The 139304-nt window shown below is 48.2% G+C and overlaps 11 protein-coding genes across 17 annotated transcripts; all 11 read right to left on the bottom strand.

Moving 5' to 3' along the window:
• Positions 1–23553: 23553 nt before the first annotated feature.
• HOXA1 (homeobox A1) lies at positions 23554–25032 on the bottom strand (the record flags this gene model as incomplete). Of its 2 annotated transcripts, none has more annotated exons than XM_080932590.1 (2): positions 23554–23909; positions 24381–25032. In XM_080932590.1, 2 exons carry the CDS (start codon positions 25030–25032, stop codon positions 23554–23556), a joined length of 1008 nt encoding a protein of 335 aa, XP_080788716.1. The 2 variants fall into 2 exon arrangements, with proteins under 2 accessions (XP_080788716.1, XP_080788717.1); XM_080932591.1 differs by lacking the exon at positions 23554–23909 and having other exon boundaries at positions 24416–24475; positions 24679–25032.
• A 4684-nt stretch (positions 25033–29716) lies between these two features.
• HOXA2 (homeobox A2) lies at positions 29717–31576 on the bottom strand (the record flags this gene model as incomplete). The annotated part of the gene is made up of 2 exons (XM_080932229.1): positions 31089–31576; positions 29717–30456 (listed from the first exon to the last, which is right to left on the bottom strand). Exons 1-2 carry the CDS (start codon positions 31465–31467, stop codon positions 29717–29719), a joined length of 1119 nt encoding a protein of 372 aa, XP_080788355.1. The 5' UTR covers positions 31468–31576.
• A 4405-nt stretch (positions 31577–35981) lies between these two features.
• HOXA3 (homeobox A3) lies at positions 35982–67667 on the bottom strand. 2 transcript variants are annotated; one of them, XM_080932027.1, is made up of 4 exons: positions 67587–67667; positions 50420–50502; positions 39011–39659; positions 35982–37663 (listed from the first exon to the last, which is right to left on the bottom strand). In XM_080932027.1, exons 3-4 carry the CDS (start codon positions 39537–39539, stop codon positions 36858–36860), a joined length of 1335 nt encoding a protein of 444 aa, XP_080788153.1. In that variant the 5' UTR covers positions 39540–39659; positions 50420–50502; positions 67587–67667; the 3' UTR covers positions 35982–36857. The 2 variants fall into 2 exon arrangements, with proteins under 2 accessions (XP_080788153.1, XP_080788154.1); XM_080932028.1 differs by lacking the exons at positions 50420–50502; positions 67587–67667 and adding an exon at positions 42451–42528.
• On the bottom strand, positions 56325–58234 carry HOXA4 (homeobox A4; the record flags this gene model as incomplete). The annotated part of the gene is made up of 2 exons (XM_080932029.1): positions 56325–57232; positions 57724–58234. 2 exons carry the CDS (start codon positions 58232–58234, stop codon positions 56886–56888), a joined length of 858 nt encoding a protein of 285 aa, XP_080788155.1. The 3' UTR covers positions 56325–56885.
• Positions 67668–68384: 717 nt separating the features above from the next.
• On the bottom strand, positions 68385–73137 carry HOXA5 (homeobox A5). 2 transcript variants are annotated; one of them, XR_013975416.1, is made up of 3 exons: positions 70567–73137; positions 69269–69592; positions 68385–68458 (listed from the first exon to the last, which is right to left on the bottom strand). XR_013975416.1 is itself a non-coding variant. In XM_080932269.1 (2 exons), the coding sequence occupies exons 1-2, from the start codon at positions 71459–71461 to the stop codon at positions 69342–69344; spliced, it is 1146 nt and encodes a 381-aa protein (XP_080788395.1). In that variant the 5' UTR covers positions 71462–73136; the 3' UTR covers positions 68622–69341. The 2 variants fall into 2 exon arrangements, 1 of the variants encoding a protein (XP_080788395.1); XM_080932269.1 differs by lacking the exon at positions 68385–68458 and having other exon boundaries at positions 68622–69592; positions 70567–73136.
• A 5-nt stretch (positions 73138–73142) lies between these two features.
• HOXA6 (homeobox A6) lies at positions 73143–75517 on the bottom strand (the record flags this gene model as incomplete). The annotated part of the gene is made up of 2 exons (XM_080932270.1): positions 74929–75517; positions 73143–73402 (listed from the first exon to the last, which is right to left on the bottom strand). Exons 1-2 carry the CDS (start codon positions 75368–75370, stop codon positions 73143–73145), a joined length of 702 nt encoding a protein of 233 aa, XP_080788396.1. The 5' UTR covers positions 75371–75517.
• Positions 75518–81262: 5745 nt separating this feature from the next.
• Positions 81263–84191, bottom strand: HOXA7 (homeobox A7). Its single transcript, XM_080931944.1, has 2 exons — positions 83714–84191; positions 81263–82712 (listed from the first exon to the last, which is right to left on the bottom strand). Exons 1-2 carry the CDS (start codon positions 84087–84089, stop codon positions 82399–82401), a joined length of 690 nt encoding a protein of 229 aa, XP_080788070.1. The 5' UTR covers positions 84090–84191; the 3' UTR covers positions 81263–82398.
• Positions 84192–89800: 5609 nt separating this feature from the next.
• HOXA9 (homeobox A9) lies at positions 89801–92977 on the bottom strand. 3 transcript variants are annotated; one of them, XM_080932574.1, is made up of 3 exons: positions 92486–92977; positions 92223–92312; positions 89801–91202 (listed from the first exon to the last, which is right to left on the bottom strand). In XM_080932574.1, exons 1-3 carry the CDS (start codon positions 92763–92765, stop codon positions 90964–90966), a joined length of 609 nt encoding a protein of 202 aa, XP_080788700.1. In that variant the 5' UTR covers positions 92766–92977; the 3' UTR covers positions 89801–90963. The 3 variants fall into 3 exon arrangements, with proteins under 3 accessions (XP_080788700.1, XP_080788698.1, XP_080788699.1); XM_080932572.1 differs by having other exon boundaries at positions 92223–92977; XM_080932573.1 differs by lacking the exon at positions 89801–91202 and having other exon boundaries at positions 91684–92312.
• Positions 92978–99168: 6191 nt separating this feature from the next.
• On the bottom strand, positions 99169–106979 carry HOXA10 (homeobox A10; the record flags this gene model as incomplete). 2 transcript variants are annotated; one of them, XM_080931973.1, is made up of 2 exons in its annotated part: positions 99169–99448; positions 106898–106979. In XM_080931973.1, the coding sequence occupies 2 exons, from the start codon at positions 106905–106907 to the stop codon at positions 99174–99176; spliced, it is 285 nt and encodes a 94-aa protein (XP_080788099.1). In that variant the 3' UTR covers positions 99169–99173. The 2 variants fall into 2 exon arrangements, with proteins under 2 accessions (XP_080788099.1, XP_080788098.1); XM_080931972.1 differs by lacking the exon at positions 106898–106979 and adding an exon at positions 100601–101567.
• A 2164-nt stretch (positions 106980–109143) lies between these two features.
• Positions 109144–112343, bottom strand: HOXA11 (homeobox A11). The gene is made up of 2 exons (XM_080932466.1): positions 111603–112343; positions 109144–110223 (listed from the first exon to the last, which is right to left on the bottom strand). The coding sequence occupies exons 1-2, from the start codon at positions 112306–112308 to the stop codon at positions 109991–109993; spliced, it is 939 nt and encodes a 312-aa protein (XP_080788592.1). The 5' UTR covers positions 112309–112343; the 3' UTR covers positions 109144–109990.
• A 12915-nt stretch (positions 112344–125258) lies between these two features.
• Positions 125259–127125, bottom strand: HOXA13 (homeobox A13; the record flags this gene model as incomplete). Its single annotated transcript, XM_080932320.1, has 2 exons — positions 125259–125503; positions 126210–127125. 2 exons carry the CDS (start codon positions 127123–127125, stop codon positions 125259–125261), a joined length of 1161 nt encoding a protein of 386 aa, XP_080788446.1.
• Between the last annotated feature and the right edge of the window lie 12179 nt (positions 127126–139304).

Raw genomic sequence — 139304 nt, 5'->3', positions numbered from 1 at the left:
AATGAATGATTTAATGAATAATTTATTATCCCAGCATCCTTTATTCTAATGTTTCTTATTGGCAGCTGTAACCCGTCAGGTGATCCTGTCCAGACCTCTCTGTCCCTGAGTTGTTAGCTTACCACTCCCATCTTGGTCCTTTTCCACCATTTTCAACCTGCCCAATGCTTGGAGGACCCCGTGGGCCACATGGGCCACAGTCTTGGAGCCTTTGCTAAAGTAGCTAGGCCTGACACTGTTTCTCTGCCACCCTCTGTAGATCTTGGTTATGGGGACAACGCTGGCACCACCACAAAGGTACAGTTGCCGAGCTGTGGAAGCAGGGGAATTTGAGTTTTAAAATGGTATGAATCAAGATAGAAAGTAGCAGATGACTATATTTGAAAAGAATGAAGTAGTAACTTAAAAAAAAAAAAAAAAAGGCCGAGTGACTCACTGTTCTCTTCACTTCTCACTGCTGGCAGTGGTGTGACCAACAACTTACATTTATTTCTTGTTAGGGAAGCCAACTGGTACTTCCTGAAAAGGAATTGGATTTCACAAATCAAGATTCTTGTGAATAATCTCACACTTGGCCTATATTTCTTCCTCTGGGCTATCATTAGGAAATAATGTAAAATGTTTCATATTTACCCTCCAAGGTTTGCTGGATAATGTTCATCACATCAAAATGCTAGAAATGATCTAAAAGCTGAACAAAAGATATGCTTAAATAAGTAACCATAATTTAAAAGATGAAATATTTTACTGCTCTTAAAAATTATGCACGTCGACATTTTTAAAGATAAACCAAAATGCTCATAATATAATGTTGAGTAAAATGTCAAAATATTTTTGGGGTGGCAGGGGGTGGCACACTCTGTTCCTTGAGAGGCAGCAGCAGATTGTAAATTCAAAACCTGTCTGGACAGAATAAGTAAACTTTGTCTGAAAACAAAAGAAAATGAGAAGGAGAGAAAAGAGAGAGGCAGGATATAGAATTACAAGTTGGAGCTCTACATCATCAACAGGTATCAGGCTGAAAAGTTGATTTAAAAAAAATGGTCCAAAGAAAATCTGTCAGAATAACAGTGGTAGCATCTAGTTTGAGAAGACTGTGGGTGAGGTGGTTTTGGTTTCTCTCTCTCTCTTTCTCTCTCTCTCTCTCTCTCTCTCTCTCTCTCTCTCTCTCTGTGTGTGTGTGTGTGTGTGTGTGTGTGTGTGTGTGTGTGAGTGTATGTGCCTGAATGTGTGCCTGTCTGTCTGTCTATCTTTCTGTGTGAGCTTGCGTATCTGTATGCATCTATCTGTGTATAGTTGTATGTATCTGTCTGTGTCTATGTCTGTGGAAGTGTGTGTATCTGTGTGCATATGCATGTGTGTCTGAGTGTGTATGTGTGTGTTGTTTTGTCTTTTTTTTCTGCTCAATGATTTTCATTATTGTTTTCTTTTTTCTTTTTTCTTCTTTGCACAGAAGTCATTTTCTGACCTTTGGAAGGAACAGGATTGAACCTTGTACATGCTAGGCGTGAATGTGGTGACTGGATGACATCCCGGGTAATTAATTCTTGCTTGCTCTTGCTGGCATAGGAACTGCGGCCCTCCCTCCAGTGTGCTGGGATAGCTCCAGTCTTTTTATATTTCGAGACAGGGTCTTGCTGAATTACGCAAACTGGTCCTGAACTCACTCTGTAGCCTAGGCAGGCCTTAAATTATTCATTCTCCAGCTTCTTGTGACCAAGTGGCTAGAATTACAAACCTGCATTACAAAGTTAGGAGAATTATTTTTCTTTCTACTTATTCATAATGGGTTTTGTTTGTTTGAGTTTGGGTTTTTTTTTTTTTTTTTTTTTTTTTTTTGGCTTTAGTCTGTTTTTAGTTTTGTTTTGCTTCGTTATGTGTTTTGAGTGCTCGAGATTGAATCTGGGTTGTTTTATATGCTAGACAAGCATGCTGCCACTGGGTTAAACCCACAGCCTTTCCAGCCTCTTAATTTTTTTTTTGCTGTGGCTGGTGGTCCTGAGTCTATAAGAAAGCAGGCTGAGCAGCTGAACAGCAATGCCAATGATGCCATGGGTTCAGAAGACCTTGCCCTGCCCTCGCCTAGCATGGTTCTCCTCAGCTAATGGCTTCTGGCATGGGTGCAGGCAGAGAAAGACTCATCTTCCCCTAGGAGACTGGCCACTAAAAGTGTGATCAAGCTCCAGTGATCATATGGACAATAAATACTTTTTCCTTTCTTCTTTTTTAGGAGGGAGGGGGAGGTGTGGGGAAGAAGGTCAGACGTAGGAAGACTGGAAGTTTCATGTGATTAAGGTGCATGATGTGAGATTCCCAAGTAATCAACAAGAAAGAGAGAGAGAGAGAGAGAGAGAGAGAGAGAGAGATAAGGCTGAGAAAACCAATAAGCACACACACACACACACACACACACACACACACACACCTGGCCTCTGCATCAGCTCCTGCCTCTAGGTTCCTGTCCTGTCTGAGTTCCTGGCCTGACTTCCTTCAGTGATGGACTATGATGTGAAAGTGTAAGCCAAAGGAACCCTTTCCTTTCCAATTGCTTTCAGCATGGTGTTTCATCACAGCAATAGTAATCCTGACTAGAACAGGCTAAGAACAAGGAAGATACAATGTAGTGTCCAGAAAGGAAAGCTGGAAGAGATGGCTGGAGAGATGGCTCAGTGGTTAAGAGCACTGGCTGTTCTTCCAGAGGTCCTGAGTTCAATTCCCAGCAACCACATGGTGGCTCACAGCCATCTGTAATGGGATCTGATGTCCTCTTCTGGTGTGTCTGAAGACAGCAACAGTGTGCTTATATGTAATAAATAAATCTTTAAAAAATAATTGTATAAAAAAGAAAAGCTGGAGACAACACCATTTTGCTAAAGCAATAGCATGAGGGGCGTGGCAGAGCATGAGGGGCGTGGCAGAGCATGAGGGGCGTGGCGGAGCATGAGGGGCGTGGCGGAGCATGAGGGGCGTGGCGGAGCATGTAAAAATCTGTGACGGCAAACAGTAAGACTGTGCTCCTGTCCTGGGGTAGACAGGCATCCATGGAGCACACTTACGTACATCAAATCACACATTTAACAGCATTGGTCCAGTTAATGAGGTTACTAATGCTCGCTAATTATCATTTCTTCATCGTATGCGCTTAGGCCAGTGCTCAACATTACTGAACGGATCACCAAGTCCAGTGGCCTGGTTAGATGGAGCTGTTTCTAAAAGGTTATGAGTTGGATTAAAATCTTGACTTGTCACTAGGCTGGAGGTGATATTCTTTAGCCACACATTTCTCCACACCACAGAGAACGGAGACAGAAACTCCGATTTGAATTTTCTTAGAAACCATCAAAATACACGGATCCTGCCTGCTTCCCTCATTAAAAGCACAACAAGGAATACAGATCATGAAACTCTGACGTGGGAAAGCATGGGCTTGAACATGCACAGGGCACGTTGAGGTCAGAATCTTCTAATAGCTCCAGAGCGGGGGAGAGTCAGCCGAAACCCATATAAGGATTTTGTTCAAAACATTTACCATTTCCCAGTGCTGCAAATATGAGCCCTGCCAGTTGGATGGGATCGCCACATCTGTCCTGTTTGGGTATCATACAGCCCCTAAACCTGGGACTCTAGTTCCCCTTGGCACTGCCTGGGGCACTCCTGAAGTCACCAGTCAGTTAGTTCCGTAGGATCTCCACACAAGCGTCAGGTGCCTTTGAAAAACTAAAACAAAAGAAATCTGAGAATCAAAGTGTTGTGGGGGTATTGATGATTAATTTTCATTGAATTTACACTTGGAGATGTTATGGTTTGAGTATAAAATGTCTCCCACTGGTAACTGGGTTGGGGAGTGGGGTGTTTCTGTAAACCTAGGTAGGACTAAGCTGGGTGCTGGGGGGCTTTTGTCCCAGCCCTTTCCCTGTGTGCTTCTTTCCCTGGGAGGTAAAGAATCTTCTTCACTCCTTTTCACCATGTTCTGCCCAAATACATAGTGCTGAGCAGCCATGGACTGAGCTCTCTAAAACTGTGAGTTGACACAAATGCCTCTTCTTCCAGTTCTTTCTGTCATGTATTAGATCACAGCAAGAAGGGTGACGACTCAGAATGGTGTTCAGAAACCACCAGTTGCAGTTTCAGCGACGGATATGTAAACATGTCTGTTATTATGTGCACCCTAATATTACAAATACTTTCATCTCTACCTTCTTTTCCCTCAGGTGAGTATACTTACTTCTTATTCATGAATATCCTAGGAAAACAGTTCTCACAAAGAAGCAGGGAACTCTCTACTTTATCGCCCCCCCACAAAGCTAATGAGATACCAAGCATCTCAGTTGCCTAGCAACCCCTTCCTAATAACTGCTGTATTCAAACAACCCTTGGGGAGAGGAGGTACAGCTTAGAGGCATGAACCAGGGCCTGAGTTCAGAACTCAGCTCACACAGAAAGAAAGAAAGAAAGAAAGAAAGAAAGAAAGAAAGAAAGAAAGAAAGAAAGAAAGAAAGAAAGAAAGAAAGAAAGAAAGAAAGAAAGAAGAAAAATTAAACAAAACAAAAATAAATAGCAAGTAGCTTTCACACCACCTTTCCCTGACAGGGCAGCCTGTCAGGAGCTTGCATAGCCTCCCTCTGAAGTCCCATGTGTGCATTTCCCTCAACTGCCATCGCCGACCCAGATACACACACTGGAGGAAGCCATCATACAGGCAGGCCTTAGGGGTAAAGAGCTAGGAAGAACAAAATAAAGGACACATGTTATCGTAAAATGGCACGTGACATCTTAGGCACTTCAGAATTAAAATGATTGACTTGTGTATGTATAAGCTATATGTGCACAGCGTCAGGGATTTGGAGGCAAGGTCAAATTACAACATGTTAAATAATATTAAAAAACAAAAGGGATTGTTCTGAGTGCCAAGCAGAGGAAATAAATAGAACCCCAACTCCTCTTATTTCACAATGTGTCATAAAGGCTATGCCACTTGCCTTCTGTTGGCCACCTTCATGAGCAGCAGGCCTTGGAACCACTCTGCAAGTTGCTGCGGGGTGCGAGCCTCCAGGCCTGTTCGACAGCTAACTCCAGGGCTCTGCAATAGATCTCTTGGCTGCACCCAGCAGAGCTCAGGGTCATTCCTAGGTCATGGTGGTTAAAGATGGCTGTCAACTGACTGTTGGGCTGGGCTTCAAGTCTCCTTTCTCTGGATTATATGAATGATTTCTAGTGATAATTCGGGAACTTAACTGTGCCATCCTTGTGCGTCTTTGGTGGCGCGTCTTGTGGCATGTTAAAAGCTCAGTGTGCTATACCTGAAACTGTTGCCCCTTAAAAGCTAAGAACTGGAACAAATACACTTTTATCTGAAACAAAACAAACAAAAACAATTTGTGATTTTAAGCTGCTTCAAATATTTTAAGAAGCAAAGAAGAAGAAAAAAAGAAAGCAAAGAGATGAAAAAAATTCAGGCTGAAGCTAGCTGATCCTGCTTTTCTCTTGGTGAAATGATAATTATTTGGTCAAAAATACGTGCTGAAAAAGCATGTACTGAAAGGAGTGATTACAGAAGGCATCACTGTTATCCAAGAGTGGCCCACCTGGCGTTTTTATTTTAACAAATGCCCTTTTGGGTCCCCGTGCCTGCACAGTTCTGTGCCACAGTTCTCTGTAGCTGAGGAGAAGACCAAGACTTAACTGTAAAGTTGTGTGCCTTCTTACCACCGATGTGATGGCTAGAATACATTTATCAGGGCTAGTACTCTATCTTATTCCTCTTATTTGCACGTAGACCTCCACAGATGGCATTGATGGCAGGAACTGCAGAGTCATAAGACTGTTTCCTCTTCCTAGGGAAGAGACAGGTCCCTTCCGTATTCTGCTTCCCTTCCCCCCCCCCCCCCTCTTAAGAGACAGGGTCTCTCGATGTAGTCCTGGCTGTCCTGAAACTCACAAAGATCTCCTCACCTCTGCCTCCCTATGGCTGGGATTAAAGGTGTGTGCCACCACACCTGGCCTCTTTCTTTCATATTTTTTATGGCTACGTTCTTAGATAGGAAAATCCAATAGGATTTCTCAGATTGCTGCCTTCCAAGGTGAGCTATGCTAGTGATATGCAAATTATATGTGAGTTTTTTTTTTTAATGTTTTCCTTCACTGAGAACTGTGACATACAAAGAAAGAAGTGCACAAATTAGAGAGGAGGGAAGTGGGGGAGCCTTCTGTTTTCATCCTCGGAGAGAATTTTAAGATTTAGTCTAGTTTCCCTGGAACTGGTGAGCCAGGAGTATGAGCCGAAAGCTGGACAGTAGGTTCAAGGCGTGGGAAGATGGCCAGGAGGTACAGCGGGGCTGTATTATTGCCACAAATTTGCAACTGGCAGCAAGAGGAAGTCTGTGGTCTGAAACCTGCCAGAGTGGTTGTGTGGTGCTGGGCACCCTGACATGTGTTTCTAAGTGGAAAGGTGACACATTTTGCTTGAGGGAAAGAAAAGAGTCACTATTGTTACATGGTTTGCAATGTTGCTGCACAAAACTGCCTGCTCCTGAGCTCATCTTCCTCTTCTACTTTATGACTCACTAGTAAATAAACAAGCAGCTAGTGTCTTAAAATAATCCTTAATCCTCCCTCTTCTGCACGTGAAAAAAAAAAATAAAACCTCAGATTTCTCAAAGCATCTGAATATAAACTTTTCAAATCGATGATGGGTCAAAGCATCTCAATTTTTTTGGTATTGCAAGCTTAAAGATAACGTCATATCTCTTGGTCTATTAATCAAGTAGATTTTTTTTTAATTTAAAACAGTTTTCAGGCTGGGCAGAGTTGGCACAAGCCTTTAATGCTGGCACTGGAGAGACAGGGGCAGGCAGATCTCTGTGATCCAGAACAGCCAGGACCACACAGAGAGTTCAAGGCCAGCCTGGTCTACAGAGCTAAAGCTAGGACAGCAGAGCCACACAGAGTAACACTTGTCTTGCAAAAAGATAGATAGATGGATGATAAACAGAACCAGGCCTGGTGGTGCACACCTATAATTCCAACACTTGCAAGGCTGGAGCAAAAATTCAAAGCCAGCCTGGGCTTCACTGTGAGACCTTATCTCAAAACAACAAAAGCGGGGCCTGACAACCCAGGCCTGTAATTCCTGCTACCCAGGAGGCTGAGAATGGGCAATCACACCTTCAAAGCCAGCCTGGGAAATTTAGTGACAGTTTATTCAAAACCTTTTTTTTTTTTAAGTTAAAGAGGCTTGTCTTTATGGCCCAGTGATAAAGTTCCTTCCTATCATGTGTGAGGTACAATCTTCAGTACCGTGAGAAGGAAGAAGCAGCTACTGGGTGGTTCTGGTCCAGGCTTCTTTTGTCTCTCAACTAAGAAATGGTTATATGTGGTATCAATAAGGTGAAGTAGTCCAAGAAGTAAATCGATATTCTATAAATTAATGTAAAAGAAAACATCAGGTCAATGTCTTGACACATCAGATTTATTATCGAAGGAGGTAACGCCATAGCAATTCAGTGCATTAGTTTTTATAAAGTGAAAGTCATGAGAGATCGGTGATAATGTTGTCTTGCTGTTGCTCTTAATGGTCCATTTATAATAGCTACTTATCTCCTGTTATTTCAGCTTGCTTTAATAATGTCAGGCCAAGAAAAAAGATAATAACCATTATGGGAATATGCATTTAATTCAAGTCTCTCTCGCTATTTTTTAATCTGATTCATGTATTTGTGGAGTGGGCAGAAATAATTGGAAATGCACAGTGATTCTCAGGTACATAAAGCCCTCACTATACAATATATATTAGATCTGAGTCCAAAAACCTTGAGGTTCTGTCTATGTTCTTTCCTAGATCTATTATTAAATAAGAAAATGGGTTTGGGGCCTACCTGCCCACTAGTTCAGACCCTACCTGCCTTTCTCAACATCAAAGGTAACAGCTGAACCCAGAACAAGCACCCTAGTGTCACTGTGTTCCCAATGAAATGCAATCATTACAAATAAATGACATATTTTCCATCCATAGACAGAACTTTAACCATACTCCGTTCAGGGATTATGGCATCATTGTGTGTGAGCCAACATTTTCCACTTCAATCTTGCCGCTTTTGACTGTCTGTTCCCTAGATCTAAGGGTTGTTGGAAGGCAGGTTACAATGCTTGTCTCAGTGATGATCAATTAATTCTGCATCTCAACAAGGCAGTACCAACAGATACGGTCTTTCACTACACTACACCACTACACTACACCACTACACTATACCACTACACTATACCACTACACTACACCACTATACCACACCACTACACTACACCACTACACTACATCACTACACTACACCACTACACTATACCACTATACTACACCACTATACCACACCACTACACTACACTACTACACTATATCACTACACTACACCACTACACTACACCACTACACTACACCACTACACCACTATATTACCACACCACTACACTACACCACTATACCACTACAATGCACCACTATACCACACCACTACACTACACCACTATACCACTACACTATACCACTACACTACACCACTACACTACACCACTACACTACACCACTACACCACTTTACTATACCACACCACTACACTACACCACTATACCATTACACTACACCACTTCACCACTACACTACACCACTACACTATACCACTACACTACACCACTACACTATACCACTATACTACTATACTACACCACTTCACCACTGCACTACACCACTACACTATACCACTACACTATATACCACTACACCACTATACCACACCACTACACTACACCACTACACTACACCATTATACCACTACACTACACCACTACACTACACCATTATACCACTACACTATACCACTACACTACACCACTACACCACTATATTACCACACCACTACACTACACCACTATACCACTACACTATACCACTACACTACGCCACTACACTACACCACTACACTACACCACTACACCACTTTACTATACCACACCACTACACTACACCACTATACCATTACACTACACCACTATACCACTACAATACACCACTACACTACACCACTACACCACTACACTACACCACTACACCACTACACTACACCACTTCACCACTGCACTACACCACTACACTATACCACTACACTACACCACTACACTACACCACTACACTAAGCCACTATACTATACCACTACACCACTATACTATACCACACCACTACACTACACCACTACACTATACCATACCACTACACCACTACACTACACCACTACACACTACAGCAGAGAGTAACTAAGAGGAACCTGGGTCCTGTTGGCAGTTCCATCACCATCTGCTGGTTGTCCACCACCAGTGACTGGTTGTCACTGGTTCTCCACACTTCCGAATCGCACTATTGGTCCTGTACATATGATTTCAGCCTAAGGGAAGCAGTCATAATACAAACTCTAGAAAGACTAAACTTAAGGCTGGTTATTTTGGTACTGGAAAGATGGCTCAGTGTTAATAGAACTAGCTACTCTTCAAGAGAACCAGGGTTCAGTTCCCAGCAACCATATGGCAATTCACACCCATCTGTAACTCTAGTTCCAGGGCTTCTAACACCATCACACAGATATATATATATATATATGTGTATATATATATATATATATATATGTGTGTGTGTGTGTGTGTGTGTGTATATGTATATGTATATATATATATATATATATACATGCAAACAAAACACTAACGAACATAAAATAAAATAAAAATAAATTATATGTAGAAGAAGCCGCCGCAGCAGCAGTCCCTAATCTTTGGTCCTAATTAGCACCTAGCTTCCTTTGTCAAAAGGACTAAGCCATACAAAGTCAAGTGGTGTAAAACTTCCCAACACCCGAAAAACATATCCAAGCCCTGTCTGTGCTTTATTTAAAAACCAAAACAAAATGAAACAAAAAAGCTTAACTTGTGCCACAACAATTTCACTCTTAGTAACAGATCCAGAAGCAGAAAAGAGTCTTACAAAAAACAAAATGTTTACTGAAGTAACTAAAGAGACGGCTTAGTGGCTATGAGAGCACACTGCTCTTGCAAAGGACCCAAGTTTGATCCCTAGAACCCACGAGAGGCAACTAACAACTGCCTAGAACTCTAACTCCAGAGAGAACCAATGCCTCTGGACTCTGTGGGTATCAATACTCATAAGTGTATAACACATACACACATACATGCACAGCACAACACACACTCAAACACCAAAAAGTAAAACCTTTTTAAAACTGATTTACTTAAAAGTTTAACATGCAGCAAGCACTTGCCTGACTTAGGCAGGGCCCTAAGTTTATTCTTCATAATCACAGAATGAGGAAGAAGAGGAAGACAGGGATGGAAGGAGGGAGAGAAAATTACAACAGTTCAAATGCTATCATAATAAATAGATAACCTACATGTGGCATGTTTATTTCTACAATAAACGTCTACTTTGTAAAGGAACAATTATTGCTAGTTATTAATATTAATAATATTAGGGGGCATTAAGAGACATATAATACTGATCTTGGGATGTGTCTAAATTGGTAGTGTGCTTGCCTAGCATATATGAAGTTCTGGGTTTAATATTTAGCACAATATGAGTCACGTGTGGTGGTACATGCCTGTAACACCTGCATTTAGGAGCTACAGGGAGGTCAGGTATTAAGAACATTCTTGGCTACATAGCAAGTTTGAAGCCAGCCTTAGACCCATGAGACTGTTTTAAAAGAAAGATAAAGGAAGGAAGAAAGGAAGGGGGAGGGAGAAAATATATAACACCTATTGCCCAATTTTATTTGTATGAAACACAAAACAGAAATATCAATTCAGTGATCAAAGCTGGGGGCAATGTTAAATGGACAAGGACATTTGGCAGTGCTGAGGAAATGCTGTTCTTTAAGGGCATTCTATCTGGGGATAGCGGTACACACCTTTAATTTTAACACCCAGGAAGCAAAGGCAGATGATCTCTGTGAGGTTTGCAGACAGCCTTGGCAACATAGAAAGTTCCAGGACACCCTGGGATTTGTAGAGAAATCTTGTCTATGGAGGAGGAAGAGGAAGATGAGGAGGGCATTCTAATCCAATTTCTGCTACCGATCTGTAATGGGAACTACTTCAGTTGTTCGATTGAATAAAAATATAGAAAGTTATTTGACTTGGAATAAGCTACAAGACACACTAGCTTCACCAGAATCTGGGGGGGGGGGGGTAATCATTGCACTGCTGGTTAGTTGTGGAGAAAAAAAAAAAACTAGGACCTTTGACTCTTGGGCTTCAAGTCTAATTGAAGTGATAGATAGATAGATAGATAGATAGATAGATAGATAGATAGATAGATAGATAGATAGATAGACAGACAGATGATAGAAGATAGATGGGAGAGAGAGAGAGAGAGAGAGAGAGAGAGAGAGAGAGAGAGAGAGAGAGCAAACATTGTTTGACATAACCCATTGACTTGCTTAGGACCTCTGTACCTATTGGCTTTCAACTTCCAAAAGTATCAAGAAAATAACCTAGAAGCTTGCAAATGCCCCGCCCTATATCAATAGCCCTCTGGGAATAATCTGTTAAACTGGAGGTTCTTTGACATTAGTCATTTATCATAAAATACGTGGACACCCCTCCCTGTTCAGGGAACTCAACACACAATCAAGTTATGTTGTATCCTCAAGCCGTCTCTTGTCTAGAGCACCCAGCATCGTTTAGTTAGTCATGTAAATACTCCAAGTATTATATTGAGATGTATTGGGATTGGATATAGGTTACAAAAGCCTATTTATTTAAAACTATTTTAAAAGAACTATTTTGCTTAGTTCCTCCGAAAATGTAATCCCTCTGTAAGGAAGCCACTTGTTAAAGTACACACACACACACACACACACACACACACCAGATTTTAAATCCTCTGAAAGAGTCCCCAACACTGTTACAGACTGTAAGCATAAACATGTCATATTCCACATCTCTAAATATGAGACATTAAGGAAATACAAAGCCCATGTCCCCAAGTCTCCTTTTCTATGTTTTGTAGCCTCACAGATGACCTTTTGAACTCCTGTCCCTGGGAGAGCCCAAACACCGACTTCTCTCTGACCTCTACCCCCTGTCAAAACAGAAAGGACCCTAGTATCAGTTATTTACACTTTTTGATTGACTGATGGCTTACACTTTAGTTTCAATAAGCTTTAGTCTCTATGTTAATTCAAGTGACATTCACATTTTAAGCCCTTTAACCCCTCATTACATAATAAAAAGTTAAACAGCTGATTGATCCTGCTTCGAGAATTTAAAATTAATTTACCTAATTTTGAACTTTAATTTCAGTAAACAATGAGAAAATATTTCAGAAACAAACAAAAAAAATCAGACCCCTGTGAGAGAAAGGTGTCACAAACCACAATGAAATGCTATAGAAAGGGCCCAAAGACTATTTACCCTTTCAATCATTTATTCATTCATTCATTCATTCATTCATTCATTCATTCACTAAGTCTGCAAATACTGCCAATATATGTGCTAACCATGTGCCAGGTATAGTGGCAGAGGGAAGCCAGGGTTGACATGATCTTAGAGAGAGAGAGAGAGAGAGAGAGAGAGAGAGAGAGAGAGAGAGAGAGAGAGAGGAGAAAAGGAAGACTCACCAGGAGATAGAAAGATGTCTCATTGGTTAAGAGAACTTAATGCTCCTGCAGAGGACTCAAACACCCACATGGCAGTTCACAACTGCCTGCAACTCCAATTTCAAGGGGTCTGGCCTCCTAGGGTTTCTGCACATAAGCACATGGTACACATAAACTCAAAAACTCTATAATATAAATAAAAATTGAATATCTTAAAAAATAGTCCCCAACAGGTCAGAAGAATGCAAAATCTAACAATGAGGAAAAAAAAATGTTGAAGGAGAGTAAACCAGAGATCCACTCTCCGAGAGAACCTGAGGCTTCCCCAAACCCTGTGAGCTCAGCCTGAAGGAGTCTAAAGGGCTAAAAGGCCAAGAATAGAAAAAATGGGAAACAACCAGAGGAGAGTGACACTCTTTTATGCCTGTGGGTTTTTGCACATGACAAGCTCCCAACACATCCAGTGTCTGCCCCAGCCACAAACAAAAAGGTGGTAGTGAAAAAGGTGGTAGTGGCAGCTGCCCCTCCCCACCTTCTCTTCAATCACACAGAGAGGCCAGTTGTTGACAAGCCTTGACCCAGTGCCCTTGATGATGTACTAGGGAGGCCAGGTAAGGCAAGGCATTTGTGTGAATCTCCAAACACAGCCAACACTTGCTGAGGAGTTACTTTGTATCAGGATACACCAACAGAACATTAATTTTTACACAGCTCTTTAAAAGTAACACTTTGGTTTTGCTTCTTCTTTAAGCCTTTAGAATCTTAGTCTTTGTTGTCAAATTTAACAACCAAGTAACATTCTTGCTTCAAGATAGTCCTCTATATTGTGATATTAGCAGGAGACTTGCTTTTGCAGTTAACAGCATATTTCTGGAGGGCAGAGAAGTTCCCATTCAGTCATCCCCTAAGTCTAACACAGCCAGGTTTGTTCCCACTGGGACACTGCCTTGACCTGCCTCATACTGACTTTGCACAATCTATTAGCCGAACTCTCTCACCAATGAAGCCAGAATCCCCTCAACTTCCATGGTGTGTGAATTAAACAGGAACAGAGGAGCCAGTATGCTATGCAAGTAGCTTGGGCAAGGCAATTGAGCAAGACTCTCATGACATGGTCTCTACCTCACCTAGAAAAATATGTTTTAAAATTTCTGAAACAGAACTGGAAGATAGCTCGGTGGGTAAAGTGAGGATCTGAGATAAAAGCCCCAGTATCACATAATTCAACACCACCCTGTAACAGCATTTCTGGGAAGCAGGGATAGAAAGATAGGGACCCCAGAGCTCATGGGCCATCTAGCCAAAAGCATAAGCTCCAGGTTCAGTGAGAGACCCTGCCTCAAAAGACAGGGTGAAGAGTAATAGAGAAAGAAGACTAAAGGCCACCTCTGCCCTCCACACAAACACACACAGCTGAGTGCACCTGAACATGTATGTGTACATATGCCACACACCCCATATACACGTGCACATAAGTAAATTTTGTAATTCTGGAATAGAAGAAACAAAGTGGCCAGTTTCTTGTGTGATATGACAAAATGTCTGACCAAAATCTGGTTGTTTATATGTGTTTATTCTTAGCAACTTTTAGACCTTTAATATTTAGTTGCTACTGTAATTGCTGTGATTACTATAGTAATTCTTTTTTTTAAGATTTATTTATTTGCACCATGTACGTGGATACACTGTCTCTGTCTTCAGACACACCAAAAGAGGGCATCGGATCCCATTACAGATGGTTGTGAGCCACCATGTGGTTGCTGGGATTGAACTCAGGACCTCTGGAAGAGTAGTCAGTGCTCTTAACCGCAGAGCCATCTCTCCAGCCCTATAGTAATTCTTAATGTTACCATTTCTATCATGTAATTCTTTCTTTAAAGTACGTGTGTGTGTGTGTGTGTGTGTGTGTGTGTGTGAGATGTTTGTGTGTAAAGGTGCACCTGAGTTGTGCAGGTGAGGATGTCATAGGACAACTGCTGTGGTGCACAGCATCTTATTTTGGAAGCAGGGTCTCTACTGCCATTTGCCACTGTTCCATATACTCTAAGTCAGCAGTCAGTCTGTCCAAAACTTCTGGAATACTCTCTTGTCTCTGTCTTCCATCTTGTTTTAGGAATACTGGGATTATAGGCCTATGCCACTAAATCTGACTTTTACATAGGTCCCAGGTCTCTGAACCTCAGGTCATCACGCTAGGACAACTGTCACTTTTACAGAAACATCATGTCCTTAGCCTTCATTACTTTTTGTTTGTTTTTTTACTAAAGGCTTAGAGGTAATTTGGAGATATGAGTAAATATATTCATTACTATTCTAGCTGCTAACATTGTGTAAGCCCCAACTTCTTCACTTTTTAAAGATAGCGGAAGCCAGGTCTGGAAGCACACATCTTTAATCTCAGCACTATAGGCAGAGGCAGGATGATCTCCATGAGTTTGAGGCCATCATGGTTTACATAGCAAGTTCCAGGACAGCCAGGGCTGCATAGAGAGAGAGATTTTGTCAAAAAAAAAAAACAACAACAACAACAAAAAAGATAGTTTAAGAAAACATGGTCTTGGGCTGGAGCGATGGCTCAGTGGCTAAGAGCACTGACTGCTCTTCCAGAGGTCCTGAGTTCAATTCCCAGCAACCACATGGTGGCTCACAACCATCTGTAATGGGATCTGATGCCTCTTCTGGTGTGTCTGAAGACAGCTACAACGTAGTTATATAGAATAAATAAATCTTTAAAAAAGAAAACATGGTCTTAAAAAATAATAACCTAATGTGGTTTTTGTAAAAAGATTTCTATCAGTTCCTTTGGATAATTCTGCAAAGAAGTATACAACCAAGTTAGTGGAGTTGGCATTCTGGATTTAGTAGATTAATTACATAAGATACTGGACCACTCTCTATTCTTATCTGTAAACAATAAAAATACCTTCTTCTTGGGGTTAAATGAGGATTATATGAGGTTATACTTATAAAGTATTTGTAAAGATTGGCCCAGGACAATACTAACTCAGAATTTTAAGAAATTGAAAATCCACGCAAATTGGATAGAACAACTTAAACACTGACAAAAAGAAATAGTCACTTTATAATTTAAGAATCTGGGAGCCAGAAAGATAGTTCAGTGAGAGGACACACGTGTGAGGCCTTGGGTTCAATTCCCACCTTGTCACTCTGTTTATTCTGTAAGTGATAAAAAGAAAAAAAATAGGTTTGAACGAAAAATCACACTCATAAGTAGAAGCTAAATCTTGATCTCATAGCACATAAATGTGGAACAGAGCTTACAGGAGGCTGTGGAGAAAGAACCCTGGAGTAAAGTAGAGAAGTTCTGCAAAAAGGCACTACGTTTCTCTCTGTCAGAGGAACACATTCTGGGGTTCTACGGTAAAACAGCATATAGAATTAACACTTGTGCCTTATAGGTTCCATATTAGGAATTTATTGGCTCAGAACAATATAACAAAGAAATAGTGAAAGTTTTAGGTGTTGGGTTTGCTGTTTACCAAAAGTCGATCACTCCAGAATTGATACTTGAATAAAAAATGTCACATTGTAACTGAGACTTTCTTTTCCTTTGTTTTGTTTTATTTTGTTTTGTTTTGAGACAGGGTTTCTTTGTGTTCTGCTTAGCTGTCTTGCTCTGTAGACCAGGCTGGCCTCAAACTGCCTAAAATGTAAAGCCTGCTGTGATTAAATTGTACACTGCTGCTGCCCAAAGATGTATTTATAATACTTGTTTTATGTTCATCAATATTTTGCCTGCACTGTGCCTTGAGAGAGTGTGAGAGCTAAAGTTACAAATGAACTATGTGGGTGCTGGAAACGGAATCAGGGTTCTCTGGAAGGGCAGCCAGTGCTCCAGCCAGTAAACCAGAGTTTTCTTGATTCCAAAGAACCAGTAAGGTTACCAGAAGTCAAGAGGCTTGAGATCCATGTTGAGAGTCAAGACTAACATTATGAATAGCCTAGTTTGCATTCCAGTAAGGTGTTATTTAAAAAAAAAAAAAAGAGTTCATAGCAGAAAGAATTGAAAGGGAGTGGAGTAAGACTGGAGGAAATTTCTATGCTGGAGTTTGATTCATCCGTGGAAGTGGGAGCAATAAGATTGCTCTCCAGAAGTTTAGGAGTTGAGGTCCTCCCTCACTCAACAAAGCACCCCCTAAGCACACAGGAAGCCCATTGAAGATGGGGTGTGGCAGGGCCCACCTGTAATCTCTGCACTGGAAAGGTGGAGAAAGGGGGATCAGACATTCCAGGCCCTCTGCTGAGTTCCAAGCTAGCCTGACACACTGAAGACTATCCAGAAGAAAAGAGAAGCCTAATGCTTGTAACTCTCTGCCCATCACCCTCATCCCCACCCCCATCCCCATGCCCTAGTTCTGGTTTAACTGAACAAAAAGAGGTGAAGTAACAGAATGAGGCTCATCAGAGCTGCGAGGTAAGCTACCCTCCTCTCCAACCCTAAAAGGGATGGATCAGATGGAAGTAGCTAGCTCATTAGGTCTTTGGCCTGATTTCCTTCTGAGAAGAGGAACCTCTAGGTCCTTCTTCCTTCTGGGTCTTGGTGGGGAACCCCTAAGAGTCCACAGATGCCAAGAAAAAGACACCCATCAACAATACTTGAAAACAAGAGTTGTCCTGTTGAGAAAAGAACTCTGAAACCCTTTTGTTCCTTGAAAGAGAGTTGGGGCTCAAAGGTGTGTTGCTCAACTACCTTTCCATTGACCCCCCCCCCCCAAGGGAGCAAGCAAAGGCAGAGGAGGCCACCATGGGAGACTGGGGCAGATGCTTGCCCTTCTCAGAGAGGGGAGTGAAATGTGAGGCTGAGCCCGAGAGGCTGGTGAGGAAAGCGGGCTTCTTCCCCTCCTTACCCTCTGAGGCCAGCTGGGAGACCTGAGCCTGAGCTGACACAGCTGTCCCCTCCAAGCCCTGAAGGAGCCCATTTGCTTTTCAGAATGGAAAATCCTCTTTCAGACTTGACCAGAGCAGCAGCATCCCAGCTCCCCTGCGAGCGAGCGAAGGGGGGAAGGGGCGAAGTGGCGTCCACTGCCTTTCTCTCTCTCTCTCTCTCTCTCTCTCTCTCTCTCTCTCTCTCTCTCTCTCTCTCTCTCTCTCTCTCTCTCTCTCTCTCTCTCTCTCTCTCTCGTAGTGCTGCGGTGACTCCGAGGATTCCTCCTTTACCACGAAGAAGGCCATAGTTTGTAAAATGTCCAATGCAGCTAAACGTATTGCAGTTTAAAGAGGAAAATCTTCTTTGTTTTTTCTATTTTGTGTCACAAGCAGTTGCATAATTTTCCCCCTTAAGTCATTATACGCCTACAGTGAAAGCCGGAGAGGGTCTGATTCCTATAGATTAGCTTTCCACAGCACGTTTTTAATCGGAATAACTTAAATTTTTGAACGAGGGATACAAGTGTTTGAGTTGTGCCTGGAAACGTTCAAAAAAAAAACATCGGTCTTCTTTTCCAATAAATTTCTAGCACAGTCCTTGAAGGGAATTTTATAAGATCTAATTAGAGCTTTGGATTGTCCAGTACATCCCATCCACTCCCACAGCCCAGGCTCCGCCCCCAGAAGCAAAAGCACTTAGCGGCTAACCCCCTTGGCTTGGTTTTCAATCCAAAGCTGGCTGTACTTAATGATGTTATTAAAAATAGGGCACTAACACTTCAAGGGCTCCCGTTCAGCTCTTAACATTGACAAGCCCCTAATGTCCCTCAGGTTGTGCCTAGATTAGTCAGACCCCATGGGGGTGACAGGAAGGAGAAGGGGCAAGTGTTCTCACAAGGAATCTATGTGTTGGTGTTTCGGTTTGGAGTTTGTCTTAGGAATGTGAGTGAGTCATGGATAAATTAAGAAATATGGGTCAGAACAAGTCAGGAGATAAAGCCAACGAGAAAACAACAAAACCTGAAACCAGCAAAAGATCCAGAACTGGGTCCCTTCCTGAAATGTTGCTTGTATTGTGACGGTCCTTATGTTTTGAAGACCTGGTCAATTTAACGGAGACCAGTTCTGCGTGGAGAAAATTGCTATTCCAAAAATTCTTATCCAATCTGGGTTTTAAAATTGTGTGTGTGTGTGTGTGTGTGTGTGTGTGTGTGTGTGTGTGTTTATATGCTCTCTCTGAGCATTTTAAGGCAGTATGCCTTTAAGAGTAAAAGAACAAAACTGTATTAGCTCAACAAAATAATAGAAAACATTTAATTTAAAAGTTGTTTTCAACAAAAAAAAAAAAAAGTAAGGTTGTTTTCAAAGATTCCGTAGTTCCAATGTGAAATTATCTAGAATGAAACAAACCATAAGATAAACAATGGGTTAAAGACCAAAAGTAGAATTCTAGGACTTAGAAGTAGGCTGAACATGGGTTCTAAGTTATTCTGGTTTTTTGTTTAGGAATTGGGTACTGCTCATTGGCATCTCTTCAAATCAACCCTCCCTGGGCTCTTTTTCCGATCTTTAAAGTGAATGGTTAGATACCTGGGTCTCACTCAGCTCTGGTCACCTAGGCACAGGGAGTTCTGAAGCAGAGCTTCAATGAGGCACCAAGACCACTTATGGTGTATGGAGAGTCACTGGGTTAGCCATCAATGATTAGCTTCTCTGACATGGACGTGCTAGGTCATGTTCTTCTGTGTATTGAAAGAGCCTAAGTGTTCTGGGAATGGGAGGCTTTTTACTGTCCCATCCAATGTGGAGGATACTGCCCGTTCGTTCACTGACTTCAATTTTATTTTAACAACAAAAAGATCTCTTGTCTCTCAAAAATGCTGAATTAGACTCAGACGCCTAGAATTCTTACTTTAAGGATGATTATTCTTGGGGGAAAAAAATGCAAGCAGCAGTGACCATTTTTCACAGGCATGCTCAGCCATCAGGGAAGCTTAATATACCCCTATTTAGTATGCATTTATGCAGTGATTACATGAACTTTGACCTCTGAAGAGCTGTAGCAATTAGGTTCAGTGTCCAGCATCCTCTACACACCATTCCCCACAGGCTTCGCTCCCTTCTCTCTGCAGTTTACGCTCTAGGAGAAGGGCAGATATTGCTAAAGCTTGCTTTGTAGCCCAAGATTTCCTTCAACGCAGGTCAGTTTTGCCCTCCACTCCTGTCTGAACAGCCATCTCAGATATTAGGGCTCTGATTGTCTACATTTCTGGAGCTCAATGGATTTCAATTTGGTCTTGTCCCTCACTTTTTACACTAGTGACCCAACGGGTTTCGTTTTCTGAGATAAAACCGGAACTCTTCAGGTCCCACTAATTTAACATTTTTAAAGGTATTCGGTGCCACCTATTTTACTTGAAACCTGGATAAATTAGCAGGAAAACTGGAGGAGGTGCACTGGGAGGGGGGACAGCTGGAAGATCCCCCCCAAAAGAACCAAGAGGGAAGAGGAAAGTGTTTTAAGTTTCTAGTAAACATTGTTTAGCAAAAGAATAATAGGAAAGTTGCCCCTTTCCCGAAGAGGAATGAAGCTCTAATTGTTGCCTTTAGCTGAGAGCTCAGATAAACTGCTGGGACTCATTCTAAAGTGACCCACCACTGCATTCATCTCTTCTTGAACTTTCGGTGAACCTGAGATTAAACAGGGGTGAGCAGCTAAGCAGTTTGTTGTTAGCAGCCTTTTCAACAACCCTTTCAGACTGAGTAAATATTGATCGGTTTGAATCTGATTGCCCCAGAGGAAAACACTGCTGCATCTGAATAGCCTCCAAAAGTAAACTCTCAAAGGTGAACCCAAAGCAGACTTCACAGTCACAGCAAGACCTAACCCAGGCTAGTTTGAAGACATCCTCAATTTTGCCAGTGCTTTGGATGAAGGTGGAGAAATTTTTAAAAATTATACTGCAATTACCCAGGATTTCTGATTTAAGACCTTTGTTCATTTTTAAATGTATCAACAAAATGTTATTTTCTGTTTCCCCGATTTACTTTGTTTTAGTTACAATTGCTGTCATTTTTCAAGACACTAACTCTGCCCCTCAGAGACCAGAACAGAAAAGGAGAGACCTTAAAAAGGATGTGTTAAGCGCCTTTGATTCAATCGATTGGGACAGCTAAAAAAGATACAAATGTTTTCTTTGTTGAAAGGTGTATTAATGTCTCCTAAATGCATTACTTGTTAGCTGATTTATTCTATAACCTAGGAAAGGCTAGGGATATTTAGGCAAAATTTATTGTTCTCTTCCTTCTCAGCTTCATTAAAACCAGCACCTTGAAGATTGGAATCTCTAGGATTCCAGCAGGTCCGGGCCGGCTTTCAGATATTGAAATCAAGACAGTGGTGTGCAAATGACACTTTAACACATTAAAGTACTTGAAAACCAGCCATCTGTTTTGCTTTGTGGCCTTACACTAATAAACAAAAGATACAGTACAGCCAGGCGGGGGAAATGAAAGAAAGGGGTGGTGTCTTTGAAGTTCTCACCATCCACTAGAATCTTTTCAGGCAATCTCAGAACCCAGCAGCTGAGGGGAGGATGCCCGGTACCCTTGATATGCATGCGGCGGCTGCTCCCATAAACTTCTGGCTTCCTCACTTAACAGGCATGTGTAGGAAATCTCACAAGTCTTCTAAAAGGCCTACAAATTCTAATGCTTTGTAGGTTTTTCTCCCACCCCATCTTTTCCAAACGCCCTCTGAAAGAGTCATATGTCTGTATTTGTGATGCTGTAGATTTTTTTACTCTGCTCTTAGAGACCAATGTTTCTAAATGTGTTGGGATTCTGTATTTCCCTTACAAAATGAGTGTGAAAGCTGAAGATGAGGATTCAGCTCCTTGGTCCCACATTTACCTAGAATATTACAAGGCCCTAAACTTCCATCCCTAGCAGTAACCAGAAAGAAAGGTTCGAAAATGTTGCTTAAACCCGGAAATATGTTTAAAATAATAGGAAACTGTCAAGAGGTCTAGAAGAGCCATGTTGAACTCAGTCATATACGGATTTCATCTCATCTGACACATGCCTTGATCAGAAACAACTTGGATATAACACTTGGTTTGATTTTCACGAGCCCATCTGGAAGAGTCTAAAGAAGAGAGTGTAAATTGCTTTCCAGGTTATGTGGCATGGAATCAGAAATACACACAGACCCTTTACAACCATGGTGGCAGTGAAATGAAAACTGAATCTGAAGAGATAAGAAGTGCAAGGTAGAGATATGAGGAACTGCAGGGAGGGGTGGACGCTGCTGCAAAGAGTAAGGAAAAGAAGGCAAGGCTTTATCGAAGGCAAACCATCAATTTAAAAGGCAGAATATATTGAAACACAGCCTGACAATCCAAAAAAAGGGAAACGGGGACATCTTTACCATAGCTTTATACTGAGGCTGGTTAAATGTGAATCTCTTTGCTCTGGGTTCACAAATGTGAGGAAAGACTGACTGAGGACAGTTCTCAGCTTTTGAAGGGACTGTGTTTATGTGTATGTCAACATTCAGTTGGGGGTGAAAAGGTTAGCACTTGACCCAGGGAGTAACCATGTTTGTTTAAAAAGGAGATCTCCTTCATATATTTCTTTACTATTTTTGTTTCATTTTGAACTCTTATTCTAATAAAAGAGCCGGCTGTTGTTAAAAGATCAGTGCGTTAAACAGACATTGGTTGGATGAAAATGTACTTCTTAGGGAAAGCCACGGGATACATGACAGGGGGGGAACCTACTTCTTTGAAAATAAGCACCACCCTCCCTTTCCCACAGGAAATATAGTAGTAAGTAACCACTGTAGCCCAGCCAAATACGCAAGATGCTTAGGCATACCTGAAACTTGAACATTTTTATTACAGACATCTTAAGTAAGACCCGTAAACTCTGCTCTGGGTCACATCATTCCAGGATCTCAGAGCTGCTTATGATTGTACAGGAAATGGGGACGATCATGGGCTCACATAGGACAACTGATAGAACTCAGTGTGATATTTCAGGGACATCAAAACATTGTGCGACATGCAGAGAACTAATTACAGAATCACACAAAATATACATTCATTGTGCCATCCATCACATTGACAATTAGCTGACAATACAATGTATCCAGCCAAGATACAAGATACTGGGAAAAGAAGAGGTGATTGAAAGAGTACCTTTAGGTTACAAATAATCCAGCATAATTTTTTAATGCAGGGTGGCCAGAGAAGCAGGAAGAATTGGTTAGACATTGGGAAGACTTGGCACAAGAAAGGTTCTTAACCTTGTGCTTGGCAGGCCTTAACTCTGAAAGGACCAATGGAGCCCACCTTCTGAGGCATCTGACTTTGAATGAGAGAAGTTTTCTGCTTTCGCCCATAATCACACATGAACTGTACCAGTTTTGAGATTTTGTCCACCCTGCTTGATTTAGTGACCTACATATTTCTACAAAATGTGTATAGAGATGAATCTCTGAAGAGAAAGCAATTACAACCAGCAATCTCACACATGAAACCAGCTAAGTCAAGGGGTGAATTAATTGTGTAAACACAGTGTATCTCTTCTTCATGAGCCTTTGGACACTCTCTCTCCTCTCTGTTCTACTTAAGGGCCAGGTGGAGAAGAACACTACATAGATAAAATGGTGAGATGCCTCCCTCTTGCAAATGTCTATTGGCAAAGGGAACTGTTCTCCAACAGACATCTGAAAGGAACCATAGGCTGTGTGAAAATTTTCAAAATAGTAAAGAAAGGACATTGGGGACCATCAAAAATTGATGTGGGCACCCAGTGTGGATTAAGGAGTTAACTCCCAACCAAGTCTCCAGAATTCTTTGGAAATACCTTATCTTGGCCAGGAGCTCCCCAGATGGGACCAGAAAGGAAGAAAGAGTCTGTAAAGAAAGGAAGATAAGCTAAGAATGTGCTTTGGTTAAGAAATCCCAGCCCAGGGAGAAGCCTGGGCTGCAGAGTTGGGCTGGAGCAGCCTCAGTGGGAGGTAGTCAGAGTGTCTGAGGTAGATGATGCCGGAGAAGGGGCGCTGGGTGAGGAGCTGGATTTCTCAGATGATTCTTCAGTTTTCTCATCGCTTCCAGGAGGAGTAGCAGGGGAGATGGGCAAGAGCCCCTCTTTCTCGCGCTTCTTCTGCTTCATGCGGCGATTCTGGAACCAGATCTTCACCTGGGTCTCATTGAGCTGCAGGGACGCGGCTATCTCCACCCTGCGAGCCCGAGTGAGGTACTTGTTGAAGTGGAACTCCTTCTCCAGCTCTGTGAGCTGCTTGGTGGTGAAGTTGGTGCGCACTGCGTTGGGTTGACCCACGAAGCCATACTCTCCAACTTTCCCTAGGGTAGGGGAGGAAGAAAGAAATGGTAAATTTTCCTAAACCTTAATCCGATTGTCCCAAGCTTGAGGCAACGTTAGGTTAACTGCCCAGCGCAACGGGAAGCGCCAGCGAGGAACCACGTGTAAAGTCAAGTGTTAACCTGAAGTCAACCATTAGCGTGATCAGGCTCATGATTAATGGAGCCTGTAGATATTAACAGGACACCACCACCACCTCACACCCCCAACACACACACACACACACACACACACACACACACACACAATCTACCTTTAGACCACTTAAACCTCGGTCCCTTTGAAACTCCTTTGCCTCAGCACACCTGGGCAGCCTACACCACTCACTACAACTCTAGATGACATTAGACATAAGCAAGAACCCATTTTTTAAAATCACCAATTTTCCTTGGAAACTAGGTGCACCGGCCCCTTTCAAAAACCGAACAGCATTTGTTTGCCAGTCGTTTTACCTGTTTTGGGAGGGTTTCTCTTAACTTTCATCCAGTCAAAGGTCTGCGCTGGAGAAGACGTCTCTGAAGCAGGGGAACGACAGGCTTCTTGGTGGCTGGCGTGGAGAGGGGATAAGGAGTTATTATACGTGGCCAGGGCCAGACTCTGGTGCTCTTGTCCATATGAGTGGTGAATGTACTGGGGCGAGCCCACTGTGCCCCCGGCATAACCCTGGTGGTGGTGGTGATGCTGGACCATGGGAGACGAGAGGTTTCCAGAGTAAACAGCGGGAGCGCACGGGGGGTACCCACCACTTACGTCTGCTTCCTGATTTAATCCATAGGGGCCATAAGGCGCACTGAAGTTCTGCGCGCCATAGCTTGGACCACAACTTGAGTGGGAATAAGAAACCCCAAGGTTCCCAGAAGTCTGGTAAGTAGCCGGCTGGGGGTGGTGATGGTGGTGGTGGTGGTGGTGATGGGGCGAGCTGATCTGCACCCCCCTGCCCACTAGGAAGCGGTCGTCGCCGCCGCAGCTGTTGGCACTGACCGCGCAGGATTGGAAAGTTGTAATCCCATGGTCAGAGGAGTAAGCTCGCGCCGAACAGGTTCCAGAGTCGCCACTGCCAAGGATGGGGTATTCCAGAAAGGAGTTCATTCTTGCACTGTCCATCTGTCACTGAGTGACTGAGTCCTGCGAAGCCCTGGGTGACCGTGCCAACTTTCTCACTTCCTCCATAGGACCAGAGAAGAAAAATGATATGAATGTACAGTGAGCAAGAGGCGGGGCGGGCGGGCGGAGGGCTGGAGGGGGAGGACACGTGACTCTGTCAGCCAATGGCTGAGCCGCCTGAGAAAGTTTACCGGCTGCAGCCGTGATGGATCACCGTTTCAGTGGCATTTAAATCCCCGGCGCTCCTCAGTGTGGGTGACGCGCGCTCGCCCCCCCAGGCAGCCCGGGCCGCGGCTGTAGCTGCGGCCGCTCCCGGAGCTGACTTGGAGCACTGGGACCAAAGGGAGTCGAGACTGTCTGCTGCGCGCGCCCGGCTCTGCGCGCCTCCGCCTCCTGATGTTGGGGGATGGGAGGCACCCTCCGCTGCCCCTTCCCCACCCAGCCCAGAAAGCTGAACTGGCAAGAGGTGAGAGGGGACGAGGCCTCCCGGCTCTCTTGGGGCGGGCATCTTGTGGGCCGGAAATCTCTTCGTGGTCGCAAGGACCTTGGCTGAGCTGGAAGCACTCGGGGTGGGAAGGGTGGGGATTCAGCAGACACCACGCCTTCATCTTGGGGACTGCCGCCCAGTACTCAGCCCCAGCGGAGACCTGAGCCCGGAATCGCGGCGCCTAGGGCGAGGTTGCGTCACTGGTTCGCCAGCCTCGGAATGTAGAGGGACGTGCGCAGAGGGTTGACTGGGAGGAACCACGGTGAATGGGCTGGGGACGAGAGCAAGGAAAGAAACTTCTGTCCTCGTCCAAAGGGTCTCTGAGCCATCTTCCATAATTCCTGCCGGCCAATGGCGTGGCAATGGGAGCTTCTGTAATTTGACCCCAGGAGCGCGGGGGGGGGGGGGGGAGCCCTAGGAACGTAGCTCTCTGGGAAAGACCGGTTGTCCTCTCTCTCTCTCTCTCTCTCTCTCTCTCTCTCTCTCTCTCTCTCTCTCTCTCTCTCTCTCTCTCTCTCTCTCTCTCTCTCTTCCCCTCCCCCCCCCCTCCTCTTCCCCTTTCTCCTTCTCAGTCAGCTTTGCTCTTAGTAGCTTACAGGATCCGAAGCAACTCTGCTGCTAGAGTTTGAGGGCTAGAAGGCAGAGGAGAGAGCTGAGGTGGCTGGAGATGTGGCCAGAATGGCTGGCTTGAGCTATACAGGCCATATGCCGACTCCTAGAGACCCAGGAGCTTGCTCACTCTAGGATAGGCCTCAGAGGACCAGATCACAGTCAGTCTCTACAAAGTATGCTGACCCCCACTCCTCCCCCCCCCACCCGTCCGGTTTCTCTCTTCCAGGAGGGGCAAGTTAGGAATGGGAGGGGATCCCTCTTCCCACCATCCCCTAGTGCCTGTGTGGATTGGAGGGTTGAGAACTGGCAGGTGGGAGGGGCAGTGGGCAGATGGTTGAGTGGATGGGACCGTGTAGTTGCTTGTGTGAACCTGCAGGTCACTCCCCCAGAGAGACACGTGCAATTGTGAGATGAGCATCATCCCAGGACAGGGGCCCTGTTTCCCATCAACACCCTCCTACAATGATGCTGATAGTGCCCTTAATTGCTGCTTACTATTAGATGCCATGTCAGCTCTAGGCTTGGAGAAAGAAAAGGCCAGAGATGAGAATGAACATAGTCCTAAGTAGGAGAAATCCGGCAGTCACCTACGAAACCTTGCAGACAGTTCTGTGCGGATTTTGCTCTAAACCATGCTTGTAACCTTGTATCAGACATGAAATTAACAGTGTAATTTATGTGTGAGTTTGGGGGTTTCCTTCTCTATAGGAAAGAAAAAGTGTAGAGTCCCTCTTCAGACTTCTGTGTTGTGTTCTTCACACATAGAAGTTGTCCCCTCCCCCACATTTCTCAACCCCACCCCCTGCAAGCCTGACCATCCTTCTGGAAACCTAAGCAGGCCTAAGTCCCTGATCTTAGTGGCAACTGAACGTTTTTGCCTCAGCCACTTATTTGGGGAACGCTTTTTCTCTGTGACCCTTGACTCACCCTCAAAGCATGCTTTAGGGAAGAGCAAGCAAAACCTGGGAAGTTTCCTGCCTTAGCTTTCTGAGGAACTATCCAAGTGGAGAAAAACAAGGTAAAGGAGGCTCTTTGGAAGAGAGCAGGTCTTCAGCTCTAAGGAAAGAAGGGGACTTCTGTGACTCGGAAACAGGAAGTGAGAGAGGCTTGATGCTTTGAGTGAGGGTGAGGGCCTCTCTCAGCAAAAGGCAGTCCATTCCTCCTCTTCCTAGCCTCTGGCCAGGCCCTCTGTGGGTCTCTGTGCATTAACCCATTGGCTCCAGAAGGCCTGCCGGAAAGCTGCCCCCAGGCCTCCGCTGCCTTCCAGCTATTTCTCACTCCCTGAAGCCCTCTTTCTCCACCTCTGTCTTTCTGGGCAGCCTACATAGCGTGTTTTCATCGGGACCACAAACACACTGGACCCACAAACACCGCACACAGCGCTCTCTCAGGGCCTCCGCAGACCTTGCCTCTGGTGCTCGGCCTCTGCCTACTGAAGGCTCATGCTCTCTGGAGGAGGCTCTTCCCTTGCTTGGAGCCCATAGGCTTTTGCAGCTCAGATTCTTTCCCAGCCCCCACCCTGGAGGAATCAGGAAGGCCATTGAGCAGGGTAAGAGACCTTTGGTCTTTTGAGCAGCAAGGAGGCCAGCGACCCACGCAGGAATCGAGCTAAAGTGTCTTTAAATAGCCCCAGGAGAGTGGGTGAAAGGCGAGCTTGGGCCATGAGTGAAATAATCCTCTGCAAGCGGCACGCTTGGCTCCAAGTGCCTCTTTCAGGGCTCTTCCACTGGAAAGAGAATGAGGGAGGAGGAGGCAAACCCAGGCCCGGAGCTGTTCTTGGCATCCGCGGCTCGGCCAAGCTGTTGTTTTAAAAGAGCAATAAAAATGAATTATGACTAAACGCCTTCTAACTTAATGCTTTCGGACGGGGATCCCCGGCAAATACGTAAGAGGAGTTTTATTTGTGCATGTGTTCCTGCAATTGATCTCTTTGATGACATTCTCATTCATAGAAAGCGTTTGATTTATGAGCTTAGGACGAATCGCATCCAGGAGCTGCGCAGCCCTGGCCACAGCCGGGGCACCCTGCTCAGCCCTCGGAGCCTGAGGCCTGAAATCCGCCACAGATCCCACACACCAGTGCTGCTGAAGGATTGGGGGGCTGAAGGGTGAAGGGAATAAAGTCCGAGGTTTCATTGTAAGTCCCAAGCTTTTGCTGTTAAGAGCTGGGTTCTTACATCAATCAGCCCGCCCGCCCCCCATGCACATGTTGCTGCAGTTTCTCACGGTAAGTCACCAGAACAGAACCCAGAAAGGAAAATAAATAAATAAATAAACGTGGGAGGAGACAAAAGAAGGGGGAAAAAAACAGAACAGCCCAATAACACACCCTAGATCACATTTTATTGATATTTCATTTAAAGTGCTCCTTCTCTGTCTAATAAACTAGGTTAATTAATAATCTAGGTGCAAAAACACTTTAAAAATCTCAACTTGCTAACCTGACTTCAAACCTTTAATGATTTGTTATTAGCAACGTAAACAGATGTAAGGATTAAATATCGATTTGTGTGTGTGTGTGTGTGTGTGTGTGTGTGTGTGTGTGTGTGTTGTGAGGGGTGAGAATCCTGGGATGGCTGGGAAGAACCCTTTCTGGCATGCCTTCCCCAGCTAGTAACCGTGGTTTTGTTTGATTTTGTTTTCCTCTGTCTTTTTAGGTCTGTTTTTCCTGAACCCATCCACAGCTGGGAGATTAATCAACCACACTGAAAATGGGGGGAGGGGAAGAAAGAGTTGGACCATAGGTGTATGAGACAAATGTGTATAAACAAACGAATTTCTGGTAACTTGGTTACTGACCTAGAGACTAGTAGCTCGGTAAGGGAATTCCACTTTCCTCATCCTAGAGCTTTGGTAGGCACTTTGCTTCTCCACTTTCAAAAGCTTGGGCTAGGGCCAATTCAGGCTGCCCAGGCCTGTTTCTTTTACTAATTTAACTCTATGGCTTGAATCTCAACACTGAAAACCAAATCCATTCCCTTAGGGGAAAAAAAAGAGAAAAAAAAAAAAAAACTTGCCAGAAGCCCTAGCCACTTTCTGGCTTTTCTTCTTTGTTGCTGTCTATTGCAGACTTTGAACACGCCACCCTAATAAAATATATTAAAATTGAAAAAGTAAATTGTGACCAGACTTTTATTTCCTATGTTAAACTAAGTATAAGAAATCAGTATGAGCCTTGAGAAAGAAGGGAAGAAAAAAATAAGAAAACTACTTATAGCAAAGGAGAATTTATTCTACCAAAAATACGCATGACAATGCATCCTAATGTGGTACAAAAATAAAAAGAAAGTGTAAAAACATTTTATGGTCACTTTCTTGCAGGCCTCCTGTTTTGTTTTCAGGAAAATCACATAGAAGCTTGTTGGGTTCGGTGTAAAAGGCTCAGAACGCCAACCTAATTTGTAAGAAATGGCTTTAAAACTGGGTCAGGGGAGAGACCATTAAACAGAATGTCCTCAACATTTAAGAGAATGGGGGCAGATCAAGAAGAAAATAAAACGAAAATCAACTCCCAGAATAAAAGAAGGCAAAACCACCTGGTCAAAGGCGTTTCGTTTTGAGAAGCTTTGCTTTGCTTTAATGTTCTTAGTAATTCAGATGCTGTAGGTCGATTGTGGTGAGTGTGTCTGTAAAAAAGTCAAAGCTGTCAGCTGAAATATCTACAGGACTGTCCAGGGAGCCTGGTAAGCTGGGCGACAGTGCATCTGAAAGCTGCAGGCAGGAATCTGTGGAGAAAACATTAAAGTCCTGCAAAGAGGGGACCTCGAGGGCCTCGGGACTGTCATTGTTTAGGCCAGCTCCACAGTTCTGGCCCATTGTTAACAAGCAGTTAGGAACAGTGGGTGACTGGTGCTGAAAATGTTTCAAATTTTTCTCATTGCTGGTTAAAGGCGAAACTGGGAAAGTTTGGGAGTCGCCATTGTGTCCATTGGGAGCCTGCTGTTGAGAGAGCGCATTTTGCTGAAAAGTGTAACCTTCCCTCTCCAGAAGGGCCCCGGAGACACTGAGGGCTTGCTCAAACAGTGACTTCTCCTCCTCGTCTTCCTCCACTTTGTCCGAGTCCTCCAGGTTCTTAAATTTCCCTTCGCTGTTCTGGTTCTCCTTGCACTGGGTTTGCCTCTTATGCTTCATCCTCCGGTTCTGAAACCACACTTTCACTTGTCTCTCGGTCAAATCCAGCAGCGCGGCGATTTCCACCCTCCGGGGTCTGCAAAGGTACTTGTTGAAATGAAATTCCTTTTCCAGCTCCAAAAGCTGAGTGTTGGTGTAAGCGGTTCTCAGACGCCTGGATCCCCCGCCGCTGCCATCAGCCACTTCCAGGGATTCTGCAGAAAGGGGAAGCCAACAAGAGACACACAGACAGTTGAAGGTGGAGGGGTCCGAGCAGGGTTATTCCACTGGAGAATAAATACAGCAGAAAAGATCAACTGCAACAAAATGGCCGCCCCTGGATGCAATGCAGCTATTGTGCTTTCTTTCCTGGGAGCCCAGCCCGGGGAAGCTCTTCCACCTCCATCAAATTCCTGCCTGTGGCTTCCCCCAACCTCTTCATCCGGGAGCAAACTTTATATTAGCTACAACACAATTTATAATTAATGCATCAGCTGCTTAGCTGAGCAAGAGCGGTCTATCACTCTTCATTACTGTCAAAAAGCCAAACTCTAGGACAACTAGACAAGAGGAGGTCAGTTCCAACTCAAATAAATCATCCTACATTACACAAGTTAGGGAAAGTGCCCCCCCTCCTCAAAATATATATGTCTCATTGTGGGACTCGGATCTATTTTCCCCTCCACCAAACCCACTCCTGAGACCACAGGGGCATGAGACCGGCCACCAGGCATCTTTCTCTCCCCCTTCCCTCGAAGCTCATGGTCCCCTCCCCCACAACCGCTAGTAGGGAAACCTGGAGGGGGACGAGGGTCCCCGGGACCTGGGGCCAAGTCTCCGGACTGACCTTTGTGGCCGAGGCAGGCAGGGCCCGTGGAGGCGGTGGCGGGCGGCAGCGCGGTTTTCTTGGCCGCCTTCTTCTCCTTCATCCAGGGGTACTCAGGCGGCTGCAGGGCGCCAGCGGGCACCGGGCTGCCGCGACTGCCCGCGGGGCTCGACTTGGGGCGGCCGCCAGCGCCAGCGCCGTGGCGAGGGTGACTGCCCGGGTTCAGGCTGGGAATGGTCTGCTCAAAAGGAGGAGGAATCAGTGTCGAGTGTGAAAGCGTCGAGGTCTTGATTGATGAACTTTGAAATGTATCAGCGACAGGGGGAAAAGATGTCAGGCACTCAGCGAGCGACGGCTGGCTATTGATAAAACCAATCTCTCGCTCAAATTCGTAATTCATGGCCTTCTCCTTGGAGCCCCCTCGGAGGAAAAGTTCCCTCTTTTGGAGGGGCTTTGGGGGGGCAAGGCCCAGGAAAAAGGCGAGCGCGAAGGAAAAAAAAATCTATCATAGAAGATCGCTGCTGGGGTGTTTTTTTTCTAATTCACTGATTACAGCCGTATGGGGACCGCGCTACTATTAAACTATTGAATTCATGGAGACAAGGTTGAAATTGGACCGAATTGGCTGTCACATGATTGCTTCTGCCCAATGACAATTTGGGCTTTAATCAAAAGAAGCCACTGTCTGTTTGATTGATCCAAAAAAGTCAGAAAGGAACGCCTCATTGGGGGCCATCGAGGCTTTATTTACACTTTTTTTCAGGGCAAAAATACATATATGTGGGTGTGGATGGGAATGCCCCGGAGTGCGTGGGGGGCGAGAGTGCCTGTTTGCCTCCTGATCTGCAAGGATCTAGTGTGCTCCCTGGAGTGTGTGTGAGTGTGTGCGTGTGAGCCCTGCTGCCGGTCCCGCCAGTGGCTGCCCTCTGCCTCCCCCGCACACTCCGAGCATTGTTTGGGACTGTCGGGAAGACGCCTCGCACCTCACAAATCATTTAAGCACCTCAGCCTGACGCCTGCGGTCATTAACAAAGTAATCCATTAATCTTCAAAGTTTTGACACCCCAGGGCCCTGCATCCCAGCCACATAAGTTCTGCTAAGGCAAGAGAAAGGAACAGAGGGGAAGACAGAGAGAGGGAGAAAGGGAGGGGAGAGAGAGAGAGAGAGAGAGAGAGAGAGAGAGAGAGAGAGAGAGAGAGAGAGAAGGAGAGAGAGAGGAGATGATGGGGTTCACCTTTTCTTTTCTCTACTTTTTCCAAAATCAGTTCCTGGGTCTCAGAATCGATTCATATCTCTCTCTCTCTCTCTCTCTCTCTCTCTCTCTCTCTCTCTCTCTCTCTCTCTCTCTCCTTCCTCCCTCCCTCTCTCCTTTCCTCCTTTTTCTCTCTCTCCTTCCCTCACCCCACTCTATCCTGTTTCTTCTCCTCCTCGCAGCCCCTTGCCTCCTCTTAATGTCCAGCCTGGAACCTGCGCCCCTGGCCCATTGTTAGCCGGCTTTTCCACGGCAGCTTTGCATCTGGCTCTGCGGGCAGCGGAAAATGAGAGGCGGCTCACGAAGCCTGCTGATCTTCCTTCGCCATCAACTTCTCAGAGTGGCTGGAGAAAGATAAGATGCATGTGCCAAGAGAGACAGCAGCCCCCAGGTTCTTGTGTCCAAATCCCCATAGTCTGGGCGGCGGCCAGCCAAAGCAATGCCGTCCTGAGCAGGCTCCTGAGGCTCCTGACACTCTGGGTTTCATACCCATAGGGCTCGGGTGCGGTGAGTATTTCCGATTTCCAGGAAGAGTGCTGGAACTTGTCAGCATGGAGGGAAAGGACTCTTATTCTTCGGTCCCTCTTCCCTCCTGCTCTTCTTCCAGTCCTTGTAGCTTTGGTTGGGGGCTGGTTGGTTCAGATGCAACGAGGGTTTCTTCGCAGCTTGAATTGCCTCCCACACCTTCCTGCTCTTGGGCACCAGGGAGAATTGCACCCTGGTTCTGTTGTGGGAAACAGCACTGCAGGGGAGAGGGCGACTCAAGGAGGAGTTACATCGCTTCATCTTCTTCATTCTTTTTCCACCAGTTCTGAGATAGGACTTCAGACTGAGAGCTTCAGGACAGTGCTGAAGGACTCAAAAGACAACATCTTTAGATACCAAGCAAGAACTTAAAATGAAAAATCACCAAACCAGAAAGGAGAGAGAGAGAGAGAGAGAGAGAGAGAGAGAGAGAGAGAGAGAGAGAGAGAGAGAGAGAGAGAGAGAGAGAGAAACTGATGAAGGTACCTTCTCTCCCCCAAACCCTAAGGATGGAGATTTGCTTTTGCCTCCTTTGAAATGGACCAAGTGATCAGAATGCCCCAGGCCGGCAGGCATTTGTGGCAGGAAAATAAATCATTCTGATGGCCAAGAAGAGAAAGGTTGGTGGGGGAGAAAATTCTATGCAGAAAATAAGAAAGGCCGACCAAGGAGCAAGGGCAGAACTCCATCTCTGAGGTTTGCATTTAAGGGGTTTGGGTTGGACCTATAAAACGGTCTCCAACCTTGACCAGCCCAGATCATTGCCTTGCAGATAGAGATACTAATTTGGAAAATGTAAGGTTTTTTCCCCAGTTTTCTTGCTTTTATTCCAAACAAAGCTCTGAAGGAAGCCTGGGTGCGATCAATCTTGCTCACCAAAAGCCTTGACAGCTTCTGGCCCTTAAGAACACATTTCAGCTTCAAGCTTTTTCCCCGGAGCTTAAATGTAGCCGAGCAAAGAGGAGAGCAGGAAACGCAAGTAAACAAGGAAATTTTGTCTTTTTAAAAATTGGGTTTTGGCAGTAGAGAGGGTTCCTAAGGCTGCTTTCAGAAAAGGTGTTTTGCAGATTTAAGGGTGGTGGCTTTGGGCATTTGTTTTTACCAGAAAGTATTAAGAGACAGGAAAGTTAGAAAGCAGGGCTGCCCACAGCACTGGTCTTTGTCAGGCTGCGTGGGTGAAGCTTTCTGCCTTTCTCAACTGCCTTAATTCAAAAGCCATGTGGAAGAAAACCCTTTTCTGAGACTGCCCAGCATTCAGATCTCCCCCCCAACCTATTACTTTAACTCTGGAGATATTTTAATGTGTGTCTTTTTAATATCCAGGAAGCTGAAAGTGAAGAGAGTGAAGTGGATTTTTTTTTCTTTGAAAGCCAAAATGAATGCCTTGACTGGCAAGATATGGGAAAGAGTATTAGAGTCTCATTGTACAGTCTCTGCTTTGAGGAAAGGAGGAAGCTAAAGGGAAAATTTGCAGGCATGGGTTCAAATGCTGATATCTCTGGAAGCTTTACAGGAGGAGACCCCACACACACCTCTTCCCCTTGATCCTGTCCCTTATTTTCCCAGGTAATTTTGTGCATGTTTTTAAAATGCCTACATAAAATGACTACTATTATCTGCACGGTTTCAATAACCCAAAAGGTTCCAGTTCTCACAAAGACTGGTTTTCCAGCCTCTCTGCATTTCTGATGTGTGCACCCTAAGGAGATGAGGGTGTGGAGAGCAAATCCAACATCCCTTCAGGCCAAACGCTTCCAGAAGAGCAGGAATCAAGAGCAGGAGGGTAGACGTGGGGAAAGCTCCTTTGGCGTGAGACTCCCAGCTTTCTGCAGCAGCCTGGAGATTTTTCATTTTCCTAAATCATGGAAAGGCTTCCTAAACGCTGTTCTCTGGGACTCATCCGGTACCCAGAAATGACTCCAGCTCTTGCTTTTAAAGATTTCCTTAGGACGCCAGGGTGTGGGTAGGTAGAGGTCACGATGATGGATATTCAAGATTGCAAACAAAATGGCGACATTTTCCTCTTCTGCCTTTGAAAGATACAGTCCAGAGAGAATGGGGGTTCAGATGCCCCCCAATCTCCAGATGCAGGTCGTTCATTTCCAGCTCTGAGGGGTTGGTGATGGGATGCAGCTGTAAAGTTTGTTTTGTTTTGTTTTTTCTTTCTGAATTTGGCACCTTGGGTCTGTAATTCTTTACCTTGAAGATGGAAATATTTCCTTTGCTGTATCTGCCTTTGACTCTGCCAGCCAATCGGCGGGCATACTTTCTTAAATCCAAATGTGGAAATGTAATATTAAGCTTTGTAGCAGCAAATGAAAGAAGTACTTGTACACTTGCACTTTTATTAGAAAGATACCAATCTCCTTTCTTTCTCCTCCTCCCCCCTGGGACTGTAAAAAGAGGGGAAGTAAATCCACAGAATGGCAAATGCTGAGTTCCAGGAGGAGTTTGATGCTGAGATTCATGGAAGGGATTCCTCCCAGTCCAAAGAAGGCCCGGAGGACTCTATGAAGCTCGATTTTTTTTTTTTTTTTTTCTGGAGACCTGAGGGACAGTAGGTCCCTTTTGAGGTGAATTTAGAAGAGCCCTCCCTCCATTCTTCAGAAGTGATAATGAACCGTTAAGCATCCTCCGGTGGAGACCTGGAATTTGATAGCTTGTGGGAAGAGCTTAAGACCTTGTGCGGTTCTCAAGGTTGAGGCCTTGGCCGATGGATGGGCTTTCCGTGCTCCGTGCGGGGAAATGGAGAGGAGCCCCGGTTCTCCCTGAGCGGCGCCCCGCACCTGTGCGCCCCCCGCTGCGCCCCAGACCTGCCGCCTTTGTTTCTGCCCCGCCGCCCCGCACTTAGCCGCCTGGCGCCCTGCTTGGGCGGCAGCTGGGAACCAGCCAGCTCAGCGGGCTGGGAGCGCGGCATTTCCCGAGCTGCGGCGGCAGCCGCTTGAAAGGGCGGCTTCTGTCCCCAGAGCTCGCTGAGCTTCCAAGGCTGACGCCGGACCAGGCCGCACGCGGAGTCGCAGAACTGTTGCAGCCGCTGCCAGAACTCCACGCAGAGGCCCGTCTCCAGCCAAAGAACCCCTTTTGACACGGATCTTAATCAGAATAAAAACTTTATTTTTTTTTGTTTTGTTTCTCAGAATGTGAGCAGCAAGGAATGTAAAACTCTCAAAACAAATCTAGCATTTTTAGCGTTCAGTTTTGCCGGATGTTACAAACCTAAACCACTATTTTCAAACTCTGGGTCCTCTCTGTTCTTATTGCATTGCTACGGTTTTTATAAAGAAATTTTATTTCCCTTTCAAATAAATTTTATATGTATGCCAATACACCATTGAACAAAAGGCTCAAGAAACCTTCTGAACAATCAGGGTACAGAATTTCTTTAATATAAATACGAACGGATGGGGATAAATAATATTTAAAACTTAGACTATTCAATGCTTGCAAAAAATATAAATAAATCTGACTGTTCACCAGCACACACACACGGAAAGACAGTACACTGAGTCATCTTTGCACAGGGAGTCCCTGTTCCAAAGCGCCTTTCATTTCTTTTTCTCGACCATTACAAGAAGTGCAATTTTCAAAACTAAAACTTAAAAAAATAAAAAATAAAAACAAAAACGCAGTTGCTTCCTCTCGGGAGTCATAAAGTATGAACAAATTCACATTGAAAACGCGACTAGAAAGTTTGTTCATATACCCTGTTTCTTATCAAAGAGAAGAGAGGGGAAAGGGTGCAAGGCCCGAGGCCAGGGCGAGGAGGGGTGGTGGTAAACGTTGCTACTGATACTAACAACCTTTCCAGCAACCAAGATTGCTACGTCACATAAACTATAATAATGCATTACCAAATTGGGGGGGGGGGGTGAGGGAGAGGTGCAGAGGAAAAAAGGGAGGGGCAAGAAAAACATAAAACATAACAAAAAAAAAAAAAAGAAAGAAAGAAAGGAAGAAAGAAAGAAAAAAGAAACCAAAGAAGGTCGGGTGGTCAACTTCCCCGAGCCCATCATCACAGGTGGGTGAGCTTGGGCGCTTCCTGAATTCTTCCCTGAGAAGGATGGTGAGCAGTTAGGTCCGTGTAAGTGGGGTGTGGCTCCCCAGGCCCCGGCCCATGGTGGTGACCGCTGCCCAGCGGCCCAGTGCCCCCGTAGTCCATGGCAGCCGAGGTGGTGTGGGGGAGGTGAGTTAGGCCAAAGAGTGCCGGCCCAGAGTTGCTCATGGGCTCCACATAACTGCCCCCTACGAAGACGGGGCTTCCCTGTAAGTGTGGGGTCCCATAGCTGCCGTTGCCCTGCAGGCCGTGCGCATGCGGGTCGTAGTCAGGAGTGCCCCCTGCGCCTGACCCCGTCGCCGGGTAGCGTTTTTGTGGGGGAGGTGGGGGACCGCAGCTGGGCATGGGAGCAGGGTAGGAGGCCGGAGGCAACCCGTAGGCGCCTTGGGGAGGCTTGGAGAAAGGAGGGGGTGACTGGGGCTCATATGGGACACTGTTGACCAGCGAATGCATAGAGTTCAGATAGCCTCCTGCACCGGGAGGCACAGGGCTACGACTTGGGGACTGGCCCCCAGACGAGGTCAGCATGCCTTTGCCCTTCTGGTCCTTCTTGTACTTCATGCGGCGGTTCTGGAACCAGATCTTGATCTGGCGCTCGGTGAGGTTCAGCAGGTTGGCCATCTCTACTCGACGCGGCCGGCATAGGTAGCGGTTGAAGTGGAACTCCTTCTCCAGCTCCACCAGCTGCGCGCTCGTGTACGCTGTGCGCGCGCGCTTGGACGAAGCCTGCCCAGGCGGGCTCTTGTCACCAGCGCAGCTCTCCCCTGCCAGGACACAGAGAGGAAGAGCGGAGTCAGGGGCTGCTAGCGACCCCGCCCAGCTCCCCAGTCCTAAGCCTGCCCCTCCTTTCTTCACCCCACTGAAGCCTCTGTCCAAGGCCGTAGCGGAGCAGGACTTGCGTGCTGCCGTCCTCTCTCGGTGTGCGGAAACAGCGTGGTTAGCCTGCCCTTCCTTCCTTTAAGGAGCGAATCAGCGGCTTCTTTAAGGAGAGGACAGAGCTGCAGAGCCTCCTGCCTGCCTTGCTGGCCTGCACTTCCTTATTTACTGGCCCATCAGACATCAAGCTTCCTGTGAGCGAGAGGGCGTCACTATCTTAATTCCTTCAGTTGCTGCAAAGGGGGAGACCTGGTGCATATATGAAGACCTTTCATCCTGCCTGTGTGACGGGGTGATCAGCCTTTAGCTTCAACTAACCAGTTTCAATATCTACCAGGAGGAGATGAACAGATTGGTATTGTCAAACTGGAAGCCCTTCTCTGTCCAAAGGAGACCAGACCTCACCAAAGCTATCGAGTTCTGGTGGAGAAGCCCGGGCTCTTAAGGAGTCTTGGTCATGAGGTTCTCAATGTCACCCAATTTGGATCATCACGTTTTTGCCTCCTGTCCTCTGTAGCTCCCCAAATAACAGTTCTAGAGGAGAGCAAAGGATACTAGAGAGGAAGGGGCCAAGATAACCAAGAGGATTGGAAGCAGAAGTCCCTGAGGCAAAGGTCCCCCCACTGGAGTCTAGTTTCCAAAGCCCCATGTGGTTCCCATTAGGATGACAAGCTGAATCCCCTCCCCCAGGGGATGCCCGGCTGCCTCCAGCATTGTACTAAGACTGAGCAAGGCCTTCCCAGAAGTAAGACAGCCAGTCCATCTGCTGCAGAAAACATTGGCTCTGATTATAGACAAAGCATTGATTCTGACTTGGGTGATGACTAGGCCTGCTTTTATTCTGCCACGTTTCAGTATGGGGAGGATGCCACTGTTTGTCCAGAAAAGGGGAGTTGTGTGCTTAGAGAGACAGTGGTCCTAAGGATGGCTCTATCTAGAGGTCAGAACTCCCAACACTGAAACAAGGAGGGGTTCCAACTTCACTAGGCTCGAACCTCTTTAAAAAGGCCCAAAGGGACTTGAGTCAGATTTATGTCTGAGGGATCCTTGCACAGAAACCTCACCACCTCCCTAAGTTGCAAAGATTCTGGAAAGATGCTCTCCCCCGCATGTGTGGGGAAGGGAGGGTAAATTTCTGGAGATGTTCCTCTGCTCCTGGTCTTAGCTGGCTGGTCCTAACTAGAAGTAGGTTCGAACATGGAGCTTGGCTCCACCTCCAAGAGGCGTCCATTTACCTGAGCTGGAGCCGCTGGTTTTCTGCTTAGTGTTCTGCCTTGACTCTTTCATCCAGGGAAAGATTTGTTTGCCCACGGTGGGAGAGTTGAGCAGGGGGCTCTTGGCTGTGCTGGCAGGGGTAGGGTTGCTGTTGGCACTTTGAGGGGGAGAGACAGACGAGGGAGGCGGAGGAGCTGCAGGGGTGGGCGCAGGGGGCTGTGGTGGGGGTTGTGGAGGCTGTGGGGCTGGGGGCGCTGCCTGGGGAGGAGGTGGAGGCAAAGGTGGATCACCCAGGCCTGGGGGCTGGCTAGGAGGACCGCTCAGGGTGCGCAAACAAGCTTCGCTCAGCTCATGAGCTTTGGGGTGGGCCCCAGCGCTGGTGGGAGACTGGAGGGAGCAGGCAGGTCGATGGTACTCAACGCCATCGGTGCCCAGAGCGGCGGACGGCGCGTATGGCTGCTGACTGGCATTGTAAGCGAACCCATTGGCTGCTTGGTAGGGGTAGCCACCGTAGATCGCCGAGCTGTCGTAGTAGGTCGCTTTTTGCATCGCGATGTTTCACGATCGTGATCACACTCTCTGACAAGGGCTTGACACCCGTAAGGGAGCACATTGGCACGCCCCCGCGGTCACGTGACACTCCGCCGCCAATGGCCGCCGCGCGCAGACCTGAGGGGAGGGGGAGAAGTGCAGCGCGGTGAGGGCTCCGCGCAAATCCATCTTACTCTCAATAGCTAAGTGACATGAAAGCCATAAAAGAAAAAGTGGTCAGCAATATTTAGCAGCACGACGTGGCCCCGGGCGCAGGGAGCCGCACTATAAAAAGCTGCTGGAATTTACTGGCAGCTACAAATATTTGCTTAACTTGCGTCTGGAGTTGGGGGATTTTCTGCGGAGCAGAAGAACCAGTAAGGGCTGGAAGCTGGGTCTCTGGAGCCGAGGTCCAAAATGAGACAGGGTCTGGAGGGCTAGGTTGGGGTCTTTCTATTCCAGAAGAAGCCATGCTGTCCCTTTGTAGAAGCTGGGGCTTTCTCGAGATCTTGGGGGAAACTCTCAAGAGGGCAAAAGGTTGTCATTTTTCCTCCAAATCCTCACTTTAGGATTCATATTTGCCCAAAAAGTCCTAAGATGGTCAGACTTCCTTTCTAGACAGCCTTTCGCTGGAGCACTAAAAGGAGGTTTGCATGCACACACACCATCGGATCATGATGGGCTTCGGAAGCCTAGTTTGCTAGGCAGTGTTAGCCTGTTCTACTTCAGGGAAGAGGACCAGCCTCCTCCAAATGAACCCTATAAGGTCAAGAAGAGGGTGGGTGGGAAAGAAAACTTTGGGAGGAATCTCTCTCTCTCTCTCTCTCTCTCTCTCTCTCTCTCTGTGTGTGTGTGTGTGTGTGTGTGTGTGTGTGTGTGTGTGTGTGGTGTTCATTTTACCCAACTCCATCCACGAGTCACACTTAAATCCTGTAACTTTCTATACTTTTTCCGCCCATCCTGTTTTTTCAAGCAATTTGAGACAAGCCACTCCCATCTCTTTTTCAAAGTTACAGGAGGTTCCCCAGCTCTCCTGCCTCGGATTTTCTGAGGTGCTGTTATTCTGGGCAACTATCAAATTCTACCTGTTAAAACATGATGGATTAGGGAAAAAAAACAACCCACCAGGAACCTGAAAAACCAGCGTTCATCTCCATGACCACGGCTTGAACTCTCCTTCCAACTTAACGATAATAGGTTCTGTCTTAGAAACTGCTGTGTAATTTGATGTATGGGGGTCATTTGGCTGCAGAGAAGACATAGAAGCACAAAGCAGAAACTCCCGCCAGACTTCCCTGATCTTTGTATACTCTTGTTGGTCATATTTGTTACTTGGTCTGTTTTCCTGCTTCCGAAATACTAAGACAAACTTGTTTAAAAAAACTAAAAAATCTCTTATTTAGAAAGTACTTTATAGAAATAAAGTCTGCGCTCTCCTGGTTTTCAACGTTTACATGGTAAACTTCTAATTCTCAACAAGGAAAGTTCCTTGGAAGTCTTACATGTTCACACCCAGACACACTTAGAGTGCTAGTCCTTCTGACAATTAGAAAGATATCACAATAAATCCATGTAGATAATGTTTAACATTTCAAGCCCTAACTATGGTTATTCAATCCCAGAGTTGTCCAACTTTTCTCGAAGTACCAGCTGTCAGCCAGGGGAAAAAATATAAAGCAAGCATCCACCAATGGGTGATTATAATTTTGTTCTTAATAATGAACCCCCTTAGATTTCATCATTAACCCAACAATCTGATCAACATCTGGAAAGCAGGCACAATTAACTTTCCAGAACCTCAATAAAAATTACAGCAGCACTTATCCAGAATTATCATGTATGGTCATGAAGCCTGAGTGTTGTTTTCCTTTTGGAAATATCTAGGAAGTTACAGATAACACCATGAAAAGTAAATAAAGGGTAAAATAAAATTCAAGAGTGAATTGCAATTCAATATCTACTTTTCTCATTCTTACACTGAAAACAATTCCCATTACATTTGGTAGCATTAGTGTCTGTCATTATAAATTTTTGAGGTACCAAGCTTAATTAACGTCAGATTAAGAAAATTGCTCCAGACGTTTGAATAGCAAAATATTAGGTAAAACAAAATTAAGTTGATTTTGAACGTGCAGTATTTCTAGTGACTTTCTAAGCCATTAGCACAGGCTATACCAGCCTACAGCTTGCTTAAGCCTTTTCCATTGTACTGGACATTGTCTTGTAAAACTAACAAAAAATCTTTAAAAATCCAAGTGCAAAGGGCAGCATCCACAAACTTAAAACATAAATTCAACTCAGAGATCCCATTGTTTGAGGTCCACAGTCACCTTGGAGTCCACGAAACCCGCCCCCTCCAGCCCCCAAACTTTCAATCTAGTATAGAAGTTGGAGATTTGCCAGCCAGGAAACTTTGCTTTGTCCCCCCCAAGCAAGGGTTGAGGGTGGAGGAAGATTCCTCCCCAAGGCTCTGTTCCTGGACAATAACCTCCAGGTGCAAGAGCTGAAGCCAGTTGAAGAGGTTGAACAAGGATGCAAGAAGCCCTGTTGTCTCTACACAAGGTATGCCCAAATTCGAGATCTCCAGACTCCTTCCCTCTCCTCCCCTTAGCTTCCTTCACCCGAGTCTGAAAGGGGACGTCGAGGCAGAAGCCCCGGTTTCCAGCCCACTCCTCTCTCTCTTTATCTCCTTTTCTCTCTATCTCTCACCAACCCAGAAAAGTTGAGGCTGGGCTAGGGAAGAGGGGAGAGTGGGGGCGGGGATGGGAGCGCGGCCTGAACTGAAGTGTGAGGGTATCAGTCACTGCCGGCGAGGAAGCTCCGGCTTGTGAACTCTTCTTGAACCGAGATTTAAGTCTGCAGCCATAAATCACCGAGACGTACACTCCACCATTCAGCGCTGAGAGCGGCCGGTGGTGGCCCCGCTTACCTTAACTTCTGACGGCCGCCGCGGGCTCGGGCTCAGGCTGCGGCCCCGGGTCCCCTCGGCGCGGGATGGCCACCGACCCTCAGCATCCGCCAAGCCGGCGTGCGGGCGGGCGTGCGGGCGGAAGACCCCAGGGCCGGGACTCGGCAGAGAGCCGGACCGCTAGCTGCTCCGGCGGCTGGCCCCCCGGCGGACTGGGGTGGCTGGACCCCCTCCCCTCCCCTCCCCCCACGCCCGCCCCCGCCCTACCCGCGGCCGAGGCCCCAGATGAGCGCTGGCGCGGCCGGGCTCCGCGGGGCTAGTGGCACCGACTTGGGTATGTTTCTTATGAATACTGCGCCGAGCAGGGGTCGGTCGGGGGGTGCGGTAAGGGGTGCCGGGGCGGGCGGGAGGGGAGAGCAGAGCGGCTAGGGAAGCGCCGGCGTGGGGGATGGGGCTGAGGCGAGGGGAGGAACAGGAGCAGAGCGAGCTCGGCGGCAGCGGGAGGAGGGCGGCCTCCCCCACCCCACGCCCTCCCTCTCCTTCCTAGGCGTCACTAAAGTCCAGGAAAATTATGCTAATGAGGACAAACGGCTCTCACAAAGGGGCTCTCTTGCGGGGTTCTATTTTTTAAGAATCTGTCTGAGAAACCACGCAATTCCCTGCCATGGACATTTTTCTGGGGTGGGGGGGATGGGAAAAGAAGAAGAAATGAGTTGCTCTGACTTTGGGCAGTTTTCTTCACCTGCCGCTCCCAAGACAGACACCCTAAAACCAGTCCCTATGGTGTAGGGCCTATTTCTAGACATCCCCTAAAAGCGACTCAACTGCCTTTGGTTACGTTTCTAGGCCTAACGGTGGGAAGTGTCCCGGAGAGATGGACAACTGTCCCTACAGTGAAATGAACCTCTCTGGGCTCAGACACACACAAAGATATTCAGAAACTTGAACCTCTACTTCTTGCGGACCCATTGCACAGTACGGACACAGGATCAGGTAGCCCATGAGGAAGATAGATAAGTCTCTACACCAACACAAATGGACATCCGGGGTATTTCAACCCCTACTTAGCTGAATGGCCTTCCTTTTGCGGGGCTGAGCAAAAGCCTACATTCGCTTTTATGCCACAACGTTAAAGAGGATGGGGTCATTCCCAATGCCCTGCTCAGCTTCCCAGCCTCAGAAGCAAACTCCTCCAGGGCAAGAGAATGGGGGGGGGGAGAAAAGAAAAAGAAAGGAGAGAAATGGAGATTTCGTGCAATTCTGAGGCGTCAACAAGAGTCCTTCTCAAAGGAAGGTGTTAAAAATATAAGTAGTATGTTTAAACTGTCAGGGAGTCAAAGTGTCACCTTAGAGCAAAAACAAAGCCAGGGGGGAAAGGGAGAAATCAAAAAGCACTCCGGGCCAGGGTGGCCTCATGCATACCAATGGTTTTTGTCATTTATGGCTGGGCAAGATTTATGACTCGGCTCCCCAAAGCTGTAAACAGAGCACAAAACAGCAGACACTTGCTTCTTATGGCATATTGCAGCGGCGCAACTTGAAAGGGAAGAGCCCGGGACGTGTAGGAGGTGAGAGCCGGCCGCAAAAATCCGCTCGGCGGCATTTTCTCTTCAAACCCTCAGGGTCGGATGTGGCATTTGAAGAAAGAAGGCGTGGGTCAATAATCAACCCGCACTTTCTCCTCCAAACTGCTGACGCGACTCTCGCCGCCTTCTCAGCTAAGCCAGCTGCAGGAAAGGCCGTGAGAACCAGACCTAGGACTGGACTGTCTGGTCCAAAGGGGCTGAGAGTCGTGGAGCAAAGAGCTAGGGCGTATGCAACGCATACCTTTCCGGCTGGACCAAACCAAGCCCAGCAGCCCAAGCCCCAGGACCAGGCCGGACCAGAGGAGTTGCAGGAGCCGCGGGTGAGCTCGGGTGAGAGCTCAACTCAAACCAGGGCCTCCAGGAGCCCTGGACTAGCGCCCAGGTGGCTCTGGGCGGTGGGCCCCAGCCCGCAAAATAGAGCTCTGATTTCAATATGCGGGTCTAGCATCCTGGCCCATAGATTTCGGGTACCCTGGCCTTACGCTTCTCATCTGAAATCCAAAAGGCTGGCTTTGGAGCAAGCACAGGCGAGATTATTAAAATTGATAATGTATAATAGCAGGATTATGATGGTGTTGTGACTGAAGATACGCTATTTGATCTCCACCTCTAGAAATTGTTCATTGACTTGATACTCTTTCCAGGCTAATCCTGCAGTTCACACACAACTTTTCCAAAACCACCGAGCTTTTCTTTGCTCTGCGTCCCTGAGCTTCCTTCCCCATCTTCTCTAAGTCCTATGAGTTCCAGAGGGACTAGAAGAAGCATTTTCTCAGGCGCAGAAGAGTATTTGGAGCAACGAAGGTGCCTGACAGAACCTTTCTGCTATTCAAGGGGTGCCCTACCCATCTCTGAGGGGGCTCACCGATCCAAGGCTCTCTGTGCAAGCCGGGAGGAAGGTGAGGAGCAACTTTTAGCAAAAAGTAGCATTAAAATCCAAAGACGGGGAGGGAAGGTCTTGAGGAAATATGCTGGCCGGTGAGGCTGAGGTTGGTACTTTGGGATCAGTCTTTCTTATAGCTAATCAGGTTGGCCATAACCCGAGTGGCTTTAGCTCTTTCCTGGGAGGGGAGAAAAAAACCAACTGTGCTCTGTGAAAGCAGTTATTGGCTTCTTGCTGTGTGTGCTTTTTATACAGAACCAGCTTGGAGAGTCTGTTGCTAGATATTGACTCTCTTGCCGGTACTGAAGCCACAATAAAAAGATGCCTCTCGAAAACCTCTACTCCTTTGCTCCTTCTTTCTAGTGAAACTATATTATTTATGAGTCTTTAACTGGGTCAAAAATGCACCAGAACTGGGTCATAAATCATATGAAATGCTGACAAGTAATTGAACAGCAATTAAAGCTCACATTTTATTTCCAAGGGGTGTTTTAGAGTGCTTGAAACGGCCTCAGTTAAGCACAGTTACCACCGAGGTGGGCGTGAGGGAGGGAGAATCCACCCTTCCTGTGAAAGTAACTTTCATTCAAGTGGAAGAAGCCTGGTCTGAATTTTTTAAAATAAAGCAATATGATTTTTTTTTAATTTAAAGAAGGTAAATTTCATTCCTAACTCCTCACAGAGATCCCTTTATCTGCTTCAAGGAGCAAAGCAAAGACCAATTTCTTCTCCCTTTCCAAAGACTTTTACCCTTCCCAGGAGCAGAAGGTCCCCAAAGCCCAATTAGCCCCAGCCTGGCCAGTATCTTGGAATGGAGCAGTTTAACTAATCTCCCTCCATACTGGCAATAGTTCCCTTCCAGGGAATGTAAAGCCAGAGAACCGTTTGTGTCTGCTTGCTGAGAACTAAAGCTACTGAATTGGAATCACCTCCCATCCTGAGCGCACAGGCTGGCTCTTTAACTCTCCAGGTTGGCTTAGGGGTGTACAGACAGCACCCAACCCCAAAACACTGGTGGAAGCTGAGCCCCAAACTCCTTCTGCAAATCATACCAAGCAAACCCCCAGGCAGCTGGCATGCTCACCAGCACCCCAAGCTTCTCTTAGCTCTGAGTTGTCTTTTTTCCATCCCTCCCAGGCAGATATTGCTCTGGAAACAATGGCGTGCCCTCCAGGTTAGACTCACTGGGTCCGGCATGGGGAACTCTGCCCCTGCAACCCAACAAAGTGGCTGGAAGCATCATCAATAACAGGGCAGTGCATCTGCACATTTTCCTCATTGATTTTCCTCTTCCATTCGCTCAGGCTGCTCAGGCCGGCCCTAACCCTCCATCCTGCTCAGCAAACACTGGCCAAATGGAGAGAGACTCTCCTTCTCGGCTACTGACTCCTACCATTGTCCTGAGGTCTGCCCCTTCTTGCTTCTTGCCGGTCGCTTCTCCTAACCACAGCTCGCAGCCACTTCTGCTGCCTGAGAGAATCCTCCCTCTGTCTGGAGCTTAGCTCCTGGGACTTCAGCCCTGCGGTTTGCAGTGGGACAAAGCAACCCTAATATTAGAGACTTACTGGGCCCATCTTGTAGCCCCTCTCCTTTACACCCCACAATGCTTTCCAGAGAATTAAACTCAGAGTCTGAGGATGAACAGGGAATCTTTCAAATGCTTTCAGTTCTAAACAGAAACAAAGGAAGACAGAGGGTGAGGGTCCTGTGCATGTTCCAGCGTCTCCTCTCCTGACCTCTGTCTTTCACAGCCATAACTCACCCTAGATATGAACAATCAGAGGAAATACCTTAAAATAAATTCCATCCTCCTGGTGTGGCCGGGAATCCCATCGGCAAGAACTCCATGAGAGCTGAAAACTGCAACCCGCGGGAAGAGCGCTTGCTCCCTTGCTCCGGAGAAGGGGGACGGAGATGAGACAGAGGAGGTGGGTGTGTGGGGGTGGGGGGGAAGCTCTCTCTCTAAAGAGAATCTAGAAAAAAACGTAATCGCAGAGGAAGCCTGCCTGAGTCTCCGCTCCAAATACCACAATAATGTGCTGTATTATGTGCTCACGTGGTTGTACGTCAACTTAAATCCTTTTATTTGAAATAGAGAATCACTGAAGAAACCAGGTTTTCCAGTGGATCATTTAGATTTGTGGGAGGAAAAGTAGGGGACCTTAACCAGTCCAGGGTTGGAGTTCTATCTTACCCGTAGGAAGGAGCATGAGGGGATACCCCACACACATGCATACCACACAAAGGCATTGATCTCCACTTACACACACTCCAAACACAGGGAACAGCAATGCCGTCTGTCGCTTTAGTGCCCAGTTAACTTTCCCTATGGCTTCTCCTTTCCAGACAAATTGGATTCAGCATGCCCAATCACTACCCCCTCCAGGCTTCTCTGACCCACAAACTAGCATATCAAAAGGCAAGAGAGGACCCCAGAAATGACTGGCTGGTCACTGGATCAGTCAGTGGGCTTCTTTATGGCCTGCAATTGTATGGAGTTTGCTAACACCCACGCCATACACCACAGCCACCGATGAAACCAAAGGCCTATAATTACCTGACAAAATGTTACCGTCTCTGCTCCAAGTCCAGTTGGTTTTGTTCAGAGGCAGCCCACTAGGAGAGCCGTACTCTACAGAGCCGTGAGTCAGGATTTTGCCAAATCTGGAGAGACCTAATGCCCTAGGCAAACCCATACTTATGCGTTTCCTCAGTGCATAGCTGAGTGATACATGAAATTATATACTTCCAAAGATGAAAAATGTAAGAGGAAATGATCTAATTGCCTCTGAAACAGAGGGAAGTGCTGACTGCCACTGGAGTCTAACTTACCAGTCAGCCTGAGACCCTCCCCTCAGACTGCTCTGTCTACTCACCCCCAAGGAAGACAACCCCACATTTCCAGCTGACGGGAACTAGTTCTGCTCAATAGAACCTGGCTAAAACAAATAAACTGTCCGCCCAGTCTCCACCCCTACTCTTGCCTGTTTGGTGACTTGGACATCTCTACTTTTCCACAGGAATCTAAAAAGTTCCCTGCTTTCATTTCTGAACTTGGAATGTTTTGAGAGTGCTATAGTCCTTTACCTGAAGAGTTAGGCTCTAAGTGCTTAACTGCAGCTGCAGGAAACCCTGTGTGAGCCTCTCCAATCTTCTCTCCAGAAGGGACCCAAAAGGGGGTCTGTGGGGGAATGTAAGGCCGTAAGAGGGCCTGTTTACAAATAACAACACCAATAAAAAGGGAGACCTGACCCCTTGGAAGTGAGTACTGGCCTAAGCTGGTGGCATCATACTTCCAAGGTTCTGACTATGGGACAGCCTAGAGAAGATCTATAGAAAGTCTCTCAGCCATGACCCAAGTCAGAAGCTGTAAAGTAAGAATCCAAGCCTGCCTGGTTCAGGTTTGAGAGACAAGAAACAGACTAAATGATGGCTTCCAAACTGTCCTTGGGGGACATTCTTCTGTCCTCCAAGGATTCGAGGATTCAGTTCACTCATCTTTTGTGTCTTTCTGTTTTGTGTGATACCCATTTCCCAGTTATGCACAACCAATCAGCTTTTCAGATACCACATAAAAGAACCTAGAAATATGGCCAAGTCATTTTTTTTATCTTTTGGCAGAGGTATCAGAGATGAGAAGAGCTCCCCTTCAGAACTCTTTCAACAGTTTCAAGCAAACTGAAACTCTGAAGGCCATAAATCAATAGTAGCAGCCTCTGGTGCTGTTTCAGAGAAGTGGCTTGGCTTCACTGAGGTCCACTGGCAACTCAGTGCCATGCTGGAGCCTCTGTGTCACCAACATACCCACTGATGCCCCAACTACTGCTTAACAATTAAGATTAAGGATTGATGGGGGTGGGGCTGAGAAAGGGAAAGAAATCTGAGGAAGTCAAAGGAAATTTAACATATGGGGGGGGGGAGAACAGCTTAGATTAGGCAGCCCACACAGGGACCCAGCAGCTGAAGCAAAACTGTGGGTGGGGGACAGTGAAAAAGTCACTAGCCCCTTTCCCCTCACCCCATTTCATCAGGGCTGAGAACCCACGCTGTGAGCTGGGCCACCAGAGCCAAATTGAGGGAAAGTTGGCCTGGAAGGAGCAGGTGACCAAGCATGCAGACCATTAGTCAATATTTGCCTGGCTGTTGGCAGATTAGATATGTCTGTGCTCAAACACTGTAATCTGATTTCCCTATCAAAACTATACTTAAGTGATAAATCCTTACTTAACATGACTTATTTCCTGTGGGTACAACTGCATTGCAAATGGGCTCCAAGCACTCTGGCTGTGTGTATCTCCTGAAGCTTTTAATATCAACAACTGTCCTGTTATTTGCAGATATGCAAATTGCAGTCATAAGTTCCTAAAATGTTCCATCGATACTTGATCTATACAGATGCCCACAGATGAGAAAGTAACGCCACTCCTAAGACTGTTTACTTCCTATCTGATAAAATAATTGTATCCCAAACCACATTCCAGACTTAGAGCAGAGCATCACTGAGTAGCATGTTGGAATTAATTAACAATCTAATATCTTTCTGGGGAGCAAATTTTAGGAAGGATTTGGACCTAGGAAACAGAACACAAAAATTTGAAAAGTTTGTTTTTGTTGTGGTTTTAAGAAGCAATCCCTGAGTTAGAGATATCTCATAGCTCAGTGATAGAGTGCTTGCCTGCCTAGCATACTCAGAGGTCCTGGGTTCCATTCCCAGCACAAGAAGAAGAAAATTAACCCCTGAAAGAACAAAGCAAACTCATCCGTTCATACCAAGCTTTCTGAAAGCTATTCCAGCAGCCCCTCCCCCAAACAGGGCCGTAATTTATGGCTCTTTTACAAGGTAATAAACCACAGTAATTACCTCCCTGCATCTCAAACTAAAAGAACAAATTAAGCCAGAACTTGAAAAGAATTTTAAAGAGTTTTTCCCTTGTTCCAAACAGAAAAAGAAAAAACCATTCAGGCATAGAGGATCTGAGCTTTTGCTGTGGGAAGCACTGTGGACCTGCTCTGATAAGAGACTGGAGCAGACTCTGCAAGGCCTACACACTGGAAAGACTGCAGAGAGGCCAGAGAAAAGGCAGGTGGCGGAGATACGTTTTTTCTTCTCAGCCCAGAGCTGGGACTGGCTGGCAGTCTCCAAACTCAGTCTCCAGCACCCGCAGCCACAGCCCACATTGCAGCTGCCTTGCTGCCCTGGCCCCTACTTGTTTCTGCTTTACAGCTTGGTATAGTGGTCTGTTTGGGGCTTGTAGGAAGACACAAGCACAGCCCCTCACACTCTCCCGACCTCATCTTTTCCTTCTGCAATGTCTGCCTTCTGCAGGCTTTGGAGCCTGCTCTTTGTCTGCCTCATGCCCACATGGCCGTCCAGAAGCTCAGCTCCCAACTCTGCAAAGGTTAAATATTGACCGAAACCTCTTTCAACCAGCTCTACTTGCTAGGAGCGGGGGAGGTACACTTCTCTCAGCCTCCTGCTGCCAAGTCCCAAGCCTGGGGAAGAGTTTGGTGTAACACTTACCTCGAAAGATGGTTAAATCTGGACCAGGAATGGTCTCCAATTCCAGGTGCTCAGGGAATCTTTTTCTCCCGTGTTCAGGCACTCTGCAGACAAATAAACACCAGAGGGTGAATAGTGGTTGTGAAGGAAGGGTATGAAGACTGGAGTTAGAAGTGTGTCCTGTGTGGGCGCCAGGGTGGCCCCAGGGTGACGCGGACATGAAGTTGTCGCCAGGGCACTGGTCCATGAGACACACTCATAGCTCGAAGTATTCCAGACTGTAGATGGACTGAAGACGGTGATTTATTTTTGTAAAACAAATACACACTCCATCTCTGCACCCACAATCTTATTTTCCTTTCGTATAGCTTTAGGGGGATGAAGGATGAATTAGAGGGAGGAAATGTAAGATGTCTTTGCTGGTGATGCTGGGTCCAGTGGCAGAGCTCAGCTTGTACCCCAGCTTGGGGAATGTGAACGCAAGCTTTATTTTCTTTTGCAAACAATGGGAAGCCTTGTCTGGAAGCATTCAATCAGATTCTGCTGAAACCTTACTAATAGCGTTCATTTCTGTTGGTGGCAAATCAGACCCCTGCTTGGATCAGAGGCAGTATTGGGAGGTTTTGTCCTCTGGTTTACCCAAGTGCTGGGACAAGCTATTTCTTGTTCCTGGTGGGCTTGCAGGAATAAAGCAGTGCCCAGTCATTAAAAACAGACCAACCACTGCTGCTAGAATCCAAGAAAGACCAAAGTGTGTGACAATACATACTAGCCATACCTGTGCAAGCCCCCCAGCCACCACCAGCATCACGCCTCCTCATTTCAACACCCCTCTGCCTGCTAACCAGGAAATGGCCAAGGTACCTCTACACAGCTTTCTGGCATCAGAAAATGGCAGAGAATAGTACCAGCTCATTAGCCCTCTGCTGAGAATGTACAGGACTTCTGCTTCTCCAGCCCTGATCCTATACTACTCACTACCCGCCTGCCAGCCTGCACCAAACTAGCCCATGGGTTTATCCTACACCTATGCAATCAGGCTGACAGCCACCAGCCGAGAACCACCAAGAGGCTGGGGAATCGCTTGACTCTGGGCTTAAAAGCCTCTGAGAATGCTGAAGGGTAGCAGCAAACTGGCGGCTGCCTTCTGCCACACTTCCACCTGCAGCCTTGCCCTGCCCTAGGATGCGCTTAGGGCTAGCATCCATTCTGGGCCCCTTTGTTTTGTAGAACTTCTAATCTTCCAGGGGAGAGCACCCCTGGCCTTGGACTCCTGGAGTGATCCTGATCAGAGTGGGGCCTACCTGCTGTGTACTTGGCTACTCAACTTCATCCCAGAAAGATCTGCTATGCCCCAGTTCTCACCCCACCCCCTACCCCCACCCTTATTTTCCCTCCTCCTCCTCTTCCTTCTCCTCTTCCTCCTTCCCCTCCTCCACTACCACCATCACAAGCAGAGAGCTTAGGAGCTTTGTAATTATTACGCTTATTATTGTTGCTATCTTTTTATTCTCAAGTCTAATATTCATGGTTCCTGTTCCCCATAAATCCTTCAGACTAATGAGTCACGGGGAGACGCTCGCTCTGCAATGGCTGCAAGCCGTTGTGGCCTCTCTCCGCGTTTTTTTGGCGTCCACTTGCTCCCTCACTCTCCCGGCGCTGGTGATTTATGAACGCCAGGAAAAATTGAACAAAGCCGCATGCTCCTCCTGTGGTATCTCTGAAGCCTTCCCCAGTGTGAATCAGAACGTTACCAACTGTCTGCGCTTCTGTCCCACTTCGTCACCAAAACCAGGATATGACCGCAAAAGAAAAAAAAAAAAAAAAAAGAGTACCAACTTACATTTCCCTGGATACAGAACCTCCCCTGACCTCCAGCAATCTTGCAAGAAAGCCTTTGACCTGGTGATCGCCGAACAGCTCTGTTCTCCACCTCGAAGGGCTCTTGCTTGCCCTCCTGAAGGAGTTAAATGCCTTTGGAGATAAATCTGAAGGTGTGTGCATTTAGAAATCAAATAGAAAGTTGGAGTCACACTACTGAGAGATTCATTCCTAGAAGTGCGGCCCTGACGGCTCAGATCCATTCCTGATGATCTGCATTAATTATTTAATGAGTCACATGACCACAAAAGATCACAATTTCAATAATCTCCCTCTACTCTAACAGGCACCACACCTTTGTCAGATGCAACCAAAGCCCATACTTGGCTTTTTTGTTCCCCAGGCCTCCAGAACACAACCACCCTTGCCCTAAAAGGCAACAGCATGGAAGTGTTATACTGAGCACAGCAGAATTAGTCATTAGTACCAGGCTGGGAAGGTACTAGACATCCCTTACCTGAATCCAGTGATCAAGGAGGGCAGTTTAGTTACATAATCTCCCAGGGCAGTATTAATGATACATTCTTTCAGGCTATACACACACCAGCATAAGCCTAGATACATATATGTCTAGCCCAACAAAAACAGAGTAACTCCTTCAGCAGAAAGATGCCTATGCACCGGTCCATCCAGAGTGATGCCAAATCCTCTACAGCCTACATACTCATTATCAAAAGGAACTTGAAGAGTCATTCAACTGCTTCAGTGTCCTCTCTTGTAAACCGAGGCAATAGAAGCAAATAGCCCCCTTTCACCTTGAACACTTAGTGTCCCCCTTCAGATTAGAAGTTCCAAGGTAGAAGATACAGGTTAGATGGGTTCATGACGCTCCTGGTACTATCCCATGTCTGCCCCTCCCCCTCCTCTGCTTTCCCTACCATCCTCTTTATTGTTCTTCTTTGCTTGCTTGTTCTTTGTTTGTTTTTTCAAAACAGTCACCCTGGCTGTCCTAGAACTTGCTCTGTAGACAGGCTGGCCTCAAACTCAAAGATCCACCTGCCTCTGCCTCCCAAGTAATGGAATTAAAGGCATGTGTCACCACTACCTGGGCACATACCATCCTCTTTGAGGTGCAAAGCAGTTGTGTTTTGTTTTTCTTGGTCCAGTGTATAATATAGGAAAGGGGTGGCAGGAAGAGTCACCACTGGGAAAGGCTGAGCCTGAGTTCTTCCTTGCAGGTCTATACTTATTGATGGGAACACCAATAGGAAAGCAGGAAGGCCTTTGCTTGTACAGGATCCACTCACGGGGATGGGAAGTGTCATTTGCTACATTTATTCTTTGAGGTGTCTCTCCTTCCCCTCTAAAGTGTTGCTGATGCTGCTAATCTGTTTCTCTGCTGGAACTGCTTGAGGGAAAACAGCAGGAGACAGTGGCACAGTGTAAGGGCTTAGGAGAAGGGAGGTGCCCGGGAGACATGGGAGAAGGGGAAGAAGAGGGACTAGGGCACCCCAGGATCGTTGGTATGAAGACAGAGACAATGAGAGTGGACCCACCCATATATATCTGAGTCATCTTCCCACGAGCTCCATCCTGGGTATTAAGTACTCCACTGTGTCTGTCACAGATGAATTCCTGCTATAATAAAACACCGGGTATATCGTAGATTTCAGCCAAACTAGCAAAGAACGCCTGCAAACTGCCATTTTTCTTCAAGGGGGAGAGCGTTAAGTACTTAATTCAAACTGTGACCATGAAAGTGTCTCCTATCCGGTTTAGGTTGATTTCAGATGTTGACAAAACTTTTCTCTCCAGAGTCATGCACAGCTTGGCTCTGTGACTAAATCGGATAAGCGGGGATTGAAGGGAGAGGGGACATAAAGGGAGAGGGGACAGAAGAGCATGCGCCAAAGTCATTTTGGGAAGAGAACGGCACAGCTTACACAAAATACTGTCTTAAAAGGTCAAGGGTTTGAAGGACTAGTAGGTTTGTTTAAGAAAAAACAATTAATGGGATAGAAAATTTGTCCTCTTGGTGAACTCTTATGGTTGCCCTGACAAAGAGCAGACAATGAAGGATTTTAGCTGCACAGTGAGATTTTCTAAGCTGTCACAGCACACTCTCTTAAAGGCTGAATCACAAACAAAATACCTGCCAGAAAGAAATGGCATAATCATGTGTAGCATTTTCAATAATCCTGGTTTTACAAAATACCAATACTTTCCATTGTCAATACAAAACTGCTACCTTATCCCAAACCAGCAGAAAAGGGTGGTCTTGACTCTCACTTTCTTTTCTGAATGGACAAGTAAAAGATGTCCTACCTACCATCATTTCTAGGAAGCCAGTGAGTCTTTCAGATCCATCCTTCCCCACTAAGGAGAAATATAAGAATTTACCTTATGTGATGAAAATCTGAGTTAAAAAAAGAAAGAAAACTAAACTAAGGTTTTGTGGGTTAATGTTCAATTTCCACTGAGTGTTGTCTGTGATCATATGTGTGTGTGTGCTCATGTGTGCGTGTGTGTCCAAAATGCTGCCTACTTGCCTGAGAGAAAGCATTATTTACAAGATTCCTCCCTCCTCCAAAGACTTTTTCCAGAGAATGCCTTTCAGAATTGCTGTTGAATTACAAAGAAGTATTATTGTATGAGGTGATTAATGATTCCTGGGGAAATTGCTATTTTCAGTGTGATTTAATTTTGCTTTACAAGTGCATGTAGTGGGGGGGGGTGCTAATAAGTTGTAGCAGCAGCTACATTTGCTCCAGAAATGCTCAGTGCCTGTTCACACCTTATAAAATACACTTTATGCCCTTTCTTTCTAACTTAAGGAGGTGAGTGTGCACTCTTTTCCCCATGAATTTTCTTGGCCTCTCAGAGGCTAGAATCCATTGATTCTTTCTAAAAACTGGATTATCTATAGGTAAAGAAAAGATTTCCCTGGCTCATACTTAGGGGAGCATGGGTGATTAGGTTGGCCCCACTTATGGAAAATCTCGTCTGACATTGCAGAGGTAGATAAACAGCTCTGTCTGTCTGTCTCTCATTTACTATAAAAATCCCCCAAACTGCTTCAAGGCCAGGTTGGTACTTCTAATATTTTGTGCAGAGGGAGGGGGGCATGTCTGAACACCAAATTTCAACCATTGTACAAATACTAGGGTTACAGAAATTGAGAGGTGAGTTTACGTGTTTTTAAAGCTCTGGATCTCTGGGAGTGCACAGAAATACCGCAGAGCATTTGGGGAAAGTGGACCAGATTAGTCTGGCTTCCTTCCCACAGTGAACTCTTCCAGATCTACCTTGCTTAGTGTGCATTTTGGGGTACCATTACATTTCTTGTTTTCTCCTAGGGTACTTTGGAGCATGTGGTGGGAAAGTTCACTTTACTCTACAAGCGCTTCTTAGAGAAGCAAACAGAAATTCCCAAGCTGTGCTCAGCGCAAAGACCTTAAGACCAGCCAAAAACCAAAAGGCAATCTCAACCCTTTGCATAAACTATTTTTTATCTCCAGGGAAACAGGCAGATTAAGTGTGAAGGTGTAGCAAATGCCAAGGGAATGCGTGTTTCCAAGTGTGCTCAGAGTTCAGCCTACAGAACAGCTGCAGGAACTCCAGGCCTCTGCGAGGTCTCACCTTTCACTAAGGACAGAGAGTCTGTGTCTTTCAGAGACTTGAAGCCTGAAAGCCTAGCCAAGTTTGGAAAGAAGAGGAGCCCTCTCAGGACTCAAGAGGCTCCCTGCTTTTTGGAACACTTCCACAGTGGGTCAAGCTTGGCAAGAATTCAGATCAAGCTGAACACACACACTCACACACACACACACACACTCATTGTGAGTGTACTCAGAATGTAACCCCAGCTCACCCCATCTACAAGGCTTCTGCACACTAGGTCAAATAACCAAAAGAAGGCGTGGGGTGGTTTGCTTTGGTTTCTTTTTAAGCTTAGAACACACACAAATCTGTCTCTTAGGTTTTTAATATCTTATAAACAGAAGTTTATTCTTAGCACATTTCTCTTTATACAACCATATCGCTCTGTACAGTTGCTAGTGGGTCTAAATGCATTTCCCTCTCCCCAAGCCTTTGCCCAGAAGAAGAACGACAATATCTCTATAACTGTACCTTAAATAAATGCAAGGAGAGGAAACCACATGCCACACTACCATCGAGGTCTACACACTTTGAGAATTTAAATAATCTGTCGAGGTCCACAATGTCTACTCAGTAAAGCTCAAGTTAGCTGCCTCAGTGCAGAAGAGGAAGGTAGGGGCTCTGGAAAACAGCCTGATTCTTCTGCCTGCAACACACATACACGTACACGTCCCCTGTCAGCACGTGCTGACTGGCTGACTCAAAGGTAGTAGATGCCCAGTACTTCCTTACAGGTGCGCAAACCTGGCCAAGTTGTCCAGGTCAGCAGGTTGTTCCACTAAGCAGTAATCAGGACAGACATCCTCTTGGGGGGGGGGGGTCACACACAGACACCAACCAGGGATAGGATAATGTCTTCTTTTTTTTTTTTTTTTTTTTTTTGGTTATGGTTTCCAGCAAGTTGGATTTTGTTTTGGTGTCTCAGGTTTACTCGAGGAGGAGAATATGAAGACAGGAGCAGGAGATGAGTTGGGCACATAGGTGACAGGAACTGATCTAGGTCTCTAGATTATAAGGACGAGGGGATGGGTGTGGACACACCAGGGAGAGGGTGGGGATGGGGGTGTGGGCTGTGAGTTTGTGCTTTCCCAGGCGGGCCGGCAGGGGCCGAGGCAGGGTTGGACGATCGCATCTTGGTGTTGGGAAGTTTGTGGTCTTTCTTCCACTTCATACGCCGGTTCTGGAACCAGATCTTGACCTGGCGCTCGGACAAGCAGAGCGCGTGGGCGATCTCGATGCGGCGCCGCCGGGTCAGGTAGCGGTTAAAGTGGAATTCCTTCTCCAGCTCCAAGACTTGCTGCCGGGTATAGGCGGTTCGAGAGCGCTTGGGCTCACCTCCGTTATAACTGGGGTTGACTGAACGCCAGAATCCCCCCCGAAAGAGAAGGCCAAAGAGGAAGGAGTGGAAGGGAAGGAGAGGAGAGGATATGGGGTGGGGGAAGAGCAATTGGACATCATCATTATATAATAACCTGACACCAAGTTCACACAAGATACATAAAAGCGGCAAAGAAAATGTTTCACAGGCTATTGACAACGGGAAACACCCGAGAGCCATAAAGAATGGTGCTGGGCATTGGGGCTGAAGAAAAGCTTCAAAGACACATGGCCGGGAGCCTCTGCCAGGGCAATTAAATTTATGGGGGCTATAATTACTGCCCTAACAGTTTGGCGTCTCGTAAATCTCAGGATAAAGGGACCCTGGGTACAAAAGGGTTCTCACGTTAGGACCAGGCTGCGGGCGCCGCGTACACACCCACAGCCAAAGCGCCGGCCAGATGGGGGTCCCCTCCCCGTGCCCTGCCCCGCGCCCCCTCGCCCGCTGCCCTCCCGGCGGCGCCACATACCGGCGCTCACGTGGATCTTCTTCATCCAGGGGTACACCACCGGCTCCTTGCCCTTCGGGCCCGCCAGGCCCTGCTCCGCCAGCAGCAGCGGGCACGCGGGGGCGCTGCCCCCCGTCGCGACAGCCGGGGTGGTGGGGCCGGGAGCGCAGCGCCGAGGGGGCGCAGGGGGCGCGGGGGCCGGGCTGGGGTGCGCGCCGGGGACCGGGGACTGCTCGGGTCGCGCGGGGCTGGCCCCGCGGCAGGCGTAGGGACAGGCGGCGGCGGGCGCGGGGTACAGGCCCCCGGGATAGCTGGGCTCGCGCGCCCGCGGCGCGAAGTAAGCGGGGGGCTGGCGGGCCGCGTGCGGGTTCGGGGCCGGCAGGTGCGGGGCGCTCTGAGGCCGCGGGTAGCCGGGACCCCCGCCCACGCCGCCGTCCCCACCGCCCGGGCCACCGTGCGGTGCGAACTCCTCGAAGGGAGGGAACTTGGGCTCGATGTAGTTGGAGTTTATCAAAAACGAGCTCATGGTCATTAATTTGTGAAGTGCAAAAATACTAATTTTTCTCGCGGTGTCGTTTTTTCTGCGCTTGCCGAGGCCCCTCCCCCTCTCGCCGCGCTTCCCATCCCCCCCTTCCCCGGCCCCGGCGCCCGCCCCTCCCCCCGCTGTCAAACGCCTGCCCCTCCCCCTCCCGCTGTAGCCGCCGAAGTTCGCGCCGCTCCTCCCCCGCCCCCGCGCGCTCCCCGTGGCCCTGCGCGCCCCGCCCCCAGCCCCCCACGTGCTGCGATCCGGCCAATGGGAAATCCGCGCGCGCGGACCCGGATCAGGAAACGCGCGGAGGGGAATGCGTGATGGATGCTGCTAACCACCAGGGCGGGAGGAGCGAGCGTGGGCTTGCGGTCCTCGGGCCCCCCAACTTGGATTCCGGCTGAGAAGTTGGGGCCTGTTTGACTGTGGGTCCTTCCGAGCCCTGTTCCTGCCCACGTCTGTCCTAGGCCTCTGGGCAGCTGGTCGCCACGGCTCAGCGCTGCCCTCCAGTCCAAACAGGCTTCGGGTGCTCCTCCGAGGGTTCGAGGCCCTCCAGGAGAGGGAAAGGCACTGGGACTAAGAGGCTGACCCTGGCTTTTTATCCTAGCCCTGGAATAAAATGAAGGAGACCTACAGACCCATTTTTCTCGCCCTTTGATTATTTGCCTACGCCTTGCACATCCACCCTGCTGCTGGGGAGTCCCTGCTTTGCGAAGCCAGGCTGGAGCTGCACAGGGAGGATGGGTGGATGGGCCGCTGAACAATCCGGTCAAGGAAATACAGCAAGCGAGGATACTTATTTTTTTTTTCTTTTATTTTTTTCAGACGCAGAATTTGTACATCATTTTTTCATTTAAAGATTTGGAACCTTTCTATATGGCAGTTGATGGAGGTACTGAAGAGAGAGCTAAACTTGCCTCCTTTACTAGGAGCTATTGTGAGACCTCCGCCCTAGAGTGGGAATAGACAGACTACGCCTGCACAAAACGGCCTCGAATCCAGTAACTTCGCCTTTCAGAACATCCAACTAACAAAACCAAGTTTGAGATCAAATAAGACCCTTCCTGGTCTGATTGTCAATCGGTCTTTTCTAACGTTTCCCTCCCTTCTCCTTTTGGATGGTGTTTCCTCAGGCAGTTTCTAGAGCAAGGGCTATATTTACAGGCCAGCCTGCAATTTCTGAATTGCTGAAAATTAGCATTTTAACGATATCAGCAGCTCCGGAAAGGAGGGAGAAGGGACTGTTGCCTGCCATTTGGTAATTGAAATTTGATGGGTAAACTAATTATGCCATTATTAACAAATAAATTACTTATTAATTCCACCTAATGTTGATCTTTGAAGTAAATACTGATGTCTCACTCGTACTGTATTCGTTCTCTTTCTTCTGAATAGCGGACACGCCCAGATCCTTCCCATGATAGTGAAGCAATGCAAACTAGCCCGGCACCGTTCTAAAAATAACTCTCATGTTGGCATACAGAGCAATTCCAGTGGATGCTCTTACTTGATTTTTCAGAGAGCAGAATAGAACAGTAGCCTTCTCACAACTGAGACTCAAAGGCAGACAAGGAAAGTTATAACACAAGCCTAAATACACTTCAAAAAGAATATCCGTTCTGACTTCAGATCTGTTACTCACTTGGGCTACTAAATACTAGGCTATATCCATTCGATAGTCATTTAATGCTTAGACACACATAGACTATTATTGAGACCAGTCTTTAATTTAGGCAAAGAAGTTTAAAAAAAGGACCATGTCAGTTTCTTATTGAAACCACCCTGGTAGTGTAAATAGGTGTTCCACACTGGGTGCATGTGTTTGTGAAGAGCAAAGAGCACTGTGCACTGACATGAAGCACCACAAATTTTTTTAATGAAATCTGAGCCATAGATGGATATCAACAAAGATTCTAATCTTTAGATATTCTCTCTAGAGCAGGGAAAGGAAATGTAGCCTGTGGTGCAGCTACTCTAAACTGGTATCTCTTTGTAGCAAGAAAATAGGTAGATAAATTAGACATTTCTAATAAGTAGCACACATATATACCATATACACAAGTTTATGTGTATTGCGTATCTGCCTATGTTTCAAGTGGGATGGATGAAAAGCATGAGGAGATCTTGTCTGTCCCTGGTGTCACCAACCTTGAGCACAGGAACCCTGATCATGTCTGTTTAATATTATTTACAGACTCTGAAACACAGAATCCATGTTGTTTAGCCTCAAAATGGTCTACAGAGTTTCTGCATTTAAGTATTAAGGAGACACTGGCACTGTTTTGTATATGGTTAAGCTAGATGACTTAACTCTGTCTGTTTCCCGAGGTTCTATTACTTAAGGAAACCAGCCTTACACAGGGTCCCTCCAGGCCTCTGTAACTCGTCTTTGAGCTTCTATCATAAACACAAACGGAGCCAGGACCACCAAGTGTTATCTCACACACCGACATTTTGACATTTTACTGCAAGATTTATGGCTGTAATAAACAATCTCAGTACCTTTTCTGAACCTTCCACAGCCTCCCTTTGCAAGCAAGCCATAGCAAAACCCCAGTGAATCAAATACTAGTTTGAAAAAAACAGCAAAACCGGAGAAACATCTCCCGCCTTTACATAAGATCCAAGACACCAAAGGAGAGGTAGAAAGAAACTAACTCAATTAGAAAAACAAACCAAAGTTTACCACAGCAGCATCTTGCCCGAGGGAAAGATGGGATGCCCTGAAATGAAGCAGAAAGGGAGCAAGCTAATCTTCGATCACCAACTGGCTCTAGTCCCAAGCGGGTTTGAAGCACTGTCTTTTCCTTGGGAAACTGGTAAGCACAATTGTTCCTTTCCATGTGCAGGGATAACACATATTCCCCAAATCGCTATCTTAAAACCCTATTAAGCGAAAAAAGAACTTTTCATAATGTCCTTGCATCTCAGATGGAGTCGAAGGGAGTCTGAGGGAGAGGGAGGATGAGGACTGAAGTGCTTGCAGCCTGGTTTGAATCTGATTTGAATCATTTTGAATATATTTGGAACAGCCTTCCCATTTGAATGCAACCCTGTCCCAAGTTTCAAAGTGACCGAACAGTGACACCGTGTGCATTTTGTTTCTTATTAATCTTACACATTGACAGTCTTTGTTAAGTCACAGGCGCGCCTTCACCAGCCGACATTTTCATATTTGTTAGACGCGCTGACCTGAAGTTCACCTCGGCCTTGGACTTTGCTCTTCTAAAAGGTCTATACAGTGTCTTTTAGAGAGCTGGGTGCTTTGCCCAGGTCAGTCCTTCCCAGGAAAAACCAAGGGGAAAAGGCAAAGGAAATGTAAGCATTATGGGATGTATTGACTGTATTTGTCCTTTGTTCTTTAGCTCGAGGGCCTCCAGGCTGTCCTCTATCTCCAACACTTCTCTAGAGTAAATAGGGGAATGGCAGGATTTTTAAACTGCCTGGGAGTGGCATCTGAGAGCTTCCTCCCACTTACACTAGGTTATGGAAAACCAACAATTGACCAGCCATTTTTACCAATTAGTTTGTTTTGGGTATAATTTCCTGGTGATGATTTAAACTAAAGATGCAGACCAGACATAAGGACTAATATTCATTTTAGGATTATGCATGAGTTTTACCCAGGATTATATATATATATTCTAATGATCAAAGTCCTCTAAAGAGGTAAGCACTCCCAAAACAGTGACTTCTACAGGTATCTTTTGTCACTAGACTAGCTAAAAGGGTATTTGAGCATTGATGCTAAAATGTTTCTGAAATATGTCACATGGCTTTGACCAAATGTACAATAAAAAATTCCATGGACGAGACATCAGTTCTGGGTGACCAAGTGAGGGCTGGGTTTCGTTCTTTCCCTTTCCAGAGACCAGATGTGATGTGCTCACTACTGTAACAGCAGTGACCACGGTTGCTTCCTTTCATTTCATCTGGAAAAACCCATTTGGCTCCAAGTTCCTGGCCAGAGTAAAACCTTACACACTGCACAGGAGCCGGTTAGATGTAGTAAGCACTCTGGTTACTTGCTTCCATGAAGGCAGCATTTGGGAAATAGTTACTTTACCACTGATTATATACTTAGCACCATTAAATCTAATCAGCCTGAATGTGTAGGGTTGCCTTAAACATCCCTGCAAAGTATTGAAATTCTGAGCCCTTAAGTTAGTCCCAAAATTAAGGAGAAAAAAATTTTTTATCTTTGTCATCATTGTTTTCCTACCTCCATCATTTGAAGGTCGATATATAGGAAAGGAAAATGTGTTCCCTAGGAAATAGAGTACAACCCAGACACTTAAAGCTAATCTAGATGTATGAAAAATAAAACATTGGTTAACACTTCATTTGCAGCAGACAAATGAGGCATGGTTCCCTGTCTGCTTCTTGAACACTGTGCTCCTTCTCTCCAGCCCCCCCTTAGCTCACCTTCCCATCCTCAGTTTGTTCTCCATCCCCACCCCCCCCCCCTGCTCTACACTTATTCTTTAGCAGTGTTTTCTGGAGAACAGAAGCAGGGTGGTTTTACAACAAGGCAGAGCATGCCCCAGTCTGTACTGTTACTACTCAGTTGTAGACTGTAGCCGTCCTCTTAAACCCCTCGGTGCTTTAATACTAACCGTAACAGAAAAACCGCAACAGTGAGAACTTAAGGGCACCAATGAGCACTTGCTTACTGGGGGTGGGGGTTTTAGGACTCATTTCCCTACCCTTAGAGCTTCCACTTCTCTACTCTGACAATCTTGGCATTTGGTGAGCTGCAGTTGGGGAGAAGATCACAGTCTATGCTTGAAATTGCCAAGAATACACTTTGCAAGATATCTGCCCCTTTCTCCCACGCTTTAGGGACTAGCCTAAGTATTGCAACATAAAACCAAAACACCCTGACCAATCAAACTCACTCTCTTTTTTTCTCATATAAAGGGGGCATAATGAAACATTAGAAACTCACTACTTGGTTTTTAATGGCCCTCTGATGAATTCCAAGCATATCTATTTTTTGTGACAAACCCACAAACCATTCTCGGTTCTCCAGCATTTAAGGTTTTGGTGTTTTGATAATCTATGCCTATTTACCTGGTGCTATTTCCTCAGAATGGAAGAAATAATTCAATATGAAATACAGCATGTATTACTCCTGAAAAGAGGAATTTCTACCCTTTCCTCTGTAATTGAGGTCATTCAACCACTAGGGTTCACCTGGAGTCCACACCATGATACACGCGTCACTCCGAGCCATTTTATCTTTTGTGGTGATAGTCAAGATCTCAGCTCTAACATTGACATCAAACTCTGTCTGGGCAGATGACTTAGAGTGCTGCACAATGTAAACTTTTGACCCTCAACTTTTTGACCTGCAGTTGTAACACACTAACCACAAAGATACACAGCCCTGAGCCTCTTCTTTAGGGGGAAGGGGCATCCTGGATCTTAGGCAGTCCTCCTCCCACCGCCGCCTGTTGGAATTAGAGGATAGAGTGTGTATTTTTGTGTATTTGTGACCATGTTTCCTGTCAAACCAGCCTCCTGCTTCTGTTTTTAAGTCAAAATTTAGGAGCTAGATTAATTCGAAATCACTGGCGATTCCACAAACAAGGACAATTTAAGGGGGGAACTGGAGAATCTTTTGAAAACAAAGGTGTAAGGAAAAGAGAGGGAGGAGGGAAATCTGGCAGAACTGATGGGCTGAATTTTGTTTTATTTAAAAATAAAGCTGCAGCCTTAATTGTTGGGAGACTTGGCCCAGGCAGACCGCTTGACTGTGAACTTGTACTAAAGCGTGCTCTGCTGGCGACTCCTAGGGTGTGCAGATTTATCTTCTCTGCATTTACTTAACCCGGCAGTGAACTGCATGGACACCATTTGTTAGGCGATGACAGACTTCACCTCCAGCAAAGGCTGCTTTACAAAATTGCAATAATTGCCCAGTAACCTTCATAACAAATATTATTATTATTAAAAAGTCCAGTTTGTGAGAGAGAGAAAGATCTGATCAAGACAAAATTCTTCTCAGAAAAGACTGAACAAAACAAATCTGGGCTTCCCTTCCAGTTCGGATTATGGCTTCCCTCCCTATTTGGTTCAGCCTAGGCTGCACCCTGCACTCTTGCCTTGGCATCCTGTTTACATTTGTGTCATTGGCTAGAAGAGAATTTCCCCCCTTATAAGCCAAGGGCTGTAGACTAAGATACTCTGCTTTCTTTATGGTGAGCAAGCCATAGGTAGACCCCAGGCAGAGAAGGGGAGATGCTAAGGGTATCTTGCAGCTGAAAGAGTTGTCTTCATCTATCTGTAACATCCAGTCTCCTGTACTGTAGTTGTTTGGATGGATGTAACATTATCCAAATCTCAGCAAATGAACACAGCTGCCCTCTTTCCCTCCATCCTTCTCTCTCTTACCCCTTTTACCTCTTTTCTCTCTCTCTCCTTCCCTCCCTCCCCTCTTTCCCTCCATCCTTCTTTCCCTTCCCTCTCTTTTTTCCTTTCTCTCTCTCTCTCTCTCTCTCTCTCTCTCTCTCTCTCTCTCTCTGTGTGTGTGTGTGTGTGTGTGTGTGTGTGTGTGTGTGTGTGTGTGAGTGTGTGTGTGTGTGTCTGTCTGTCTCTGTCTTCCTTTCAGACCCAAATAAAGCAGGGCAAAGTGGGAAATCACAGGAGAAAAGGGATCTTGGCATAATGTTGTGAAATTAGACCAGGGAAACCCCAACAAACCCCTAAGTGTGACCAGAAGCTTCCTCTGATACTCATAGTTGAGGAAATATATTCTTGTTTGTAGAAACAAACAAGGCCCTGCACACTTCCGCCACCTTCTCCCTTTACAAGAGAGCACACAGATTTCTGCCACCAGCTGAAGCTGGATGTCTTCATAAAAGCGAGGAGATTTTTTCCCCCCTCTAAGTCCTCGTTTAAGAAAAAAAGACTCAGAAGAATTCATAAGAAGACATAACTCATCTACAAAATGAGCAGATACACAACCACCTTCTTAAGTATGCTTCCCATGAAAATAGTAAGAAAGAAAAAAATTTCTTCCAATAATAGTCACACAGATTGGATTGGATACTGTATTTCTTAAAAGTCACTTAACTCCACGTGGGTTGACCTGCCCTCTTAAATTCTACTTAATCCTTGTGAAGATTAAAACAGACAGAAGTAAGCAAGCTGACAATATGCATAGCCTTCTAAAAATTTTTGTGGGAAAGAACCCTAGGAATGTATTTGTTTGGATATTATAACAGCCCATTTTACCCATCCCCACATCCCAGGGTGTGGCCACAGGATGCTGTAGATACTTTCTTTTTCCTTGGTATACCCGTAAACCTACCAGCATTTCTATGACTTTTGGGCTTTTTTTTTTTTTAAGTTTGTTTGGTTTTTTTTTTTTTCTTTTGCTCCTTGTTTTAACCATTCAAAACTATACAAGCAAAATCACCAGACATATAACCAAAACAGAACCACAAACCAACATTGTCTAATAACCCAAACTCAGAGCAGCAAAACAAAGAATCCAGCGTTCTCAGTCACAGCAGATAAGAAGAACCCATTTCCCTGTTAATTTCTTATTCTAGTTCCTTCTAAGAAGGTGGGCACATCTTCCTGGGTACTGAAGTTCCAACATTCACACAAAATAACTTCCTGAATTCTTCAGCTTGCTAGTAGTCAGGGAAAATGGGGTTTGTGGGAGAGTTTTGATTTTTTTTTAAGTTCTAGGTTTGGTTTTCTTTGGATCTCAGAATCTGGGGCTTGTATAGATTTATCTTGAATGAAAGAGACTTCTTCATAATAATAATTCTTAGTGTTTCAAATCAACACTTGAAACCATTTCTCTTTAGGCACTTGGTATAAACCGTTACCAACTAGTACTTAAAGAAAACTACCTAGCTCCAGAGAAGAAGAACCTTTTATTTTATTTTATTTTAAGCTTCATTTCTAATCTGAACACAGTTGGAAGTTTTGCTTTAGCTCCTCAGACAGAATTGGGGGGGTTATTAGGTCTCTGAGAAGACACCAGGACAGGCCAGAAAGTTGCCACTTAGGCTTGGTTTGCCATCAAAGGACATTCGAGGCTGGGGCCCGGATGGAATTGTACCCAGGAAATTTATATTTTACCTAACTTCACTCATTGGTGCAATTTGGGAGAATGTTTTGGAAAACATAGATTATGTAAATTTCCTGGGATCAAACAGAAAGAACAAATAACAAAAGAGAAGAGGAAATCTCCTACTGACAAAGGAGCCATTTCTTCCTAAAGTGCCCTTTATGATGTGCCAAGAAAAACAACCTAATGGCTCTGGAGACTTTTAAGTTGGGCGTTCGAAGACACCTCAATTTCCCTTAAAACTTTAGGCACAGTTTTAGAAGAGAGAATTTGTTTGCATCTTGGAGAGGGCTACATTTCTCTGTCTTTAGTGTTATCTAGGGAAGCCGTTAAGTTGCCTTGAGAGAGCCCTGTGCATACAAGTCTTATTCCTACAAAGACGGGAAGGGAAAGGAAAAAAGGGAGGCAGAAGACAGGAAGAAAAGAAAGCAAGCGCTTTAACCCCTTTCAATTAGCCTGAGGATTCAAAGACTAAAGTTAAATCCGGCCATAAAGTTTATTGCTTCAGACTCACAGGCTGGTGAGAACACTACCAGTCAAATGAAAAGAACTAACAGGCAAGCAGGGTTGGGCCTGGCTGGGGGGGGGGGGAGCAGAGCACCTCCTAGGTGGGGACCCACTGTCCCCCACATTCTGTGGGTGCAGCCTGCTCCCTGCCACACAGCCAAAGCCCCACAGCTTCCACTGTCTCCAGTTGGTCTGAAACTCAGGCCCAAAGGCCGCTGCCTCAATTCAGCCCTGCCAAATGACCCTGGCTCCGCGAAGACATATTGCCACAGCCCCATAAGGAATCCCGCCAGTGTCGGCCTCGGCCCTTCCCAGGCCTTTCTTTCAAACTCTCCAGTTCAGTTCACCCCTCTAGTCCAGTGGCTCGCACACCCCTTCAACTCTCAGAGCTCTGCGAACCCCCAAAGAGCCTGGGCCTGACCAACCTCAGCAAGGGGGGGGGGCTGCCAAGTTTTCACAGACAAACCCATTTTCGCACACACAAAATCATCTTTTTGCACGCCAGCGGGAGCAGCGGAAGTCATTAACATCAACGATTGTGCAGCAATTAAAGTTAGGCCTGGGGATGCGGCTCGGCCACAGGCTTCCTTCACTGGGCTGCCTCCGCAAAGCTGACTCTGGCTTTACTAATTTAGGCAGGCAGAGGAAAAAGTTTGTTCTCCCATTTTGAATTCCCAGACAGCTCCACAGTTACTGAGCCAGAGAGAAAGAGCGGACAAGAAACTTTTTTAGAGTGCAAATAAACTCAAGAGGCAAGCTTACCTTAACATGGAGGGAGCCATTTTTTCAGAGTTTTGAGAACTTGTGGTTTGGACACTTCTGGACCTAAAATTGACACTGTGAATGACCAGGCAGCACACGTAGCCTGCAAAAGAGTCAAATGGAGTCCAGCGTTAGTGAGATTATATGTTATGTGGTATATAATGTTGGATGTCAACTCCCCAAAACCATAAAACTTACTTTAATGGCCCCACGTGACGTTTTATAGCCAGTGAGCCGATCTGTCTGCGCTATGGATGATTTTACGATCTAATTCATAGACAAAACCCTATTCATTTGGCACCCAAATGTCATATAGCCGGAACTGGGGCTTATAAAGTTTACTGTTTTATAACTTTTAAAAGGAAAGACGGCATCCGTGTAAGCAGCCAGTAAATGGGCAAATCTCTAGTTGGGCTTTAGCTGCTCTGAGGAGTTTCCCAGTGGAGCTAGGATGGGGTAAGTACTTTCTGTTTGTAGCAAATTAATCGTAGCAAAAGAAGCCAACTGGTTCAGTAAGAGTAGGGGGGCCGAAGTGCTGGGGTTGGTTAGTGGGCAGAGGGTTTGGGGTCTACAGCCTGGCAGAGAGGCCTTCAGCAAGGCCTAGAGTAGCTATAGGAATGATCTATGTGGGCCAAGCGTGGCTAACAAAGCCCTGGCTTTTCTCTCCTTCCCTTCCTCTCCCCTTTGCTACAAAGTTAACTTGGTTTGTTCAAAGATGGACTCAGGCATTGAAACCTCCTACAGCTTTTCCCACCTTCTTCTGACCTGAGTTTTCTGATGGTTCAGAGTTAGGAAGGCTGTGAGTCAAGATGTTGGTGGGAAGCCACAGTGAGTAGGCAGGCTGCCCAGGTAGCCTCCGACTCAGCAGCTTACTAGACAGGCAGAGAAACAGAAAGAGCGGTTTGCTATGTAACATGAATCAGACCAAGAGAACTTACAATAGAAAGTTTATTTTTGTTTGTTTCCAGTCAGTGTTTTTTTTTTCCTTAAAAACAAATACAAAAAAAAAAAAAAAAAAAACTGATCACAGTTTGCTTAAACAGCCAGACTTGGACAATATTTGTAACTTTTTCACAAAAACATACATCACTGAAGCTGCGCTTATAAGAGCCACTTCCAGAGTTCGTGCAAAGGGTCCTACAAAGGCACGCAGGGACACACCGCTTGTAGTCACAGTTTTGTCACAGAGCCACTAGCCACTACACATTGAACAAGTTAAGTTGTGTCTTATCAAGTCACCTCTACGACAGCATCAATTACACAAGGAATATAGGTAGTTTGAATAAAAATATCTTTAACAGCTTGGAGCTATAGAGACAGGAACACTTCCACAAACATGCACAGGAAAGAACTTAAGTGCAACACACAACATTGGCACTAAACGAGGTCGAAGGTGGGGGAGGAGCTTTTTTATGTGTGTGTAGGGTTTTTTTTTTTTCTTTTTTCTTTTACTCTTTTAGTTACTTCAAGTAACACAGCTTGCTTCATATAAATAAGTTAAAACATCTATTTTTTTTTTCAAGACAAAGCCATTCAGGACAAAGAGATGAACAGAAGCAGATCTACTTATACAGGAGCTAAAATGGCAATAAACAGGCTCATGATTAAAAGATGAATCAGGGCAACGAGAACAGGGCTTCTTCACAGAAGGAACACAGGGGGGGGGAGTTTCAGAAAGTCACCTTAGTACTGACACTACGGAGAGCTGCTTGGCTACCTCCGCTCAGTACTTTGGCCGCTCGCTCGCTCGGATGCTCAGGGGCGGAAGGCCCCCCCAGCCGCGGCCATGCTCATACTTTTCAGCTTATTATCTTTCTTCCACTTCATCCTCCTGTTTTGGAACCAGATTTTAATTTGTCTCTCGGACAGGCAGAGGGCATGTGCTATTTCGATCCTTCTTCGGCGGGTCAGGTAGCGGTTGAAGTGGAATTCTTTCTCCAGTTCCAGGGTCTGGTAGCGCGTGTAGGCCGTCCGGGCCCTTTTGCCTTCTGGGCCACCTATGTTGTCTGCAACAGAAAAGTCAGCGGTTTAACTCCCAACTCCTCAGCACCTGGTTCCACCAGTCAGCCAGGGGTGCCTGAGCTGGAGAGAAAGGCTCAACAAGTTCTCCCTCCTCACCCACCCTTCCTCAATTTCCTTCCCCTCCTTCCTTTCTGGCGAGAAAAACAACCATGATTTGGACTCTGGGAAACAACCGGCCCACCTGAGGCAGGAACTCTGTTTAAAGGCAGCTTGACTTTCCCTAGCCCCCTGTTCTGCTCTTTGGCTCTGGATGAGTTGCCCTAAGCAGGGGTACTGCCCTCACAGTCTGCCCACCACTCAGAAACACACCGAAGCACTGCTTTTTCCTTCAGTTCCCAAGTGGCCTCTAGGTCACCCTCAGTTAAAGTTCCAGCCGAGCTAGCCGCCTCCTGTTCCAACGTATGCTTGGGGCGCCCAATTTTTTTTTTCTCTCTCTCTTCCCTTTCCTTTGCTCTTCCTCTTGCCCCCAAACTTCAGAATCCCGCCTGCCCTCGCCTGGCTTATCCCCCCCAAGCCCCTTTTAGGGGGCTCTAATTAGTAACGCTGTTTCCCCAGCGTAGCCCTTCCCATAAATTATCTGTCCTGACAAGCCCGATTCACGGCCCCTTCTGCCATCCCCACCGCTGCGTGCCCTACTCCGCTGGCCTGACCCTGAAGCGTGTTCCGAGGCACTGGGATTTCAGATGGATTTTCTTCCTCTTTCAACATCTAAACTTGCTCGGCCACCCCGTTTTCCTCCCTCCCCTCTCCCCAGTATCTGTGAATGCGGGATGCTGCAGTAATGGGGAGGAAGTAAAGAGGAAAGGGCAGGGAAAGAAGAGCCGCAGGGAGAGGCTCTGCGGGCTGGAGAGAGGCGAGACAAGGAGAGAGAGAGACCCGGAGAGAGGCTGCAGAGAACAGAGGGTGACCAAGACCCGCGCCCCCACGGACGCGTGGATCAGAAAACGGCTGGCTTTACCGTGACTAATGTGCAGCTTGCGCATCCAAGGGTAGATCTGGGGTTGAGCGGGCGGCGCCGGGCTCGGCTCGCTCTGGGCGCCCGCCTGCTCGCTGCTGGCAGGGGCGTCCTCCTCGGCTGCGGACGCCGTGCCAACCCCCTCTCTGCTGCTGATGTGGGTGCTGCCGGCGTTGGCGGAGGCGCCGCTGGAGTTGCCCAGGGAGTTTTTCCCGCCGTGGTGGCTGTCGCTGCCGGGCGAGGGGGCCACCGCCGAGCAGGGCAGCGGGTCGGGCGGTGGCGAGTGCGTGGACGTGGCCGGCTGGCTGTACCTGGGCTCGGCGGGCGCCGCACTGGCCCCGGCCGCGTAGCTGCGGGCGCGCTCGCCGGAGCCAAAGTGGCCGGAACCCGAACGGCCGACGCTGAGATCCATGCCATTGTAGCCGTAGCCGTACCTGCCGGAGTGCATGCTCGCCGAGTCCCTGAATTGTTCGCTCACGGAACTATGATCTCCATAATTATGCAACTGGTAGTCCGGGCCATTTGGATAGCGACCGCAAAATGAGTTTACAAAATAAGAGCTCATTTGTTTTTTGATATGTGTGCTTGATTTGTGGCTCGCGGTCGTTTGTGCGTCTATAGCACCCTTGCACAATTTATGATGAATTATGGAAATGACTGGGACATGTACTCGGTTCCCTCCTACGTAGGCACCCAAATATGGGGTACGACTTCGAATCACGTGCTTTTGTTGTCCAGTCGTAAATCCTGCCTGATGACCTCTAGAGGTAAACTCGTGCACTAATGGGGGAGTTGGGTGGAGGCGAGAGGGGTGGCGCGCGCGCCCTGGGCGCGCGCCCGCCACTCGCTGCTGCCGTTCAGTCGGACTCGAGCGCCACCCGCTGGAGACTGGGCGCATCGCTTCGCTTCCGACCTCGGGCTGCAAGGGCCGGGGTCGAATTGAGGTTACAGCCCATTATGGCAAAATTATTGCATTTCCCTCGCAGTTCCATTAGGATGTACCAATTGTGAGGCCGTCAGCTGCCGATCGCACGCCCGGCGAGGATACAGAGGATTAGGGGGAGGTGGTGACTTAGAATTATTTACAACAACTTTATTTTTCCCGGCTTTGTATCCCCTCTTATTTTTGTGTAGAGGTTGGGGTCGCTTTGCCCACTTGGCCGGCAGCTGTGAATTTTGAAAACTCAAATATCACCTTCGAGGAAGGGAAGACGATTTAGCCAATTGAAGAAATAAATCCAGTCCACAGCAGTAGCCACAATTACAGCTCTGTTTTTTTTTTTGTGAGCGCTTGAAGGACAGTGTCCCTGCCGCTCTCAAACCACAGGCGTCTATTAAAGACAGCTTTTGTGTAGTGTTTCTCCGAGGCGAGGTCAAATTCCATACACTCGTATAACCCGAATAATTTTTTTCTTCCGTGTAAATATGTTTTTCGTGTCATTAGTTTGCTATCTCATTTGCTTACTTATCCAGACTGGAAGATCTTCATGCCTGGTCCGATTCCTCTGGCCAGCCCGGCCCCAGGTAGCAGGGTTCTTGGTGAACCCAGAAAATGGGCCCTGATACCCAACGGCCTCCGAGACTGCTTGGAAGCTGAGATCCGTGGGTAGAGCTATTGGGATCTCGCTTAGACCACTGGGAATAAATTGCGGGAACTAATGGGACCATTTTGTGGCTGTGCCTAGTATCACCGTCGTTGTTTTCCTGGGTTCCGATAGACGAAAGGAAATCACAAATGGAGCTGAGAGGAGAGCAGACTCTCCCTACTGGAGGCCTGGCACCTCAGGCGTTCCTGGCATGTTTGGAAGCCAGGACTCTTGCGGCTCTCGTGGTCCTGGGCTCCCTCTTTGGGTCCTGAAAGCTGCTAGGTGGCGGCGTTCGAGCTGCAGGAGGCGGAGAGTGGAGCCGGGAGCCTGCGGGAACCTAGTTGCTCCCGAGGTTGTAATGATCCTCTCGCACCCAGGTTGGCTTGCCTCGGCGGAGGCTGCTACTCTCCCTCTGACGATTATGAGAGATTTGGTTCTGTCGGGGAAGGGGGGAGGTCCTCTTTGTTCCTCTGGCTTCTTGTTTAGGGGCATCCTGAGAGGCCGGGACAGGGCTGGGGCCCAGCTCGTAGACCCTTTCTTTTCAGTAGCCAGAGTCGATTTGGTGATGCCCTTTAGGATTTGATGGCGAGGGACCAAGGCGGAAGAGCCCAGACACCAAACGGGGCACTGCCTGGGCCTCCTTCTTCCCCCTACAACCCCGCGTCTGTAGCTCACAGAGCGCAGAGGCGCTAACACAGCAGCATGGCCAATTCTGGGTGCACCCCGGGACTCCCAATCTGGCTTGGGCAGCCTTGGGGAGAAAACAAGTGTGAGTGTGTGTGTACAGTGCGTCTGTCCCACAGCTGACATTGGGTGTGTAGGGTTTTGTTTGTTTTCTGTAATAGGTAAATGCGTAGCCGCTTGCAAAGCTTTGGACGATTTTCCCTAAACCGCGGAAGAAGCAGGCTGGGAGAAAACTTGGGGAGCAGGCAAGGGCACCAGGAGGCAAAGCCAATAAAGGTTACAACGCTGGCCTGGTCCCTGCCCAGGAGTCTATTCGCCCGCCTTGGCCTCAGAGTCTTCCCCGCTGGCCTGCGTGGAATTGATGAGTTTATTTTCCTTTTTCCACTTCATGCGCCGGTTCTGGAACCAGATCTTGATCTGGCGCTCCGTGAGGCAGAGCGCATTGGCGATCTCGATGCGGCGGCGCCGAGTCAGGTAGCGGTTGAAGTGGAATTCCTTCTCCAGCTCCAGGGTCTGGTAGCGCGTGTAGGTCTGGCGGCCTCTGCGCCCGTGACTCCCATACACAGCACCTGCAGGCAGAAATGAGGCGCGGATAAGGCAAAAACAATCGACCCCCTATGCCTCCCAACCAGCAGCCTCTAAACTGGAAACTACACTACAACCACCCCAGCTTCTAGCATCACAAAAAAAGAGCAAAAAAGCCGGCTGGATGGCAAAGATTATTTCATACCAATCGAGATGGGTTTTTCCACCTAAAAACGATTTGGTTGGGAAGTTATTGATTTTTGACAAATGTGGTTTATAGTAAAACCATCAGACGTGAAAAAAAAATAGCATGGGCATTCTTAATTTGAGAGACCAAAGTCACTGTTTCCAGGGAGTAAAGCAATTATTTGTCTGTGGGTAAAGTGGGGGACCCTGGGAGCAGTGTGGAAATTGAATGCCTACATTGATGTCTGTGAAAGAAGCTGTGAAGTCAGATCTCAATGTATTTTTTGGAAAGTTAAATATGGTCAGCCTTTTCCAATCTTTGCATATTGTTAGCAAGTTATGGGATCCATCTGATAACACTCCAGTGGGGAGAGTTCAGTTTTAAAGCAACAACACTGTAAGTTTTAAAGTTCCCATTAGGCTCTATCTCTGCTCCAAAGGTTAAGAGGATGCCCTCTGTGGTCTTGGAAAACATGGGGGCAAAGAGAGTGTGCTGTAGGTGAGCTGGTGGTGGACTGGCAGTGACTGAATGTGTTGGGCTGTCTGGGTGCCAGAGGTACCCAAGGGCGAGAGAACCCACTCCCCAAGCAGGGAATGAGGCTCAGGCAGGGTCTCAGGAGCAGACAGAAGTTGACTAAGAGTTGGAAGCTAAGTGGAAGGTAAAAGAGGGAGGCAGGAGAAGGGGGGAGGATAGAGGGAGGGATATTCTGAGAAGGTGGCCCTCCAAAGCTTTGGTACAGACACTGAAAGGTTAAATGTGAAAATGGGGGGCCTCTGCTTGTCTGGGCTTCTGGACTTCCAAAGGGAAGAAGAGGGGAGAGGGGGAGGAAAGTGAAGGAGTTTGTCTGTGCCACCTTCTGAAGGCCCTCTCTGCTTGGAAACCTGAGGGGGTGGTACCAGGGCGCAGCTGAGCTTTCTCATCTCAGCCAGTTTTCTTCTCCCTCTTCTGTTCCCCTGTTACAGGGCTCATATAGCCTGGTAGAGTCCTTCATACTCCCCTAAAGTGTCACCTTACAGGGATATCATGGCCCTATCTTTCCTCTGGCTGGGCCTGATTGTCCCATGGGAATGTTTGGGTTTGACTTTCTTTCTCTTTCTTTCTTTCCTTTCTTTCTTTCTTTTTTTCTTTCCTTCCTTCCTTCTTCCCTTCTTTCTTTCTTTCTTTCCTTCTTTCTTTCGCTCTCTCTAAAACTTAAAAGCAAAGAAGGAAATTTTTTTCATTCTTTTCTTTTTTTCCCCTTCCTTCCTTCCTTCCTTCCTTCCTTCCTTCCTTCCTTCCTTCCTTCCTTCCTTCCTTCCTTCCTTCCTTCCTTCCTTCCTATCTCCCTGCCAGCTTTTTATTCTCCCTACACTCTCTGGGGTGGGAAGCAGGGAAATGCCTTACCCGCACAGGAATTCATCCGCTGCATCCAGGGGTAAACAGGGCTTGTGTACTTCCGGTCGGTGCCTTCCTCATGGAGGGCTTTGCCCTGAACGTTGCTGCTGTCTGGTTTGTACTGCTGCTCGGGAGAAAAGTGCAGGTAGTCCCCGGGGCCCCTCTGCTTGCTATTGCCCGAGGGTGAGGCGCCACTGAGGTCCTTATCAGAATAGAAACATGAGGCCCCGTACTCGTAGGATGCCCGGTTGCAGGCCAGGACCGAGTTGGACTGTTGGTAGAAACAAGGTGAGGTGTATGTCTTGTCCGGAAGACTCGACGCCCCGTAAGAGGCCGGGAAGGGCCTCAGCGCGTCATAGCCAGCCGGGTAGAGGGGCAGCTGGCCCAAGAAGGAGTCCTGGCCGCTGGGCAGGCTCCCAGGGAAAGTGGGGTTCACAAAATAGGAACTCATTTGCGCGCCCCTCTGCAGGACTGTGATTTGTTGTGTATTAGTACATCTGGCTATAACTATTAGTAGTCATCGAACTGGTTTGTTTCTGGATGGCCGAACGCCAAAAGCGACAGCAGCAAATCGCACCAGCTGACGCAGCGGCGGCCAATGGGAAAGAGAGCCAGAGCCCGCTCCCCGGGGACCGCGGCGACCGAGGCAGCAAAGTTACAAACAGCCCCCAGCCCGCCCGCCCGCCGCCCGCCCGGCAGATTAATGGGCACACACAGCCTGCCGGCCCCGCTCTCCCCCACACACCCCTGAACGCCAGCGGCGGGCATGGCCCGGGCAGAGAAGTGCAGATCTACCGCCCAGGTCAATGAGCAGGCCTGCTCTTTCCTTTTTTTTTTTTTTTTTTTTTTTTTTTTTTTTTTGCCTTCTTGGGTTTTGCTGGTTTTCCTCCCCAAACAGGAAACCTGGCAAGCCTGAGCCAGTGGGGCGGTGACAGGGATGGCTTTGCTCTTGAGAGCCTCCTGCTCCACTCAGGTCCTGGGTTACCCCTCCCCTTGCGCTCCCTTAATATCATGGGTGTGGGTTGTTGAACCGGAGAAGGGGCTCTGCTTAGCCAGGCCTTCACTCTCTACTTTGGAGCTGTGCTTTAGGGTTCCTTGAACACCTTATTCCCACTCGTTCTTACTACAGGTTGGGCCTTACTTCCCTAAAGCTGAAAGATCACCCCTCACTGACCAGGCCCAGGCCAAAGGCAGGGCCTTCCTGCAGCCCCTTCTTCTCAGTACCGCGCTCCAAGTTTGGCTCTCCTGCAATGGCCCGTGCCTGCCTGGCTTTAAAGCAAACACCTACCAGGGCTGTATATTGTATCGTGTCTTTGAATTTAGAGAAAGGAAAGGCTAAGCCCCATGGTTTTCCATGAGAAATGATCTGCAGGAGATTTGGTTGTGAGACTGGAACAGGAAGCCATCTGTGGGGCGTAACTCCCCTCACCTAGCTTTAAGCATCCCAAGACTCCTCCAAGTTACTGGATCTGCTTAGAGCAGCTACCGATAAAAATCCAGATACAGGATCTTCCCTGTCTCATTCCAGAGTTGGGAGAGACACGGGGCCCTTGGTTGAGCAGGTTTCAGAGTGCAGATCCTGGGGCCCAAAGCTTCACTCCGGATCATTAATGGGCTTGGTTTCGAGGCAGCACAGAGATTGGCACTGTCGCAAGCAGCCCACTTGTTCCCTACCTCCCCACCCTAAACTACTCCTTCTGCTACAGTATCTCAAAAACCAGAATAGTCCTGTCATCTTGGATGCTCCAGGGTCCTGAATTGCCTTGACCACCGACCCAGGCCTGGGGATAATTCAGAGAGGGCGTGGAAAGCCGGTCCTGGGCTTGCCTCTACATGGATGGTCTCATTTTGGTTTAAAAAAAAAAAGTGACATCGATTCGAAGGCACTTTCACGACTGTTTGTCCTTGAATTAGCTTTAAAGTCTCCAATTCTGAGAGACTATTTACAGATCTAGCTGGGGCTCTGGAGGTTGTTTTTAAGATCTGTAAATTCCTGACCTTTGCGGTCTGTCGGGGGATCTGGCTTGGGGGGAGGTGACAATTGGCAATGGTCCCATAGGAATCTGTTGCAGACTTCCTTAATCTCTTCCTTGCTTTTCGATTTCCCCCCTGACCTTCCTCCCCTCAAAAGAAAAAAATTGAAAAAGAACCTGCCTAAGGTAGGCCTCCAGAGAGCCTGTTAAGGCTCACCGAAGGATGGCTGTGCCAGAGGCCTTGTACTTAATGTCTTTATCTCTCCAACCCAAGCAAGTTTTCCCTTTGTACATAAATGAGCTGTTCAGGAGAGGATAAAATTTAACGTTTCTCACAGAGAAGATACAATATAGGGGAAATAAAGGGAAAATAAAAACACAATGGGGGGAAAGGAGGGATTTTTTTTCCTTAAAAGGCTGTTTGAAGAAAATACGTTTGACTTATTGGTTCTTAAAACAACAAATAATCAGATAACAATTATTTCAAGCAACATTCTTCGAAATGAAAGTAGCCATTTTCCAGGTGTTAATTGTTTACATTCGTCAGTTCTCTTTCAAGCGTCTCTGCCTCACACAGAGTTGGAGCTGATAGCAGTTTACCACCATTACTGCTGTGGTTTGATCTGAATTTCAGATTTAATTGTCTCAGCCAGTCAAAGAATTTGTTTTCTCAGCTAGAAGCCAGAAAATGTATTTCTAGCTTCTGTCAACATGAAGGTGGAAAAATATTAAATTGAAATCTTAACCTGTAAGCCCAGGCTAGTGTGTGTTGAAGTTGGCAGACAATCTATTTATCCGTCCACACATATGGATATAAACATATATATGGATATATATGGAGAGAGAGTCCTGACGGACAAGTGGAGAACAGGAACTCCACACCTTTAACAGAGCCTCATCCTGGGATGAGAATGACCACCCTAGGACTCTGCTAGACCACAGCTGCACAGAAAACTTACCTTTTATCTTCTCTTCAAAGAGGGTAGGATGGTAATAGGGTCATTCCGTTTGCCCTTTCTCTGGCTGCCCATTGAGCCCCTCCACGTCTGCCAGCCTGGAGCCTGGCCTGCAGGTGTGTGGGAGGACCCCGAAGTTCCACCTCCATCCAGCCAAATCTCTAGGCCAGAACCCAAAGCACACAGGTGTGGACCTCTGTCAGTTACCGGCTCTCTCCTGGAGCCGCCTTCCACGTTACAGTCAATCCTCGGGGCCAGGCCAGCAGGCCTCAGAACTACAATTGGTCTCTCCGATGTCAGAATCCCAAAGTCAAAGCGTTCCCCAACTGGCGTGAGCCCTCGGGACGCCTTTGGGACGCGCAGTTTGGACAGAGCAGCCATGACCAGCCAGGCGGCCTGTACAACCAGTCTCCATGGTTCTGGGTTGGGGAAGAGGAAAGGACACGAATCTATTCCAGCGGCTGAGGTTTCTGCCATGGGTAGCTGAAGCAAGGAGATTTCACAGCCAAATAGACCCTTGGAGACTGCCCCTTAGGTCCCCTTTTGTCCCCCCCCCCTTCCCCTGCTTCTGGGGAATCTGAGGGGCCCGTACAGCAGTCGCGCCAGACTCAAAGAGGCGGGCCGCTGCTGGCGCCGGTCCCGGCGACGGCCACAGCGTGGCAGCAGCGAGCTCCCGGCTCAGTCGCAATAAATAATCCGCCTGCGGCAGCCGCAGTCAAGCAGCCAGAGGCCTTAGGAGGCAAATGCGGCGCATTATCTGCCCCCTGCCCGGGGGTGCATCCATAGGGCTGTCCGGCAAACATTCCAAACATCTACAGTCCTTCGAAATTGTCTGGCCTAGGCCGAGACACTATCTTAGGGAAACCGCAGCGACAGCAACCAAAACCAGACAACAACAACAACAAAAAGAGCCACAGCCAGGAACCTCGCGACTGATGCTCGCGTGTCTCCCGGGGACAAGTCTAACCTGGTCAGACCCGCTTTCAGGCCCATCCACCATGGCTGGTGCCACCTCGCAATGCAAAGCCACCCCTTAGGCCAGCAGCTCTCAGTGTAGTCTCGCTGTTAGCTGTAGCAAGGGAGATGGGGAATCGGACTGTGGACACCAGCCTGCTTCTTAGGTGGCTTGGGACTGCAAGCCTGCTATTACCCAGACACTATTTTGCAACCTTCCTTCAGAAACCATAGATGTGGTCCTTCCACCTGCATCAACACAACGTCCCCCCCCCCGCACCGAAACATCCCCCTCTCCCAGTAGCACCCAATTAACACGATTCTCTCCTCCAACACAGAATTCCACACTTCCACCTAGCCCCTTTCCCAGGGCTCGAGACATCGCTCTGGTCGGAAAAACAGGCAACCGTCGGTGAACTCTGAATTAGTAAGTTTTGTTACTGTGTTCGCTTCCTTTCCCGTTCTCTTCTCTCTCAGCCTAACCCCCACAGCAAAGTCCAGTGTACCGAAGCTAACAAAACGCCGGTGCTGGTCGCTTTGCTCACCTCTCTGCCCAGAGATAGTCGGGAACTATCGCTGGCTATTGGGGAAGTCGGTTGAATCAATTGGGTCACGAATGAAACAATCCCAAACTCCAGAGGCTGATAGGGAACAGCGTAATACCAAATCACTTCCTTTGGGGCTTCCGGAGGGTCACTCGGGAAAGAGGGTGGGGGTGGGGGTGTGAAGACCCAAGCGGTGCTGCCCGGTGCCAAGGCGCTGTGCCACGGAGGGGAAGGCTGGTCTGCCTTTAGGGAGGAGGGAAAGAAGTGATTGTAGGTGGTGGCGGTAGTGGGTGAGAATGAGTGGTGTGTTTGGACTGTGGTGTGTATTAAGGTTAAGTGTGAAGGGACAGTAGGAAGAGGGAGAAAAAGGCCCCTTTTCAAAGTCGCTCTTGGTGCCTTCTCTCACCACTGTAGTACCTCACCCACCTTTGCCCTGTCTCCTTCCCACATGTCTCACCTTCAGACCGCGGCTCCCAGAAGCTCCTGCCTCTCTGACAGCTGTCGCTTCGGCAGCCCAAGAGACGAATTGTCCTCCTTCCTGGTGCCAGAGGACGCAGGAAATTAGCCAGGTTGCAAGTTGCAAAGCGTCGGCTGCTGCTCCAGGAACTGGACGCGCCCCACCTCCAGCGACAGCGGCCAGACTGGGCCTGGCAGCGGCTTCCCCTCGCTCGCCATCGCCGGACAAAGCGCAGCCCAAGCAGGCTGGGAAGGCAGAGAGCTCCGAAGCACGCAGGATGGAGCGGAGCAAAAGAATGCGGCTCTATTCTCGCAAGGGAAATTATAAAAAAGTTCATGTTCACGGTTCCTATTCACATGACCGACAGCGGCCAATGGAAGGGCCGAACAACTCATAAAGTTGTATTGCAAAGTTGTAAATTTTCATAAACAACAACGGATTTATGACCCTTTCCCCATCACTAAGAGGAGGCAGCTCTTACACAGGCGCCATCTTACCACCGAGGCTGTTCCGATTTGGGGCTGCAGGTTTTACAGACTCTTTTAGGTTCGATTTTATTAAAAGAGTCCTAAGAAGCTGGCCCAACCCATCCAGGGGCTAAGAATGGAGACCTTCGCGGGCCAAGCTCGGGATTCTCTAAGCTACTTCCACCGCCCCTGGTCCCCTCGCCGCTAGCCCCTTCCCCAGCCACAGTCCTTCCTCAGCAACAGGACTTGACTAGGTTGTGCTGCCGGTTCTGAGGCCCATGGTGGTCCAAGAATTCCCCAGCTGCCGTGTTGGACCCTGGGGCATCCTCACCCCTACTGAAGGCTAAGTGGGGGTACTGCAGCAGGGACCCTGAATCCCATTTCCTTCCTACCCTGGGGCTGTATTTAAGGCGCATGCGGAATCCGGAATCAATTGGAGGGTAGGTAATGCCCTTTTAGAGCTCAGTCTACACCTTTAGAGGAAAGTTGAATTGGAATTCGTTCATGGGATTTATGGAAGTTTGAGAGGCTGTAGATAGAATACACGGCATTAACAAGATAGTCTGTTTTCAATGGATCTAGATAGGTATTGGTGCACATACAATAGCCAGAGAAAGGCTCATAAACAATTATAGTCAGAAAAACACAGAAATCCCCCCCTACAATTATAGACATGGGAGATGTTCACACGCACATGTTATGAAGATGTATTATGGAAATGTATACGATTATGATAACCATAAGCAGCCACACAGAGAGATAGAAACATGCTATGTACTCATAAAACATGTAAAAAGAGACATGATACATTTGTCTATGAATACTCAAGGACAGCTTCTGCAGTTGCTCCCCATGTTTCTTTGACCTACAGCCAGGGTTTGCCCTTCAGCTATGGCCACTTCCCCTTGCCCCAGACCCTCTGGATAAAGCAATCACCAAACGTCTTTGTCACCAAGCATCTTTATTGTTACATAAAACACAGGTACTGGGCAGGAAAGCATGCCTTCCCTAGACCCCAGGCTGGGTGTAGGGGGGACATGGGGAAACAAGGAAAATGATGGGCCCGGGGAGGGTACTGGACCTCCCCCCCACCCGCTACAGAATTAGTTCAATACAACACACCATGCTACAAAGTCGCCCCATTGAAACATCCTTCCCAAGTCAAGACATTCCTTTACAAATGAGCTTCGAGATTATAGAAATGACAACAAAAAATCTGGTTCAAATATACAGAATTTGCCCCTGTAGGAAAAGTCAAGGTATGCATATTTGACATGGCTGGAAAGTAGGACTCAGAAGCAAGGGAGAGAGGACACTGGGGCTGAGAACATCTCCTTAGTCCCACAAAAATAAAATAAAAACGACAAGCTATTCCAGAGGGCTGCAGTCAGCTCAGGAATGCTCCCTTCCTGGAGTAGGGGTAATGGCCCTGAACTTGAGGTGCCAAAGCCAGAGAAAGAGGGATTCTAGGTTGCAGCACTTGGCATACTTTGGAATAAATATATTATTTCTCAATTTAAATAGAAGCCAATGCCCTGGTCCCTGAACCTCACTGCCTTGTCATTGAAGCCTCGGTGACCCCAAAGACTATCAGCTACAAGCATCAAGGCCTGGCCCGGGAGGGATTGCCACTGAGAAGCAGACAAGCTAGCCAGCACGAAATAGGTAGTTTAGGGCTAGTAGGTAGTACTGATTATGTTTTTGCAGCTATGGGGGAGCAGGTGCTGGATGTCTGCCAGTGTTGGGACGTGGAGGGATTTCTTAGGAGTGGCGGCCCAGTAGGGATGGGCCCATAGGTAGTTTGGGAGTGCCTCTCAAAGAGGCCTGTGCTAGGTAGTATTTTGGCTGTGCCTGCGCACAACACTGGCCCAAGGTTGGGAGTATCTACAGGGTTCCTCAGAGGCAGAGAGGGTCTCCGAGGTGATGTAATTTCCCTGGGAGCTGGAGTGGGTGGTGGAATGGAATGAGAGTAGGGACTGATTCCCTCTTTTTCTTTCCCTTTCTTTTTTTTCCCTTTCTTTTACTTTTACACTTTATTTCCCCCCATTTGTGTAACTAAAATCAAGAAGTCTCTTAAAGACGCTTTTCCAACTGTCCTGTGCGGCCGGAGTCTGGAATCTTGGCCCTTTACTCCTCTTCCTCCTCTTCCTCCTCCTCTTCCTCCTCCTCCTCCTCATCGGCCTTGTCAGCAGCCGTGGAAACGGAGGGCACGGCGTCTTCGGGGGCTGCCGTGGGGGCCTGGCTTTCATCCTTATGCTCTTTCTTCCACTTCATGCGCCGGTTCTGGAACCAGATCTTGATCTGGCGCTCCGTAAGGCAGAGCGCGTGGGCGATCTCGATGCGGCGGCGCCGCGTCAGGTAGCGGTTGAAGTGGAATTCCTTCTCCAGCTCCAGGGTCTGGTAGCGCGTGTAGGTCTGGCGGCCTCGCTTCCTATCGGGCCCTAGGAGCACAAATTTGGACATATAGATAGACAGACATTGAGACCAGGATGTGGACAGAAGAGTGCTTTAGTCGGGCCAGCGGCCCAAGAGCCTGCACCTTCCACCTTGCCTAAATCCAGGTGCAACCCTCAACACCCCCAGCCGAGCTGGGGAGGAAAATTGTGAGCGGAAGGCCCCAGGGCCAGACAACCAAGAACGTCTGTGAAAAGCCTTCGGGCAGAATTCCAACTTTACAACTGGCCTTTCCAGCCGGCTACGTTTCCACAATGTCCTGCTTCTCCCTGACAAAGGGAAATTGTAAATATAGAGTGTGGCAAGTGGGCGAGTCGGCACTTGGGCCATTCAAAGGCGAGCCTAGCCGCTCCTCAGCCTTGCTAGACGAGTGGACGACCCTCCTCAGCGGCCCCATCCACAAGACCTTCCTGTGGCATTCCCGCCCTCTGTCCCATTGGCTTCAGCCCCGTCCTGGAAATGGTCTCTGGTACAGGGGTGGGTAAGGGATGCCCGAGGGATCTCAGTTCCCCTTGCCTTTGAGAAAGGCCAGGCCAAGGAAGAAGAAAAGGGAGAGAGAGCTGGAGTCAAGAAAGGGATAGAGGATAGGAAAGAGGGGAATAGAAAGAAAGACTGAGGGAGAGAAAAGAGAGGGAAAGGAAGAAGGGCTGGGGGGTGGGGAGAAAGAGAGAATACGAGAATGAGAATAGTGGAGAAACTTATTGTAAAAATTCCAAGGCAAATGGAGTTAAATAAATTTACGAGGATCGAACCCATTAATTGGGCCATAAAAAGTTTTATGAGCCTCATTTACATACAATGCTACGGGTCTCTCCACGCAATGGCGCCTCAGCTCTAATTAAAACCAGAAAGGCAGCGCCACGGGGACTTGCGGGGGCCGGACGGCTGGAAGCCGCCGGGGCTGGGCTCTCTCAGCCCCCCTCCCCGCGCCCCTGCTCCCGCCCGGCCGCTCCTCCCGCACGCCGACCCCGCCGGCCACTGCGCCTACCTGAACTGCGCATCCAGGGGTAGATGCGGAAACTGGCCTCGGCCGGGCCGTGCAGCACGCCCTCGTCCGCCTTGTCGCAGGCGCCTTTGGCGAGGTCACTGCAGAGCCCGGGGATGTTTTGGTCGTAGGAGGCGCAGGGCAGGTTGTAGGCGTCGGCTCCCAGACCGTAGCCGGACGCGAAGGGGCTCTGATACAGGGGGCTGTTGACATTGTATAAGCCCGGCACGGTGGAGGCGAAGGCGCCGGCGCCCGGCCCGTAGCCGCTTCTCTGCGAGTTGGGTGCAAAGGAGCAAGAAGTCGGCTCGGCATTTTGGAAGAGAGAAGCCCCCGCCGTATATTTGCTAAAAAGCGCGTTCACATAATACGAAGAACTCATAATTTTGACCTGTGATTTGTTGTCCGGCAGCTTTCAGTGTCGGTTTTACGAGGTAGCGTGATATATGATAACATTACACCCCCAGATTTACACCAAACCCCATTTTCTTTTGGACGGAGCTCGCCGCGGCACGTGACCGCCCACATGACCGCCTCCGCCAATCTCCGCAGCCCTCACAGGTGGTCCCCGCGCCACGGGCCGGCGGCCGCCTAGAATGGAAGGGGAAGAGGCTCAAATACGCGGCCTGCACCCGGCCGGCGCGGGGCGCCCAACGCCATCAGACCCCTAGGCTCGACCCCCAACCCTCACCCGACAACCCCATACCTATTCCTGACCCCCCCCCCAGTCCCCCAGATCCAGTGTGTGGATTCCCCCGTCTGGGTCCTCTCAGAGGATCCAAGACCCTCTGCAGGGTCTCTGCAACCTGTCCGCCTAAAGATGCTCTAGAGAGAAAGATCCACTCTTTGCCCATCTCTTGAGATTAGCAGGAGACCATTTGAGAGCGGATTTGATGCTCCAGCGAGAAGTCTGTAGGCGCGGCGGCTCCTCTAGACTAGCAGCGAGTGCACTGCCACAAACTGGAACCATGTGGTTCGAATAAAGTCAATGTCTCCCAGCTTCCATTCTTTAATCGGCGGCGGCGCACTGTTTATCTGCCCTAAAGGAAGCAGTGAAATATTTATCTATTAATGAGCCTCATTTGCCAACTGATTTACTAACGTGGGATTCCCTTTTCTCCTCCCAGACGCTGCGGCCCTGACAGTCTCTCTGCATTCGCTCCTGGGCACCTGGCTGGCTGTCTGCAACACCCGCTTTGTCCTTCCCACAACCCCTGCTTACCCCCCTGGATGACACGAAACGGGGTCATCCTCACGCAGTTTGGGGGGAATTCGACTCCACAGTTTTTAAACACATCCTACATACTGGGAGGTTCCTGGTAGCTCTCAGCCAAGCTACCCCTGGACTTCCACCTTGTAGGCTGGTAACAGTTTTCGAGCTAGTTTAGAGAAATGTGAGGTGGTCGCAGGGATTGGGTGACGTAGCCCAAGAAGGAACCCCAGTTCTTTAGGAGACAATAAAAGCCCTTTCAAGGGTCACCAGCTCCCGCCGCTTCACCTTTCTAAGCACCATGCTTTCTAACAAACAGGGTCTCATTCTGCCCCAAATACCCTGGGGGCTTACCTTGCTGGGTTTCAGACACCCTCCCCCTGTAGTGATAGGTCGGATGGAGGCTCTGCAGCCCATTCTCTAGAGGATATTTGGGTGAACCCTTTCCCTAAACGCCTCCTAAACTGCCAGGCCATGCTGGAAGACTGGCCCCCGTTTACTGCCCAGCTCGATTGCACACCATAAACCCGACTTCACAATGCAATTGCCCCGGAAATTCTCCTCTAAATTATAGAGTTTGGTTCCTGGTGTACAAAGCACTTTCTTATCACTTTCAGTGGGTCCAGGCTGCCTCTGCCTACCCCACCCCCGTTTACCGCATCCTCTCAGGGGGTCTTGGGAGCACAAAAGACAGAAGGATGTTCAAATCCCTCTGGACCCAAGCCCCAGCTTCTACCTAGTAAAGGGCTCAGGCTTTGGTGGGGAGGAGGGCAGGTGGGAGCTGGGCTATCTGGGGACCCCGAGGCGGCAATATCCGGGATCCTCTTTATAATGGATCTGGATGGGAAACAGAAGAGGTAAAACAGGAAAGGGGGGGGGGAATCGAAATAACTGCATCTTCTAAAAGAGAAATAAAATTCTAAAATAGCTAAAAGAAGACGAAGCGAACAAAAAGGCTAGGAGATCAAAGAGGCGAAATTAGAAGGCTTTAGACCAATAAATTGTCCCTGGGGTGACACAGAGCAAGGCACAAAGTGAAAGTCTGTCTAGACTCAGAGCGACTGGAGCCCTCCAAAGCTACCGTGTTTAAAGTGGAACTTTCCTTTAGGAGACCTGACTACCAGAGTGTGGAGCGAGTTAGATCGAGCAGGAAAAATTTCACACTAACATGCCTAGGAAGGTCTGCTGGATTTGGCCAGGCACGACTAAGAAGTCCGGGCAAGAGACTCTGTCCTAGTTTGCCAAGGTAAAATAGATTCCAAATGCTGCTGCTTTAAGGCCTTGGCACTTCTGGGCCCAAGCCTTTCCTCTGAGCAAGGCCCAAGGGTCACCACAAACCTTCACTTCGTTTCTGCGTCTCTCTTCCCTGGGCAGACTTTGAGCAAAATCAGACCCTCAGCAAGGCCTATTTAATTATATGTTCTTTAGCCATTGACTCCCTGTTTATTTGATGGAAATGTATCTGTAATGTGCGAAAATATTCACCTACTCTTTAACCCAGGACCCGGAGAAGACGCTTTAAGCTAGTTTTTAATCTGCTGTCTAAATACTTCTCAACGCCTTCTCAGAATTAGCTTTCAAACCTACTGCCTGAGTTTGTTTCCTCCGTTTCCGGTGGCCGAATAGCCCTCGATGTTTAAATCCAGGTTTAGAACATAAACCCAGACCTTTGCAGCAAACGGCACATTCTGCAGCAGCGTGCGTAGTGCTGAGTTTAGGGAACTTTAAACGTTTCTATTCTCCCCTGAGAAGACTTCGGCTATTGGGCTTTGAGACTGTGTACCACTTGGATGAGGCCACCAATTTCTCCCCGAAGCGAACAAATAAACTACGTTCCTTGCCCGGTCTTGTCCGGGCGAAGACGACCTCAGGCTGTGAAAAAGCCTCTGAGCAGCCTGCCCGCCACCGCCAGCAGTCGCCCCGTCGGCCAAGGGCAAGAGAGGCCAGGCCGCCGGCCTAGGCAGTTCACCAGGCCTCTGAGCCCCTGGAGGTTTGCACCTACCTGGGGCCTCTGTGATCCGTGGAGGGAAGCCGCTGCTGCCAACCAGTGACTTCCACTGTTAGAAAAATGAAGCTTTCTATTTTGTGTCCACTGCTCGGCAGTAACATAAATATAGATTTCTGAGGATTAAGATAGGCGAACACGTATCTCTTGAAGCTCCCTGCAGGAAGCTATAAAACCCTTCCTGCAATCAGATACCTTGAAGTAGCGTGAGTTACACACGAAAATATAAGGGTGATGTGTGCCTGTAATACCCACGTGTGTGCAGGAAAAAAAAATTTTAAGGGAGTAAGAGGGAGAAAAAGAGGGAGACCCAGGAGAGATGTCAGCCAAAATCGAGTCCCTGTTTTTACAGCGTGTTCAGCGCGGAGATGCGAGTCATAAACATTTTGTGGGCTTGGCCGAGACTATTACGACCCAAATAAATGCACTGCAGTCGATATTCAAGGCACTTGGAAAGGGTTGGTTCTCTGTTTGCTCTTGTGCTTTCTTTCCCGAACCATCCTACACCAGGGGCTGATCCTAACACACTGGCCGCCTTTGCTCAGAAGCATGTCCCATCTAGCATTAAAATTCGGCAGGGAGTGAATTGGAATTTTTAAAAATTTTCTTCTAGCCTCCTCAACCAGAGGAGGGCCAGAGTAGCCGTGGCTCTTCAATACCAAAGAAATACCACAGGCCGGAGAAGCAAGAACTACTTTAACCACACGAATGCCAGTTTTGAAGCTAGACTGTTTATTGTACTAATTTAAACGTGTGTATCGTTTATTTTTCCAACAACCCAACAGTTCCTAGACTATGCCCTGAGTTACCCCAACATGGCCAAGTTCCCCGAAGATCTACACAAGACAGCCATCAAGTATGATTTTATAACCAAATTTCAGCCGCCTAATTTTAAGGTCAGGTATTCAATTTGGCCAAGTCCCCCCGACTCTCTCTCTCTCTCTCTCTCTCTCTCTCCTTACTCTTACTGGTGCTGGCTAGCTAGGCCCGGTACCCGACCCTGAACCAGGTTTTGGGGCCTCACGGGTCGGCGGAACCCGTGGCCACAAGGTGCGTTCTCTGTTAGTTCATCTGGTCCTGGGGCCGTAGGTGCTCGTCCCCTTGTTCTTCGATCACGAACGACCGTCCCCGTCCGCCTCGCTGTCCCTAGATCTCTGCTGGGATGAGGACTGTGACCCTGGAACGGAACTGGCGCTCTCAGCCACAGCCCCGCACCTTCGGCATCGCTGCTGCCACGCAACGCAGCGGCCTCGGAATGGGGCCTGGGAGGAGCGAGCGCGGGCGGTCAGGCAAGCCCCGGCGCATGCTTGTGTCCCCTGGAGCCTTTCAGGCTGGTATGAGCAGCAGGGAAAATATACGACTACTGTTCACGCAAATCCCATTTCAGAGAAAGGCTGGCTTCAAGTCGACATTTTAGGAGCTTCCTAGGTCGCGGCGGCCGGAGATGGCGGCGAGAACGCCTCTTGCGTGGAGCCACACTGCCATCTCCTGGAATTTTCTTTGCACTGCAGCCGCAGCTGCTCTGGCCCGCGTGAACTTCGGCGTCGCCTGTGACCCCACCAGCGTTCCACTCCCATGGGCGGAGCGAGGGCCCTGTCCCTGCGGATCCTTGGGGAGCCAGGAACCTACGCTGCAGAAGGGGCAATACCCATAAAAGAGGGCTGTTTCCGCAGTCTCTTTATCGGCGGCAGACAGAACAAACAAATGAAAGGGTTTTGGTGGGATACCCTAATTGGAGCTGGACAGTTGTAAACTCATTAAGAGCCGAATTCCAGACAGTTCGCAGACCTTCCTTTATGGCACACCCTTACTGCGTAGGCTTTGAAGTCCTTTCTGTCTGCAACAACAGAGGGCGTGCCAACCTGGCGGCGCATTGGGGGTGGGGACTAAGGAGAAGCCCCATCTACCCGCATTCTGGTCCCCCTTTCCTGCGTCAGAAGACAGTCAACATTACAGAAAGATGGGGGGGCGTGCAAAGAAAAGGAATTTGGGGGACTGTTGTGTTGTGAGGCGAGGCAGAATTCTCTGGCTGCATCTGGAAGGCGCTTGGGTCTCGGAAGGCTTGTAGCCAGGGTCCCCCTACGCAGTCCTTGACACCCCATAAAGGGTAACAGCCCTCATTTTCTTTTATGGCGCTTCGGGGCTTGTCGGTTGCTAAGGCCTGCTTCTGTGGGGACTTATGCTCTGGAGGTGGCTTAGCAGTGTAGGATGCTGGTCCCTACCCCGAACCCTCCCCAGGGCAGGTTGGCAGGACCCAGTGGGGCACAAGGATACAGATTTTCCACTTTCTGAAAACCCCTGAATATTTGAAGGAGCCACCTCATCGCCCACGTGTGGCTCCAGCTTGTCTCCTTGGAGCCCTCTTAGCAGGGAACAAACCCTCAGGTCCTTATCTTGCAGCCCTCGACTTGACCACCCTACTTCCAAAGGCTTCAGCTGATTTTTTTTTTTTTTTTTTTTTTTTTTTTTTTTTTTGGTTGTTGTTTTGTTTTGTTTTTGTGAATCCAAGTTTGGGGAAAATTTTTTTGAGGCACCAAAAATGAAAAAGTGGACTTTTCACCGCTGTTGGCCAGCAATGGCCAGATCTTCTGTCCTGAACCCCAGATGCTTCGAGGTGCTTCTCTGGTCGCCTGACTAACAGAACCTATTTGCTACGGCCTTTGGTCTTCCCAGCTTTCCGCAGCTCCTGCTTCCCACCGACCCCTTGCCGGTCGGAAGTGCTTAGGCCTGGCCCATCTGTGGCTCGTTCCAGCTAAAGACAAAACTGGGGCTTTCTCCCGCCTCACCTCAGCCCTCCCCCGAAAACAGACCTAGAAAAAGAAGGTGCAGAAAGCAGACCCGCACAACGTAAAAGAATCAATATATTTTATTTGGCAAAAGTTAAATGTCTCGACACAACAGTTTGGTCAGTAGGCCTTGAGGTAACTATTGCAAAATATACAGTGTATGTTCAGTGCGATGGAAACCCCAAATTCACCAAGGATACAAATCTACAGTAGCCCAATAGCCATCTCATGGTGTATAATTTATTATCAATAAAATTAACTCCATTACAATAAGCACTCACTTTCCCCTAAATAAAATTAAGCATAAACCATAGGTAGTAACCCTCTGCACATATGCATAGCTCTGAATTTTCCTCACTTCTCCTCTGGTGCAAAAAAACAAAGATTCAAGCTTTCTGATCATGAATATTTTTTTAATATGGAGATCCTATATACACTGGACAAAACTGGAATCTAGACCGTGTAAAGATGAAGAAACCCACATTTCCAAAGTAGATAAAATCATGAATCTATGCATCCCGGAGAAAGACGTCCCTTTTCTTTCCAAGTCTGATTTCACTGGGAAATCCTCACAGCTAGTTTACAATTGTAGGTTAACAGTCTAATTACACAGAAGACATTTCCCACTACAGAGCTATACTCTATGCAACAGCATTTCTCCCCCCATAAACAACCTGAGTTCAAATTGAATTCTAGCTTCCACAATCACAATGGGTACTTCACCCAGCACAGAAGTTTGAGTCACAAAACATAATTACCACAATAAAACACAGTGTTCAAGTATTTTGGCAGAACGATCTGCCACACGAAGAGCAAATTAAATTAGCTACAGAGACTAAAAACTATACAGCCAGTCCTCAACAGTTGTGCATTATATAAAAAGGTAGTTTTCTTTCCTTTTGCTTAAAGTCAGAAGCAGGTAGATTTTTTTAAAATATATATATACAAGCCAGCACATACAGCCAACAGCGCTAATGCCGTCCCTTGTGTGTGTGTGTGTGTGTGTGTGTGTGTGTGCCTTCTAGAAAACGGAAAGCTTACAATACCTCCTCCATTAAAGCCGCAGGCCTAGGAGCTAGCCTGAGCATGGACTGCCAAGGGGAGATGAGACCTGGGATTTAGAGCCCCTTTGTGCGGGTGGTGGAGGCTGGGTTTGGGAAAGAGGAGCGAAAGGGAGACAGACAGTTCTTTCTCTTTCTTCCTAGCTTGCTCTTAAAAAACAAAACAAAACAAAACAAAATGAGCCCCTAAAGGCTCACTCGTCTTTTGCTCGGTCCTTGTTTATCTTCTTCATTTTCATCCTGCGGTTCTGGAACCAGATCTTGACCTGCCTTTCGGTGAGGTTCAGCAGCCGGGCCACCTCGTACCTGCGGTCCCGTGTGAGGTACATGTTGAACAGAAACTCTTTCTCCAGTTCCAGCGTCTGATGCTTTGTGTAGGGACAGCGCTTCTTCCGAGTGGAGCGGGCGTGTAGCCAGTTGGCGGCCGGGTTATCTGCGGAGGGAGAGAGACACTGGGTTTAGAAGGGGGAGCATCCCCGCCCGCGTGGGTCTGAAGGAACCTCGTGGGGGTCTCTGGCCGAAGTGCAGGATGCCGCTGAATTGGTTAGAGCAAAACACAATGAAGCCCTGGCAGACAGACCCACCGAGGGTCGCTTGCAGCAGCGCCGAGAAAGTCCCAGCTCCCCCCCCCAACCCCACCCTCCTTTCGCCTCTCTCCTGTCCCTTCCTCTTCTTCCTCCCACAGCCTGCCTATTGTGAAAGGGTGAAATTTGGAAACCTTTTTTTTTTTTTTTTTTTTTTTTTTTTTTGCCAGCAAAGAAAGGAGCAGGCTGCCCCGAGTTCTTGTGGCAAGATTACACCCCTACCCCAACTGTCTTCCCTTCCCCAGCTTCCTTGCAACTGTCCCCACGCTTTATTTGACCTTCCCAGAAGGCCGTGGGAACTGCGCGGGAGGCAGGATGCCCCAGGGCCTTTGATCGGGGCTCCAACTTTATTTGAATCTGGCAAAGGGACCCTCATGGCTCCAAAGCCTCATCTTGGGCAGGATTTCCGCCGCCACCGGCCGAAAGCAAGAAATGGAGGGAATCCGAGGTCTCTCCAAGCGTCCCGGGTCAGATTGCCCGGCAGAGGCTGGCGTTGCTGCCACAGCCCGTGCACAATCTAGCCGCACAAAAGACATCTCTGCGCTGCTTTCGAAGAACCGCCCAAAGTCCTAGCCTGGGCAGCTTAGGAGAGGGGCGGCGGGTCTCGGCTCCACTCGCACGCCTGCCCCGCCCCCTCTTACTGCGGTATCCTCCTCCCTTTTCCCCTAGCCGGCCCAGCCTGATCCACACATTCTCTGGACTTGGGGTCCCTGTCAGAGGTGTTCCAAGCACCAACTTCTGGTTCTCGGGCCTTAGATTCAGAGGCACCCATCGAGGACGAAGGCAGGCTCGAGAGAAAGCTGATGCGCCGGTAGATCCTGGTGGCCTGCGTGGAGGCAGCGGCCGGTTCGCAGGAAGAAGACACTTACTGGGATCGATGGGGGGCTTGTCTCCGCCGCTCTCATTCTCGGCATTGTTTTCGGAGAAGGCGCCTTCGCTGGGTTGTTTTTCTCTATCAACTGGAGGAGAACCACAAGCATAGTCAGTCAGGGACAAAGTGTGAGTGTCAAGCGTGGGACAGTCACCCCTTCTGGCCGACAGCGGTTCAGGTTTAATGCCATAAGGCCGGTTGGAGGGTAAGCCCGCGAAGGAGAGCGCACCGGGCGTGGGCTCCAGCCAGGAGCGCATGTACCTGCCGTCCGGCGCCGCCGCCGCCACGGGCGCCTGGGGGTGCACGTAGGGGTGGTGGTGGTGGTACACCGCAGCCGGCACCGCATTGGCGCCCGTCGCGTGCACTGGGTTCCACGAGGCACCGAACACCGCCGCCTTGGACTGGAAGCTGCAAGGACTGAAGTCGGGGTGTTCGGCCAGCGCTGCCGCCTGCCTTGGGGGTTGGCCCAGGGCCCCTGGAGCGTAGCGTCCCGCACCCAGCTCGTCGGCGGCATCGGCGCCCAGCAGGAAGGAGTCCACATAGTAGTTGCCCAGGGCCCCGGTGGTGGCCATCGCTGTAGCCCGCGCCTGGCCGGCCCAGCCCGACCCGCCGAAATTATGAAACTGCAGATTTCATGTAACAACTTGGTGGCACCAGGGGGGGGGGTGAAGTACAGTCACCTAATAAGTTGCCGGCGCCCGCGCCCCCATTGGCCACGCGCGTCACGTGTCCGCCCGGCAGAACAATAACGCGTAAATCACTCCGCACGCTATTAATGGCCCGGTGTTTTGCAGTCATAATTTTTATAGCAAGAGCCATATGTTTTTATGCAAAGGGATCGCGCAGCTCCACGATCTGGTTTGTTTTAATTGTGGCCAACGAAGATTAAAAGATCAAATCTGGCCTTGCCCCTGTACTCTCCTTGCTACACCCTCCCCCCCACCCCCACACACATACCAGACGCACACACTTCTTAAGCGGACTATTTTATATCACAATTAATCACGCCATCAGGAAGGCGCGGGTCCCGCGTGCGACCGTGGCCAGCAGAGCCCCTCACATAAAATTAGACAATAATTGAAACCATAAAAAAGCAGCCAAATCGCATTCTCACTCCACTGTATTTAAATCTATATTTATGATATTTCATAAGGAGTTATTGTTTCGGAAGCCACACAGGCTGGTGGAAAGTCAGGAACAACCAACAGATTCCTTTGCCTCGCTGCAGCTCCCTGTAAAAATTTATGAGGACTTGGAAAGGTTAAATTAGACTGTTGTGTTTGGTTGGTGAGTACCCTGTAAATAACCCCTGCGGGTCCTCGGAGATGTGAGCCCCCTCCCCGCCCCCAGGCCCGTCTCGGAAAAAGTCAAATACAAGACTCTCTCCACCTCAGAGTGAACACCGCCCTTGTCGTGATGTACCTTCAATTGTACAAACACCTAAAATGGGCTACCGACCCTAGTGATACTGGAAAGCCAGCCGGGAGTTTGCACAGCATCCAGGTCACCCTTACTCTACAAGGGAAGGCCCCACAGAGAAGCTGCCAAGGAGAGAGGTGCCAGCTGCCCTCAAGGGTTTGTGTCACAAACGCCCTGATTGTGTCACAAGCGCCCTGGCCCACATCTTTGGGCACAAGCTGCTCGGCGAATTTTATTCCCCAGCCCGTGGATTCTGGGCTCCATCTTCTGTAATGTCTAGTCAACATCAGTACCAGAGGAGTTTGTCTTGCTGAGGGGTTGTCTCGCATAAAAGAGGAGCATTTAAGTGGCTGCTTCTTGGCCCAGTATGAACCTCTCTCTGGGATCCTTCCCTCCCTTGTGTTTCCCTCCCATTCATCCTCCACCCCACTTTCCTTCTTTTCCCTTCCCCTTTTCCTTGTTTCCTTACCCCTCTTTCATTTTTTTTTCTATCTCCAGCACCCCACGCCTTGGTTATCTATGAAACAGAACAACAGAGACCCAAGAGTCAAAACCGGAGGACAACAGCTCAAGTCCAGTGCTACAAATTAACCCCGGAGGAGCACTGGACATTGACTTTAATCTGGTCCTTTGGTCAAATGGAGGATGTTATTTTTCACCCCTTAGAATCTTTAGGGATGAGGGGGAAAAGTGGAAAAGGCCACAGTCACTGTTGTTAATGGGAGGGGTGGTGGCCCCATCCCAATCTGAAACACAAAGCAACAACTCCTAGGAACTGTGTAATTAGATTCACGTGTGAATTCTGGGCCTTCCAAGAGTATGTTTCTCATTACATCCACAAAACTGCTGGCTGGAGACATTTCCATCTTGGGTTTTGCTTTCTTTCTCAAAAACAGTTTAAGTAAACACTTTCCAATACTCTAACAGATTCCTGGTTCAGGAGATAGAAACTGCCCCCAAATATTTAGGCTCTCCACCAAAGAGGGGCTCTGAAGCTCCAGGAATACAGGCTCCCTCCTCTGCTTGATGGCAGAAAGAAAAAAGTGGCCAAAACCAGTAACTGGATGTGGCCTGTCCTGACTGCCTCAGTCCCCTCCCCCTAATATTTTTCTTTTCCTGCAAATTCCTCCAAGTCACACCCCCCCACCCAACACAGCCCAAGGTGTTCTAAATATCCGGCAATCTTCCGAGTTTAGGTTCTCATTAAATTAATAACCCTGGAGTATAACTCCACTCTTACTTGTAAGTGGTAGAGAATTCCAGGATGACTTTTTCACTTTTTGTTTTTGTATTCAGAGATGTGTATTATTATTATTATTATTTTATTATATTATATTTTTATACGTTTAGTATAAATAATTTTTTATACTTTAGTCTCCAAATAGAAAAAAATTACAAAGCATCAGGCACTGAGTGTTAAGCAGCTGTTTATGTGTGGCCAGAAGGGGAAATTTTTATAAAAGATTCATAAAAACAGATACTGTTTTTTTGAGTCTAGAAACTTGATCCCAAAGTATACAGGTTTTTATTCCTGCTTTCTTTTGAACGTGAAACGAGTTGTTTTACACATCTAGAAATAATAATTGGATGTGATCACACACCACCTCATTCTCAACTAAGAATCTTCCTAAAACTTTAGTCTCTGAAATAAATCCAATACCCGGATCCAGAAAGTGGCAGAGAGGGGTTGGAGGGAACCGAGTGTACTGGTCATTCAGATAAACAGGTTGTTGGCTGAGTAATGAAAACAATTCCCGGGCATCAGCCTGGACCGGGAAGGGAAACAGAGTTCTGCGGTCTTGGTAGTGCCTCTGTTGTTGGGGGAAGAGTGGTTTGTTTTCAGTTTTCTGTGTTAAGAGTGGTCAGGCTGGTTTTCTTAGATTACAATTTAGTACCACTTCCCCAGTTTGTGCCCTCCCTGTTCTTGAATTTGGGATTGTTTTCACTCATTTAAAATATACTGGAGCTGGGAAGGTCTCCCTTCTCAAACACTCAGCCGCACAGGGCAGGACGTGTCTAACATTGTCTCAATCTGACAGGGCCAGCAAACAGTCAAGCCTTGCACCCAGCAAGCTCTTTCATCACGGTCAAAGCCCGAGTTAGGAGGACCCGTAAAGCTGGGAGAGCCGGTCAAAGCTTCCTGCTGGAGCTTTCTCCGTAATCCCGTTCCACAGAACCGAAGCAGGAATTCAGCCCTGATTCCAGCTTCTGAACCAATGGAGCTGGCAAAGGGTTTCCTGCCCTCGGTGTGGGCACACAAAGACGCCGCGGGTGCCCCCTTACCGGATCTCTTAGGCAGTGGCTAAGGCAAGGCCGCCGCCATCCGGTCGTGATCATAACCGAGGCCTTGTCTGCACAGAGGCCCACCAGGCCAAAAAAACACGGACCTGAACAGCTTTCTTATTCACTCCTTAGAACATTCAAAACTGTGCACCAAGAGAGAGAGAAGAAATGAAACCTCCAAGCTTTCTCTAAGCCAACTCTTTACCCCCCTGAAGCACGATTTAGAAAGGAAACGGAAAGGTAGAGATTTGGACAGAAAGATGGAAGATACAAGGAAAAATGGGAATAAAGGAGCAACGGAAAGGAAAAATAAAGAAGAAAGGAAAGAGGATGGGAAACACATGAAAGAGTCTGCGGCAACTGAGAGCAGAGGGAAGGGTCGGCGACAAGGCCAGGATACCAGCCCCGGACTGTCCTGACTCTCCGATCTCAGGCTGGCTCTCTGCTGGCGAAGGACTTTTGCCCCTGCTCAGAGCGGGATTACAGAGACGAGCTTGTGTTCCAGCCCAGCCTGGCAGGAGAACGACAGAGCCCCACACAGGCACAGTAGGGAAATCTCAGACTGCGAACGAGCGCCCCTGACCTTGAATGGCCCGGGGCCCAGAATTCTTACCACGCCCCCGGCGTCCAAGAACCAGCCGCTAACCTGACCGTACCTGCTCCGGGCCAGGTGCGGGAGACAGTGAGGTGGGCCGCGTGGCACAGCGCTGAGGAAGACCCCGAAGCTCCTCCTGCACTGGGGATCTGAGGGTTGCCACCGCTGGCCTGGCAGGATGAAGGCCTTGATGGCCCGCCTGGCCACCCCGGGCTGCTCAGGACGGGTACCTGGAGACGCTTTCAACTGAAGTAATGAAGGCAGTGTCATGCTGTCGAGAGAAAGGTGGATCCCAACAACAGGAAACTACCTAAATCACCGACCAGTTCTGATGCTGCCGGGCGTAGGGTTGCCTCGCCCTCGCCTCCGCTGCCGCCACTGTCGCCGCCAAGGAAAGAGCCCTGCGATTGTGCCCAGACCAGTACCAGACACTACCCACAACCCCGTGGTGGATGAAAAAGGCTCCGGGTCTCGGGAAAGGTAGGAGAAAGAGAGAGTGAAAGGGAGTGGGGGGGAGGGGGGATGAGAAAGGGGGAGGAAATAAAAAGGAAGGGAAAAAAATCGATCGAAGAGTGGGGAGACCCAGAGGTGTGCGGCGGATTCCCCAGATTCTGCAGCTTTGCCAAAAAGAGCCATACGATTGCCCCCCCCCACTACCGGAAAAAGCAGGGGACAGCACCGAGCGGGGTTCTGTGTCTGGCCGCGGCCTCTTTTACTCCCTCCCCGCAGCCGCTCGCTCTCTCCCTCTTCTCCCTCCTAGCCGCCCGCCCGCTGAGACGCGCGCTCCCGCGACCCTCCTCCCCCACCCCGAGTGTCGCCCCCCCACCTCCGGCGGGCAGGAAACGCGTGGCCTAGCGGAGGGCCGCCAGGTGGGGGAGGCCGGGCAGTGGGAGGGGGTGACCCTGGACAGCTCGGCCCAGGTCCACTTAACCGCTGCCGCAGGCACTAGTGGTGCTCCGTGAGTGGACCCTCCTCCGCGGATTTCGGGCGTGGGGTCTTCTGGGACTTGGACACCCGCAAAATGACTGGCCCCTGAGAGCCTCTCTGGGGCTCCCGAAAGAAATCCTGTTCAGCTTCCTCTGTCTATGTAGCTCCCCTCTCAACTGAAACCACTGGTCCAAGACAGCCACAATCCAGATATACTAGCAAGTCATAAAACTGAACAAAAGCCGACAAACCTTAAGGCACCAGGGCTATAGGGCCCAGACAAATTACGACCGTCTAGGTAATATTTAAATAGATGCCTAAAGTAATTGCAGGGGGCTCGGGCTAGCCCTCCTGTTGTAAAAGTGGTGGACAGGATAGAGTGGAAGGTGAAGATAAGTCAAAAAAGAGGTAAAATTAAAAAGCTTCTTTCCACGGCTTTTATTCTATACGAACATAAACATCATCTTTTTTTTCCACGCACAGCAGCAATACAATATTAATTTATTCTGATTTAAGATTTGAAGTAAATAAAGCTAGAACTAACATTTATAATAACGATAGAATGCATTTGCTTAAACAAGATTGGCAATTTTTCCATAATAATAGACATTTATACAGATTTGTATTTATAGGATTTTTTTTTCTTTTCTGCACCTACAGGTTTGACCCTTTTATGCATGTAACTTCACAGTATAAAGGAAATCCAAACAATCTCTCCTTTCTCTCGTTTTTTTTTTTTTCTGCTTGCCCCAGCCCACTTAGGCTTCCATGAATTTCAGAAAGCCTACAAAATAAAACAAAAAAGTGAATTAAAAGCAAAAAACCCCCAAACAAACATACCACCCCAACTTCATTAAATAGAGAGAATCGTGGTGTGCTTTTCACGTGTTACCAATTGGTAACAGTTTCAATGACAAAAATTCGCTAATTCCGCATGTATAAACAAACCTGCATTATTTATCAACAGCCAGCATATGGAAATTCAAAGGTGAATGAAGGATTTTAGTCAGGCAAGCAAGACCTTAGGCAAATGGGAAGAGAGGGTTCCTTCTCTTGCCTATTTTTATTTTCACTTAAAGCTGGGAGATCTTACAGAAGAAGGAAAAAGTTAATCTTTCTGATTATTTCTTTTTCACTTTTTTCAACCAGCCAGGTCAAGCCCTTTAAGCTAACCTGAATGTCTGTGCTTCCACACTCTGTTCTTGGACAAGGAAGAAAAGAAAGAAGAAAAGAGAAACCAGGCCTGGACTCCCTGATTAAACACAGCCCAGCACTCCAGGCTGGCGAACCCGGTGGCGGCTCCTTGCACCATTGACCTCAGGCCAGACACCTCAGCGCCGACAATGGGACCTAGGGCTTCCGGCTAAGTTTACCCAGGGCTGGGCAGGAAACCAGATCCGTGGAGGAGTTCAGGGGCCCCTTTCTAGCAGTAGGTCCCAGAGGCAGCAAACCCAGCCCAGTCAGGACGAATCTCAACCTCTATAGCATTTTTAGCAATATGGCTTTTTCCCCCAGAAAACAAGTAAACCAACAGCAAGCAAACAGACAAAGAAACAAAAAGCCAGAACAAACCAGCCCTGCACAGACGAAACGACCTGGGAGACGGGCGAGTGTGGGAGGGAGAAGCGGGGCTCCCGCACAGGTGCGAGTTCTGGGACAGAGGCTGGCGGCAGAATGGGTTCGGGCGTTCGGGAAGCGGAAAAAACACGTCGTCTGGAAGTTTCATCAGGAAAAATTAAAGTTGGCTGTGAGCTCCCGGATTCGGTTTTCTCGGTTCATTTTCTTCAGTTTCATCCTGCGGTTCTGAAACCAGATTTTCACTTGTCTGTCCGTGAGGTGGACGCTACGGCTGATCTCTAGGCGCCGCTCTCGAGTAAGGTACATGTTGAATAGAAATTCCTTCTCCAGCTCCAGCGTCTGGTGCTTCGTGTAAGGGCAGCGTTTCTTCCGGCCGCTCTTTGCCGTGAGCCAGTTGGCCGCATTTTCGCCTTTGGAATTGCCTGGAGTTTAAGAGAATACAGAGGGGAAGGTTAAGTCGAGGCCACTTGGGCTGGATGAGGGGGGGTGAATTCCGGGTCTTTCCCATTTAGAGGGATGCTTGAAGTCATAGAGAGAGGGTTATGCCCTCCCTCCTTTTGCAAGAAATCCTTCCAAAAGGCATGACAAAACTGACTGGGCCTCAAATCCGCACCCGGTCCTCCCAATTTACATTTTCCTCTGCTTGTTTTTCAGGCACCTGTTTTAGCACCACGCCGCGGGGCGCTGGGAGAATGAAAGGCCGGAGAAGGCAAGGCCGTACATCTTGAACTTAACGCCTTTCTCTGCCTCTCACCCAGTGGCAGGGAAGCATTTCCTGCCGGACCCCAAGCTGGGGTAAGGGAATGCTTTTTTGGATGAGAGGCGCTGGCTGTTTCGCTGACTTGCCCCAGGCTATAGGAGGACATGGTTGGGCCAATAGGGAAGTTCCGAAAAACCGATTCTGGGGTCAAGGGCTTGGGTTTGGCTCCTGTCTCTCCAAGTGTGAAGCTGGGCCCCACCGGGTTCCAGGAGAAGGGAAATGGTCATTCCTAGGTTTTCAGCTCAGGGCCCAAGCGTTTGGGCCGGCTGAATTTGCCTTTTCTCTTTTCTTACAACAAGGACTCCCGCCCCTCCCGGAACTTTGAAAAACGCATGGGGGATCGTAAACTCGAACTTCGCCGGTTAATGGGCTTATTTATTGGCTCTGGCGGCTGCTTATTTTGGATGCCTTACAAACATCCGTGCTATCTGCAGGCAAGCCACTTTCCCTCCCTGCCCCTCCCCCCCGCGTGGGCCGCGCTGAGCAGGCTGGGCTAGGGACCAGGGCTTGGGGGTACTCAGGGCCACGAGAAAGTGCATACACAGGAGGAGGGCTGCTCGTTGGTGTCCTCATCCCCCAAATCTGGTTGAGCGGGGCCAGAGCTGAGAACATCTTGGTGTGGGGCCCTAAGTCGGACATGGGATTTTTACAGCGTCCCCACGCCCAAATATTAAAAACAAGTTCAGAAGGTCAGCCTGCCGTCAGCTTGGGCCAAGGCCTGCGGCTGCCGCGCGGGCTCCTGGTCCTCTGCTCCTTCCGTGTGGGTCTGTCTGTCTGCCCGTCTGACTTGAGCCCTCGGTTGCGCTCTGCTTACCCAGGGAGTCCTTCTCCGGCGAGGCTTTACTGTTTTCGGAAGGGGCCGGGGACAGCTCCTCAGCTGCGGAGGATGACGCGTGCGCCTCCTCGTCGCCCTGCGAGCCGCCGCCACCGGCGCAAACCAGCGTGGGTGGTGGCGTGGAGTCTAGGACTCGCTCCTTCCCGGCTGCCTCGGCCGAACCAGAGGCCAGTGCGGGCGGCGGGTCGAAGCTGCGCCCCGGGGGCTGCGCAGGAAAGGGACTAGCGAGCTGCTGGCTGCCGCCGCTGCCGAAGCCCTTGGCCGTGCCGTAGGCCTGCGACAGCCGGAAGTATCCCGGCACTGGCACTCCGCTGGAGGCGCCCAGGGCACAGCCGTCGGGCGGCGGGCCCCGGGGGAAAGGGGCCAGATCCGCAGCGACCGAGCCCTTGGGGCATTTGTCCGCAGAATCGTAGAGACAGTAGGAGCTCTCTTCTTTGATGTTTTGCGCGAAAGAACACGAAGTGGCCTGTGGCGGGGGTTGGGGTGGCTGCGGCGGGGGCGGCGGCTGCTGCTGCTGCTGCTGGGGCTGTGGCTGCGGTGGTGGCGGCCCGTCGGGAGGCTCCATCCGGCAGGAGCGGGGCGCATCCAGCCACAGGTCTAGTGGCGCGGGCGCGTAGCCATGCGTCCCGGGACCCAGGCCCCCGCTGCCACCACCGCCACCACCTCCGGGCGACGGCGCCTCATTACGCTTGCTTCCCAGCGCAGGGAAGAGCCCGCAGCTTTGCAGCCCGTAGGGCAGGTCGCTGGCAGGCGGCAGGTAGACCCCGCCGTGGGCATAGTAGCCGCCTCCACCGCCCCCCGCGCTACCGCCACCGCCACCCGCCTCGCCTCTGCCTGTGCTGATGAGCGAATCGACCAAAAAAGAGTTCGCGGCAGGGCTCTCCGAGCATGACATTGTTGTGGGATAATTTGGCGAAGGGAGCAGATAGCCCTTTCTGGCTGACATTTCTTGTGCAAAACATGCTGAATACGATTAGCAATCCCCCCGCACCGCGGCGGGCGCCTGCAGCCAATCCCGAGCCAGAGTTTCCACGCGACCACTCCCAGTTTGGTTTCGTAGGCGCGGGGCCGCTCTCTGAGGGCGCCCTCGGAGCCCGCGATTGATATAAATATGTAATCTGTATTGATGGGTCAGAAGACGCACGTCTGACACCTATGGCCAAAAGGCCGGAACTGTGGGGGCTGCCTCAAAGTCGGGGAACCTGGCTCTTGAACCCGTACGCCCCCCCACATGCAAGGGTCTATTTGGAAGCGTCCTTGGGCCCTGCGTTGTTAACAAGTGGGGTGTTTATGATGTGCATCCCAGCCAACCTTGGGTGCTCTCACGTCTGCTGCGGAGTCCCCGTCGCCCCTTGATCATTTAAGCGGGCCCTGTAGCAGTCTAGCTGTCCTATGCATTCTTGGACCTGGAGCTGGCCTCAATTCTTAAATTTGGCTTCCCAAAGTGGCTGGTAAAAAGAAAAAGTAGTGCGTACTAAGGCTGCCAAGACCTTCAGAGGGTCCAGAACCCACAGTAAACTAGAACCAACCATATCCAACATCTCACAAAGAAAGAACATTGACCAAAACTGGCCGATCACTGTCTGTCTCCATCCTTTGGCCAGTCAAGATTTCTCTCCTTCACTCTGCTCAATCGGTTCACGCTCTTTACTCCCTCCTGTCATCCAACCTTGCACAGCTGCCTTAGCGAGGTGAAGATCCTGACTGACCACCCTGGCAAAAGATCCTTCCAATTCACAGTTCGGAGTCAAACACATACTCCCCCATCCTCTTGAGGAGACCCCAAGCTCACTACCTTTAGAGGACTAGGATGTTGGGTCTCTGGTCTTTCTGCATTGGCAGAACTGGAAGGAAAACCTTAGAAGAGTGTGTCCAGCAAATACCTCTGCCACACTGCTTTCTCTCACTCGCTCACTCTCCTTTTTAGCCTTAGCATTCCTTGGCTCCAGGAGGTTCTGACAAAATCTGTCACTACTCTTTTCCCTTGCTGTGCCCACCCCCAACCCCAAAGACATGGCTGAGGTAGTCCTTTTCCCAGCCGTTTCTGTAGTGTACAGTGCACGTTTTAACAAGGTGATGATGAGGAAATCCAGTCTCTAGAAGGCCGAGCTGGGTTTGGGCCCTCTTGGAAGAGACTCCAGAGGCCAGGTGTTTTGCTTAGCAGACACTGGGTCCTACTCAAGGGTGCTTCTTTTGGGCAATTGAAAGTAGCCAGTCTGCTGTGGCATGCTAGCCCCCAAATGTGAGCCTTATATCAAACTCAGGAAATATGACCTTTTCCGGCAGGATGCAGTAAAGCTCCTGTAGTTCATGCTTTACTCTTGACCTGTGGGTTACAGGGTCTCCAGGATGCCCCAAACCTGCCAGCTCCAGTTGGAACTGGAGGGCTGATGACTGCCCAGGACCCCTGAACTACATTGTTCAGGCCTCTGCAAATGCAGGGAGAGACTCTTGCTTTTAGTTGACCATATTCTGGTTCCTCCCAGAAGGAATCCTGGGCACAGCATCCTGAGAGCCAGAGGACACAGGAAAGCGGGCTAGGGAGAAGCCAGGCTCTGGCTTCTGAGATGCAAGAAACTGCAGTTGGTTGAGGCTGCTTAGCAAACCCACACCCAGGAGGCTGCGCACCTCAGCTAGAACTCTACCAATTCTTCCTCTGTCTCTCTGGAAGTGATGGGTGGGAGGGCTGGGTATCTAAGCATCTAAATGCAAAAGGGGGGGGGTGATAGGGAGAGGAAGAGGGACAGAAGGGGAAGAAGGAGGAGGTGAGAAGATGAGGGAGGAGAGGAGAAAGAAATGAATACAGATGAGCATCCCTTCTCTGCAGACAGCCGCTCTGGAAAATAAAAGCTGTGGTCTGTCTGAGACATCAGTAAAGGTTCTATACCCAAGGCCAAGGCAGATTTTCACTCGGATACACCTTAAAAACCAGAGAGCCAGAATGCTGCTAGGCTTCAAAGTATGGAAGCCTGCTACCCTACCTTAAGCTTCCACATGTGCATGGTTCTTGCTCTGTTCACTAGATAGGTGGGAACAGTGCCACCTGGAAATGTCCTAAAGCTGGGGCTGCTTGAAAAGGTTCTTTGCTCTTCAGCAATTCCCTCTCTGGAAAACCGTTATGTGGGGAAGTAGGTCCCAAGGACACTGAATATTCCTTGAGGAAAAGGAGCTTCAGCAGGCCAGCAAGTTTGCTTTGAGCCAGGGTCCTGAGCTGTCCCTGTCTGGATTTCATGCAAAAAGGAGTTTCCCTGGATGAGGTTTTTAAAGGAACGGTGGACACTGGAAGAGTGTGTTTGAGATAACGGAGGCTACAAGGATAAAGTAAAATACAGCGATGGTGACAGCATATTTCTTAACCTTCTGGGATTACAGGGACCCTTCTGGGTAGTCCAAGGATAGTTCTGACTTATCTTTTGAAAAAAAAAAAAAACAGAAAATCTCTGTATTCCATGATCTGATCCATCATTTTCAAAGAGTTCACTCCCCCACCAAGTCATTCCCTTAAATTTTCTAGGGGACTCTTCTTGGTCTAGCAGTCCCTGCTTATTTGTCTGGTAAGACATGCCAGGTGTCCAGCTGCAAGCCACTTCGGCTAGGGCTAGTCCTAGCCAAGGCCTTGTAGGATAACCAAATGGGTTTCTGGGCTGTAGAGGATTCAGAAGCCTGCATTTGCTGAGCAAGGTTTAAAACTCAGCTCCGGTACTGCATACACTACAAAGGCTACCTCTACTAAACATGGGAGGAACTGGGTTACTTGCCCCCAGCCTCACAGACCATGGCATTGGCAACTGAATCTTCATCAGCCTTTGTGGAGGTGGTCACATTGTTCTCAACATTCCCTTTGCAAGAAGCCAAACAGGGTGTTTAACTTGGGGTTTCCTTTCTTTTCCTGTTTAAGTGTGTAAGCCTTCATAGCAACCCTTCTCTGACTGCGGATCTCTGTCTTATTCCCACTGCTTGCTAAGCAAGGGAACAAGAGAGCCCACCATGGAATGCTCAGGATCCGGCAAACTGGCCTGGTATGGTTGTCTTAAAGTAAATACCGCTGACTCAGAAGCTCAAGTTAAATGTGGTCAGTTGGTTGGGTGCTTGCTCTGCTTTTCTGAGTCTGGGGCCCCCCCGGACATCCCTCAAACACCCTGAAGGCTCCGGTGTTTCCCTAGATTACAGCAATGAGGTGTAAGCCTCCTCAATTTAAAAAAAATATCTGTTTATTAGCTCCTTGCCTTTATGGAGATTCACCATCCCTAAGAGATGAAGTATAGAGATCCCCCTTTCTTTATTTTCTCCTTTGCCCTTCCTTTTAGCAGCTTAATCCCCTTCTCCTTCTTTAGATGTGTTTGACCTAAAGCTTTTGGTGCCTGTTGGCCTTAACAAGGCCTGTGGAGCAATCACTTCGCCGCCACCATTGCCAGAGTCTGTGTTTGTTCCGAGAGTAAATATTGCGGTTTCTACCTGGTGATAACACTCATTTCATGGAGCCACGAGAAATGCCAGGCAAATGAATTGAGAAAGAGTTTTACTTGATAACAGATTCCTCTTCCTGAGTACACCCTTGCAAGCTCCTCAAATACAGTCTTTAAATGAGAATAAGTTGAGTTTTTTACCAGCACAAATCAAAACAAACAACAACCAAAAAATCTAGGTCCTGGGAATAAAATACAAATCTGTTTGTACCCAGAGGCCATTCTCAATTTTTTTTGAGGGGGGTTCCCAATTATTTAGAGGGCTGTAGTGCTAAATTGCAGCTTCATGGAGAAAAGTGAACACAGCTTTAATGTGTCCAGAATTAATAAAATTTCAAAAAATTTGCCATTCATATATTTATGAATAACTAGAATCTTTTTCCATGAGCAACATACTTTTCCTGTTTATCTTTAGGAATGTAGATATTTCCACAAATATTTTTTAATGCGTGGGCGTTTGTTTCTCTCGCTTTGTTTGATTTTTGTTCTGTTGTTGTTTACCAGGTTCACCCTAGCCTTAAAATATCTTTCTAATTCTCCCTCTCTAAATCCTACTATTGAGCTGGCCCTCGACCTTCAGCGGGGTATTGAGTATTGAGCCCTTTTGTAGGTAATTTTGAAGAACCAGTGTTCTTAGTTTTGTAGGTAAGAAACTGGTGCTGGCCTTAAAACTAGAAGCAGCTAAGGAGCTAAGGAACATAGGGAGTGCAAGAAAGGATTGGTCCCACTGTCTGAGGTCCACAGAGTGGACCCTCATTTCTGCTCCGGTTGCTTTTTTTCTGGCATGGCTTAGAAACCCATGCTTAACAAATTAGTGATTATTTATAAGCACAAATTTCGCTCACACATTTGTGAACAGGGGAAGCATCTACATGTTCTGGAATTACTTTTTACTTATCCATGGCACTGTTTATTTGGGGGAAAGAAACTATTTGGAGAAACAAGTGAAAAGATGTTAAAATAAAATTTTAAATATGGGAGAAACTCGAGTTTTAAATCTGGCCTCCAAGATGTAAGTACGTTGGTTATTTAAAACTTGTTTTATAAAAACAAGAAGTCAGACTTAATCCCTCACGCCATTTGAGCAAATATACCTACATTTAGCAGTATATTTTTTTGCATAATTTTGCAAGCTATGTGATGAGAAGTTCCTCCTTGTTTTAATGGCTAGAAGATTTTATTGGAAAATGCCAGCCAGGATTATGATGCTACATTCCAAATACGCAGCACGGGGCTGTCTCCAACATCCTCAGAAAAACCAAATGCGACTTCTTTGAATGGCCTTTTTTGGAAACAAAGCTTTGCACTAGCCTGCTGGGCAGACTTCTAGGCTGCACCTAAGAGAAAATCGGTAACCTCTGGCAGGCTGCCCCAGGGGAAAAAAAAACCCTGCTCAAACGGCCACAGATGCTGACCACCCCATTGTCTCGGAGGAGAAACTTTGTTTTCCCTAGTCTAGCATCTCTTTCCTCTCCTAACAGCCCTAATCCCAGCACAGCCGAGTGCTTTTTGTCTGGGTTCGGACCATATCAACTTATTAAGATCGGAAAATTTCAGCAAAATCGAAAGATCGCCTGGGGTGAGAGGCTTGGGTGAACTGCTGGCACACGGAGCTAAAACCCACAACTTTTCCACTTAGGCCTCCCACTGCTTTCCAACCATAGAGAGCGATGGGACGGCGGGAGTGGGGGAATGGCACACAGGCATCACCCCAGAAACTCAATCGTGGCCTGGAACTTAGCTTAGGCATCAGCTACGTCCCCATTCCCACCTCTACTATAGTGAAATTGATAAACTTGCGGTCGCTTACCTTGACTCATTTCTGAAATCACTGCCAAGGGGCAGCAGCTTCTCCACGCCGCGATGCGCAAAGGCCTAAGGAAGGCGCTTTGCTTTAAATTACAGCCTCAATCACTTCTGGAGCGCGAGGCCCCCTCTTTTTGAATGCGAGGGGGAGCCGGACAAGTGAAATAACGTACCGTGCTGCTCTTGGTATCAGAAGCGAACAAAGGCCAAGAATCTCGCTGGGGTTCCTGGTTCCCTGGCGGCTTTGACATTGATCGGGAGTGCGCCATCTCGTGGCGGCTACGGGCCTAGACCAGGCTGGCGATCCAGCCTGCGGCCCAGAAAAGGAAGCTGGCTCCGGGTAGAGAAAGAGCAAGAGAATGTGCCCAACCCGCTGCTATTGAGATCTCATTTTTACATCTAAGAAATTGCTGCAAAACCCCAGCCGGGTTTATAGCGGCGCATTCCAAATATGCAAATTGGCCGGCCCGGGACGGGTTTACGACCACATTGTCACAGCCATCGGAGGATGGGCTTTTATAGGGCTCAGAAATCAAACCCGCGCCCGCCCGCCGCCCGCCTGCAAGCAGTTCTTCTGGCTAGACTCTCTCTAGCAACTTGAGAGACTTTGGTTAATCTTTAACCATCCCAAAGGAAGTCTTTTCCTAAACCGGGCTTCCCTGCCCGCCCCATTTCACCCCCCAGGAGAGCCCTTGTTCTCAGTGTGTCTGTCCTGTCGATCAACCACGACATTCATCTAAAGGGTCTGTCCCTCTCCCCTTTTAAGCTTGCTTTCCCCACCCTGTCGCGCCAGTTAGACAAACACACAAACAAACAGAGCAGGCTCTTGGAGCCTAGGGTCTCTCTCCAAATGAGACCCTTTTTGCTGCTTTGGCTCTGCCTGGGTGGCTGAAAGAGGGTGGGGTGGGCAACAAAAGGCTCTGTCCTTTCTGCCCTGCCCCTCAAGGTTATGGGTGATGTCCAAATTTAAGGCAGAAGTTCAAAGGCAGCAAACAAAAAACAAGCCCCCATCTTTCTTTGCCCAAGGGAATGGAGAGGGAGCTGGAGAGGAAAGCACACTTAGAGGCTCCCGAGAGTCCTAGCTCTCCCTTGGTACCTAGACTCAGGTCTCTCTTGCTGAAAGAACTCACAAGGTACACTCAGAAAAGATTAATTCAGTCCTGAGGTGAGCAAGATTAGCCTGGGTTAGGCCATTGGCTATTGCACCCCCCTCACACCCCCAAGGCCTTCTCCAGAGCTGAGATCGGTTGGAAGTGAAGTCTCACACCCTAGTCCCTGACATATCACATCCCTAACATGCTGCCTTCCACAAGAACATATAGCCCCAGGTCTCCTATGCTTCATTTCTATTGCAGCTCAATCCTGATTCCATCACCTCTCAGGGGTGTGGTAAACTCACCCCTTTTATAGCTAAAAAGGATGCTAGCTGAGGGGAGACATTTGGCAGGGAAAATAGCGGAACAGGGAGAGAGAAATGTCACACCAGGGCCCGAAACTCAAATTTCTATCCATTGTATTTTCGGTATGCCCTATTGTCTGTGTGGGTGTTAAAACATATAGGAAATGTATGGTGAGTAAAATTGACCAAAGGCACTCATTACAAACAGCATTACCAGGGATTTCTTAAGGCAGGGAGGCAGAAGAGATTCATTTGGAGCTTTCCTGGCTCCCCAGAGGAAGTTCTCAAGTCTTAGTAGTCTGACTCCCAGCATGCTAGCCCTTTCCAAATGTCACAGTGTTGTAAGAGACTAAAAAGACCATCCCCAACATCCTTCCCACTCTCTCCAGCACCCTCAAATACATCAACTAATGGGGGGAAGGAGTATTGAAACACGTTAGGTTATGGTTTCTTTATTTACAAGTCTTTTGAACACCATCCCTGTATGAAGCATACATTCAAATGTTTTAGCAGTGATCGAGTTTAACCTTGGAACACTGTAAACAGATAGAGCCTTTAAATATTTTTATTATCCCCGCCCCCCTACATTGCATCTTAAAATTCGCTTTGGTTCCTTCGGGGAAATATATATATAATATAATATTTTATCTTTTAAAATAACTCCAAATCACTCTCTGGCTCTTAGAAGATTGCCAGAAGCTTCCAAGCTCAGCTCTGAGTCAATGAGTACGGGGTGCAGCGTAGGAATGAGGGGGTTGGAAAGTGGGGAGACTTCTGCCCCTCATAGCCAAAGGCCAAGGACCCACTGGCCGGGCCTGCTGCTCTGTTACCCAACACACACCAAATCCAAGTTTCCTTAATGTGGTAGAGAGTTTGCCAAACTGTAGAACTCCACAGGCATTTCCTGTAGGGATTGAGGGGCCAGCAACCAGCACAGCCTCCAGATTTTTCAATGTCTTCTACCCCAGGAAGCTCAGAGATGGGGCTTGAATGAAGACCCATTGCCACCACTGGGAGGTAGGAAACCCAGGTGGGCTGCAGAAGGTGGCTGCTGGAAGCTCAGGCTGGGTGCTGATCAGTGGTAACTAGGCAGGATGGAAAGAGATTGATGTCAACTGGATAGATTTCTCCTTCCTCCAGGACTCCCAGCTCTCTCCCATTTCCACGGTCACCATTTAGTTCAACTGTCTTTCACATTACTTTTGGAAAACAACCCCATTCTGGATCTCTAGGAACCCTTCCCTTTCCTCCTACCCCTACCCCCAAGCTGAACTAGGCTTGGGGCACACAATTCTTGACTTGGGAGACCTGGGGGTGGGCAGGCTCTGTGCAGAGGGTCTTGATCGGGGTGGCTTCCATGGGTATTGGCAGGGGGCCCAATCCCCAGTGACCACACCCAGCCCAAAGCTTTTGCAGGCTCTAAGAGTGAACCACCAGGGGTCCCAAACCATCCATTCTGTTGAATCCAATTATTTTCTTAGAATCCAATTATTAATAGAAAGCTTAACCATGGAGATCTGAACCAAGAGAGTTTCAGGCCCCTTCCTATTGGGCTATCTCTGCAAAGAAAGCCTCCCCTCTCTCCTATATCATCCCCCCCTTTCCAAGTCACCATGTGGCTTGACCTTGTCAAGGGCAAAATCTGCATATTATTTCACATGTATGAAGCCCCCCTCCCGATTCCAGTAGGCTGGAGCCTTAGAGAAGTGGATTAGCAGAGTAGTACTGTAAACGGTCTCTGTTAATCTTTTTTTCCTTCATTCTTCTGTTCTGAAACCAGATTTTGACTTGACGGTCGGTGAGGTTGAGCATGCGGGACAGTTGCAGACGCTTCTCTTTGTTGATGTAGACGCTGAAGAAGAACTCTCGCTCCAGCTCTCGGATCTGGTATTTGGTATAAGGGCAGCGCTTTTTGCGGGTGCGTTGGCCACCTAAGAAGGGAGAGAGACAGAGTGAATGGCTGCAACCCTCCCCAGGACCCCTATTGGAGAAGGTCTGGCCACTGGATCTGGAGGCCCAATCCAGACCCTTTCAAAGTCTTTCCAGGCCCCTGCCTTCAGGCTTCTATTGCTGGTCAGGGGCAAGATACAGTCTGGAGCCGGCTTCAGATAAAAGCCAGCTCCCTAGATAGGCCCCCAGGGAAGGGGCTCAGGCTGTCCCTTGAGCAGAAAGGAAGGCTCCTCACAGCAACAGGCGAATTTGCGCTGTCTGAACCGCTTTGAACGGAGGCAAGTGGGGGTTGCAGGCTGATCCTTGCCCAGCCAGACTAAACAAACAGCCGCCTGAGGACATTTCACCTTCAGCACCTGGGCCGCCTGTTCCTGAGGCAGTAAAGGCATGCATCCTGGCCCCAGGCTTTCCTGGTTGCAGCCACGATTTAGCCCTCCTTAACATCTGGGGCAGCTGCGGGGTCTTTGTCAGCCTGACTCCTGATCACCAGCTCCAGTCTTTTCCGCCAACCTCCCAGCTCTCTCGAGGTGGGAGGTGGCAAAAAACACCCCACTTCCCAGGCCTTTCCTCTCTACTCTCAACCACCACATAGCCAGAGGGCCCTCAGCAGAGTAGGGATGCTAGTTTAGGAAGGGTAGAGGAAAGAGAGGCTACCTTAAACCTCACCTTTAAGAAACACACACACACACACACACACACACACACACACACACACACACACACACACAACTTTTGACTGATTTAAAAACAATTGTGGATAACAGAAGGCAGCCCATAATTGCAACCCCGCCAGAGTAAAATGGCTTCCTTTGGACAAAAAGGCCAACTCTAGGTTAATTTGTTTCTTTTAATATATTGCTTGAGCTAAGTGGGCTACTTTATCTGTTAAATGCGCTCCTAGGGCCATCGTTAAACAGCCGATGCCTTTGAATCCCAGCCGGGACTGGAGTCCCGCCGCAACACATGGCTTTTATAAAAATCTCCGGATTACCTCGCTATCAAAGGCTCCTGAAGCCCTTGTAGGGGGAATTTACAGGCGCCCACCTCCGGCTCCCCAGCCTGGAGCTGGCCTTGAGCGGGGACCGTGCTGTTGGGTTTGGGAGCTGAGAAGGGAAAAAAGGAAAAAGGGGAGTTGTATTTTTTTTTTTCAGGCATGCTTTGGCCGGTGGGTATTTCACGGCCAATTTCAGCACTCGCCACGTGATCCCTCCTTTTATAACAAAGTTTTGTTGGGGGAAACCTAAAGGCCCTTCATAAACCTTATATGCTTATAAAACAGCATATAAAAATTTAACAGCGGTGCTGCGCTAGATTCCCAACTCCCCTTTCATAAAGCGCTGGGCGCTGCCTTTATACGCACCGGAGCCACCGGCCTTGTCCTCAGTGTGGCCGGAAGACGACTCGGGGCTGCTGCTGCTCTCGGGTCGCCGTCGCCGCTCCTTCTCCTCCGCCGCCGCCTCCCGACAGCCGCCGCCGCCGCCGTCCGAACTTGAAGTTGCCGGTGCGCCCGTGGCCGCCGCCGCCACCGCCTCAGCGGAGGTCGCAGCTGCTGCTGGGGGCCCTTTCTCGGTGTTCTTGTCCCCAGGGTAGTCGGAGGAAGCGAGGTTTTCCGGGGTGCCGTAAGCCGTCTCGAAAAACTGGTCGAAAGCCTGTGGCAGAACGCCGTTCCTGCCCACCGTGCTATAGAAATTGGACGAGACGGCGGGGGTGGGGTGGTGGTAGACGTTGGCCGAGCTCTTGGCCAGCACGTCGCCAGGCACGCCGGCCGCGCTGGGCGCCTGCAGACAGTCTCTGTGCACGAGCTCCTCCGCGGAGTAGCAGTGAGCCAGATTGCCGCGGGGGTGCCATTTAGTGGCGGGCTCAATGGCGTACTCTCTGAAGGTCACTTCGCGCACGGGTTGGACCTGGGGCAGGTTGGAGGAGTAGGAGTATGTCATTGGGCGCGAAGACGGGGTCTGGGGCAAAAAAGAAGGGAGGCTGGAGAAATCTGGACCCGAGACGTAGTAAGTACAACTTGGCAAATACATGTTAGAGGAGCAGGGACCACGCTCATCAAAATCCATCATTGGGCTACCTTGGGCTCTCCGCAGTAGCCGAGCTTAACATGATTCTCCACTGCAGCTGCCTCTTTGAAGCGGATCCGTGAAGTAGAAATTTGGAGACGTAAGCTGACGTGGAAATCTATCCCCATCCTTAGCAGGGAGGTGCTGGTCATGTGACCCGATGTTGAAATTGACAAGCCGCGAGCTAGTCCCGGCTTTTTTTTTTTTTTTTAACCCCCTCCCTTTCCTTTTTTCCCCACCCCTCCCTCCTCGGCTTCCTTTCTTTGTAGCCACCTCAGGGGAAGCAACAGATCGTCACTCGGTGTTCTCACCGAAAGCACGTAATAGCCGGTGTAACTCATGTTGGCTGGGGGGCCTCCCCGCGCGCAAAGAGGCTGGGGTGCGCCCCCAGGCAGCTCTCTTTTGCTCAGCTACATGGTCCTGGTCCACGAGTGCTCTGAGGGTGGCAAGAGAGCGCCACTCCTGACGCTTCCCCCCACTCCCGGGTGGGTGAGGGATGCTCTGGGCTGGGGGTGGCCAGGTGAACGGCCGGAATTATGTAGCTTCAGGTCCCGGAGTCTGTTATCCGAAGGCTTACGTTCATCACCTTCTTCGCAGTCCCCCTCCCGCAGGCTTGCTCTGGGAAGCACCTCAGCCTCAGACCCTGGCTGGACCCCATTTGGGGCCAGGCTTCCCAGCCACGGATGTGCCGGCCTCGTGGCTTGTCCGATTTGCACGGTGACTTGATTACACGCTCTCATTCACGGTCACTTCCGAAGCGCTTTAGTGCCTTCCGTCCCCAAACCGCCAACAGGCAAAGCGGCTTTCCTCCGCGGTTTGTCAATAATCCGCGCTGTCCGGAAGGGCCTTCGCCTTACCCGGGTTCCACCTTCCCAGTGTCTTTCTGCTTACTTCCTCACCCCCACACCCTGTTTTTGGAGGAACCCCTTCTCCTCGCTGCCTCTAGGGGTTCGGAGTGACTCCACAGAGCCAGAGGTGCTTCTGCTCACCGGCCCCGCAAGCTGCCTAGTCTGCTGAAGCTGACGAATCGGGAAACCACGCAATTGAGGCGAACCTTGGGCTGTTTTAGAGGCGCTGAGGAGCCTTCTCCTGGGTATGCTGCACCTTCGGGGTGGGTTGGGGGGGGCACCAGGCTGCTTACAGGGCTTCAGAGCTGTGAGGGAAAAGGAGGGTGGGCAAAGAGGGAGTAATGGACCAAACCCTGGCTAAGAAAGGAGTCTCTTCTTCCTGGCAAAAGCTAAGAGTGAAAGCACAGGATATTCAAAGCAGAAATTCAGACGGTTCTCATCATTCTTGTTCTATGGTCCACCGGAGAAGCACAGTGCCAAAGAAAAGAGGTGCTCTCCTAGCTGCCTGCGCCTTGGGCCACAGAGATGTATCGAAAGGGCAAAGCTTGCTGTACAGATAGATAACTAAAAAAGTCATGGCTGCTAAAATGCATCTAGCTTTCTCGGGGGTGGGGAAGGAATGGGGATTAAAAAGACAAAATAAAGACTACCATTCTGCAAGAGCGAAGACGTACTTGGGGAAAATGAAAGAAAGAAAGAAAAAGAAAGAAAGAGAGAGAGAGAGAGAGAAAGAAAGAAAAAGAGCACAGAGCGGTTAGGCAGATTGAGCAGAGATGGGGTTCCAGGCTTGGGGGCTCTCCACAACTCCCTTCTTAGAAGGTGCTAGGGTGTCACAACAGTCAAAAGTGAAAAATGAAAACCTTTTTTCCTTTCCTCATCCAGGAAATAGCCAAAGGTATTTACATATCCTGGAGAGATTTAGAGAATAACAGTAAGATCTTTGGTATTTAAGTGTCAACATCGATTTATTTATTTATTGCTGAGCTGACTGTAACTGACCCAATAACAAATTTCATCATGTATTGCTCTGGAAAGAACTACTCTCGTTATGTATTTTCTCCAAATAATGACCCACCATTGCATCTGAATACCCACTGTAAATATCAATAATATCAAGTAATTACTGTGTAGTGGAGTAAACTAATTTATTAGCATTAATGTTTATGTGGCTCCAACCTACCCCCCCCCCTTTTTTTTACAAGGGCAGCTTATCACAAATCAAGCTACTCGGACACATTGGTTTAATGAACTCTTTATTCAGGATTTGCTGCAGGAACTTTCATGCCCCTTGAAATCCCCGAGAGCTGAACTTGAAATTATGTGTGCATCTTCAGCTTGACATATTTGTCCACTGTGGCCTCCTAGATGACTGTTGCGGTATGTGAATGGGATCTAGGAGGGAGAGAGGTTGTTGGGGAAGGGTAGCTTCAGGCCTTCTAAAGCTGAGGATTGCAACTACAGGATGATCCTGCAGCAAAAAAAAACTTCCGTTTCTAGCAGTCACCAAGGAGGCAAACACATTTGTCTCTTCACAATATCTTTCCGGAGATGGAATATAAAAGGGAGATGGGGTTGCAAACCCCCTTACTTGAGCAGTTCCCTCGGTTGGTTTTGCTACCTCCAACTTTTGCCAGCAGCCCACCCAGTCCTCAATACCCCTTCCCTCGAACAAAAGGAATGCGTGGAGGGGTTTCAGTGACTTTGCCATAACAAAGGCGCCACCATTGCAGGGTTCGCCCCGCCCCCGGTGAAGGCAAACAAATTCTTGCACTTGTATTAGGGCTTTTAAGACCATAATTGAACCCGGGGGCGTCTAGGGGAACCGAAAACAGCTCTAGACAGACCTGTGGTTTTATAGCAGTTTTGGCAGTCAACTTCAGCTTGTGCCTGAGCAGTGGGGCCGAGGTGGCCCAGCCACGGGGGACGCTAGGCCGCCTCCCCCGACTACATGGCAGCTTCTCTCATAATTAACTCGACTTCCCGGGTTGCCAGAGATAAGGGGTACCCGCAGAAAGGTCGGTGCGGCACTGTGCCGTGTTCTGCACAGCCAGTGTTTCCTAGGTTCCTCCTGAGGGGCTAATTGAATAGGAGACGGCAGGTCTGTATCCCATGGTGTCAGCAAGAGAAAAGGCAAATTCCGGAGGGAAGACCGCAGGAGAAGACCGCAGGAGAAGAAGGTCCTCCACAGTGGCTGGCAGAGCAATTCGACAGGCTGTGCAGAAGAGGGGTGCCCAGAGGGGCATCCTCGAAGGGAGCGTGTGGGGGCGCTGCGGTGAAGATGGATGAGGAAAAGGCTTTTGATGGCAACGGGGGAAACGGCCTGGAGCTGCCGATTGCTTTTAGTTCTCTAAGCAGAGACAAGAAGTTGGATGCTCAGATCCTTAAGGCTGCTTAATAGCCGCGTTGCCTAGCCTCTTCCTGCTTGGCCCTGGTAGTGTGACTGTTCTTCGGTTAGGCATCAGGGTAAAGGTGCGAGATGCCCTTAGGTTCGGACCAAATCTGGAGGAAGAAAGGGAGGTCGTTGCGGGTCCTTGGTTTTCATTTTACTCTGAGCCTAACTGGTTCTTTGGCTTTTCAGGAGGCCCAAGGTCGATTTCAGCCCACCAGGATCTGGGGAAGACCCAACTAGGGGCAAGAGCACACCGGAAGGCCAAGTCCGAGTTCCATCCCTAGAAGAGGCGGCTGCGGGCAAGGCTATGACATTGGCCCTGGACATTGGTTCCCAGGAGCTGTTCTTTCTCAAGCACGGGGCTGTCTCCAGAAAATATTCTTCAACGTTTACTTCCTTTAATCGTCAACTCGGAGTCCTACGGCGGCTAATGCGAGAGGCCAAAAATGTTTGGAGGAAGAAAAACAAAGGCAGGAAGTGGCCGCGGCCTGACGGTGCGTGTGTGTCTGTAAAGAAGGGAGGGGGCGAGCCGGTTCAATCTCCTCTTGTTTTCCCCGAACTTCAAGGTCTAGGCAAACCCCCTTAGGGCCTGGCCGAGGCCCCCCACCCCACCCCGGCGCAGCTTTTGGAGGTGGCCAATGAGTAAACCTCGTCGGGCTGAAAGGCTAAAGGAGATTTGATCGCCGAACAAACCAAGCCTTTTTGGAGGTTTCTTCTGATTTGGTCCCAAAGGGTATAAACGCTAGTGTCCACAGCGGCTGCTGTTTTCCTCCCGTCTGACTAAATGTACCAAGGAGGGAGGGAGATTCAGGCACCTTGCGTTCCTCTCTCCTTCCGAGGTAGAATATCAGAATAAAGTCTATTCAGGCGCCTCTGCTGAATCTGGTTTTCCTTGAAGTCCGAGATGAGAAGTACGGGCAGTAGTGGGGGAGCATTGTGGGAAGCTGCTTAGGGTGATTATGGCTTTCAAGGAGACTTTGGGGGGGTGGGGGAGGTAATGTAAGGCCTTGTAGCCTGACTGCCTGTGCCAGGCCAGTTTCCAACACAGTAATTCAAGAGACTTGAGCTAGAAGCCCTGCCACTTGATAGGTTACTATGCCACTCCAAGGGAGAATAGACAGGTGGGTAACCAGAAACACCTCTAGACTCTGGGCTTCCTAGCATCAACTCAAAAGGCTGCAAGGCTGCTACTGCCTTCTGTCTGTAAGGCTGGGTTGGGAGGCAGCAGCTGTCAGGTATCTCTAACTCAGGGCATCTGAAATCCCACAGTGCAGTTCCAGGAAGGAGCAGTGTGTCATCTGTGAATACCCAGTCACACTGCCGCCACTGTCCAGTTTCTTCTCAAGCCTGTCTTGTCCCCAGGCAGTTGCCTCCCACCTTGCCTCTTCCCAGCTATCCTTTCTCAGGCTTTCTCCTGCCTTTCCCGATGTCTCTCCTTGATCCAGCAAGAGCTGCGTGCCCTGGAAAGAAACTACCCCATAGATTTAAAGAAAGGTCTTCACCAGAGACCTGAGTTGGATTTCTTAACCTTTTCAATGAGTACTACATTCTAAATACAATCTCCTCCTCCTCCACCTCCTTCTTCTTCTCCTCCTCCTTCCCACTCCCCCTCCCGGAACACTTGTTCATTTTCTGAGCCCACTTGCTTCTATTCCATTCTGAGTAATCTCAAGAAGCAGCTAGCCTGGGATGGGCTGGACCCACCAGACTGACCAGGTCTTGCTGTCCATCCACTAGAGTTGTTTTTCAGTGGACTGATTAAAGCATCATAAATATTTTGCCTCTTGCTGCTGCTCTGAGCTTTACTTTCCTCTGTCCCAAAATATTGCCTTGTGTTTATAAAGTCGAACAGAAAACTAGTGCTGATCTGGTGGTCATATTGTACGCAGGTGCAAGAATTGCCTGGTGAGGGGTGTTGGCAAAATAAGGACTGGTGGCCTGACCTCCATTTAGGTGCTTTCTCCATCAAAGTAGGAGGTGCCTTTGGAGTATGCCTGTCCCCCACATCGGCAAGCTAAGGAGATAGACTGCATGGGACGCCCCAAAAATCTCTAAGTATTTGTCTTCAGAGAAAGGCTTACTGGCAGATTATGACCAATCCATCACATTATACTCAGGCAAATTATAAGGGGATTCCCCTTATTACTGGTAGGTGGAGACTGGGGTTAATTTGCATATTCTGTCAGGGATCCAACCCTTTCCTGAGCTGGCCTACCTGCTCTCTACAGCAAGAGAACAGGTAATAATAATACCGTGAACTTGACCTCAACAGTTGATTCTTCCCCTGACTAGTGGGTCCAGTTACTATCTATTGCCTAGACATCTGAGCAAGTCCATAATCTTCTGGTAGAGCACAGAGCTCGGCTTAGGGTCTCTGTCACCTAAACAATCTGGTTATCATTTAGTTTGGTGAGTTTCAAATTGAAGGGAGAATGGGGGGTGGTCATTTGAGAACTATTTTTATGCTGATGGCTGCTGACTCATTTAGAGGAGATTTGATTTTTTTTCCCATAGAGTGGGTTGGAGTGGGATGAGGAAAACTTTGAAGGGGGAAACCCCAGTTCTCAATATGTATCTTCTTACATCCTTCATATTCACTCTCATTTCCCTACAGCAGCTTCTGCTTAAAGGGGGGAGGGTCTCCCCAGCTGAATGTATGTTCACTTACAAAGAGGACAAAGGAACACAGCCAGAAGGTTTGGGCTCAGTTTCTAGGCTGAGGCGCTGAAGACATCCTCGGGGGCCCTAAATTACAAACGTCTCCAAGAATCGCTCCACTTTTGCTCCCCGCTGGTGGTAGCTTACATTAGAAATCCAAGAAGCCCCTCAATGTCTACCCAAGCCTACAGGAGAAGCCCTGTTCCACGAATCCCCCATTCTCCTTGCTAGGCAATTCTGTTATGGAATGGATTCTGTGCTACCCTTCCCAATGTATTTTCTTACCGCAGCTCTAGGGGGGGAAAGCCCCGGATGTTTTTTTCTTCTCGGAAAAAGAAAACGATCATTTGCAGCTCTCTTTTGGTTCACTTTGAGTGTTCTAGTCAGTGGCCTATGTCTTTTGGTTCACTTTGAGTGTTCCAGTCGTAAGCTGTGTGTTTACTGCTGGGGACTGATGCTCTCTCTGACCTGCTGCTGGCAGACAGAGGAATTCTCTGTCCCGTGGAGCACAATGAGGAGTTGAGGGAGAGGCGGAAGGAATCAAGGGGTTTTACATTGGTACCCCTTCTTTAAAGTTTTTACATTGTCCACCCCCCCTATAAAATAGATTTAGGTAGAAAGGCATATAGGATCTCACCAAAGACCTGAAAAATCTGGAGTCTGGACTGGACGACCCCAGCAGGACCTTTATTTTCACATCCGTATCCCAGTCGCCAGGCCGGCTGAGCCGCTGTTCCTATCCGACCAGAACTTCGATTCAGATAACGTCTGTTCTGAGCACGTATACGCTCACTCTAGCCCTGGACAGCCTACCCGCCCCCCCCCCTCCGCGGGCTCAGAAATCTCTCGTGCAGGGGCAATTTCTGGCTTTCCGGGATAAAGGCGTATAGCTTGGGCTAGCCCTAGCTTTCGCCTCCTTTCTTTCAAAGGGCGATAGGGATAAAGAGAATCGAAGGTAAGAAAGAATCTTGCCTTGGCGCTCAGGCTTAGGCTACCAGGGCCAGGACCCGCTTGCAGCAAGAGTGAGGGCCTGGCCATTTATGTGTCCCGTGCTTTTCTGTAATCGTGGCGGCTTCTTTCTCAGGCGGCCCTGACTGTGAAGAAGGCTAAGGACTTGACCTTTATGGTGCGAAGAGCCGGAGGAGGACTTGGCTGTCTTCAGGCTCTGCCACCCAATAGCAGCCCAGACAATCCACGCACTCTGGGCGTCTCACCTCCATTCCCCCTCGTATTTTTGTTCCTGGCCAAGAAACAAAGCCCCAAGCAAGCCTACCTAACCCCCTCCCCAGGGCAGAAGTCAGGGCTAAACCAGGCTTCCCAAGGCCCTCTCCTCTCCCTAGATCCCAGCCGCCCTCCGCCAGCCACTGGGTGTTACACGGTGCCAGGCAGGCCCGGGCGGTGCTAAGCTCCGGAGCGCCCGGTCTTGTCCTCAGACTTCAGGCGGCAGATGCTCAGGGGACCGTGCGTCCCGAGGCTGCTTCCCTGCCCAGGTGAAGCCCGCGCCTGTCTCTCCTCGGTTCCAGGTCCCTTTCGCTCAGCTCCAGGCTCCCAAGGCTGTTGGGGACAGCAACGCGCGGTGCCTTCTCAGCCCGGCCTCAAAAACCTCTTTTGGAGAAAATACTCCTGTCAAGTTTTATTTCCCATTGCAAAACCACCTTCCACGCAGCCAAGAATTAAGGCCAGGAGAGATTAAATACCCGATTATTCTCTTGGGGACGGAGGGGCGGGGCGGAGAAAGGGGGCACCCTCACAAAACCTTCGCCTCGGTCGCACGTCCTCAGCAAATAGTGCCTGGAGCCTGGGGCGGCCTGCGAGGCCTGCGGTGACGTCAGCCTGAGACTCCGGGCGGCTCCCAGCGCGTGTCCGCGGCGCTCCTGTGTCCACGTAGCAGGAGCTACTGATCCCACCACCACGATCTCCGCCGCGATCCTGCGGTTCTTCTGTCTGCCGCTCTCCTGCCGTCGGAGCCGGGTGGACCAGGGCAAGTTCCGGGCCTCCATCTTGAGCAGGGGTGTCCTGGGCCACAAGACGGGGTTTGAGGCAGCGCCTGTCCCCAACAGGCGCGACACCCAGCAGCCCTCCGAGTCCACGGATACGTTGCTCTCACTTGCCCATACCCTGGCACCTGGGTAGGCCCGCGCCTCTCGACGGCTCATAGAAGTTTAAAGATCTTAGACACCAGAGAAATGATTTCTGTCGGGTGGGTTCAGCTCTGCAGCAGAGCCGGATAGAAACGAAATGGACTGTGGCAAGGCCTTGGCTGCTTTCTCGTTGGAATTTTTCTGCGCAAGCATCACCTTTCTTTTCTAATAACATTTTAATAGCAGGCACCTCTCAGGCATTCGTCGGCTCTCAGTAGATGCGTGAGGACTGAGTGGTAAATTTCATAAAGAACGAAGTCCGATTTTATTTACCCGGAGGCCAGGCAGATGAAAACTTAATTAGCGTGCCTGTCTAAAACCCAGGCAGGCATAAATCTCGCTGAGCCTTTTGGGATAGGGCCGCATCTTTGCTTATGAAAAATGGGATACAAGCTACAAGCAGCTCGCTGCACATTTCTCTGATTCTCCAGGTCTCGGGCTGCGGCCGTGCATTTGATCAAGTTTAAAGGAATGCACATAAATCAGCAACCCCCTGGAGTCTCTTCAGTCGAGGTTCACGAGCCCAGAAGGGCGCCTATGGACCCCCATCAGGGGATTAGTAGTCCAGGGCAACGTTCCTCACAGCTCACCCCCCCCCCCATTCACTGAGGGGAAGCGAGATGCCACATCCTCACCCTCCCAAACACTGTACTTATCTAAGATCTGGCTATTAGTCATACACAAATACATCAAACTCAGCCGGATCTCTAGGAAAACATGTAAATTAGGTTGAGCATTTTTAAATGAATATTCCCCTCCCCCATTGTCTCTAAGTTTTAAAATTCTTACACTAATTAAAAAAAAAAGATGGCCTCAGTGCAGCATCAGGCGTAAATACTTCGTGAAATGCATAGTGACGTTTTACAACCGTCCACTTAAAGTTACTTAATAAATCTGACAGTATTGGGAGCAGATGGAAAAGGTCGTTTTTTCAAGTTCCATGTTTATAATTTTTATTCAGGAAGTTTCCTTTTTAGAAAAAAAATTACTTGCATGAGGTTTTCAACACCATTATTCATGGATCAGTGTCTGCATTATTATTCCTGTAAATTTTTTTGTTTTGTTTTGTTTTTTTAGGAGAAAGCTAATGTTCTCCTGACTGTCTTGTTAGAAAAGTATTAGGCTGATTACTATTTAAAAATGAAGAAGTCTCCAGGCAGGGTAGCACACTCCTTTAATCCCAACACTCTGGAGACTAGGTAGGTGAATTTCTGAGTTTGAGGCCAGCCTGGTCTACAGATTGAGTTCCGAGACCGGGAAAATGTGTCTCAGAAAACAAAACAAAATAAAAGGACAACAACAAAAAACCCACCACTAACGATAATGAAAAAAAAAAATCTAAGAAGGCATTATAATCTATAACCACCACAACTAATCTGCAAATCCATGCCATTCCCATTTTAAATAAGAAGGAGGTTAGTTGATATTGATGCTGTCAACAACCATGTCAGAGCTAAAAGGAGGGGCACCCCAACACCTGGGGGGGGGACTTTACCCAGAACTCCTGCAATAGTTGTGGTTTTCGAAAGGGGCAGTATTCCATCTGCAGAGCTGCTGTTAGTCTCTTTCCTAGGCCGTAGGCTCAGAAGATTTCTAACATCTAAAGAAAAAAAATCTCCCATCAACAGGAGAGTCCTATTTGGAGCACTCATAAACAGTGTTTGATCCAACTCAGAGGAGGATTTCCAATGCTTTAAACATTTTGGAGACATCATTAACTTTGCTCGAGGGTAGTTCATTTGGAAATGGGGCTGTACAAGGTGCAGGGTGCTGGGTCTCAAGCAGTATTTCCATGTGTTTCCACAAACAGTTGACAATCCTCAGGGAAGCAAAAAGATGACACTTTACAAGACCATCTGACATGTATGTTTCGGGCCCGTCTTTGTTTAGCAACTTTATATTTTTCCATAATTCTTTGTCTAGAAAGAAAAGAAACTCTTCTTTTCAAGTCTTTATAAGTCTTTCAGGCAAGGCAGGAGATATTTCCATCATCTGGGAATGTAACTGGCCAATATTATTTTCCAGCAAATGATGAATTCTGTTCTCCCATTCACTATTATTTTCCCCTGATATAAAGGTGAAGTTAATCTGCAGTTGAAAATCCAAATTCCAAAGCTACGGGGTTCCATCAACACTTTAATTCGTGGGTGCACGCACAAAGGATTTGCCAAAAAGAGAAAAATCAAAAACAAGACCCCACATTATCCCACTTGTATATTAAGTACACAAACATACTGTATTATTCATGACTCTGAACACAACATCTCGTATGCTGTTGGGGGCCAATAAACAATAGCTATAATACTGATTGTTAATGTAGTTATGATGGTGGTTATTAATATTAAGTATATTTATTTCTCCTACAAAACAAATGGAAGGTGGGCAAGAAGCGATAGAAAACTTCACACCACCATGGAGCTACGATCAGCTTTCAGCCGTCCGGAATAAGTTTCCTTCTGCATCCGTATTGTGATTATTTTTGTAGATGGAATATTTAAGTTCTCCTACTGACTTCTCAAAGAGGTGGAGTGCTTTGAATTTCTGAAATGTAACTCTAGAACTGTAGAGTTAGGAAGGTATGTGAAACTTTTTAATTTGCCGTAAAGATTCCCAGATCGTCCTAATTAAGGTCACAGACCACCTCGGAGGGTGAGGGCCAGGAAATAATGGTTATTTAAGAACACCTCTTGGACTGTAACAAACATGTATAGCTTTAAAACAGATCTGCAGAAATCTGATGCATAGGCAAGCCACTGTGAGGCCAGATTAAAGTTGGCCATTAAAGGAAGGAAGCCAAATTCACCGCATAAGGAACATTTTGTACCTCAACTCTAGAAATCGCCTTAAATTACAGTGTCTTCAGTCGTCAGCAATTAATAATACTATATCTATACAAATTCTACAATTATATACACAAGCACACAAACACTGATATGCAAATACACGTATAAACATATATTATATATTCACATATGTACAAGCACATGTATAATTTACATATATTCAAATCTCCTTTTGGAGCAAAAAAAAAATTATGAATACTAAATCTTTAAAAACAAGTCAAGAGCTCAATTCCCTTGAAGCTGAAGAATTACAAGGAAGCTTGTCAACACGAGGTGGCGCCCTTGATCTACGAATCTGGCTGTGGCCAATTCATGAGCTGTCAAAAGTCAAGGTCACAAATTGTCTTTTTTTTTTTCTTCTCCCCCGTCAAGGTCAAGGTTTAAGGCCTTTACTAGTCCTGTCATTTCAACAAATACCAAAAACCTGTTCTTTCAGTCACACGCAGACTTAAGAGCAGATTTTAAAATACGACAGTCTAGGCATTGCTGATACTGAACAACTGGTTTTCATTTGCCACAGGGAGCCTGGGAACGCACACTATCTCTCCCTCCTTTCCTTTCTCTCCCTTTCAGGATACCTTACACTTTATCTCCTCGAAACCTTTTCATTTGTTGGATTTTAGTTATGTTAGATTTTATTTTCCCTTCTCATAAAAAATTTAGAAAAAAAAAAAAAAAACCCTGAAAAATAATAGAAAAGAATGGTCCTCGGCTTGCATAAGACAAACCTGCTTGTTTAGGTTTTGTGCAGTGCAAGTTCCACATAGAAAAAGAACTCGAGTGTTTCCTTTAGATTTTAATGGCAGTGACTGTTTTATTAACAGAGTTAATATCACTATCTACAGATCTAATTTTTCATTTTAGTGGAAGTATTTAAAAGGCAGGTGCACAAATACATTTTTCACAGTGTGCTGAATGTCATTATTTACAAGATAACATTTAAGTGAATGTGAACAAAACGAATGTGTGAGTTGAAATTACTGCTTGATTAAAAACATGCTGTGAAGCTGAATCCCTAAACTTTCGACTGCAGTCTCCTAACACAATAAACAAGAAAAAAAATACCAATCCTTTAGTAAAATAAAATATAGAATGTATAACATCTAAATATTTTTGGAGAATGGGTTTCCATTTTGAGATTTTTTTAAGTAAAAAAGGAAAATGATATCTCTAGCAAAATTTTAGCAAATATTGGAAAATGCAAATTTAAAAAAATAAAGAAAGAGTATGTTTTATAAGAAATCCACATTAGGATGGGACCTTCCAGGAGATGGGGCATAAAGTGAAATTTTCAGATTATCTGGTGAGATTTAAACACTTCAATAATTACAACAAATCCTGTGGGAAAAAAAAAATCTCTGACTGTGGATTAATCCAACATGTTTGCTGTAAGTAATTAAAAGGTATTTCCAGAAGTTCTTCACCCACCCAGGGTTCCCTTGTAGCCTCAAGGGTTTAGCTGGCCATATTTAATATCAAAACAATAGATCCTTGGATGAGCATTCTCTCTTGTCTCCCTTCTTAGCAATAGTTCAAATTAAAAAAAAAAAAAGTCAATACCTTCCCCCTCCCCTTCTAAGCCTTTACATGAAACGTTTTTTTTTTAGAGTGAACATGGTAGGAATTTCAGTAAGGTTTACCTGAGCAGGCACTTAACATGCAAAGGGAATGGTGCTGGACCAGCAGCGTGGACACAGCTTTTGTTTCTGTAACCAGCTTTCAGTTTACCATCTAACACAGGGTACTAAAATATAATGGTCACATAAATACTTACAAGATTCGAGTAAATTCATAATTTATCTGAAATTGTGTGTTTTACGGACTGATGAGTTGTCCCTAGAGTTTGTCACTTAACGGTCTGGTGGGGCTGTCGGGAAAACTGGCAGTCTTTACCATTTCTTAATTTTTTTTTTAATTGTAGATTCCGTTGAAGAGAGAGTTCCCTTAGGAGAGCAAAACTTCAGTGTCTCTCTATCCAATTCCTCAGTTATTATTGCGTATTATTGTTATCTGGGCAAAGAAACAAGTCCTTAAGCGTTTCTTCAAACTGCCCTCTACTCCACCTTTTAATCCATTAACTAGTGGTCTTGAGTTTATTGATGACTTTTTTCTCTTTGACTCTCCTGTTCTGGAACCAGATTGTGACCTGCCTCTCAGAGAGGTTCGTTGTGGCTGATATCCTCCTCCGTTTGTCCTTGGTAATGAATTTGTTCGTAGCGTATTCCCGTTCGAGTTCTTTCAACTGCACCTTAGTGTAAGGCACCCGCTTCTTTCTCCCCCTCCTATAGGAGCTGGCGTCGGAAGGATGGGAGACGACGTCTGTAAGATAAGGAAGAAGGCAAGTTACTCTGGGAGCCGACCTGAGCCAGAACACAGGCGACAGCTCAAAGTGAGCTGTCGGCCTTGCAATGCCTGATTGCTCTTTGCCACAAGCTCTGCACAATCCAGCCTTCTGTCAAAGCCTGGAGTGTTAGTTGGGGGTACAGTTAGTTGTATAGTGAAACGAAATCGCCCAGAGCTCCAGTGACCACCCAAATCGGCTCATCCTGCACGTACAGAGGTCCACACCTTAACACTTAACAGTGTACACACTTCTGCAGAGCTCAGCTTGCCCCAAATAGCAACATTCTAAGCTTCTCCAAACTGTAGCCTTTTCTCAGAGAACCATCAGGGGCAATTTGGTGAGCTCAAGATCAAGTCTATTTCCCATCTTGGAGTCAATGTCACGGAAGGGTGGGGCACACAAAGAGAAAGGGTCTGCTGAAGTTGGAACTCACAAGCTCCCTCCCAGTCACCCCTTGCCGAAGAAGGAGGGCCGGGGGCCAACTCAGCTTAGGGCAGGGCAGATGGACAGTGCCACAGTGCCAGCCAGCCTGGGGTCAGGCTCCCAAGGGTGCAGAATTGCTAGGGCAAGCCAGGCCAGGGAAAGTGCAGGGAAGACACACCCGAGTGACCCTGGGGCGCGAGCCGAGAAGAAGATGGAGAAAAGCTGGAAGACCCGGGCAGGAAAGGGGGCGCCATTTACCGGGCAGAGTGGACTTCCAGAGATGGGGAGGCTGCGTCTGCTCTTTTGGGCAGTACATTTGGCCGTTCCAGCCGTTGGGCAGAGCCCAGGGCTGATAGCTTTCCATGGGAAGCCCCAGAGGCTCGTGGCGCGACTCGCCAGGCCCCCCGAGCCCCGGAACCACTGGCATATCCAGGTAGCCAGGCACGGGCTGGTGGTGGTGGTAAGGCCCGGCTGCGTAGCCCTGGTGGTAGAAAGCAAACTCCTTGGCGCGGGAGCTGAACTCCTCGGCCGCGGGGCCGGCGGTGTCCATGTACTTGTCGGCGAAGGCGGCGGCGGCCGAGGCAGGCTGCGCGCACGACTTGATGGCGTTGGGGTGCGGGCCCATGCGGGCGCACGGGTAGTAGCCGCTGCCGAAGTAACCGTAGGGCAGCGCCGCGGGCCCCGACGAGCTCTGCGCCGCCGCCGAGCAGGGACTGCACTGCTTGGCGGCCTCCGCCCCGGCGGGTCCCGCCGGCCCCGGCCCTCCCGACGACGACGCGGCAGCGGCGGCGGCGGCGGCAGCTGCGGCGGCAGCGGCGGCGGCGGCGGCGGACGGGGGCGCCTCCCCCGGGGCGCTGCTGTAGGCGGCCGCGGCTCCCGGCGCCAGCGGTGCGGGATGCGCCATCAGGTTGCGGCACTGGTTGGCCGCGGCGGCGGCGGCGGCGGCGGCGGCCGCGGCCACCGAGAAGTTGCCCCCCGCGGCCGCGGCAGCCGGGTGGGGAAAGCCCCCGCCCCCAGCTCCCGCCGCCGCCGCCGCGGCCGCCGCCGCTGCCGCCGCCGCCGCCCCTTCCATGTTCTTGTTGAGCTCGTCGGCCACCAGGCCGCCGCCGTTGTCGTAGAGAAACATGACGGTGGGCTCGATCCAGCGGGGGTGGAGGAGCACGGAGGCTGTCATAGCCCGAGCCGCATGGAGAAGACCCCAGTGGCGCTGTTTTAAAAAGCCCCCAAGAAGTGAAGAGCGCGCCGCGCGGGGCCGGGGCCCGAGCGAGGGGGGCGGGTCGCGCCCTGCGGGGTCGCGCCAGGCGGCCGCCCATTGGCCCGCCCCCGGCCCGCCCCCGGCGTATGCAAAGCGGGAGGCTCCGGCTCGGCTCCGCGCTGGGCCCGCCGTCCCCGCCGCCGCCGCCCGCGCGGTCCTCCGAGCCAGCTCTAGCTCCCGCCGCGCGGCCGCGCAGCAGTCACCCACGGAGGAGGCGGGGGACTAGGGCGGGTGGGGCGGGGAACACAGGGATCCCGGTCCCTTCTCGGGACTCGCGCGGAGGTTGGGAGGGGCCGTGAGCGGCCGCGGTTGGGGTGCGACCTGAGGTCATGGGGACAAGTCAGGTAAATTCTCCAGTGGTCAGGAATAAGGGTTTGCCTTGGACTGGCCCAGGATGGCCTGGCAGTGTTTTGAGGGGGACTTCTGGGGCTGTTTTCTTTCCAGGGATGGATCCATCTTTCTGCAGCTAGAGCCTACTAAGAATGTCGGAGCTTTCGCCTCGCCGAGATTTGACTCCCCCACCCCTGGGGATCAAGGGCAGGGCGTTTGTTTCCTGTCGGTTCCAGGAGAAGTCTGGCGCAAGGGTCCCAGGACATTTCTCTGGGAAGCTTGGGCTGCATTTAGGAGCTCCCTTCCCTGTTCTCAGGCTTTAGAGGACGATTTTAATTAGGCCTACAGACTCAGAGTATCAGAACAACTAATTGTATCTCCCTACCCTCCTCGCATCACACACGCGAGAACAAATTTACACACACACACACACACACACACACACACACACACACACAGAGGGGGGGCATATTGACACATTGTCCAACTTGTATATACAGCTCACTATTCATTCCGAGTCAACAACTATTCTTTCTGGTCCGCAGAGGATTTCAGATGAAGAAAGCACCATTTACTGATGCTCTTGTCTCATGAGTCCCGCTGCCTTTTCCTGAAGGGGTTTAAGAGGAACAGGCCCCAGCTGGGCCGCTGGCTGGAACTCCGGCCATGGTTCTGGGACTTCCTACAAGTCACTCCATAGATCCTGGGTTGGACATGACACCCCAGACACCTGGGAACCCACGGTTTCATTCCCTTTTGGGGAAAGAGAAAGAGGATCTTTGTGATCATTTCATGGCTTTTCTCTAGTTAGGAGCTCAGCCTGTAGTGGGTTAAGTACTTGAGAACCAGCCTGATGAGTTAGTTCCTCTGTACCTGGGAACTTGGTGGGGAGTTTGTATTGAAAGGACCATGGTTGGGTGCAGTGTTTTTGGTAAAGGATTCTAGGGACCCTGCCTCCTTAGGATCACATCCATTTCTGATTGTGCAACTACAAGCGGTCATATGTCCAGAGGGGAACAAATTGTCAAAGTGAAAGTGGGTGCATTCTGGAATATGTAAGCTGGGGAGAGTTCTGTGCTATCGTTGGTCAAATGCTCTGGTAGGCAGCCAGGGTTGGACCCGTCCTCTGGTCCCACCTTGTGGACTTAACCCTAACCTAGAGCATCACACACACCACCCAATTCATCTGCTGCTCTGTAAGCCCCTGGGCTTCTGGCAAGATTGGGACCAGTAAGGCGAGAGGCTCGGCTTTTATCTGCCGGGTTGCTGGGTTCGTTCTGACTAATGTTAAACGTTGCCCAATAAAACCTTCCCTGGTCCCCACACCCAGTATGTCCTTTCCCTCCAGACTTTAGCAGTCCTGGGTAAATACTGGTTTGCCCCCTGTTTACCTTCTTACTGACTGGCCATTTTCAGACTAAGGAAGCAACCTCTGTGAAGACTTGATTTTTGTTACTTCGAGCCCTTTTCATCCGCCCCCCCCCCCCACTCCTTCCTCCCTCTAAGTGGCATTGTAAAACTCAACGGTGACAAAGAGACGAAGTAGGTTCCAGGCTCCAATTCTTGGAGACTCGAGGGCTTGAGGGCAGTTTACATACAGGTCAGACACGGCTGGAGGCCAAGGTCAAGTTGAAAGTTGCTGTCTAGTCAGCGTGAGAAACTACAATGAGAGCCCAGAGACAGAGCTGCCCAGAGAGTCCAGTCTGCCCACCTCTTTTTGCTGCCCTCAATCCCTCCACTCCCCCCCCCCCCCATCCTTTACAGTTCTGGCTTCTGGCTCTGTTTGGTTTTTCAGCATTATTTTTTGCTCTCTTTGTAGAGTTTTGGGGGCGGTGTTTACAGTCCGGGCTGACTCTTCTCCGCCCTGCTCTTAGCTGGGTTTCCGAGCCTCTGAAGTTTTCCAGCTAGGTTCAGGGAAAACGAAAACACAGCTCAGGAAACCTCCACCGGCCGGTGACTATGCCAGTTCACCCCTGGCAGTGGCTGTACTGCTGGTCCACGCAGCAGCCAAGACCAGCTCCACGTTCTTCCCTCCCGCTCAGTTCACTGGAACCAGGAGCCCTGCATTCAGGGGAAGGGCCTCAGCTCTACAGACTTCCAAAGTCCGCTGAGTTCCTCCAAAAAATGGTGAGAAAGGAACTCATCTTTTTCACAGAGGATCCAGGAGCAGGTTTGTCTGGGAAGAACGGAGCAGCGGGGAGGCTTTGGGCTGATTCTCTTGAACTCAGCGGGCTTTGCTTCCTATATATGGCATCTTCACCATGGAAGGACTTTGGATATGAATTACTGAGGTTTATATTTTCTTATCAATTAGAGAGAGAGATCTTAGCAATTAGAGAGAGGGGGGTGGGGAGAACCAAGACTGGATTATTTAAAGAAAATAGCATCCCGGTTCTCCTCCAGTTTTAAATCTCATACATTGGTGTGGATTTTCTACTAAGCATGTGTCAGGGGCATAGTAGCATATCTGCCTCCTTCTCCTTTTCCCAGGTTGCATCTTCACTGTTTTAAAACGTCTGCCTGTCCTGCTAATTATTGAGCTGTGGGCATCATTGGGAATTGTTTCTAGAATTAGAAGGAACTGTGGGAATAATTTTGGGTAAGACTTTCTAGAAATTCTACTCTCAAACAGTAATCCCCAAGACTTTCAAAGAGGGAGAGAAAAGATTCATTAATGGTTTCTTATACATTGCTCCAGGCAGTATCAGACCAGCTTCGTGTGGGGAAAGAAAGTCTGGGGAATGAAACCTGGCTCTTGGAAAGACAGCGTTTTTTTGTCCAGTGTTCTTCCTCCTTTACCAAAGGAACGGGAAAATTTCACTTGTCCATCTGACTAGCAGGACCTGGATTTCTGAGCCCTTTTTGTCTCTTAGGCTTGGGGTTCTTCTTGCAGAAGCACCAGTAACTTAACATAGTATGGCTCTCCATGGCTTAGAGAAGAGAAGCCAGGGCACTCAGGGTCACTTTCAGGCAAGAGTAGTAGACAGAGGAGCTCTGGAACCAAGAGCCAGGCTGGGATGGAAGTTAGAGAAGTCTCTATTGATGCCAAAATGTTGTCTGATATATATACCCAGATTTCTCCTTGAAGGCTTTCAGGGGCAGCGTGGCTACAGTCAGGCCTTTGTTCAAGGAGTTTCCATAGCCTTTCTCAAGCTCTTGTCTTATACTAGTGCAAGCCTGGATTCATAGGCTTTGACAGGCTTCTTGCATCTGAGACTTTGGCTGCATTTTTTTTTTTTCCTTGATAGAGGACTCTTGACCAACTAGGATTACAGGACCCCGGGCTCCTAGACTTAGGGTAATAGAAGAAAAGGACAAAGGGAAATGGAAGTCTAATCGAATTTGATTTTCATTAACAAATTAAATTTACCTGCTCTCACTTTAACTCGGAAGAGGCTGTCAGCACCATTCTCTGGAACTACTTCTCTGCATTGATCTGGTATTAGGATAAACATTCCAGGGCTGGTTTTAAAGACACTTTGTATTTCAGGATATTCATGTGTTTCTAATGTATCCAAGCAGCTTTATGAGTTAGCTGCCTTTGCAGGACATCTTACCCACTGGCTTCCAACCCAGGCAGCCTGGGGCAAAGCAAAAAAGATTCAGAAAGGGGCAGGGAGTCGAGGGTACTAGAAGAGAGGGAAAGGAGAAATTCTCAAAGAAAGTAACTCCTCAGAATCCTTACAAGCAGAGCATTTGGGAATGCAGAAAATGGAAAGTTGAGTTTTTGAGAGATCTCAATCCTGTGTGTACCAGGGAGAACCAGGGAGAAAGCAGTGTATGTTGGTGTGTGTGTGTGTGTGTGTGTGTGTGTGTGTGTGTGTGTGTGTGTGTGGAGGGGAGGGGGATGTCCGGAGTTCTGGGCCGGCTAGAGCTCAGGAGAATGTCAGACGTCCCACTTGAGGTTTTGATTCTGTAGGGAAGCAATAATGAAGTCAAGGGAAGGTTTGTGTTGTGGGGATAATTTTGGAACATGGGGAGTCACTCTGGACGACAGTGACCCACTTCAACATGGAAGTGCGAGGTCAAGAAAGAAAAAACACAGACCTTGCCTCTAAAATCACCTCAAGATGGACTTTGAGGAGAGCAAATTATTGAATAAGTGACCCACCCACTGCCTGCCAGATTGGACCAGGTACAACAGGGGACCAGCCTGTAGCCAGCCATCGGAAAGAGCCTTCTCAAAGGCAAGACAGCAGAAAGCCAGAAAGAACTCTAGCTGCATCACTGTTCTGTGTCTTACAGAGTCTCAAAGAAGGGAGAAGGAGCCTCTGCTCGCCAGCCCCCTCGCCCCCATTTTAGAAGAACAAGCAGCAGGTTTCAGACTCTGGTGAGGAGCAACTCCTACCCCTGCTGCCCTTCTCTCAATGATTTAGATGGTGGCGAGAGCTCTCCTCCGTTTCCTAATGGAGTCACCGCACTGCCCTTCACCGCATCTGGAAACTCAGACTTCACCTAAATGACCCGAATGTTGGAACCAGAGGGACCGAATTTCTTTAAATAGAGGCTCAACCTGAAGGGAGACGCTCCTTTCCAAAGCGAGTGGCAGGCAACCCGACTAGAGAGGGCACCAGCTTGTAGGACTCTGGGAGTTGGGGCCACTGGGACGCACGCTGGCAGAAAGGGGTACCTCCTGGCAACCCAGCGCCTGCAGCTTCCAAGTGAAAAGGACCCCCTCCCAACCCTAGGGTGATGCTCACTGCCCGCAAGCAACAAACAGGAAACCAGCGCGGGGCTGTGGATCCTTTATATCAACAAATACACTGTGGACAGTGGAGAGTTCGAAGGAAGTAAGGGTTTGTGTCTAAGTCTGGTGCTGTTGGGCTCGGTGTTTCTCCATGAGAAATCAGTGAGAAATCAGCGTGGAGCCAGGAGAGCTGGGCCCACAGGAGTCCTTCTCCGCAGGGACACTCCCCATCTGCCTGTGAATTCGTAATAGACAAAGCAACAGAGAGAAGGAAACTCACCAGCAAGGAGAAAGGGGAAACTCAAGACCCCTTCAAGTACACACTGAGGTGTAATCAGATTTTTACAGGCATGTTATATACTGTAACCATAACGATGTGTGTGCCTTCATACGCACTTTCACACATCAAACGTATGCACAGGCACAAGCGTAGCGAATGAATGTATGCCTAATGTTTTGTCTGCGAAATACAGTCATTACGCCAAGTCCTAAGAGAAAAAAAAATCACCTTGTCAAACCAGCCTGGTGGCCAGTTTTCTGTCCTCTGATCCAATTCAGACTTCTCCAACCACTGGTCATTCCTCCCGGCTCTGTAAATACTGTAAATACACCTGTCTACAGTGGAAGGTGAGCCGGCCAGGCCATCAGCATTTGTCTGGTTCAGATACCCTCCCCTAGAATCTCTGGACCCTCACTGAGCTGTTCCGAGCTTGTGAGGGAGCCTCCAGCTGCAGTCCTTTGTCTGTGGGACTGGATCCCTGCGTGGCCCAATGCTCAGGGAAATGAAGCAGCTCACTAAAAACTTTTGGTATTAGTTTTTTATAGGCATTTACACTTTGGTGAAGGTAGCTATGTACGGAAGCTTTGTACGTTAATCATCCTCCCCCCTTCGGTTTGGCTGGGAAAAGGCGCTGGCCGGAAAGGAAAGAGAGCATCGGGAAGTCAGAGCGAATGACCACCCCCCACCCTCACCCCACCCCCGCACAAGGTCATTTTCTGTTCCTGGAAACTGACAAGTAAGTGGGCAATTCCAGGGGCTACCCAGCTGGCCGCTCCCTTCCCTCTCCTTTGTACAGGGAAAATGTTTTCTGCCTTTGCCTAATACAATTAACAACTACACTGTAAAATATATTTCCCCCAAATACATATCAAAGTGTAACAAGCCCCTTTACATCCAATTTATCTTTGACCTTATTATTATTTTATCTTGCATCCTTTTTGATATTTAAAGTTTAATTAAATTCTAGGCATTAAACTGATTTATTTTCAATAGACGGTTTTGAGAATATTTCACGATTGTGAGAAAGAGTTGAACTGGAGTTTTGTTTGTTTTGTTTTGTTTTTCCAGTTGAGGACTAGAAAGAACCCAAGGTTTCACCAAGAAGGAACCTGGACAAAAACGATTTGGGATCTTATATGAAATTGTATGTGTCTTCTTTATAAAAAGCACTCATTCACGGGGGTTATATATCAGCTTCTTCTCTGAGTCCTTTCATTGAAGATTTCTGTTCGTTCGCTTAAGATTGGTGTGGGGGGAGGGGTGCTTGCACACGTAAGAACTGTGCCCCAGTACTGCCCTATGTCCTAACTTGATATATTTTCTTGTAGAGCAAATGTCTATTTCCCATTTCAAAACTTCTCCTTCCCTGTAGAGAAATTTCTAATGATTAAACTAAGAGGAGAAAGTGTGGGATGGATTGATATTAAAGTTACCATGTTTTTTTTTAAAGGGGGAAAAAACACCCACGTAGCTGTGTATGCCTTTTAAAAAATTTCTTCTGCCACAAGAGATTTTTTAAATGTTGAATAAAAGCACTGATGTGTTGTTTGTATTAATTCAGTGATCTATTTGAAAATGAGCATGATTCCAGGAAAGTGAAGTTAACTAAAAGTCTTGGTGATTTTCTAAACCAAAATGACAAAAACAAAGTATGGAAATTCTTGAGTTTGACAAATTCTATGTCCAGCAGCTGCTGAGTGAGATTCACGCCTACCTACTCCACTTCTTTCCATGGTCATAGTACTGGGTTGTTTATGATTTTTTTTTAAATTGTCCCTCTCCCTTTGCTGCTCAATATCTGGAATTATTTTTATAATAAGTATCTATAACTCTTCAGGGTGGCAGAGAAGTGCTATTTGACTAAACTCATAAGGGTAGTATAAATTAAATAGGAGAATTTATGGAATTTATGTGCATATACTTTATGTCAATTTCTACCAATTTTAACAGTGTGTGGCAGAAAGCCCTAGAAGTGTTCCTCAGGCATTCCCTCCCTTACTACTGGGGTTCTAACAAATTTGCTTTTAATCTTTTAAGTGGCCTAGGACAGAGAGGCTGCCAGGGTGTGTGGGTGTCCTGGGTCTCCTTATATTAAGATGAAGTTTTACCAAAGGAGTAAAGGCTTGGGGTCAAGGTCAGGGCAGATACTGCAGAATTAAGAATATCAAAAATTCGGAGGAAGAGGGAAAAGGGGAAAAACACAGACAAAATGAGAGACAGAGAGGAAGAGAGAGATAGGAAGAAGGAAAAGGAGAAACAATGAAGCTTAAGCGGCAATTCTTGAGAAAACATTTAAGCTTCAGCCACCTAAACAATGCCTGTGTTTTTAAAGTAACATAGAAGCCTTCTCTGCAGAAACTAGCTCTGATCAGAAGCTGGCTCTGTCGTCTCTGCATGCTTCCCCCCGACTGCCCCCCCCACCCACTGAGGTTCCATTTTGTAGCCAAAGGCTTCAAGCCTCCCTGTGATTTCTCTAATTACACGAAAAACAGTTTGAACTCTGAGAACCTGATTAGGGTCCGAGTTACATTCAAAATTGAGCTTAGTCCATAGAGAGCCCAAGCGTGTGAATTCCAGCTGGGATCTGCTTTGGTTGGTGGCTGAGTTGGGGACAGCCCCTCAAGCCTGCTAACAATCACTTGCTCTTAGCCACTTTTTAAAAGGCCATATTTCTTTTACATTTTTAGGATCTAATGTAAGGTTATGTAGGGTCATGGGACCCTCGGCTGGTGCAAAGTAATTTGATGTCACTGAGAGCAAGCAAACTCATTTGTCACCCAAAGAATAGAAGTCCCTCCAGCTTATGCTAAGAACAGGACTCCAGTGTGGTGTATGTGTGGTGTCAATGGTGACAGGTTCTATGTAGAATTGAGCTACAAGTCCGATGCTAACCTAGCCAGGTGGGCTGGGCAAGGTTAGGGTCCTTTTCAGGTAGGGCACAAAGTTGGGGTGAGGAATCTGAAAGTCTCTAGGAGGCACACCAGCCCATCTAAACTCAGCATGGGACTTGGGCTACTCCAAGCCCTTAGATTCTGGGTTCCTTTGCAATCCAGACTCCAGGTTTCCATTCTCTGACTAATTCAGTTACAGTCCTGCCTTCCCATGCCCCACCTAGAGCTGCTTCGGTAAAAAAAAATCTGACCCAATTAAACCTAAGGGAGTGTCCTAGGTTGGGGCAGGGGGAGTTCCATCCAGCCAATAGTAGAATGGAGTGGGAGCAGAGAGAGTCACAGACTTTGCAGTCTTTGCTAGACAGATGCACTCCAGGTCAGTGAAGAGAACTAGCTAATGCTTGTGGAAAACACTGTAAAGCATTTTTGACTTGAATGGTTTCACGTGCCATTTTAAAATTATTATTATTTTTTAAGAAGCAGGGGGAGTAAATGATAACCCTCTTTTGAGAATCAAGGGAACTCCAAGCCCAGACTGAATTGTGTGTAGGTGTAGAGAAGGTAAGTTGTTGGAAAACACAGAAGAGGTCATTTTCCAAAGCCTTGTGTAGCCCTGGTTCTGCCAGTGAACAAGACCAGATAAGGAGACCTTCCTGCAGAGGGCTGCTTTCAGCAGCCAGCATATCATTTTGCAGCCTTTGCCTCCACTGCACTGGGTTCCAATTTTTGTCCATGATGTACTGGGATTCATACATTAGAAGGTGATGTAGATAAGTGTCTCTTGTCTGTCTTTATGGTTTTTAAAAGATTTACTTACTTTATTTTATGTGTATGAATGTTTTGCCTGTGTATGTGTGTGTGTGTGTGTGATATATCATGTGCTTGTTGGAACCCTTGGATCTAGGGTGAGCCACCATGTGGGCACTGGGAATCAAACACGGGTCTTCTTCGAAAACAACACGAAAACAGCAAATGTTCTTAGCCACCACGCCATCTCTCCAGCTCCCTCCGCTTTCACCCACCCCTTTAATCACATTAGTATCCTGATGCCAACCTTCCCCTGACAGTTCTAGGATGATTGTGGTACCACAACAAATGGAGACCCCTGCCAATGAAGTCAGGCTGGGGGCTGCAGGGGATAAACACATCCTCACTCTGGAAACAGGTGAGGCCAGCTCTATAAGAAGCTGCAATCTAATCCCAAGGGGAGGTGCTCAGAATGTTGATTTGGCCTTAATGGTCCAGCTTCTGCTAGGGCAGGGAGAGGAAGATGAGAGACAGTCTATATGTGGACTTTATTTCCACAGGGTCATTGCAGTCGGTAGCTGGAATGTCATCAATAGCCACACAGATTAAGGTTTGGTCTGTGGATTCCTTGTTGGAGATCAATTGGTGATGCATCCTGAACATCCCGGGAAGCTGACTTCCTGTTGCCTGCTAGCTGCCTAGTGGAATGTAATATAAAGCTGGTGAGCTGTCTTTCCTGCTTCCTTGCCTTAAGGTCATTATGTAACCACATATAGGTGTGTTCGACTTCTCCCAAAGCAGGATCAGGCTCCTAGAATAATTGGATCAGAACAGGGATCTAGGACAACAAACACCTCATCACTGGATAATAGAACTACAACCTGGAGAGGAGGCCCTTCAGAGCTGGATCTTTTCTCTCAGAATGGAAACGGACCATCAGCACTCTAGGATCTTTGATAGTGGAGCAAGCATGTGGTAGGATAAAGGACGGCACTAGAAAGACTGGCTTCTCTTCCTGACCTCCGGTGGTTCAGCCAGGCACCCCAGTGGTCCAGTAAGACCAGAGGTTGGCAGGAGCTGAGGATGCTCCGAGGACGTCACTGCAGTTGCGATCTCTCCCCACTAGATGTCTTCCAAGTTAATCGGAATTACAGAACACGGTTTGTCCCCTTGTCTGAGACTCGGTTTCCCCTGCCACGTTTTTGAAATCTGGAGTTTCTCCGGGGAAGCAAATTTTTTTCTTCGATTCTTCTGGTCCATTCGTTACCCGACTCTCCAAATCCTAGGCCTGGAAGCCAACTAGAATCAAATGCTGGCTCCCTGCCGGTCCGAGTCGCCCTGCTCACGCCTTTGGAATCTTTTTATGACCTTTGATGTGTTTAAATAACGTGGCAAGGCTGAGCACACACCTCGGATTAAACTTTAATCGGCTGCAGTCAAGGTCGTCCAGGTGGTAAATGCGTTTCCTGTGACTTCTTCTAGCGGATACTGCAGGGTCCAAGGTCTGGGGGCACAGCCCTAGGCGTCTGTCCTCACCTCCTGCCTCTGCTTAGGCTTGGGCGGGACAAAAGTGGGGCCACCCCATAGAGCTCCAAAGTAGACTAAGGAAATGGAATCGGAGGTGAACACCCAGGGTGGGCTAATGACCGAAGTGATTTTTTTTTTTAATGGCTACTAAGACAGAATAGTTAAAAACTCCAAGAGCCATTACCAATTTCCCCTCACCTCAGAGAATGGTTGAAGTTCCAAAGTCATGGTCAATGCCTTGATTATTTCTCCCAGCATGGTTCTGCTTCCAGGGGCAGAGTGGGGTCCTCTGGTAATGACAGTTAACTTAGCTGATTACACTGGAGGTTGTCAAGCTCTCTCACATTTGATCAAGGCCTAGAGTTCAGGCTGCAGTTGGCACTCTGTGGGCCACACAAGGTTAACTTTTTCTGTCTTAGACACTGGGTCTGAATATAACTTTCGGCACCAATACACCTGTCAGTGAAGAACTGCCTCACAAAGCCAGGACAAGCCTCTTGAAGCACAGCTCCAAAAGGCAGCACTAACTGACTCGTTCTGAGAAAAACTGGAGTCAGAGTGTTGAAGTATTTCATTTTATGTGTGTGTGTGTGTCAAAAATTTATAATGAACTAAGTTTATAAGCTTTTGGAATTATATACCTCTTCACAAAATGGGCCAAATACCTCTTGGGGGAAATTTCCTCCCTTTATCCAGCTATATTGGGATTTAGGAAGGAGGCTGAGTGAGGTATCTCAAGGGTTGGACCTTACTTAGCATCTCTACTCCCTCTTCTCTCTGGGATCACTTCCTGGTCTGCACATGGCACGCTATCCATGAGGACAAAAACTACCTTGCCTCACAAATAAATGTAAGCCTCATCTTCAATTTTTCTTCCAAATCCTGAGGACTTGGAGGCAAGATCGGAATGCTCCCCTAGAGCAGAGGTTCCCCAAAGCTCATACCCGTGATAATAATAAATATTAGTTCTGGTGGTGGTACATGCTTTGGATCCCGGCACACAGAAGGCAGAGGCAGGTGGAACTCAGTGAGTCCAATGCTAACCTGACATACATGGGGACTCTAGGATTATCAGGAATATATAGTGACACCCTGTCACCACGACCACTACCACCCTACCCAATGAATTATTTAGTAGTTCTTGAACCACCACCCCCCCCAAGGTCAAGAAACTCCATATACTAAGACAGGATTCTGAATCTTTGAGCTGGAGACAAGATCATGGCATACTAAAAATGTTCACATTCCTTCTTCACGGAAACTTCTGGGAGCTAGTAACACCGCTCTGTACCTTGATCTTTGTAGTAGTTCACGAGCGTATACATACATAAAAATCACTCAGCTGGGTATTTGAGATTTGTATACTTGGCTATATGTAAGTTATACAGCAATAAAAAAAAATTTAAGTGCTTCCTCGTAACGACCTGTGAAGTGGGTCCTGAGGCTTTTTATAATCATCTCCATTTTACAGACCAGGCTACTAAGACTCCAGGGAAGCCAGAGAGACCCAGGCCTCTGGATGAAAATAGCTGCCTAGGCTTCCTCCTCTCAGGCTTGCTGCTCTACGTCATCCAGCTCTTCCTCGGCTGGTAGATTTTCCAGGTAGTGTGAAGCTCAGTGTAGAAACGGTGCTTTT

This window comes from Micromys minutus (genome assembly GCF_963924665.1).
Source record: "Micromys minutus genome assembly, chromosome: 18".
NCBI classification, from domain to species: domain Eukaryota; kingdom Metazoa; phylum Chordata; class Mammalia; order Rodentia; family Muridae; genus Micromys; species Micromys minutus.
The sequence above is the reverse complement of the archived record's forward strand: the minus strand, read 5'-3'. Positions and strand labels throughout refer to the sequence as shown.

Excerpts from the sequence above, each read along its gene's own strand:
- HOXA3 (XM_080932027.1), bottom strand. The coding sequence starts at position 39,539 with ATGCAAAAAGCGACCTACTACGACAGCTCGGCGATCTACGGTGGCTAC. Across the intron at positions 37,664-39,010 it reads AACCAGCGGCTCCAGCTCAG|GGGAGAGCTGCGCTGGTGAC; the intron begins GTAAATGGACGC and ends GTGTCCTGGCAG.
- HOXA5 (XM_080932269.1), bottom strand. The coding sequence starts at position 71,461 with ATGCGCCCAGTCTCCAGCGGGTGGCGCTCGAGTCCGACTGAACGGCAG. Across the intron at positions 69,593-70,566 it reads CAAGCTGCACATTAGTCACG|ACAACATAGGTGGCCCAGAA; the intron begins GTAAAGCCAGCC and ends TTTCTGTTGCAG.
- HOXA7 (XM_080931944.1), bottom strand. The coding sequence starts at position 84,089 with ATGAGTTCTTCGTATTATGTGAACGCGCTTTTTAGCAAATATACGGCG. Across the intron at positions 82,713-83,713 it reads CCCCTGGATGCGCAGTTCAG|GGCCCGATAGGAAGCGAGGC; the intron begins GTAGGCGCAGTG and ends TTGTGCTCCTAG.
- HOXA9 (XM_080932572.1), bottom strand. The coding sequence starts at position 92,796 with ATGGCCACCACCGGGGCCCTGGGCAACTACTATGTGGACTCCTTCCTG. Across the intron at positions 91,203-92,222 it reads CAAGCCCCCCATCGATCCCA|ATAACCCGGCCGCCAACTGG; the intron begins GTAAGTGTCTTC and ends CTCCCTCCGCAG.
- HOXA11 (XM_080932466.1), bottom strand. The coding sequence starts at position 112,308 with ATGATGGATTTTGATGAGCGTGGTCCCTGCTCCTCTAACATGTATTTG. Across the intron at positions 110,224-111,602 it reads GGACAAGGCCGGTGGCTCCG|GTGGCCAACGCACCCGCAAA; the intron begins GTGCGTATAAAG and ends CTCCCTTCTTAG.